The sequence below is a fragment of the Bos taurus genome, chromosome 25 (assembly GCF_002263795.3).
Source record: "Bos taurus isolate L1 Dominette 01449 registration number 42190680 breed Hereford chromosome 25, ARS-UCD2.0, whole genome shotgun sequence".
NCBI lineage: Eukaryota > Metazoa > Chordata > Mammalia > Artiodactyla > Bovidae > Bos > Bos taurus.
Genome location: NC_037352.1, coordinates 268117 through 397096, shown reverse-complemented (window position 1 = coordinate 397096; position 128980 = coordinate 268117). Strand labels below are relative to the sequence as shown.

At 58.0% G+C, this 128980-nt stretch overlaps 9 protein-coding genes and 1 long non-coding RNA gene across 39 annotated transcripts; 4 read left to right on the top strand and 6 right to left on the bottom strand.

The window, feature by feature from the left end:
* Nucleotides 1–1041: 1041 nt before the first annotated feature.
* DECR2 (2,4-dienoyl-CoA reductase 2) lies at nt 1042–8930 on the bottom strand. The gene is made up of 9 exons (NM_001078122.2): nt 8759–8930; nt 7559–7627; nt 7176–7227; nt 6473–6608; nt 3941–4065; nt 3779–3872; nt 3523–3627; nt 2862–3076; nt 1042–1989 (listed from the first exon to the last, which is right to left on the bottom strand). The coding sequence occupies exons 1-8, from the start codon at nt 8836–8838 to the stop codon at nt 2862–2864; spliced, it is 876 nt and encodes a 291-aa protein (NP_001071590.2). The 5' UTR covers nt 8839–8930; the 3' UTR covers nt 1042–1989.
* Nucleotides 8931–10223: 1293 nt separating this feature from the next.
* Nucleotides 10224–13400, bottom strand: NME4 (NME/NM23 nucleoside diphosphate kinase 4). 2 transcript variants are annotated; one of them, NM_001077906.2, is made up of 5 exons: nt 13292–13400; nt 11657–11790; nt 11304–11405; nt 11095–11207; nt 10224–10643 (listed from the first exon to the last, which is right to left on the bottom strand). In NM_001077906.2, the coding sequence occupies exons 1-5, from the start codon at nt 13380–13382 to the stop codon at nt 10520–10522; spliced, it is 564 nt and encodes a 187-aa protein (NP_001071374.2). In that variant the 5' UTR covers nt 13383–13400; the 3' UTR covers nt 10224–10519. The 2 variants fall into 2 exon arrangements, with proteins under 2 accessions (NP_001071374.2, XP_015315715.1); XM_015460229.3 differs by lacking the exon at nt 13292–13400 and adding an exon at nt 12887–13249.
* Nucleotides 13401–22317: 8917 nt separating this feature from the next.
* On the top strand, nt 22318–31321 carry PGAP6 (post-GPI attachment to proteins 6). Of its 4 annotated transcripts, none has more exons than XM_005224408.5 (13): nt 22318–22575; nt 25909–26086; nt 26169–26361; nt 26751–26845; nt 27012–27280; nt 27358–27677; nt 28069–28159; nt 28240–28363; nt 28758–28894; nt 29292–29470; nt 29539–29685; nt 30438–30554; nt 30907–31321. In XM_005224408.5, the coding sequence occupies exons 1-13, from the start codon at nt 22461–22463 to the stop codon at nt 31201–31203; spliced, it is 2262 nt and encodes a 753-aa protein (XP_005224465.1). In that variant the 5' UTR covers nt 22318–22460; the 3' UTR covers nt 31204–31321.
* A 1340-nt stretch (nt 31322–32661) lies between these two features.
* MRPL28 (mitochondrial ribosomal protein L28) lies at nt 32662–35227 on the top strand. Of its 2 annotated transcripts, NM_001045996.2 has the most exon segments (6): nt 32672–32690; nt 32868–33165; nt 33714–33866; nt 34166–34300; nt 34390–34476; nt 34827–35227. In NM_001045996.2, coding segments are annotated over 5 exon segments (771 nt in total). In that variant the 5' UTR covers nt 32672–32690; nt 32868–32877; the 3' UTR covers nt 34935–35227.
* Nucleotides 35228–40932: 5705 nt separating this feature from the next.
* AXIN1 (axin 1) lies at nt 40933–83998 on the top strand. 7 transcript variants are annotated; one of them, XM_059881167.1, is made up of 12 exons: nt 45626–46009; nt 48445–48451; nt 49810–50765; nt 69594–69734; nt 71951–72047; nt 72716–72853; nt 76187–76713; nt 77146–77316; nt 79329–79574; nt 80914–81021; nt 82492–82659; nt 83288–83995. In XM_059881167.1, exons 3-12 carry the CDS (start codon nt 49888–49890, stop codon nt 83412–83414), a joined length of 2601 nt encoding a protein of 866 aa, XP_059737150.1. In that variant the 5' UTR covers nt 45626–46009; nt 48445–48451; nt 49810–49887; the 3' UTR covers nt 83415–83995. The 7 variants fall into 7 exon arrangements, with proteins under 7 accessions (XP_024840449.1, XP_059737150.1, XP_024840447.1 ...); XM_024984679.2 differs by lacking the exon at nt 48445–48451 and having other exon boundaries at nt 45936–46024; nt 49805–50765; XM_024984677.2 differs by lacking the exon at nt 48445–48451 and having other exon boundaries at nt 45936–46024; nt 49805–50765; nt 76184–76713.
* Nucleotides 54352–67355, bottom strand: LOC112444351 (uncharacterized). The gene is made up of 3 exons (XR_009492801.1): nt 66655–67355; nt 62652–66436; nt 54352–62568 (listed from the first exon to the last, which is right to left on the bottom strand). It is a non-coding gene; the product is annotated as an uncharacterized lncRNA (long non-coding RNA).
* An 821-nt stretch (nt 83999–84819) lies between the features above and the next one.
* Nucleotides 84820–87367, bottom strand: PDIA2 (protein disulfide isomerase family A member 2; the record flags this gene model as incomplete). Its single annotated transcript, NM_001098861.2, is given in 9 exon segments — nt 84820–85004; nt 85081–85201; nt 85282–85479; nt 85548–85673; nt 85751–85867; nt 85941–86078; nt 86152–86285; nt 86365–86571; nt 87136–87367. Coding segments are annotated over 9 exon segments (1452 nt in total), but the record flags the coding sequence as incomplete, so codon positions are not given.
* Nucleotides 87368–87521: 154 nt separating this feature from the next.
* ARHGDIG (Rho GDP dissociation inhibitor gamma) lies at nt 87522–89955 on the bottom strand. 2 transcript variants are annotated; one of them, NM_001076286.1, is given in 6 exon segments: nt 87523–87901; nt 87985–88048; nt 88128–88204; nt 88437–88520; nt 88591–88770; nt 89833–89955. In NM_001076286.1, coding segments are annotated over 6 exon segments (678 nt in total). In that variant the 5' UTR covers nt 89906–89955; the 3' UTR covers nt 87523–87701.
* Nucleotides 89956–90157: 202 nt separating this feature from the next.
* RGS11 (regulator of G protein signaling 11) lies at nt 90158–99771 on the top strand. 12 transcript variants are annotated; one of them, XM_010800788.4, is made up of 17 exons: nt 90182–92335; nt 92708–92804; nt 92885–92935; nt 93040–93167; nt 93748–93799; nt 93913–93971; nt 94131–94207; nt 94325–94406; nt 95428–95496; nt 96293–96322; nt 96397–96458; nt 96566–96679; nt 96754–96869; nt 96961–97048; nt 97126–97264; nt 98960–99042; nt 99116–99771. In XM_010800788.4, the coding sequence occupies exons 1-17, from the start codon at nt 92273–92275 to the stop codon at nt 99222–99224; spliced, it is 1419 nt and encodes a 472-aa protein (XP_010799090.1). In that variant the 5' UTR covers nt 90182–92272; the 3' UTR covers nt 99225–99771. The 12 variants fall into 12 exon arrangements, with proteins under 12 accessions (XP_010799088.1, XP_010799080.1, XP_010799084.1 ...); XM_005200989.5 differs by having other exon boundaries at nt 92222–92335; nt 93040–93146; nt 96299–96322; NM_001075814.2 differs by having other exon boundaries at nt 92273–92335; nt 93040–93146.
* A 933-nt stretch (nt 99772–100704) lies between these two features.
* On the bottom strand, nt 100705–120750 carry FAM234A (family with sequence similarity 234 member A). Of its 7 annotated transcripts, none has more exons than XM_005200985.5 (13): nt 120680–120750; nt 109284–109335; nt 108705–109002; nt 104889–105008; nt 104503–104694; nt 103693–103823; nt 103367–103499; nt 103094–103223; nt 102652–102792; nt 102363–102438; nt 102103–102258; nt 101728–101830; nt 100705–101639 (listed from the first exon to the last, which is right to left on the bottom strand). In XM_005200985.5, exons 3-13 carry the CDS (start codon nt 108967–108969, stop codon nt 101428–101430), a joined length of 1659 nt encoding a protein of 552 aa, XP_005201042.1. In that variant the 5' UTR covers nt 108970–109002; nt 109284–109335; nt 120680–120750; the 3' UTR covers nt 100705–101427. The 7 variants fall into 7 exon arrangements, with proteins under 7 accessions (XP_005201042.1, XP_005201040.1, XP_059737197.1 ...); XM_005200983.5 differs by having other exon boundaries at nt 109288–109335; XM_059881214.1 differs by having other exon boundaries at nt 111969–120749.
* Between the last annotated feature and the right edge of the window lie 8230 nt (nt 120751–128980).

The following is a 128980-nucleotide window of genomic DNA, read 5'->3' as shown; positions in this document are numbered from 1 at the left end:
GCGAGGCCAATTTCTTGCAGGTGAGCTGACCACCACATGCAGATGATGAAGACTGGGGGACAGACCTCACGGTGTGCGCAACTGCGTTGAATAACTCTGGGTCCGCTGGACGGGGCCGATGGACGCCCAGGTGGCTCGTCACCTGGTATTTCTGGAAGGGAGTCGCATTGATTCAGTACCTGGAGGATCTGCCCTCAGCAGTGGCAGCACAGGAAGGGCAAGTCCCTCACCCTCTTCCCTGGACCATCGAGCCCCTGATGCTTTGGTCCTTCGGGCTCAGACTGAATCACACCATCTGCTTTCCCGGGGCTCCAGCTCGCAGTCGGCAGATCATGGGACTTCTCAGCCCCCACAGTCACATGAGCCAGTCCCTATAAATCTCCTCCTGTGGATCTATATATATCCCGCTGGCTGCCTTTCTCTGGAGAACCCTGACTAGAAGTAATGAGAGGCTCACTCTCACTCTCAGAACCAGCCTGCCACTCTCTTTTATCCTCCAGGAGCTGAGCCGCCGCGCCCCAGGCCCTCGGATGTGGCTGGCGGGACAGCCTCCCCGGGCCTTCTCCATCTCCTCGGGGACAGCAGACCCCAGCTCTCAGGCACGAGGGGTCTGTGGCTCCTCTCCCCGGCACCTGCCTTCCCGCCATGGCAAGTGCCCACTTGCCTTGCTGGTGGACCTCCTGGCCTTGGTTTAAGCGGCAAGCAAGACCCCTCTGCCCACTGGGTTCCCTGCCCCTGCACCGCGAGGGTGGGAAGGAACTCAGGTGGGTGCGGGTGCCTGTGGCAGAGGGCTCAAGCCCAGAGCGAGTGGCAGCCCCAGGCCCAGCCTTGGAGGACACCCTTCCCACCCTTGCTCCTAGGCTCCCTTCATCTGTGGGTGGTGGGCAGGGGCGCGCATTTCAGGCATTAGGCAAAGTGTTTTCTAAACTCTTCACAGGAGAAAGACAAAAAGGAGACACGCTGCTACCTCTCAATGCCCAGATCACCAGTCCAGGTGTTCTCCTTCTCCTTCCAAAAATACTGTGACGTCCACTGAATATATAATTTTATAATAAGATGTTTATTTTTTAAGGAAATGCATTTTCTGGCAAAACTCTAGAAACTGTGCTTATGCAAATGGATGATATGGGAGGGGGTGTCGAGGAGGGCAGTGAGCCACCTATCCGGCCAGAGGGCAGACCAACAGCTAAGTACGCTGAAGCTTTTAACAGCACACAAAACAAGCCCAGGATCCAAGTGGCCCCCTTAAGGGCTTGGCCTGAATGTGTGTCACTGGGGAACAACTGAGGGTCCAGAGATCCCCCTCCCCCTGGGCCTGAGGGAGGGTGACAATGGGGCCAGGCCTCCTGGAGGGTCCAGAGAGTGAGCCCCCAATGACCAAGGACTAAGTCCTCTCCAGGGCAGGTGGGAGCACCCCGACCTGTGCCAGCAGAGGTCCTGTCTGCAGCCCACACACCCGGGGGAGAGCACGCAGGACACAGGCCTGGGGGCAGCTCTCAGACACACTCCTCCAGCATTCCCGGTCTGGATTTCGGTCAAGCAAAGGTCTCAGAGTGGGAGAGCAGGAGAAGACAGCCTGAAACACCTTCTTTTCTCCATCCAGGCCACGGGAGCCACCTGGAGGCACCCCCTAGACACAGGCAGGAGAGAAAGCCCAGCCTGGGTGGGGGCTGGGCAGGCAGGGAAGCGCTGACCCTGGGTTGGGCCGGGGCACACTCCGGGGGCCTGGCCAGGTGCTGGAGCACAGGCCGCCCGAGTGCGTATGGGCAGGTCCCTGCCTGGTCACTGCCCCCCACTCCCTGCGCACAGACAGGGCCGGGGAGAGGGCGCGTGGGCGCAGCACCGCTCCTAGAGGAAGGGCCGGTCTCTCTTCAGGTGCTTGGCTGGGACTGCTGGGTCTGCCGCTCAGGCTGGGCAGGTGGGCGGGTGGCAGGTCTGCGGTCTGAGAATGGGCTGTGGACCAGTCCCCTGCAGCGCGCTGTCCACTGCCTGTCAGAAGTGGCAGCAGACACCAGGTCACTGGGGTACCAAGGGACGCCAGGCCGGCCCCCTACAAGCCCTGGGGGAGTGAGTGGCAGGCTGGGCGACAGCAGGCCACCAGACCTGTGTGTCTCCTGAAGCGGACACGGTGGCCCCCCACCTCCTCCCTGTCCTCCCCCAGCGTTCTCCACCCCAGCAACTGGGGGGCCTGCCCAGCATGCACGCCCTCCTGCCACTTGGGGCCTTGCTGCCGCCTCCCCCACTCCCACCCCCGACCCCCGCTCTGTGTGTCTAGAGGACTGAACACATCTTATTGGTCAGATGCTAAGTCACATCCTACTCTGCGACCCCATGGACTGCAGCACTCCAGGCTCCTCTGTCCTTCGCTGTCTCCTGGAGTTTGCTCAGACTCCTGTCTGTTGACTGTGTCTGCCAGCCACCACACCAGAGAGCCTACTAGCATCACTTCTCCCACAGGCAGGCTCACCCCTGAGACCAGGGGTCCGTCTGGAAGCTGGCGCCAACCATAGCTTTGTGGGGAGACCAAACACTGTGAGCCCTGGGTGTTTCACCACAACCACCTCCGACGGGACAGGAGCCAGTCCAAGTCCTGTCTCTACCCTGTGACGGGGACCCAGGAGGCAGGGGCTGGGCCCTCCCAGCACCCCCACCATGCTCTGTGTGCCCAACAAGACCACCCAGGCCTCGCCCCACAAATGGAGCCAGGGAGCCCGGGGTGCCTGAGAGCACATCTAGAGATACGCATAAGAGACTGAGGGGCAAGGCATCAGGCCCAGCGCAGTGACTCCTGGCCACAGGGTGGGTGTCTGGGAAGGGGGCCGAGGACACGGGTGACCGCAACGGTGGGAGCAGGGCGTCACCTAAAGCTTAGAGGAGGGTGAGAAATCTGCCAGCGACTGGACGTCATTAGGGAATGTTAGCCAGGCGCCCCCGTCAACCACCAGCAGGGCCCCCGTCACGAAGGACGCCAGCGGGCTGGCCAGGAAGAGGGCGCTGTGGGCGATTTCTGTCTTGTTCCCCAGCCTCTGCAGGGGGCTGGCCAGGACCTTCGCCCTCAGGCCGGCCTGCGGGGCACCTGGGAGGGAGAAAGAGGTTCAGGCAAGTCCCAGGACCTGGGGGCCACCACCTTCCTCTGCCAGCCTCCCCTGAGCCGCATCCGGTAATGGTGGGGACTCCGGCAGCGTTGTCCTGGGCCGGGCCCAGTAACCCCACTATGGAGCCAGCACAAGGCCTGTCCCTGCTTGCGGCCAAGGCTCTGGAGGCTTCAACGGGGCTCCTTGTGTGCGGCTCACGAGGCCAGCAGCCCCTGGGCTCTAGCTCTAGGGCCAGCTGCCTAAGTCCGGCCCCTAGCCCCGTGCAGGGCTGCACGAACTGTTCCCAGGCTGGGGATGGACTCTGCCCACCCGGGGAGCCACGAGCGCTTGTCTCTGATCCTGGGCCTGTCCCAGCCAGGCAGGAGGAGCGCCCCTAGAGGTACTGTAGGGCCTGTGCCTGGGGCAGCACCCGCTGGGGGAGCCTTACCCAGACGCCGCAACCCCTCTGTCCCACTGATGGGGCCGGGGGCAAGGCTGTTGACGCGGATGTTCTGGGGGCCCCACTCCACAGCCAGGTGCCGCGTCATCGCATCTGCAGGGGAGGCAGGCTGTGTGAGGGAGAGGCAGGGCTGCCCGGCCTTCGGGGTGTCCCGGACGCGGTGGGGGCGCAGCTTCACTGGGACACTGCTGGCCTCCAGGGACAGGGAGGAACCCAGGCGGGCAGACCGGGGGGGTGCCCATACCCACGGCCGCCTTGGCAGAGCCTGCGTGCACTTGGAGCACCTGCCCCCGGGTGCCCAGGGTTGCAGTGATGTTCACGATCACCCCTCCATGGTCCTGCAACACATGAGGGGGGCAGTGAGCATGCGGCCAGGACCGGGAGGCCCCGGCCTCGGGACACTCACCCGGAAGAACTTCTCGTAGAGCACGCGAGACACGTTGAAGGTGCCCAAGGTGTCGATGTCCATCACAGTCTTGAAGGCGTTGGAGGACAAGGCGCTGGCCGGGCACAGGAAGTTCCCGGCTGCACCTGCGGGCGGAAGGAAACGGCGGTCAAAGCAACTGCATCCTCAGGGTGGTCCAGGCCAGCCAGGGAGAGAACCTCAACTTTTGGACAAACTCTTGAATGAGGGGCAGAGCAGGTGTCATGGGTTGGATCGCATGCTTCAAAAAGATACACTCTTCAGTGTATCCCAACACCTGATGCCTGTCATGGCTTGAGTGTCCAGTCATGTCCAACTCTTTGTAATCCCACCAGGCTTCTCTGTCCATGCGATTCCCCAGGCAAGAACACTGGAGCAGGTTGCCATTTCCTTCTCCAGGAGATCTTCCCAACCCAGAGATTGAACCCACATCTCCTGTGCCTCCTGCGTTGGTAAGCAGGTTCTTTAGCCACTGCACCAACTGGGAAGCCCAGTGCAGGTAAACTTAACTTTATGTGGAAACATGGTCTTTGCAGATGTCATCAAGATGAGATGATACTGAACAGGGTGGCTTAAACCCAAGGACTGCTGTCCTTAAAAGGGACACAGCCATGCACAGAGGGACAGAGCAGAGGCTGGAGGAATGCAGCCAGGAGCCAAGGGATGCCAGGCAGCAGCCCCAGGAGCCACAAGCCGGGCCCCGGACAGACTCTCTGGAGCCTCCTGTGGGAGCGCAGCCCGCTACACCTTGCTCTCACATCTCTGGCCTCGAGACTGTGAGAGAATGCGTTCTTGCTGTTTGAAGCTGCCCAGCTGATGACTTTGTCAGTGGCAGGAAAATACTACACTAATTTTTTTTTAATTAATTTTTACTAGAGTATTTTGTCACACTGGAAGTTTTTAAAGGAAATTTCAGCAAAAATGAGCCTGAATGTAAAGTAGAGACTATAGTTAACAATTGTAACAAATGCAAGGTATTCATAGTAGACACTATGTCTGTGTGTGTGGCAGGAGTGTGGTATGAGTAGTTATTTATACTATCTGCTCAATTCGTCTGTGAATCTAAAACTGTACTAAAACAGGAGCTTTCCTGGTGGTCCAGTGATTAAGGATCCACCTTGCAACTCTTGAGAAACCTATATGCAGGTCAGGAAGCAACAGTTAGAACTGGACATGGAACAACAGACTGGTTCCAAATAGGAAAAGGAGTACGTCAAGGCTGTATATTGTCACCCTGCTTATTTAACTTCTATGCAGAGTACATCATGAGAAACGCTGGGCTGGAAGAAGCACAAGCTGGAATCAAGATTGCCGGGAGAAATATCAACAACCTCAGATATGCAGATGACACCACCCTTACGGCAGAAAGTGAAGAGGAACTCAAAAGCCTCTTGATGAAAGTGAAAGAGGAGAGTGAAAAAGTTGGCTTAAAGCTCAACATTCAGAAAACGAAGATCATGGCATCCAGTCCCATCACTTCATGGGAAATAGATGGGGAAACAGTGGGAACAGTGTCAGACTTTATTTTTTGGGGCTCCAAAATCACTGCAGATGGTGACTGCAGCCATGAAATTAAAAGACGCTTACTCCTTGGAAGAAAAGTTATGACGAACCTAGATACCATATTGAAAAGCAGAGACATTACTTTGCCAACAAAGATCCATCTAGTCAAGGCTATGGTTTTTCCAGTAGTCATGTATGGATGTAAGAGTTGGACTGTGAAGAAAGCTGAGCGCTGAAGAATTGATGCTTTTGAACTGTGGTGCTGGAGAAGACTCTTGAGAGTCCCTTGGACTGCAAGGAGATTCAACCAGTCCATTCTAAAGGAGATCAGCCCTGGGTGTTCTTTGGAAGGAATGATGCTAAAGCTGAAACTCCAGTACTTTGGCTACCTCCTGCGAAAAGCTGACTCATTGGAAAAGACTCTGATGCTGGGAGGGATTAGGGGCAGGAGGAGAAGGGGACGACAGAGGATGAGATGGCTGGATGGCATCACTGACTCAATGGACGTGAGTCTGAGTGAACTCCGGGAGTTGGTGATGGACAGGGAGGCCTGGCGTGCTGTGGCTCATGGGGTCGCAAAGTCAGACACGACTGAGCGACTGAACTGAACTGAACTGAACTTGCAACACAGGGGGCGCAGGTTCAACCTCTAGTCCCACATGCCTCGGGGCAACTAAGCCTTCAAGCTGCGACTACTGAGCTTGCGCGCCACCATCCAGACCTGACACAGTCAAATAAATAAATAAGTATTGAAAAATAAAACTATACTAAAACAATAATGTGTCTTCCCTTTTCCTTAACGGAGAGCTTCAGGACATGAGAGTGACCCTTCTCTGTGATTCAGCCTAGTTCTTGGGGCATCCTCCTGAGCCACGGCTGCATGGACCTGGGAGGAGCACAGCTGGACTCAGACAGTGGCCTGGAGCCAGGACAGTTCCAGGGCTTCCAAACAGGAAGGTCTGGTATTGCAGACCCATCAGAAGCCCCCAGTCATGCTCAACAGGGACTCACAGTTGATGAGAATGTCGATCTTCCCGAACTCCTTCAGGGCCTGCTCTACAGCTGCCGCGATGGCCAGGGGAGCTCGGACGTCCAGAGACAGAGGGAGGCACCTCTGGCCGGTGGCAGCGGCCAGCTTTCTGGCAGCCTAGAAGCCAGACAGGAAGAGAGGTGGGCAGCAGCCTGCTGGCCTCGCCTGGAGGCACAGCCCTTCAGGATCCAATGAGGATGATGAGCCAGGTTCTGCCAGGGACCCAGATTCTGTAGCTGAAACCCACCCTGGGGAGGCACAGCTGCCAAGCGGCCCTCTCCAGGGCCACAACCCCTGGTACAGGCTAAGACATCCTGTACCCTCTCCCCTCTCATCACCCTCCAGGCCACTGGTCACAGGTCAACAGCAGCTCCAGCTGATGTCCAGTCCCTGTGCTGAGACCAGCTGTGGCAGGGGAGATATGTTCTCCCCTCAAGAAACTGCTGAGCCCAGAGATCTCTGCTGGGGCCACAGTACTACCCAACAGAAGGGTCGTTTCACAGGACCCGATAATTAGATTCTGTAAAAATACGAGAGTATCCCTGGGGACCACTTCCGTTGAAGCTCCATATTTGGGAGACAGGTTGGTTTTGGTGTGATCACCCTAGGCCAGGACCTTCCAGGCCTAGGCTCCTGGCCCCCAAAGTCACCCATGGACAGCTAGGCACAGGACAGCCCCCTCACCATCGATACTCTGGGAAGACTTCTGCTGGCGATGACTGTGTGACAGCCGTGCCTACAAAGCCAGAGAGCAGGAGTGAGGGCAGCAAGGTGCAAGGGACACACCCAGGAGGGCTCCTGCCCAGCAATCTAAGGGGCCCCCTCCCCCAAGGGTGTCTCAGGCTTGAACATTAGCCCGGGGCTGAAGGCACAGCTGGCAGAGGACCCAGGGGCCTACGTGGGGCTGAGTGACTGTGGCAGGACCCCTTTCAAATGTTCTCTGATGGACTTGGAACTAGAGGGGTTCCCATCACTGACTGGCATTTTGCCCAGGATCCCAGACCCCCTCCCAAGGAGGAGGGGGCAGCAAGATGGGGCATGGAGCACACACAGCAATGCTTATTTACCGCATGAAAATCTCAGCAATCCGGAACCCAATTCCAGAGCCACCACCCGTGATGAAAGCCACCTTGTCCCTGAGAGAAAAAACAGAGACTCTTTACAGAGGCCCCGGTTCAGACTTCCTTGATGGTCCACTGGCTGGGACTCCATGCTCCCAATGCAGGGGGCACAGGTGCCACCCCTGGTCAGGAAACGAGACCCCATACGCCACAACTAAGATCCAGTGCAGCTAAATAAATAAATTCTAAATAATTTGTTTAAATAAAAAATAAAAGCGTAAGGGACTGCTGTTGAATGGGGATGGGGGAGGTGCTCTTCCACTGACCCTCTGCACTGGGCACTTGGGTCAAATTCGAGAAACGCTGCTTTTGAAGGCCTGCATTCCTCACCTTTCTTCAACCTAGAAGTCTCTATGCAGAAAGCTATCAATTAATGAGAAATGTTTTCAAAACATAAGCCTTCCTCCAGCCGCCCTCTAAATGGATAGGATAGCAGATTCCTGGAGAAAGAGAAACAGGCAGGCTTTTCTTGACATAAGAGAAGCCATCTGGGGCCTACGCCATTCTGTGATCTAAGCCTGGACACAGTGCTGTGCTCGACAGGTCTCACAAGAATACAGAAACTAACAACTGTCATTAGGCAAGACAAGTAACAATAGCCAAGATATGAATCATATACTGGTTGTAAAGTCTCCCAATTCTGTTTTGATGGTAAAGATCAGCCTGAAGTGCTCAGTCACCTGACCAACTGGAACCTCTGAGATGATGATAGTGACTTTTCTGACACTCGTGACTTTAACGAACTAACGCTTGGGCTTCATCAACCACCCAAACCCCTACTTACGATGCTTGCACTCTTAACTTAAAACCTCCCCAAATTTGCTGTTCGGAGAGACAGCTTTGGGGAAAATCTTCAGTGTTCTTACTTGCTGCTAATAATAATTAATCCTTCCTCCTCCTGACCTTTGCTCTGTGTTTTTTGACACTCGTCCCCACCTCCCCATAGATAAACAGGACATGCTCACGCAGGACAAAGATCGGAACACCAGTACTTGCATCGCTGGAATACCCGGACATCTGGACAGCCTGGCCACGAGGCTTGGGGTCCTCACACATCCCAGGAAAACCTCAGTCCCCCGCCGCGCGCACCGCAGGCGCCCCCGCCCCTTGCCCGGCTCCCTGGGGCGCCCCAGACCCGACGCTTACTGGAGCAAGTCCGGATGGAAGAGGTGGCGGTACTCCGGGAGACAATCGTCCTCGCTGACGTCGGCCGGTGGCTGGGCCATGGCGCTCGGAGCGGGCCTGGGTGGCAAAAGCAGCAGAGACCTGCCGGGATCCCAGGACTCTAACCTCGGCCTCAAAGCACAGGAGGCTCTCTGGAACGCGGACTTTCCGCACCTCGTCCACTCTCTTCCCAGGACGCCCCGCCCCTCGACCCCTCGCTCCTCCTTCCCAGGACGCCCCGCCCCTTATATCCTCTCTTCTCTCTGGACGCCCCGCCCCGCGCCCCTCGCTCCTCCCAGGACGCCCCGCCCCACGCCCCTCCCAGGATGCCCCGCCCACCCCGGTCCTCGCACCTCCCAGAGCGCCCCGCCCCAACGACAGTCACTACTCCCACGAAGTCCCGTCCACTCAGTCCTCAATCTTCCCAGGAAGCTCCGCCTCCGCGACCCACGCCATTCCCAGGATGCCCCGCCCCTCCCAGAACGTCCCGCCCTCAGAGCCCCGCGGGCTGCTGGGACTGGAAGTCAGTCTGCGCGCCGCCGCGTGCGCAGGCGCAGTGCGGCGGGCCGGTTCCCGTGGCGGAGGCGGGGTGAACGCGAATCAAAACTCAACTTTCTAGACTACTTTTCACGTGATTGGGCGTCAGTGCTTCATTGGGGGCCAGCCGGACACAGGGAACATTTGGTTCACGGGCCGAGGCGGGGCTCCTCGGCTTCCCTCACCGCTTTGGGCCTAGCTGTGCATTTAAAACACTTCTTCGGACTCGCCTAGCATTTAAATATCTTCCCCTCCCGGGTGCTTCTCTACCCTGTTGCAAAGAGGGAAGGAGACTAGAGCCTAGGAAAGTCACGGGAAACTAGGAAGGCCTTTTCCTCGGACGGCCAGCCCCAGGGTCAGCTTCAAACATGACCCTTTCATGGCCAGTTAAAGGTCAGACCCTTCAACCGCGCCCTCACGTGGAGGCACAGGGAGAAACCTGAGCGGGGAACCCAAGGCCAGCATCGCAAAGACGTCATAAAGCAGGGTGAGGACCAGTCGGCCTCAGCAGGTGTAATGATATGCAGTATCCAGTACCTGTGACAAGTGGCCAGGGACACACCTGAGGACCAGGTGTGAGGAGTGATATGCAGTGTCAATGTGGCCACCAGCCTTTCTGCCTTCGGGGCGGCTTCAGCTCCCTGCCTACCCCTTCCTGCTACTGTTCACAACTGCCTAGGGCTCCTCCTTGAGGGACAGCACAAGCTCTGTGGCTCAGCTTGGAGCTCCCAGATTTCAGGCTGGAGGTTTCAGGATCTCTGCCTGTCTCATATATTCAACAAAGTTCTTGATCTCCTGGTATGTGAGATGGTAAGCTTCATTTCTACTTTCAAGCTGCTTACAACTTTGCATAAGGCCTCATTCCCACCTCAGAGATGGCAGGGGCCATAATGAGCACTCCACTCCCACACACAGCACAGTGAATTTTAATGTCCCCACTTTGGGGAAAGGACGGTCACACTACCAGCTTTTGGACCCCGAAGCTTGTCTGGCACTTTGGTTCAGAAAGGACTTGGTCCAGTTGCTGGCTTACTAAAAGGCACATAAAGTTTGTGGCTCAACCATTCTGGGGCTGGAGTGGGGCAGAAGGTGGACAGGGAGGTGGTCTGGGACAGATGGGCAGAGCGTGGGTGTGAGCTCAAGTTCTTGTCAACAGAGGTAGCTGGTCCTGAGTGGATGCCAGGGTGACCGCGGGTGCCTGTGTGCTCAGGCTGCGTAGATGCTGCTGAGGTGGCCTTCATCTGCCCAGTCCACCAGCTCACTGCTCTGGAACCACAGCTGGATCTCTCTCTGGGCCCCCTCCACGGAGTCACTGGCATGGATGACATTCCTGTGCCAGGTGGCAGAGGTAGGGTACAGGCTTCAGCATGCACCTCGGGGGTCCTAGGCACAGTCTGCCAATCCCGACTGTCTAGGGGAGTGGGTGGGTGATGGTGCAGAGGGGCAAGGAAGAACAGAAGAGCTGGAAAACTGGGTTCCAGCCTGACCTCAGCATCTGTCCCGGGCCAACCCCTGGGGCGTCTGGAGGTAAAGTCAGGTGACAGACTGATGGCAGAGCATAGACACAACACAGGGAATTCTTTATCACCTCCTGTGTACGTGAAAAGGTTTTTGAAAAATACTGCACTAGCCAATGTCAGGTTTGGCATGCTACCATCAAGTTTTCTGGCTTCGCTTTCCCCTGAGCAAGACACCCAGGCCTGGTGGATCTGCCTTGGGCACAGGCCGCCACCCTGAGCCCCTAGGGCACTGGGCCTCAGCTACAAGTGGCTGAGTGTTACCTGCTGACGTGGGTGCTGAAGTCTCCCCGGATGGTGCCAGGGGCAGCCTTGGCAGAGTTAGTGTGGCCTATCATGGCCCTCGAGGTGCAGACCACATTGGGGCCTTCCCAGACCTGCAGCAGAGAGATAGAGGAGGTGGGGAGAGGCGGGGGTCACCCAGGGCTCAACCCAGGGCCCTCCACCCTCCCACTGCCACAGCCCCGCTATACCATGGCCACTACCGGGCCGGAGCTCATGTAGCTGATGAGGGCTGGGTAGAAGGGCTTCCTCTGCAGATCGTGGTAGTGCTCAGCAAGGATCCTCTCTGGGGCCTGGTACATTGAGGGAATGGGTGAGAGGGAGCCCCACCGGGCACCCGGGCAGTGGCTGTGGCGTCCTGACCGCAGGGCGCTCGGCAGACGACACCAATAAGAGCTGGCACTCCAACTACAGGAGCACAGGGCAGGCGCTTCCCGCCCCTCCCCTCCTACTGCCAGCACAAGAAGGCTGTCCAGATGCAGGGCTGAAAACAGCCCCCACCCCAGTCCCCTCAGCGACACCCACAGGCCGAAAGCCCTGGTACCTGCAGCATCTTCATCCCCACCAGCTTGAAGCCCCTCCTCTCAAAGCGCCGGATCACATCCCCAACTAGCCGCCGCTGTACCCCGTCTGGCTTCACCGCAACCAGCGTCCGCTCCCGGGTCCAGGAGGGTCCTCCTGTAGAAGAGGGGGTCTCGGGGCTGCCATGGCCTCACCTTTCATGTCTCCTGGACCTGGGTTCCCCTGCCAGGACCCAAGTGTCCCCTAGACTGCAGAGTTTGCCTCAACCAGAGCAGTCCTGGAGGGGAAAAGTATGGTGCCCACAGCCAGGACTGTCCAGCAAGGTGGGCCCCTGGGGACTTCAGCCTGTTGCAGGGGGCATGGCCCCACCCAGGCAGGCAGTGGGAGAAGCTGCCCATTATGGAGCTGGTGCCCCTGAGATGCCACACTGGAAAGAAAGTACAAGTCCTGATGTTCACTCCTGTACTTCGGGGAGCTAGCATAGACACTGTCTGCACCCCCAAACTGCCACATCAGGGGTCTGAGGTGAAATAATGGCAGGGACCAAGGAGAGTGAAAAGCACTTTCCCACCAGGTGGGTCACAGGGAGAGAGAGAGAGAGGGACCTGGGGATTGAGAAAGGGGGAGGGATCCCTGTCTGCAGCCAGGGAGACAGGAGGGCTCCTCCCCTGACACCTTCCTTGGCCAGGCTGCTGTTGGGGTTTCAAGGCAGGAAGGACACTTGAAACCTAGTGTCCTAATGTCAACACTGCCCCAGCCCTCCTCCTCCGGGGGTGATGCTGCCAGAGAGACCCCCAGTGTCATCACCCTCCTACCGCCTAACACTTCCAGAGTTAGGCTGACCCTTGGCATTGGGTCTAGGGTCAAGTGTACTCTGGAAAAGGGCCCAGACCCTGGATTGGCAGCTAAGCCCTGCAGAGAGGGAGGAGAGAACTGGAGAAGAGATGAGCCGCCAGGTCCAGAAGAGCCAGTGTCCCTGGGGGTATCTGCATCTGCCTTCCCAGCCCCAGGAGGGCTTGGGGAGCAGGCATCGGGTGCCCACTACGTACTTTCAATGCCTTGCACTGCAGGAAGGACCCCACCCTTATTCGTTCCCCCAAAGCCCAGTCCCTAGGGGCCCTGCTGTCCAGCCTGGCCTACTGCCAGCTGGCTCCTGCCTCGGAAGATGGCAGTTTACCCTTGCCAGCATTGGAACGCCAGGACTCTGGAAGCGCCCGAGGGCCAGCTGCTAGGGCGGAGAGCCCCCGGATACCTGCAAGACTCCAGGCAGAGATATGCTGGGAGGAAAGATGTCTCAGGACAGGAGTGTTAATTTGCTGAGAATGACCCCACGTAGGAGCCCTGGGCCCGCTGGGATCCCCGCCAGCACAAAGTGTAGCCACCAGGCTTCTGGTTTCCTCCAGCTCCGAAGCCCTCGGACCCCCTGCCCCGAGCACGGTGAGGTGAGTGGGGCCGTGGGAGCCTGGCTGGGAGTGAGCGGCGAAGGCGGCGGTGAGCGCTGGGGGCCCGCGGGGCAGGAACCCCAGGGGCGTGCCTCTCCAGTCCGCCTACTCCCGGGCCTTCGGCCCCGTCGCCGGGGCCGCACGTGCGTCAGCAAAGGCCGGCGGCCCCTCGACCCGCCCCACCCCGCGCGTGGCCGCCAGGCGAGCGGACTCACCCGAGCAGGAGCGCGCGAGCAGGCTGGGGCCCAGGGCCCGCGCGCCGCACAGCAGCCCCCGCAGCGCCGCGAGCCCGGAGAGGCCGCGCATGACTCCCAGCCGCCGCTGCCGGCCGAGCGCGCAGGGGAGAGGGTCCTGGGAGGAGGGGGAGGGGCGGGGGGAGGGGCGGAGGGAGGGGGAGGCGGGAGAGAAAGAAACTGGGGGAAAGGGTGGAAGGAGGGAGGCGGGAGGAGGCCGCAGGGGTGGAGGGAGAGAGGGAGGCGGGTTGGGGGAAGGAGAGGGAGGGGAAGGAGTCGAGGGAGGGCAAGGAGTCGGGGGAGGGCAAGCGGCCCCAGGCTTCTGCGCCTACGGCTCCTCCCTCTCCCCCCTGCACCCCGCACTCCCCAGCCACCCCCCCCGCACCTCACCACAGACGCTGTTTCACTCGAGTGGACTTGGGAAGTGTCTAATGTCAATTTCTGTTAAAATCAGAAGAAAAAAAGAATAATGGTGATGAACCCAGCACGGATGTGTTGTCTTTAAATCAACAATCAACGCAGTCCTTAAGTATCATGTTGAGTTCATGCAGGTCCTCCTGCGCCTGTCTTGGCCTGCACCCCTGTCCTGGAAGCAGGGCCGGCTTCTGGGCTGGGGGGGTGCGGGGGCGCGGATGCTCCCACCTGGGTCTGGGTCTCCCTCTGAAATGACACCCTGAGCTGGGAGGATGGACCTGCATGGTCAGGCAAGGTTCGGCAGGGCATCCAGGCATTTGGATGGGGAAAAATCCCACCTTTATTGTCAACTGGCCTCGAACCGGAGGAATTTAGCTTCACTGAAACACCTTGCGATGCCTGTGACTTGATCATAAACAGAAATCACAGATATTCTCATTTATAGTACAGTTCACGTTAAAAGGGTGGCAGCTTACTATTTGAATTTTGAGATCCACCGGATCTAACGTAATGAGTTTTTTAAAAAACATACGTACTTAAAGTTTGTTTTTTAAGCTGTGATATTTATTTTTTTGATCACACCTTGCTGTGTGTGGGATCTTAGTTTCTACCCCAGGGATTAAACTTAGGCCCCTGGCATTGGAAGTACAGAGTCTCAACCACTGGACTGCCAGGGAAGTCCCCATATATATTTCTGTGTGTTGTGTGGATGGAGTTTTTTTTCTTAGTTTCATTTTCAATTGTTGATTGCAAGAGTATAAAAATACAATTGAGTTTTGTACATAGATCTTGTACCCAGAAACTTTGCTGAACTCATTTATTAGTTCTAATAGTTGCTTACTGGATTCTTCAGGATTTTGTACACGCAAGGCTCCCCAACTTAGATGCCTTTTGTTTCATTTTATTAATGAATTGCTCTGGGTGGAAACTCCAGAGGGGAGAAACATGGTGACCACAGCCAGGATCTCCAGTAAAATATTGAATACGAGAGACCCGCTTTTTCCACTGTCTTCAGATGGGACACGATTGTTTTGAAATCTTTTTGCTTTCTTAGTATGGACACTTACAGCTATAAATTTCCTTCTAAACACTGTATTAACTGTATTCCATTTATTTTGATATGTCTTCATTTTCTTTCATCTCAAAGTATTTTCTTTAATATTTACTTTTATTATTTTTTATTTGGCTGTGCTGGGTTTTAGTTGTGGCATGCGGGATCTTTAGTTGTGGCGTGTGGTATCTAGTTTCCTGACCAGGGATTGAACCCGGGGCCCCTACATTGGGAGTGCAGAGTCTTAGTCTTTGGACCACCAAGGAAGTCCCTCTTTCTTTTTTTTTGAATTGATTGATTTCTTACTGCGTTGGATCTTAGTTGCAGCACTTGTGATCTTTGTTGTGGGCTTCTCTCTAGCTGTGGCATGGGCTCCAGAGCATTTGCGGCACACGGGCTTAGTTCCCCTCTGGCTGTGGGATCTTAGTTCCCTGAACAGGAATTCAACCCACATACCCTGCATTGCAAGGTGGATTTTTCATTTTTTTCCTGTGCTTGGTCTTCATTGCTGCCCACAGGCTTTCTCTTGTTTTTCAGTCACGAAGTTGTGTTAACTCTTTGCAACCCCATGGACTGCTGCACGCCAGGCTCCTCTCTCCACTATCTCCTGGAGTTTGCTCAGATTCATGTCCATTAAGTCAGTGATGCTATCTAACCATATCATCCTCTGCAGCCCGCTTCTCCTTTTGCCGTCAATCTTTCCCAGAATCAGGGTCTTTTCCAATGAGTCAGCTCTTCACATCAGGTGGCCTGATACTTCCTTAGCACTCAGCCTTCTTTATGGTCCAACTCTCACACCCATACATGACTACTGGAAAAACCGTAGCTTTGACTATACGGACTTTATAATGTCTAGTTTTGTCATAGTTTTCCTTCCAAGAAGTAAGCATCTTTTAATTTTATGGCTGCAGTCACCGTCTGCAGTGATTTTGGAGCCCAAGAGAATAAAATTTGTCACTGCTTTCACTTTCCCCCTTCTGTGCCATGAAGTTATGGTCCCAGATTCCATTATTTTAGTTTCTTTAATGTTGTGTTTTAAGCCAACTTTTTCACTCTCCTCTTTCACCCTCATCAAGAGGCTCTTTAGTTCCTCCTTGCTTTCTTCCATTAGAGTGGTATCAGCAGCGTATCTGAGGTTGTTGTTTCTCCCAGTTTTCTCTAGCTGCAGCAGATGGGGCCCCTCTTTGTTGCGGTAATAGGCTCTAGGTCTCGGGCTCGGTAGTTGTGGCCCATGGGTTTAGTTGCTCTGCGGCATGTGGGAGCATCCTGGACCGGCGGTTGAACCTGTGTCTCGCTTGCCTTGAAGTCCCTTACAGTACTGTCTGATTTCTCTTTTGATTTCGTATACTCTAAAAACTACAAATCAGGACTTCCCTGGTGGTCCAGTGGTTAAGAATCCACCTGCCCTGTCAATGCAGGGGACACAGATTCAACCTCTGGTGCAGGAAGGTCCCACATGCTGCGGGGCAGCTAAGCCCACGCGCCACATCTGAGTGTGCGCCCTAGAGCCCGCGCTCTGCAATAAGGGAAGCCACTGCACTGCAATGAAGCGTAGACTCCAGGTTGCCAGGGCTTAGGGGCTGGAAAGGATGAACAGTCAGAGCACAGAGGATTTTCAAGGCAATGAGACTACCCTGTATGACGCTCTAATGATAGATACATGTCATTACTGTATGTGTGTTAGTCACTCAGTCACGTCTAACTCTTTGTGACTCCATGGACTGTAGCCCACCAGGCTGCTCTGTTCCAGGGATTCTCCAGGCAAGAATACTGGAGTGGGTTGCCATAACCTTCTCCAGGGAGTCTTCCCAGCCAGGGATAGACACCCCGCCACCCTGTTTCTCGTGCCCCCTGTATTGCAGGCAATTTCTTTACCACTGAACCATCTGGGAAGCCCTGACCTGGGGGTATAGCTCAGCATTATTGTATATTAGCTGCTCTGCTGCTGCTGCTGCTAAGTTGCTTCAGTCGTGTCCAACTCTGTGTGACTCCATAGATGGCAGCCTACCAGGCTCCTCTGTCCCTGGGATTCTCCAGGCAAGAATACTGGAGTGGGTTGCCATTTCCTTCTCCATTGGTTGGTCTAGGGATTGTAATTAGATTCTTAACATTTCACAGACTCTAGAATTTATACTGTGCCGTTGCTTGTAAGATGCAGGAATTTTGCAACCATGTAGGTCTGTTTTCTCCCTCTCCATTCTATCTGCTCCATTGTTTCTAAGAAGTCATTCATTGTTTGAACTGTTATTCCCTTGAATGTCATTTTTCTCTGGGTGCTTTCAATATTTTCTCTTTTTGTTTGGTTTTCAGTAGTTGACTGTGATGTGTCTGCCTGTGATTTTCTTTTACACATTCTTCTTAAGACACACTGAGCTACTTGAATCTGTAAATTAACGTCTTTCACCAGATTTCATGTTTTCTTCTGCCTCATTCTCTTCTGTCCTCTTGGAATTCCCCCTTTAAGCATGTTAGACTTCTCATTCCCCCTTGGATCACTGCCAGGGGAGCCAGGGTAGATGGCTTATTCTAGGAGCGGGGGTCCCAGGAGGCTTACCCCTATTCTGCCCCCCCAGGGAAGCTGGTGGGGGGTGCCAAGGGACAGCCCGCAACCAGAGCTGACGCTAGAGCCTCCTGTCCTTGCAATCATCTTCTGCCCTTGTCACCCTCTGTCACTCCGCACTGGAAGGGGAGCCGGACTCACCACGGCCACCGTGCCCCATTGCCGCTGGGCCGTGGCCCCGACTCAGTGCATGCCAAGAGCTCTGAGAGCAGCTCCTGTGCCCTGCACCTCCTGGTTCCTCGGTGCCCAGCACCCAGGACAGGGAGCAATCATTAACCAGATAAAATAGGGATACAGGAGAACTACATGCTGCACTCTAGAAAAAATAACTTGCATTTAAGCATAATTTTAAGTGTATGAGCCTCCTAAAAGTTTTGATGGGAAAATGATTCTTTATGAAATGATAATAATAGATGGTAGTTGGAGTTAAGAAAAACTTTGTCTCAGTAAAATAAAGATGCAGAAACTCTATTTGTTCCCCAAAGTTCTGGGGAAGCTATTCCTCTGGGCCCCACGTGTCTGGGTGCCCTGGTCTAATTCATGCTGACACGTAGGGGCACTGGGAGGAAGAGAAGGAGAAACCGCCCGCATCCCAGCCCCACTCACACGGGGACACTCTGGTCCCTCCCCGAGGAAGCCTGCAGTGGGCTGACAGGACACCCCGTCTGTAGAGCAGGTGACTCCTTCCAACCTGGGCCTGGCACACAGGAGGAACCTGGGCTGAACTGGGGAGGGTGGGAGAGCAGGGGGCGGGGGTACTGAGGGGCCCAGCCTTTCCCAGTATGCCCAGGGCTGAGTGTCCACCTCAACTGGAAGAGCAGCCATGGGAGCGAGGCCAGCTGGCACTGGCACTGGGCCCAGGATGGCGGCAGTGCTGGCCTGGGCTAAGTGGGGAGGAAGGACGGAGGGGAGACCTGGGAGAGGAGGCAGGCGGGGGACTCAGGAGAGGCGGGCAGTGCTTGCTTTCTCTCCTTTGCGGGAAATATGTCTTTCCCTGGGTGGGCAGGCAGGCAGCCGTCCACTCAGTCCACACTCATGGAGCCGGTGAGGGCCTCTGAGGGTGTTCCAGCCTGGAAATGGGCTGCATCCAGGAACTCTGTCCATAAAGCCAATGCAGGGGACGCAGGTTCCATCCCTGGTCCGGGAAGATCCCACAGGCTGTGGAGCCACTAAGCCCAGACTCTGCAACCGCAGAAAGCCCGTGCGGGAAAACCCATCTGTGGGAAAACTGTGCGAAAATTCCTGAGATATCCAGGTCCTCGTCTATGCACCGTCCCCTCACAGAGCCCCAAGGGTCCACAATCACAGACACCTCTGTGGCTGTGACCATGCGTGTAGCCTAATGTTTGAAGCCTGGCCTAAGATGGAGTCCGGCTCTGTTTCCTCCTTCAAAAAGGGCCCAGAAGGAAAGAAGACACTGGAAACACCCCGCACCCTGGCAATCGACAGGAGACGACAAGAAAGATGTAGCTGGTCCACTAGCAGGCAAACGGACCACAAGGGAAGACAAGACACCCTGTCCCCTCTCGGGCGAGGGAGCGGGCACTTGCCCTCTGTGGCTGCAGTGTGAGCTGCTCCTGAAGGCATCGGTGGCAACACTGAAATGTACTGGAAATGGGGACCCGTGCTTACAGGGGTGCTGGTGAAGGAGGAAACAGACAGAACAGGTTCCATCTTGAAAGCAGGACTCCATCGTGGGCCGGACTGTGGACTTTGAGCTCTATGCCCAGTATCTATGGAAACGACGTACCAATTGGAAAACCAGACCCCCGGGATGAAAGAGCCCCAGGACTCGTACCTAGACTCTCCATTGCCTAAAAGAATACCCTAATTATCTGTGTAACCAAATAGAATCATTAATTCTATTATGCTTATTGGGATATGACCACAGGCCTATTGATTATTGTCCACTGTTAACTACCTAGGCTTAAGGCATATGAATCACAGGTTAACTTTGATTGTATCTTTCTTTTCCTTTGTTCAGACCAGTTTCAGGGAATTTGGGGAGGTGGGTTTGGGCACGTACACTTAGGGTATATAAGATTTTCACAAAAAACTGGTCGGGGTCCTTGGCTAAGAGGAGACTCTGCCTTGCGCCCGCTGGTGTAATAAACTGCACTCCACTATCTGCATTATCCTTCTGAGTGAGTTTGTTTCCCGGAAAGTGTGGCTACAACATTTTCTTAAGTGTGTGAATTCCCTTTCTATCTCAGGTGGGTTTTTATTACTTGCACAGCACATGATTCCTTCCACTTGGCTTGATGACGTGGATCCTTTCTCCTTTTACCCATTTTACAATTACATAACGTTTTTTAAATGAATCTGTTTTTTAATTTTTTGGCCATGCCGGTGTTGTTGCTGCACAGGGCCTTTCTCCAGTTGCGGCAAGCAGGGCGGCTCCTCTCTGTCGACGAGCACAGCCTTGGGCTTCTCACTGCGGCTTCTCCTGTTGCTCTATGTCACATGGGCTTCAGTAGCTGCTCCACAGCACGTGTGATCTCCCTGGACGGGGGATGGAACCTGTGAACCCTGCACCGGCAGGCAGTCTTACCCACTGAACTACCAGAGAAGTCCCACATAACATTTTTTAAAGTGTAGTCAAATAAGTAACCTTTTCTTCATGTTCCCCAGTTCTTTGTCTTGCTTAAGAAAGGCTTTCCCATACCTGTATTCTAAGGGACGTGTTCTAGGTTCCTTTTAATATTTTTATTGTTTTATTCTTAACAGTTGATTACCTCGAATTTTCCACATACTGTGAGGTAGGATACAGAAACCTCCTACCACAAGGGCCTGTTTCCATCTTCAAGTGAGGCCCCCAGGTGGGCCCTTTCTATTATACTCTTGTTACTTAGCAGAGATCTCTGATTCTGGTCCATTTGCAAGTTCCCCAGCCCCCCAGCCCCCCAGCTCCCCGCCTCAGACAAGCACAGACACCTCTCCTCCTGCCTGCTAGGGAGCTCGGTGCTGGAGTCTCACTGATGTGACCCTCAGAGCGGGTAGGGTTGAGGGCACCGCAGAGCCCAGCCTGGGGCAGGGATGGGTCTCAGATGGTACAGACCTCGGGGCTCAGTGCTAACCACAGTTGCTGTCCCTGCATGATCTGGGTCAGTACAGTGCACTAAAATCGAAGCTCAGCAAAACCCGTAATTGGTCTCGTCTCTTTGAGAACCTGGGAGCCCCCAGCAGCCCTGGGTGAAGAGGCCCTGCCCAGATTCCAGAGGAATAAATAAGAGTTCACACCTGGGGCTTTCTCCTCCCCCTTCACCTTACCTCATCCCTCCCTTCCCCCCAGCCTCCAGTGGCACTGGGTTCCAGGGGTCAGCTTCTCCTCTCTCCGTACCCGTAAATCCACAAACACACAGACACACATACACTGAAATTCAAAAAATTCAAACAGATAGAACCCCTCCTCCCAGTCCTCAGCCACTTGCTTCCCTTCCTGCACCAACTGCTGGATGCTTCTAGGCATTCTCCACCTTTGAGACATGCCAACTAAACAATTTTTTTTCCTACAAAAAGTGGAGCTTTCTGAACACATTATTCTGCCCTTTCCTTTTTCTGCTAACGGTCCTCCTGCTAGACCATTCCAACCAGTACACAGAGCTTCTGGATTTTCAGCCCACTGGATCAGTGTTTATACCATCACAGCATTTGAATCTCCATCTGGGTACCCGTGATTCAAATGCCCCTTTCCCTCATGACAGGTATCTGGGTGCAGGCTGCACTCATGCAAGCTCATGCTTCTGCGACCATCTCTGCAGGGAAAATGCACAGCGGTGGCAGGGTGAGGCTCCCAGAGGCTCAGCAAACCTAAGAAAGTCTGGGCGCTGCAATCAGCTTTTTGCAGATCTGTTAGGTCAAAGAAAAAAGGCCTCTGGGTGCTTTTCATTTTGCCTTTCTCTAAGGAGGGAAATTTGCATATCCTTTGCAGTAATCTTCTCCAGTGGTTTCCTTATTGGTATTTCCTTATTGGTATCTGTGGTTTCCCGGTTGGTGTGTCTTATTTATCTGTAGGAGCTCTTTATTGTTAGTAATCTCAGTGAGATTTCTTTGTGATGCAAGTCCAAGTGTCCTCCAGTTTGAGGCTTCCTTTTTGTGAGTTTGTTGCAGTTTTGCACTTAGCTGAATTTCTCAGTCTTGCCTCTAGTCTCCTGGGTGATATTTAGAAAAGTCTTCGCTTCCCCTAGACGCTAAAAAAGCTTCCCTAAGTTCTCTGGAGTCCCTTCACCGTTTCCTCTTCACGCTGAAACCCTTAATCTCTTGGAGCAGACCCCGGGGTCAAGGGCGGGGAGTGACTCGCACCACCGACGCGAATCGCCACCTTCACAGTGTACAAAATATGTGCAGGAGCCTCTTAATCTTTCCATGAAAGTGTTTTCACCCGCACTCGTAGAGCCTTTGTGGTGTGGCGCGCCTGGAGGCCCGCCGGGGAGTCCAGATCCGGGAGGCGGGAGCGGCCGCCCGCGGGCCGGACCTCCCGCCGCGCCCAGCCAGTCACGCAGCGACCCGGGTGCCCCCAGACACATGTGGGGCGCTCTGCGGCCGCCCCGAATCTCCTGCGCATTCCAAGCCACGCCGCACCATTTCTGCTTCAGAACCAAGACCCCCGCGGTTCTCTGGGTCCGGTGCCACCTTCTGCCCCGACTCCGCCCCCCGTGTCCCGCGACCCTGCACCGCATCCCGCCCCGCCTCCGCTACTCTGTGCGCAGTGGCGGACCCGCGTTCCCCCTCAGTCCTGACCCACCTCTGACCTATTTTCCCAGCGCGCCCTCTTGGTCCGCGGGACGGCCCCAGCCCCGCGTCGCACCCCGCCTCGTGTCACCCTCCCTCGCCCCACGTCACCGCCCCGCGTCGCCCCTCTGTCCCGCATCCTCCTTCCGATCGCCTTCCACGCGCGCCCCCCGGGCAGCTCTTCACCCAGCGCCCCTGTCCGCCCGGGCTCCGGCGGGGCGGGGCCTCACAGGCGGAAGTGCCCGGGGCGCCGGCGGCCGGGACCGGCCCGGAGGATGGGAGCCTTGGGCAGAGGCGGCGGCGGGGGCCGCAGTGGCGGCGGTGGCTACCCGGGCGGCGGCGGGGGCGGGCGGCCTGGTGCGCGGGCCGGGTAGCGCCTGCCCGAGCGCGGAGCCATGCGCGGGGCTGGGACTGGGACCGGGGGCGCGGCGGTGGCGGTGGCGATGTCGCTGCTGCTGCTGCTGCTCTCTCGGTCCCCGCCTGCCGCCGCTGGCGACGGCAGAAAGAGCGGTAAGCGAGCGCGGACCCGCGGGCCCCATCCCCGGGGCGCGGGCGGGGGCGCGGGGGGAAGAGGCCGGGGGGGCGGGTCCGGGATTGTGACTCACCTGGGGACACCTGTGCGCTCACCTGGCGGGGACGTAGGCCTCAGGTCCCCACACCGTGTTGGGGGCGCAGGGCGCCCCCTTGCAGGGCGCCGAGTGTGAGAGCGATCTGATAGAAAGGACGCCCTCTCCCCTTCCTCTGTGCCCAGGGCCAGGTTCGGCCAGACTGTCCCCTTGGAGCAAGCTCTCCTTTCCTTCCTCCTCCCCCTCCTCCTCCCAACGCGTTCTGGCCGGGTAGGACCTTCGGGCACCAGGGTGAGGTTGAACGGCCTGGGGGGGACTCTCCTGGGACTCCAAGGGCTGCGGTGGGAGTGCGAGTCCCTAGGAGGAAACCTTGGGCAGTGGGGTTCCGGGATGCCATCTGGTCTGGGAGAGGGGCAGAGTTGGAGAAAGTTGCTTAGATCCTGGAGTCGCAGCCAGGTGTGTTTCATGGCTTCGCCTCTCTCACAGTGACCACTACCCGGGTGCAGTCAAAGGCTCAAGGGGGTGGCTAGATCAGAAGGTGCTACTGGGTGGCGACTGGGGGTGCTGAGTAAACTACCTGACTTCTGTGGCCTTGGGCTCTCTGATGGCCTGCTGGCGGGCCTGGGAGGGCCCAGATGCCCCAGGAGGCATTAGGCAGCTTATCCAGCACAGCATGGGGTGGCTCCCAGCCCATCCCCCCACCCTTCTCTGAGATCTTGCTCCTCCAAGCTCCTGTTTCTCTGAGGGCTGTGCCTCTGGTTTCTGAGCCTGGCTTAGCTTGAACTGAAAGGCAGTTTCCCCAAGGCTGGCCCCTGATGAAAGCTCTCCGCTGGGGACTGCCACCCCTACTTTCTCCTTTTCTTCCTTCTCCCTGGTCATTGGTAGGGAGATGGAAAACCTGGGGCAGCCGCTCCCCTCCTGAACGGATCCTGCATTCTGTGTGATCCTGGCTTCTGGGGTCTCTGGGTGGGCAGGGTCTCCGCACTGGGTGCCTATGCTGGTTTGGAGGATGTACTAGAGGATCCCCTTACTAGGGTCCCCAGACAGGCTCAGGGACTTTCTTTCTCCTACCCCCAACCCTGTGTCCTTGGAGGGGGGTTGTGGGCGGAGCAAGTATGCATGTGGCTGGTGCTTCCTGATACTGGAAATGTAACTTCCACTTCAGGCTCGGATGTGTGAATGGCCTGGTACATTCACCAAGATAATGGAGTGGGTGTCTTGGGCAGGGAGGTCGGGGTGCAGGGCTGGGGATGGGATGGAGGGGCTGGGTGGCCCCGGGAGTGGGAGGTCTTATCTCTTGTGCACCTTGAGGAGACTTTACAACCACCAGCTGAATTGCAGGTGTCCAGGGCTGGCCGGGGAGCCAGAGGACCCAGCCCCTCTCAGGCAAGGGGCTGGACGCCACAGCTGGACCTCTCCTGCCTGGCCACGTAGAGCAGCTGGGTGCTCGGCAGCTGACTGTTTCTCTAAGGCCCTGTGATCCCATGGTGGTGGTAGTGGGGGGATGGTGCAGCAGGAAGAAGTTTATATTAGTTCAGTGGCCCCTAGTCTCTTAGCACTCAGGCCACAGCCGGCAGTTGGAACCTGGTGACCAGCAGATACCTGGAAAGCCTGGTGCTTGTGCTGTGTGGTGCCTACCCCTGCCCAGCCCCCATACTGGGCTCCTGGGAGCTCAGATGGCTTTGCAAGTGGGCTGCTATCTCTTTTCAAGGTGCTTACATGGGAGTCAGGAGGCTGGCAAGAGAGCCAGCTGCTCACCCGGTTTACTCACCTGCTCACCTGGCCCACCTGGAGGGGCCCCGGGCTTACTGCTGGGATGCTGTGGGCTGCCACCCTCCTAGTGGGGCAGGGGGAGGAGAGGGTGGCCCCACCCTGCTGTGTTCACAGTGTGTTTCTTCCCGAAGCACTTTAACATCCATTAACCATGGAGGGAGGGGCAGCTGAAGGGAGGTGCTGTCCTACTCCCCAACTCAGAGGAAGCTGGGCCCAGAGAGGGGAAGGGACGGTCAAGGTCACTCCGCGAACAAGTCCTGAGCTGGCGGTGGGGCAGTGCTTCCTGCTGAGCAGCCCGGGCACCTCCTTAGTCACCCCTGTACACAGCACTGGGGCGGGCCTGTTTTTGGAAGGTGGGGCCCCCCTCGTGGGGCAGGTGGTTATGCCGTGGGCCCCAGACACGAGGTTGTACTGGTTAATGGACTCTCCTAGGAGGGTCCTAATCCAGGGTGGGGTCTCCAGAGACCTTTAGAGCTGGTTTGGAAAGGCTGGTGTGACAGGAGGGGGCCTTGGGTGACAACTTGCAGAGTGTGTTGGGGAGAGGGGCCATGGAAGTGAGGGGCTGGGAGACACTGCCAGGACTGGGGGGCTCCAGGGTGGGGCATAGGCCGCTAGCTTGTGTGCTGCCAACCCCTGCTTTGTCCCTGTGCCCCTCTGCAGGGGCTTGTGCCCACTGAAGCAGCCGCTCCAGCCTAGGTGCCCCCCGCCACCCTCCACCGCAACACACACACAGGGTCTCTGCTCGCCTCCTCTCTGGGTGAGGAGGGACAGCGGCTCTTCCTGTACCCCAAATCATGGCCTGAGCAGGCAGCCAGCCTCCGGACCTGGTCGCCCTGCCCTGTCCACTGCAACCAGGACCAGGGATCCTAGCACTGGGGAGACTCAGTGGAGGTGGGGGTGTGTCCTGGCCTCCAGTGCCCAGGGCAGATGGGAGGAGGGATGGGGCTCCCACCTTGACCTCTTCCTGTGCCTTTCACCCTCCATCCCTCAGCCCCAGGTGTGCCAGGGTTGCGGTGGGGGGGCCCCAGGGGCTGTGAGCAGTGTGGAGAGGAGCAGCCCTCTGAGGGGGTCTCTTCCTGCTTCTGAGGTCTGAGGCACTTGACCTCATGTTGACCCAACATGTGATTGGTGTTGGGGCCTGTGGGACTTGTTGATCCAGGGTGCCTGGTGGGTGGGATGCAGAGATCTGGGGAACTGAGCCTGTGAGCTGGAGGTTGCTGGCAGGGCTGGAGGGGTTAGGAAGATGGATGTACAGACGTGGGTGAGAATGTGATTCCTGAATGAAAGCTTCTGAGCCCCGGCCCTCACCAGGGGCTCGGGGGCAACAGTGACTTTTCCCAGGTTGGGGTTGGTGTGCCAGGCATCCCAGGGGCTCCATGGCTCCCCTGGCTGCTTCTCTGAGGCCAGGCCAGGCAGAAGGGCCTCCGCCCTCTGCCTTTCTCCATCTTGTCCCCAGGGGAGGGCTCCCAGGCTCCCTGGCTGCCTGACAGTGCCTTCTCTGCAGACTCCAGGCTGGTGTCAGAGCAGTTCTCCCAGGCCCCGCAGAAGCTGGCCTTTTACAACTGGTACGGCAGCGCCCGGCTCTTCCACTTCCGTGTGCCCCCGGACACGGTGCTGCTGCACTGGCTGCTGCAGGTCACCCGGGGCAGCGGCCCCACCTGCAACAACGTGGAGACCACCGTGTAGGTGCCAGCCCGCTCATTGCCTGCCTGCTGGAGCCGCCCAGGGCCACACCTGAGACCTCCCCGCTCTCCCTGCCTGCAGGTACTTCCGCTACGGCGCCCCTCCTGTCATCAACCCACTGGGCACCAGCTTCGCCAACAATACCTCGGTGCAGCCCTCCTTCCTCCTCAGGATGCTGCAGGACAACGCCTCTGTCAATGTCTCCTACCCAGCACCTGGGGACTGGTTTGTGGCCGCCCACCTGCCCCCCTCCTCCCATAAGATTGAGGTGAAGGTAAGAGCACTCCCTCTGGGGATCGGGGGGCAGCACCGCTCAGTGCACGAATGACTGGTCCCTGTTCACCTCCTTAGGGCCGACATTGCTCAGGGCTCTGCTGCCCAGCCCTGCCCCCGAACCCCAGGCTCTCTGGGCCAGCCGCGCCCCATCTGCTCCAACCCCACCTCCAGGGCCAACCACGCCCCCTCTGAACCAGCCCCGCCCCATCTGCTCCAACCCCTCCCCCTCGGTCCATCCCCGCCCCTCTGGGCCAGCCTCGCCCATTTGCTCCAATCCCGCCCCCTGAGTCCATCCCCGATCCCTCCGGGCCAGCCCTCCCCCACCTTCTTTGCCTGTCCCTGCTCTTTCCTCAGGACTTTATTCCCACCTGTGCCTACATCTTCCAGCCGGACATGCTGGTCGTGCGAGTGGTTGAGATGTCCATCCTGGAGCCTGACGTGCCCCTCCCACTAGTCCTCCTCTCCCAGCCCAGCTACCTCAAGTAAGTGCAGGCTTGCTGGAGTGGGCAGCCCTGCTGGCCTCAGGGCAGGTGAAAAGGTGGGGGGTCCAGGTCTTGGCCCCCACCCTGGAGGGTGAATTTAAGCATGGGGTCCGGGGGCAGGCCGAAGCTGCAGAGCCCAAGCGAGGCCGTGTCCCCTTGGCTGCAGAGTCTTCGTCCCCAAGCACACCCAGGAGCTGCGGCTGGAGCTGCAGGGCTGTGTGTCCAATGGGAGCCTGGGCTGCCCTGTGCACCTTACCGTGGGGTCGGCCACCCTGCCAGGAAACTTCCAGAAGGTGCTCACTTGTAGCGATCCCACCACGGCCTGCCGCCTGCTGCTGCCCTCACCACCCTGGGAACGGTGGCTGCAAGTGACGGCCAAGAGCCTGGCGGGGCCCCGCGTGTTGGTGACGTTTAGTGCCGTGGCTGCCCTCACAGGTGGGCTGTGCGGGGAGGTGGCTCTGCCCCGCTCCATCCCCAGGCCTGCCTGCACTGAGCCCCTTGTGTCCTGACAGCCTGCAGACCGTGGACTGCGAACCTCCAGCGCCTTCTGCAGAGCAGCCCGAACCAAAGCAGCAACGCCTCCACGGGCCCGCCGCCCCTGAGCCCCAACACCCAGGACCTGGACCAGAGTGGCGAGGCAGGCAGTGGCGCTTTCTGCTTCAGGAGCTTCCCCATCCTGCGGGAAGACATGGATGTGGTGTCTGTGCGCTTCCGGCCCCTGGACAGGGCCTCGGTGCTCGTGCAGTCGGACATGCCCTCAGTGATGAAACTGCACCTTAACACGGGCATGGACAGTGGGGGCTCCCTGAGCATCTCTGTGAGCGTCAACCAGGTACCCTGATCCTCAAGGTTGGGTTGGGATTGGGACCCGGGGCCTGGGGCTCAGACCTTCCTGGGGTGCAAGGACTGCTCAGGCCTTCCTGTGCCCACTTTGACATGGAGATTGGGTCGGGGTGGCCTTTGTGGCAACAGAGTGAGCCTGGCAGGGCATCGGGCTGGCATAGGTGCCAACTGAGAAACAGGAGGCCTGTCCCGGGGGCATCGTGTCCCTGTTGGCAGGCTGGGGCTGCATGGGGGCAAGAGGCTGAGGCTGGGGCCCTTGGCCTGGAGGGGACAGTCCTGGTGGGCCCTAAGCCAGCGGGAGCCACAGAGAATAGCATTTAGCACCAGAGGTGAGCGTGAGGTGGAGGCTGGGGACTGACCCTGCTCGGCCTCCCTTCCAGACCGTGATTGCCAGCAACACCTCGGTGGTGGCCTGTGTGACCGCCGGCTCGCCCTTCCTCAGCTTCAACACTTCGCTCAACTGCACCACAGGTACTGGGAGGCGCGTCTGGCCCAGGGACTGGCAGGCATCTGGCTGCCTCTGACCGGGCCTTCCCACTTCCTCTCTGCAGCCTTCTTCCAGGGTTACCCCTTGTCCCTGAGTGCCTCGTCTCCCACAGCCAACCTCAGCATCCCCTACCCAGAGACAGACAACTGGTACCTCTCCCTGCAGGTCCTCTGCCCCGAGAGGCCTGAGTAAGTAAACTTGGGGGCAGGTGGCCAAGTGGTTGTGGTCAGGCCTGTGGATGGGACTGCCTGCATTCCAGCTTGGGGGTGACCTGTCTTCCTCCAGCCGTGCCGGGTCAGTTGCCTCCTGCGGGGTCCCTCTCTCCCCCCAGCCACTGCTCCCGTGGCAGCTCCGAGAGCGAGGACACGAGCGGGGATGCTGGTCCCAGCCCAGGCAGGTGGGGGCTCAGGCAGGCAGGGAGAGGGCATCCTGGCCTTGCAGAGCCCCTTGTGGTTGCAGTCCTCTGGGGCCCAGGGGACTTGAACACTCTGAGTTCAGGTGTCCAAGACCCTCTGGGAGCTCCAGAGCAGGGCTGGCCAGCAGATCTCTGCAGCCAGCCTTCCTGGGGCCCCTTCCTCGCAGGGAGTGCATGCAGCCCTCAGTCCTTGTGGAGACCACCTTGTACTTGGTGCCTTGCCTGAACGACTGCGGACCCTACGGCCAGTGCCTTCTGCTGCGTAGACACGGCTACCTGTATGCGGGCTGCAGCTGCAGGGCAGGTAGGGATGGTCCTGATGCGCCTTCCGCCTGTGCCTGTGGACCTCAGCCCTGGGCCTCTCTCTGGCAGCCACCCCAGCTCGGCCAAGGTTGGGGGGCGCCCCGAAGAGTGAGGGCCACCGCCTCCTTCCCCAGCCTGCCATGCCCCGCAACCCCTGTGTGGGCTCACAGAGGCACCCCCGGAGATGGGACTGCTTTATGGTCTTGGTTTCCCGTGCTCACACCTGCCCACACTGGCCTCCGTTTGCCCACACTTGTCCTGGCCCGCTGTGGGGTGAGGAAGGGTTTCCTCCTCAAGGCTCTGGGCATGGAGTAGGCCCTGAGGTTCCTGAGCAGCCACTACCTTGCCTGGCCGCACTGGCCCGGCCTTGGCACCCACAGTGCTGCGTTGGCCCACAGGCTGGCGTGGATGGAGCTGCACAGACAACAGCACAGCCCAGACTCTGGCCCAGCAGAAGGTAGCCACCCTCCTGCTCACCCTGAGCAACCTCATGTTCCTGGCCCCCATTGCCATCTCTGTGCACCGCTGCCTCCTGGTGGAGGCCTCGGTCTATGCCTACACCATGTTCTTCTCCACGGTAAGTCCGGCTCCCCGGGGTCGGGGGGAGGTGGGAGGCTGGGTTGTCGCTCATCACTCGGCCCACAGTTCTACCACGCCTGCGATCAGCCGGGTGACGCTGTGCTCTGCATTCTCAACTACGACACGCTGCAGTACTGCGACTTCCTGGGCTCTGGAGTGTCCATCTGGGTCACTGTCCTCTGCATGGCCCGGCTGAAGGCGTCCCTGAAATACGTGAGTGACCTCCTGATTCCTGGGTCTGGGTCCTGGGAGAGCGGAGGCCCTTGTGCACAGCGTGTCAAGGGAGACACCAGAAAGGGGTTTCTCGCTGCCCTTGGAAACCTCTTGATCTGACCAGTACTGGGAGAGGTGCCTCTAGCTGTGAAGGGACTGCTGGCTGCTCGGAGGGTGCCAGGAAAGGATGTGGTGGGCAAGGTTAGGCCAGGCCTCATCCAGAGAGGAGGCCCGGAGCCCCAGACTTGGACCAGACCTCCCCAGGAAGCGGCCAGCTCTGCTCCTAGAGCCCCAGTACTGAGAGCACTTCAGGGCTTGGCTGCTGGAGATGCGTGCCCTAGACAAGCCCATGCTTCAGAAACTCCCCTGTGCGGAGCTTTCTGGTGGCCCAGTGTTTCACACTCTGTGCTTTCACTACCCTGGGCCCAAGTTGGGGAACTAAGATCCCACAAGTTGTGCGGCATAGCCCAACAACAACAAAAACTGCATTAGAAATACACCTGTGGATGGACCCGCGGGACCAGTGGATCCCAGCAGTGCGGGAGCTGGGAGAGGATTACCTCCTCCCCGCCAGCGGAGCAGGACACAGGCTGCCGGTTTCTGCAGGGGGCTGGCAGGGGTGCTGGGGGCGACGGGGGGACATGGGGATGACCAGCGGGCCCACACCGCCTGCTCCTGCTGGACCTTGTGCCATCAAAGACACCCTGGCCTGGGGCTCCCATGACCCGTCGTCGTCCCTGTGTTTGGCCCAGGTCCTCTTTATCCTGGGCGCTCTGGTCTTCGCCATGTCCTTGCAGCTGGACCGCAGGGCCGCCTGGAACACGACGGGGCCTTGCCTCTTTGCCATCGTGGTCATGGTTACCATGTGGGTAAGGACCTGGGGCAGGCAGGCTTCTTGCCCAGACCCCCTCCACTGGAAGTTGGGGTACAAGAGTGTGGGCTCCCTATGCCTGCTCACCCTGCGAGGACAGAGTGTGGCCCCTCGTTCCGTCCATGTTCTCATTCCTGGGTCTGTGAGTGTGGCCCCTCATTCCGTTCATGTTCTCGTTCCTGGGTATCTGTGTTCTCCACACCCACCGAGGGCTGCCAGCAGCAACCCACAGGGGCCCAGTGTGGCTTGGCACCCCTTGAACCCCTCCAAGCAGCCCACACTCGCAGCCCTGGGCAGCGCCCCGAGATATGACCGCAGCTCCGTGCAGATACCCGTGTGGTTTCCTGCAGGTATACCGCTGCGGGCGCCGGCGCCACTGCTACCCCCCCTCCTGGCAGCGCTGGGTCTTCTACCTCCTGCCCGGCCTCTCCATGGCTGCTCTGGCCCTCACCATCTATGTTTCCATGATGACCAGCGAAAACTATTACTACACCCACAGCATCTGGCACATGCTGCTGGCAGGGAGCGCAGCCTTCTTGCTGCCGCCAAGGGAACAGCACGCCGAGCCCTGGGCCTGCGCCCAGAAGCTCACCTGCCACTATGAAATCTGCAAGAACCACCGGGACGAGCTATACACAGTGACATGACAGCCGGCGGGGGTGGGTCACCTGCAGCTCTGGTGATTCCTCCAGCCAGGGACAGGACCGAGGGAGAGGGACCCTATGGAGATCCATTTCCAACTGAATAAAACTGCCCTGCACACTCTTTGGCTTCCCCCTCCCGATGGAGGACCACACCCCCAGATACCTGTGCCTGCGGGCTGCCAGCTGACTCGGTCCCTCTGCAGGTCCCAGCTGGAGTCTGTAGGGGCCCCTGGGGCCAGGGCCAGGCTGCCTGGAGAGCACAGGTACCATGTGGGAGCAGGCTGTGGGTTATCCTGGCCTGGGGATGGTTGAAGGGAGATGTGGAGTGGGAGTCCCCCACTGCCCAGTTCCCCTGTGAGGCTTTCGTGTGAGACACCCAGGTGGGCAGAGGAGCCCTGAACCTGCCTCCCGTGGGCCACTGGCTTCTTGACCCTTTGTGCCCTGAATGCCAGCCTGCCTTGGGCATGGATCTACCCCGTGCTGACACACTTGCCTTGAGAAGGAGTGACCACACTTAACCATGGAGCTGATGGCACTGGGGGTCCGTAATGGCCAGCTGCCATGGGTGGGCATGGGGGAGGCTGGCTTCTGGCTGTCCACTCCTCCCCCTTCACTTCCTGTGGCTCTCAGTTTTGAGATGAGCTTCCTGGGTAGGAACCTGCCAAGCAGCTCTCAGGACGCTGAGCCCACAAGGCACACCTTGTCCTAGCTTGTGTCCCACTGGGCCCTGGGTTCTGGGCCCTTGTCTAGGGAGCATCTCCTTGTATTCCCGGGAGAGCAGGGATGGCTGCCACCTTCCACCCAACTGCACAGAAGGGAGGGGACTCCTGGAAACCTGGCCCAGCCTTTCTCCGGTTGTGGGGACGCCCAGTAAGGGCTGCTGTCGGCCCAGCCTCCCTAAGGGGCTGCTGTCTGTTTGAGGGGCCCAAATGGGGCCGTGGGAAGGTGAGCAGCTGAGCCCAAGGTGAGGGGCACGCGGCCCTCCCACCTCCTGGCGTCTTCCTTTCTGAGTCCTGTCCAGGCTGTGGCCTCCCCGGAGGCTTCCCGCTCCTCCAGAAACCCAGGACTTGGCCACCGGAGCTGGCTTGTGAAGGGGAAATATTTATATGCAATATTTTGAGGGGAAGATTTTTCAAGACATTTAAAACGTATTTTTCTGTAGCTCTGATTTCACTGTGATTGGCGAATTTAATATTCTACAATGATGTTTCAAGGCAAGAGTTTTTACATTGTTTTCTGCGCCCTTTCCGGGAGGCGGGAAGGTGAGACCGAGATTGACAAGTCCCACCTCCTTGGAAACGGGCCGTACTTGCCGACGGTGCCTAGAGCCGCCACCTTCTCCGCAGGGAGTTTTCTACCGTCCCTAAAGGCGGGAGAGGGGGCGGGACGAGGAGGGGTAGACCGACAGACTTTGCAGCCAGTCAGCGGCGGGTGGAGGGCCCGATGCCTCGGCGCGACTTCCGGTTCCGGCGAGGCCTGGGTTCTGTAAGGTAGGTGCTGCGGCAAGTCTGGGTTCGGGGTCTTGCAGGGTAGAGCCTGGATCACGCGTCTGCGGTCAGGGCCGAGCGAGGGGTTGGGCCGGTGGAGGGGATATCGCGGGAGCAGGGGTATGGTCGAGGCCCGCATCCTGCCGGGCGCGCGTGACGGCGGCCCCGGCCTCCCGCCAGGCTCGCCGCGATGCCCCTGCACAAGGTCCCGGTCGGCCTGTGGAAGCGGCTGCGGCTGCGCGAGGGCATCTACTCCCGCCTGCCCGCGCACTACCTGCGCTCTCTGGAGGAGGCGCGGACGCCCACACCCGTGCACTTCAGGCCGCACGGGGCCAAATTCAAGATCAACCCCAAGAACGGGCAGCGGGAGCGCGTGGAGGACGTACCTATTCCCGTTCACTACCCCCCGGAGTCCCAGCTGGGGCTCTGGGGCGGCGAGGGCTGGCTGAAGGGTCACAGATACGTCAACAACGACAAGGTGGGTGAGCAGGCTGGAGCCGTGCTTCCGCGGTCTCGCTGCCCTGCTCCTCGTGGGCTTTTGGGGAACGTGGACAGTGTAAGGGCGCCCACCGCTCGGGGAGAGAGCCTGACAGTGTGGTAGAGACAGCTCCCTCTGAGTTGTGCTCAGGAGTTGAGTCTCAGTTCTGGCAGTCAAGTCGAGTGTACTGATGGGAGGAGCCCTGAGTGTTGAGAAGGGCTGGGGGTGAGGTTTCAGGTCACCTGTCAGCTTGCCGCCAAAGATTCACCTCAAATCAGGTCTCCTGAGTCTGCTGCTAAGCGGTGCTGCCTCTGGGGGGAGCTTGAGGTTGGGGGCTTTGTGTCTTTAAGGCCTCCCAGGCTGGCGTCTCTTTGCCCTTGGCCCCTTGGTCTCTGGTTTGGAATGACCTGTGAACCACGGGATACAGCTGTGTGTGCTGTGTCTGGAATGAAGACCAGCACCCCGGGCAGAGTCTGGGTGGGAGTGGTCCCTGCACTCCAGGGTGTGGTGAGAAGCAGCAGGGCTCACCAAGCCTCCCACATCTGCAGTTCTCTAAGAGGGTGAAGAAAGTGTGGAAGCCGCAGCTGTTCCAGCGTGAGCTCTACAGTGAGATCCTGGACACCAGGTTCACTGTGACGGTGACCATGCGCACCCTGGACCTCATTGACGAGGCCTACGGGTTTGACTTCTACATCCTCAAGGCAAGCAGATCAGCACCAGGCTGGGGTCCCTGGTGAGATGTAAAGGGGACCATGTCCCTTAATGGACACCCCGGTGGGAGTCAATTACTGTGGACGTGGGAAGCACAGCTACCTCCTTCTCTGCTCTTAGACCTTCCGCTCTCCCGGCCTGGGTGTAAAGGCTGCCCACATGGCCTAAAGTACTGCACCAGGCTGGCCTGGGGGCTGCCAGCTGCTGGGGAGGAAGCTGGAGGGGCCAGCTGTTGGGGTGGGCGGGGCCCTGCCCTCAGCACCTGGCCCCATGCGGTGCCTCCTGCCAGACCCCGAAGGAGGACCTGTGCTCCAAGTTTGGAATGGACCTGAAGCGAGGGATGCTGTTGCGGCTCGCCCGACAGGACCCCCAGCTGCACCCGGATGACCCTGAACGGAGAGCGGCCATCTATGACAAGTACAAGGTCAGGGCTCCAGCCTTTACTTACTGCTCCTCGTGGGTCCCCCAGCTGGCTGCCTGAACCTCACTGAGAGCCTGTCTCTGCCTGCCCAGGCGTTTGTCATCCCAGAGGCAGAGGCTGAGTGGGTTGGTCTGACGCTGGACGAGGCTGTGGAAAAGCAGAGGCTCCTGGAAGAGAAGGTGAGCGTGTGGAAAGACCAGTGAGAGCTGGATGCTTGGTGCCACTGGTTGCTTTGACTGCCTGGCATTCCCCAGGGTCTGCCCAGTACCACTCGGAGGCCTTTCTGTCTGTCCCTTAGAGGAGTCTGTGGCACATGGTAGCTGCTGCCCTCTCCCTCTGCCTTTATTCTCCAGGGAAGCCAGGGGCAGGTGCCTGATCCTGTGCCCCTCTCCCCGAGACAGGGCACTGTCCTCTGGGTTAGGGGCGAGTGTGTGGTGAGTGGGCCTGGTTGACCCTGTGGCCAGGCCCAGTCCTCTCATGCTCGATGCCTCCCCAGAGCGCCTTATGGTGACCTGTCTTGCCCCTCCAGGACCCCGTGCCTCTGTTCAAGGTCTACGTGGAGGAGCTGGTTGAGCAGCTTCAGCAGCAGGCGCTGTCCGAGCCGGCTGTGGTACAGAAAAGAGCCAACAGGACGTAGCTGCCCGGGGACCTGGGCCTGACAGCCAGGCTCAGCACCGTGGACAGAGCCTGGGGCCTTGGTGACAGCCGCCCATGGGCAGTGGGTGAACCCATGGCTGTGTGCTGGCCATGCAGCTCCTGGCTAGGGTGGGCTTTGTGGGAGCCCCAGGAGGCGTCTCGTCCCAGGATCCCCAGAGGCCTGGGGCCATCTTACTGCCTGTGTGGTTCCCTGCTCTCTCCTCCTGCAGCAGGGGCCCTGTTGAGGAGGGTCACCACCCTCCGGGGCCAGCGTGAGTAAAGTCTGAGCCAGGTCGTGTGTGTGTTGCTTTGCTTAGAGGATCAAGCTGACTCCCTGCCGAGGTGGTCTTGGCACGCAGCTCAGGTGGGTAGTGGTCCCAGGCGTGCAAGGCTTCAGTCCTGTCTCTCGTGGAGAACCTAGTGTCGGGGGAACAGAGTGGTGCTGCCCCTCCCCCCGTTGCACAGCCCTGCCCAGGTGGACTGTCCTCCAGAGCAGAGGCCAGGTGCCATGGCCAGGCTCTGGATGTGGCTGCACAGGGTCTGTGCCAGCTCGGCCTTTGGCATGGTGAGCACCCCCACCAGCCCTGGGAGGTGCGGGGGCAAAGGGTGTCCTGCGGGGCAAGCCTAGAGGCTGCAGCTTCTGGCAGCCCCTCCTTGTCGTGCTCAAAAGGCCGCCTATGACGTTGGCGCCTCTCCTCCGCTGGCCCACAGCCTGAACTTGGCGGGGGCGCTGTGCTCCAAGTGGGAGGCTGGACCAGGTACCTGAGGCTTCTCCTGATCTGAGATTTGGGGGCCATGACCCTCTTTGCTGACCTTTACCCGGGAGTCCTAAGCACTGAGGCCCATCCAGGTTTCTCTGGGAGGACAAGTGGGTGCCCTGCCCGAGTCCTGTGGCTGACTGGACCACCAGGAGTACCAGGCTCCCCGGGGGGTTGCCGTGGATGTGACACCACCTGGGCTATGTTTATAGGACAGGAGACCAAAGAGAGCCTGCAGCTGGCTGGTGGGCACAGCTGCAGGAGGGCCCTGGAGACCCTTGGCTCCCGGCGAGGTCATCCAGGATTGGGGGGTGCCTTGAGGTCAGGGCCCTAGCCGGAGTGCCGTGGAGGTCTCACCAGTCCCTGTCTCCTCCATGGACCTTGAGACCCCATGTGTCCTACCCCTGTTTTGTGATTGGTTTTAATTTTTTAAGAGTTTTACCAAATGCTGATGGTGCCCAACTCTCCCCTGGCCCGGTTCTGTGGGCTGGCAACGTCCAGCCCAGTTATCCAAACCACAGCCCCTAGCTTGGTGGACTGCGGGTGATCTGGGCGGGCCACGTTCCCTCCCATGTCCAGGGTCTTCCCCCCCCCCGCCACAGTCTCTGCCTGGGTCGCCTGTGATGTCTACGCAGAACATTCCCCGTTCACTGACCTCAACTCTGGTACTTCTGTCTTGGCCTGCTCCTTCCTGCTCCAACTAAGGCCATAGCCGAGGGGGCACCTGGGTCATTCCTGGGCCCCCGAGGGACCCTGCACTGGTATAGGGTACGTGACCTGAGTAGGTGGGGGCTGGGCCAGGTACCAGCAGTGGCTGTGGGTTGGGGGGTACTGGTGGGTCCTGGGAGGCCTCTGCTGGCTACTGGGAGGAGCTTGGCATGTCCTGAGAGGGTCACTAGCCTGCCCGCCACCTGGGGCTGAGCTGGCGGTGGGGTCTGAGTGCAGCCCTTTTCTTCTGGTGCAACAGCAGTTTCGTCAAATTCTCCCTGATACCCTTGACTCCGGAGAAGTTTTGCAGCTCTCCCTGCAGGCCAGACTCATTGCCCGGCCCCTAGGAAGCCACCCCTGGGCCTGTGGGTTTGGTCTGGGGGGCGAAGTGGTAAGGGGACAGGGACTGCCCTCTACGTGTCCCACTGCCAGTCCTGGTCAGGCTGAGGGCCCCTGAACTGCCATTGCCCCGCTCAACCACACCCCTGACGTGTTGCTGTTTGAGCCTCTGGTTCTGCCCTGGCCGAGGTCCTGCAGCCCCTCAGGACTTGCAGTGGTGCCGAGGAAGGTCAAGCCTGCAGAAACCGGAGCTGTCCTGCACTAGCTCCTAGCTGCAAGCTGGCCATGCCCCCGTCTCTGCACCAGCTGGGTCGACCCTCCGCTTGTGTTTCCCTGACAGCAGAGCTCAACCAGTATGGTTCCCTGCTGGACTGGGCAGGAGGATGAAGTATCACAGTGGCTCTGGACTAGGGAGGGGCCTTTGGGACCAGCCGTGGGGCCCTGACAGTGTGGCATGCTGAGCTCACTGCCTCCTTCTGACGTCCCTGAGTCCCTAGAGAAGGGGATACCCTAGGTCAAGAGGGGCAGGGCCCCTCAGGAGGGTCTCACCTGAGTTTTCCCATCTGCACAGGGCAGCCTGGGCCCTGTCTGGGTGCGGGGGAGTCAGAGGAGCCGTGGGGGCATCCACACGCACTGGGACCCACCCAGCCTGTACACTCATCGCTGCCCCTTGAGCCAGCTCCCACCCCTGCTGGCTGCCCCCAAGGCAGAGCCCTGCAGGGGTCAGAAGAACCTGTGCAGTCTGGCGCTCCCTGGCAACAGGCTGGAGCCCCTTTAGCAGCCCCAGGTGGCCCAGCGCTGAGCCCCCGCCTGCACTTTGCCCCTGGACAGGCTCTGCCTGCGCTAGGTGTCCACAGACAGGAGGCCCCACGGCTGGGGGTGGAAGCTCGGAGACTGGGCAGCGTGGGGTGGAGCCAGGCCAGTGTGAAGAGGTGTGGGATGAATCTAGGGTACTGGACAAGCAGCTTCTGGGCCCAGTCTAGCGTGCCCTCTTTCTGTTCCGTCAAGTGTGTGAGCCCTGGGCTCCTGTCCCACACTCCCCTTGACTCCAGAACCCTCTGGCTTTGGCAGTGGACTCCTCAGGGTCTGCCTCAACTCTGGCCTCTTCCTGGGGCATGAGGCTCACACCTGCTCCTCCTCGCCTGGCCTCTAGTCTCCATCTTCTGCTCAGCAGGTGGGGCTGGGCTGCCCAGGGCTCTCCGGTGGCCTTCACGGGGACCTCGACAACGTGGTGCTGACCCCAGCAGCCCATGGAAAGACCATGGGCTGTCAGGAACATGGGGTCTGGGTGGCTCTAGGATGCTGTCTGCCCTGTAACACCCAGAAGGGCCGGTCCTTGGAGTGATGGTGTGTTGTGTCCTTGCTGGAAAGCTATGGCATTGAGACCTCAGGGAAGGCCTTGCTGAGGCCAGCAGACTGGGGACAGGCCCTGGGAAGAGCAGCTGCAAAGCCTTGGGGTTGGAAAGAGTCCCCTGGTCCTGTCGGACAGGCACACAAAGTCTTTGGGGCAGGAGGGCTGTGCTGGGGTCACATGAGTGTGTTCAAAGGGCGGAGGAGGGGTTGGCTGCAGAGATGAGGCTGGCAGGCCCTTTGTAGTCTAGGTGGAGAGAGCTTGGACCTCCCTCAAGGGTGGGGAGTTCCTGCGGCTCCCGCTTCCGCTGCCCTCACCCATTATTTTCTCACCAGCGTGGGCCTGACCTTCAGCTCCTGGTGCAAGCCTGACCTGAAGTCATCCTCTTAGTAGGGGCTGCATGGACACTGTTCCTGCCACTGCCAGGGTATCAGGAAGGGCATGGAGTGGTTTGAGACACGTCTCAAGAGAGGGACAGGGAGCCCCTCATGCTGGACGTGCACAACACACGTACACGCTCAATGGCTGCTGCAGGAGCAGCCATCACCCAGCCACGTCTGACCTGACCCTCCGAGGGGACCCTGGCATGGGCCCACCAGCGGTGCCGCCTGCTCCCTCCGCAGTCAGGAGTGGCTCGGGGGTGGCGGTGTCTAAAGGGGCTGGTTGCCATGGCTACCATAGGGTTCCGAGGCCGTCATCTGGTCCCTGCCTCAGCCAATCGGCGGTGGGAGCCTGAGCTGCAGCCTAGAGTCACGCTTCTTCCTCGCAGCCACACAGTGGCCAAGAGCAGGGACCCGCTTCCTGGAGTGGCTCAGAGTGCTCTCACGGACGGCCAGGCCCAGCATGGCGGAGCGCGGGCCGGTGGGGCGGGAGCAGGCGCACGGAGCCAGGCAGGTGAGGTAAGCCGGGCGGGCGCATGGACAGACAGACGGGTGGACAGGCAGACAGGTGGACGCGCTCCCTGCTGCCCATTGTTCTTGTGGCGGAGCCCAGAGCCTTCCGCCCACCCCGCCCTCTGCACCTTCACCCTGGGACCCTCTCCCCAGATACCCCAAGGAAGGGTCATGGGAAGAGAGACAAAGGGAACGGCACGAGGCAGGACGAATCGCAGAGCACCGAGGTCCAGGAAACCGCTCTCGTGGGTCTTTCTCGGCAGATTTCACATAGAGGCGGCATCAAAGACCCCCAACTGGCCAGGGCCCTGGGCGTAACGGCCGCCCAGCCCCTCTCCCGGCCACTGCTCCCAGGGCTAGGCAACAGGCATGTCAAGGCAATGCAGTTGCAGGAGCATTTTTTTTTTTTTTTTAAGAAGAAAAAAAAAAAGGCGGAAAAAAGGGAAAAAATGTCCACCTATAACGGGAGCGGTCAGCCCAAGATGGATCAGAAGCACCAAATCCCATTACTCGGGACTTCAGAGGACAGGCCCCGAAAAGGCAGCTGTGATTAAGAGCTTGTAAATGGAGTGTCTTTTGGAGATCAAAGAGGGACACGCTCATGTGTGTGCATGTGTGCGCGTGTGCACGCATGTGTGCAGGAACGCGCGTTGAGGGGCGCCAGCAGCGGGACCGTGCGCCATGGCGTGGTGCAGCCCGGCGTGTCACCTGCCGGCCACGGCCGCCCTCCATGTTGCAGTGTCCTTGCCGCTGTGTGCTACGTGCTACCCTGGGGGCTGAGCCCACGCAGGCGAGGCCCAGTACCCACCACCCGCAGCCAGCCCTGGGCAGCAGGCCCTCTGGAAGTCGGTCCTCCCTGGGCCTTGGCCCCCAGCACGGGCCTCCACATTCTCCGGGTCTGCTCTCGTCCCCGTGTTTGGCCCAGATGGACCTGGCAGGAGCCGAGGGCTCAGGCCCGCTGCGGCCGAGCCCGCCGTGAGGACGGGCGGAGGCGCCTGAAAGCGCCCGGTCGTCCTGCTGCCCGCAGAGGCCGCGAGCTCCCAGATGGCCTGGCGAGCGTGTCTTGGAGGTTCAAAGCCTCCGTCTGTGCGATTGTTAGGTTATTAGGTAAACTCTGAGAAGCAAATCTTTTAATCCACTGTGGCTAATCCAGTGCACTTTTGTTTGCCATGACAGATTCTGCAGCAACAAAGGGGCCAGAGGGACCCGGCATACATAATCACATACTTATAACTGGGCCGCAGTGGCCGCAGGGTTCCTAGGCAGCCGAGAGAGACATCGAGGGACAGCAAGTGAGGGCGTGGGTGTGGGCGAGGGCAGCTGGTCCACCTGGGCACACTTCCCCATCTCCTGGCACCAGTCCCCAGCTATGAGCTTGGGGAGTGGCCCTGGTCCCCGGACCGTGCAGGCTCGAGGGGGTGGAATGAAGTATGTCAGACCGAAGGAGAAGGGATAACCAACAGATGGGTGTGAGTTCTCACTGCCCCAGGAGGGGACTTCAGGGATGGGGCAGCTGGGACAGGGAACAGGGAGGACAGAGGTGCCAGTCCACCCGGTGTGAAGTCAGTGCAGCAGGAGGGCGGGCGTCCCTCGGGGACCTGGCCCCTCTGCCTGGATCTGCCGCTCCTGGGGAAAGCACTGGGAGTGGGCGGGGCTGGGAGGCCAGTCCTCTGTTGGTGACGTGTCTGAGATACTCGCCCTGGACCATGGCCAGCTTAGGGTCCAGCTCATGGCCTACGCCTGTTCATGGAGGGCTGCACACAGACCTCTGAGGCCAGCAGCAGGTCGGCACCCTCACTTGCTGAGGAGGGCACTCTGGCTCAGGGAGGTGCCCAGAGACTCTGGCTGGCCTGAGGCAGGCAGGTGCTCAAGTATCCAGGGAGGCGGGAGCTGGACAGGGGGTCCCAAAGCACCAAGCTGGGGAGGTATGGGGCTGGGGTGGGGGGTGCTGCTCGCCCCTCCTCCTTCCCAGGCCCCAGTGGCTGTCGGGAGCCACCTTGGACATCAAACCCTCAACACCTGGCCTCTGTCCCTGAGCCTAACAGGCAGCCTTGTGGTCAGAATCCACCAGAGAGGCAGTACAGGAGGGTGGCCCTGCTATGCCCCTTGACCTGGAGTGATGCAACCCCCTCAGGACACAGGGTAAGACCCGAGCTGGGCACGTGTGGAGGGTACCCTGGGATCCAGTGTGCTGGCTTGGGACTTGACCCTTGACTCCTAGGGGCCAGCAGGGGTGTGGGGGCTCTCAGGTTTGCTGGGTGAGTCATCTGTTCAGGGATCCTGGGACGAGCGTGGCGCTGGCTTGTTGGGCCTGCGACTTGGGGCTCCGAGCAAGCGGAACAAGCAGGTGACCCCTGCGGCTGGTTGTCTTTGAGAATGCCTGCAATGGCAGGGTGCTCGGAATGCTTCCTTCACTCTGGGTGGGACCTCCTGGCCTGAGAGAGGCCGGGGTAGGATGAAGCATCTCCTAGGAGTGGGGGCCACTGGGACTGGATGACAGAAAGCAGCAGGGTCAGAAAGTATCGGCTGTGCCACTGAACTGGCCTTGGAGCCAGCTTGTCTGAAGAAAACCCTGCTCCTGTCCCTTGCCCTCCCTGCTTGGCACTTAGGCTGGGGTGGCTACTGGTTGACCTGTCTGTGGCAGCTTTGGCTGCAGGCTGGAGAGAGAAGTCCAGGCAGCAAGAGGGATGCAGAATGCCAGCCTGAAGAACACGCCTGCCCACAGGTATGAAGGGCGAGAGGAGCTGGACACAGGTGGAAAGAGGTGGAGGACCTGTCAGAGGCCGAGCCTGGGCTCAGAAAGGCCCAGACGGGCGGCCATGGAGCCGGCTGGCCCAGGAGGCGCACCTCCTTGCCGGTCCTAGGACTGACTCGGGGCGACCATAGCAGTCACACCCAGTCTGACACTGCCTCAGGGATCAGCTCTGTCCCGTAGCCCCAGGTCCTCCCCTGCAGCTGTCTCACTCTGTTGGATTAATTTGTACCAACCGTTGATGGGAAGATAGCCTGCTGCAGAGCTTGCTGGCCTTCCTGAGATCACAACAGTTAGTGTCCTTGTGGACCTTCTTCCTGACGCATGAAGAAACCGCAGCCCGGCCCTGTCCCCTCCAGTGTGGGTGTTCTGGGGTGTTTCCTGCCTTTACAGGCATGTCCTCTGCATCCACCCAGGCGGGTACCGTGTGTGTGGGCTCTGAGCCTTTCTACTTGGTGTGTATCTCATGCCCTCGGTGTGACGACTCCGCATCCTTTGCCAAACTTGTGATGGGGGCGCACCTCCTCCCCCCACCCCCTCCCTGAGCTCAGAGCTGATGGAAAAAGCACACTTGGGCAAGATATGGAGTCCCCGGGGCCAGGTTCACTGCCGGAAAGGCAGGTGGCCCCTGTGGCTGGGGCCGCCTCTTGGAAGGGAAGTCCACGTGCCCTCGTCAGAATGAATGAGCCAAGGCCTCCTTCCACTTCGGGTCCTCACCTGCCTGCCCACTGTCCACCCCCACCATGCACACCTGTGACCAGGCAGAGGAGCAAGAAAACGCAGAACCCAGAAAAGGCTCTGCCTGTGAAGCGGGACCGCCTCCACAAGGCTGACTCAGAGCAGCCTCTTCCTCGTCCTCCTCTCCTAGGAGAGGGTGCGGACCTTATGAGCAGTAGCCCATCCCGGGGGCTCATCCCCCACGTGTGGCATCAGGCTTGATGGCCCTCAACGTGCCTCCTCAGTCAATCATGGATGATTCCTGCGAATCATTTCTTACGATAAATGGTCTTCCTCAGCCAAGTGGACAAACAAACACCCATAAGGCTTCAGAGCTCACTGTGTTTCAAATATTCCTTTTATGTCTTAAGTTGAAGAAAATAATTTCTTTTCTGGTTTTAAGTTTTTCATTTAGTTCCTGGAAAGCCTGAACACACGTCATCCACAGTTTATCACATCAAAGCCTGTGGTGGCAGATTCCTGCCCCTGGGGAGGGTGCATCGGAAAGGCCCTCTGTAGGAGAAAGTGCTCCAGCCTGCACTTCCTTGTTCCCAGGCTCCCACGGCTCTGTCTGATCACAGCTCTGGGTGGCTGACGCAGTCCCTCTGACCGGCCACCCCTGTTCCAGCACAGGCCCCCGGGGCTGCCCTCCCTGCCTCCCTCTCTCCAGAGTCTCCCTGAGCTCCCTCCTGTGGGCTCCCCCATCCCCGCCCTGAGTGCCCACAGCCACAGCCCATGGAAGCAGGCTGCAGCCTTTCCTCGAGGCTTTCTGACTCCCTTCCTGTCCCCACAGGGTGAGGGCCCCGAGGAGCCGGAGGTGCGAGGGCCCTGCTCTGGTCCCAGGGCCTGGGGACATCTGCCGCCATGGGCCAGGAGGAGGATGGATGTGGACACGACCCTGGGAGCCTGGCCTGGCCACAGCAGCAGCTCTGCAGAACCAAGGCAAGCACTGGGGGCCCGTGTCTGGAGGTGGGAAGACAGCCTGAGGACCGATGTCCTGGAGGCCCTGCTGTCTGTCCAGCTTACCCAGGACTCCTGCAGCCCACACAGACCCTGTTGTGCCATGAAGCCCACCCACTCTGCCTCTAAGGCTCTGCAGCTGAACAGAGCCAGGGAGAGGCTGCAAAGGCATCTCCTGTACCAGCCCTGGGAAGCCTGGGACCATCCCAGGGGATGTGAGAGAGTGACACCTGTCACAAGGACCCTAGTTGGTCCAGCTGGGTTCATCAGTGCTGTTCCTCTGCGGTGCTGACCCACCGTAGCCACTGCCCCTGCCCAGCCAGTCCTGGGTGTGGTGACAGCCCTCAGAGGCGGCCTGGGCTATCGGCAGGCTGGGGCACTCCCCTGTGGCCTCCTCCCTCACGGATGAAAGCCTGGGTGTCGGAGGAGGCTGTACTGAGCCCTAGGAAGCTGGTTGCTAGAGCTGGGGTGCCTCCGTGCTGTGCACCTCAGGCAGGTGCCAGCCGTGGGCAGCTGCATAGGAGGCTGGCTGGTGGGGGAGTGCCCAGAGCCTGGACTTCCTCCCTTCGTAGCGGGCAGTGGGGGTGAGCAGTGTCCCTGGGAAGAGGTAGTGGCATCAGAGATGACCTCAGGGACTGGGGGCAAGTGACCAGAGGCAGCCAGGGAAGAGCCCTGAGGACTGTGAGGGCTCCAGGGAGCAGGCTGGCTGCTGGGGACAGCCTAGGACAGAGGGACGGGGGGTGCTGGGGACAGCTTGGGACAGGTGAGGGATACGGGGCCCCAGGTCTGGAGGACGTGAGCAGGTCCCTGTGCGGCCTGAGCTTCAACCTCCTTGTGTGTACAAGGGGGTACTAGCCAGGCCCTGGGGCCCCTGGGAGCATTTCTCAAGGTGCCCGGTCTGACGTGGCACAGCTGGAGGATGAGGTCCTGGATGATCGTGGGGGTGGACTGCAGGGACACTTCTGTGGGGGGCAGTCAGCACTTCCTGGTGCCTACATCTTTCCTCTGGGAGGGGCTGGTGACAGGTGGGCAACCCAGGAGCTAGCCAGTGGGGCTTGCAGATCAGGCCAGGGTGGCCATGGCAACAGTGAGGGGGAGGGGGTTGTCATGCAGGTGTTGGGACATCCGGAAGCCCTTGCTCTCAGGCTGGCCTGGGCCAGTGGTACCCGTGGGGCAGTGGTGGGAAGTGAAGCCCCTGCCAGGACCCTGGATGGTGCCTGAGTGGAACCCCGAACCTGGACCAGCTGGGTGGGGCCCCGGCCATTCCGCCCACAGCTCTTTCTGGAGGTTGGAGCTCCCGCCCTAGTGACAACCAGCACTCACTGGATGCCTTCTTGTGTGACCTGACGGGGACTCAGGGAGGGCAGAGCCCAAGCCCACCTTCTCAGGGTCCTGGCTGACCAGGAGGCAGTAGGCATGGAGAAGGGGGACAAAGAGGCCGTATATCACTCGGGGCTTAGCTCCTGGTCAGCCTGGCTTGGCCCTGCAACTGTCCAACTCCTGGACACCTGCTTCTTCCGTGCCAGGGGCAGTCAGTGGCCGTTCTCCTCCGAGAGTCTTCCGGGTCAGAGAGCTCGGAGGGCGTGGCAGCCCGGCTGGGCGGGCCGGGACTGGGGTGCTGACCTCTGGAGCCCTGGGTCAGTGGACACCATGTGGGAAGCAGAAAAGGGCTCCGACCTGGCGTGCGTCTGCGGGCCCGCCTGAGGGCCATCTCTCCCTTGGGCGCTCGGGCCACCCTCCCTAATGACACAGCCCCAGGGGACCAGAGCAGTTCGACGGCGTCTTGGCCCCGCCCACACTAAGGCCCCGCCCCTAGCGACATATCTGCTGAGGTCCGCTCGGCCAGGCTTTGCGTCACGCCTCCCGTCCGCCTGGACACTTGGCTCCGCCTCCACGCTCAGGGCCCACGCCCACGCCCAGGCCCCGCCTCCACGGCAGAGGCTCCGCCCCCAGGCTCCAGGCCCTTCCCAGCGCTCGGATTCGGTCTCGCGCTCTGGCTCGGTCTCGCGCTCTGCGCCCGGTTCCCCCCGCCTTGGCCCCGCCCACGACTCGGCCCCGCCCACAAGGCCCCGCCTCCACGCCGGAGGCTCCGCGCCGCGCGTTCCTCGCCCTGTCCCCGCGTTGGGCTCCGTCAGGTGCTCCCGGCCCCGCCCCCGCGCTCTCGGCACGCCCCGCGCCCCGGGCCCCGCCCGACGCTCCGGGCCCCGCCCCCGCACTTCCGGGCGGCGCCGGCGGGGGCGCTCCGGCCTGGGCTTAGGCGCTCTGGGCTCCGGCTCCCCGCTCGGGGAAGCGATCGTGGCCGCCGCTACCTCCTCCGCCGCCGCCGCCGCTGCCGCCGCCGCCGCCGGACCGGCCGGAGTCGGGCCGGAGCCGCGTCCCCGCGGAGCAGGCCGGCGGGAGTCCGCGGCCGGCCTTGGCGGCGGCCCCGCGGCCTGCCCCGCGCCCGCCTGCGGGCCGCCGCGCCGCCGCTGCGATGGGGGCCGCCCGGGGCCGCGCCCCCGCCGCGTCCCGCCCGCGGCGCCGCCGCTGAGCGCATGGGCCGCGCCGCGCCGCTCCGGGAGCCGGGCCCGGGGCCCCGCCGCCGCCGCCGCCGCCGCCGCCGCCGCCGCGCGGGTGAGTCGCGCGGCCGGGCGCGCATTCCTGAGGGGCGCGGGCCTGTGCGGCGCCCATTGTAGGCCGCGCGGGCCGGGCCGGGAGCGGGACCCGGAAGAGGGGCTCGGGGGGCGTGCGGGTCCGGGTCCGCGAGGGCTCGGAGCGCGAGAGGGGGCGTGCGGCCCACCGCTGCGAGGGCGGGTGTGTCTAGGAGGGGGTGCTCGCTGCTGATGCCGAAGACGAGGGGTCGGCCCCTGTTGACTCTTGGGCCGGTGGACGGCTCACAGCGGGCAGCCACTTGCTCTGGGTGAGCTGAAAGGAGTGAGGAATACTCGGGATTCTCAGAAGGAAGATCCTTCCGGGAGGAGGCTGAGGTGTGCAGCTGATGTGTTTGATTGGATGGTGCTGAGTGCGGTGCTGTGATCCGTGGGCCTGGAGCAGAGTGGGTGGTGGGTGCAGAAGCATCCTGGGGATAAGCCGGATGGCGGAGGGTCCCTTCTCCTCCCCGTACAACCCCCGCCCCCCCAACCAAAAAGTAGGAGTGAGTGAACCTGAAACCGGAGGAAGCACTCCCCGTGAGGCAGAGCCTGAGGCCGGGTGGTCTGGCTTGCTTGAGGGGCTCTACTCCCTCGGGGAGATGCTTCACCCCCCAGCTTTCTCTGCCTCTCTCCCGGGTGTATGTCTTAGAGTCCACCTCTGCTCTCCATTTTCATGGGAACTGAGTCCCTTCTGAAACCAGAGCTGTACAGTCAGGGCAGTGACGCTCACAGTTTAGCATCGAGCACAGCAGAGAAAAATGCATTAGTCCTCTGGGCATTTTTCTCAGCTGGTCTCTAAGATAATTAATAAAGAGTGATTGTGCATCTTGGCCCCTTGTTTGTGCTCATACTTCTGTTCTCTGCTGCTTCAGGGAGACCCTCAGACATCCTTGGACCAGGCCTTGTTTTGGAGAACACACACATCTAAACCTGACCTCCCAAGATAGCACTATCTGGGTTTCAGTTTTAAGAACTTGTATTCAGGAACAAGGATGGGAAAGCATACAGCATGTATGTTTCTGTCTGATTCCTAGCCAGTGTTGATGTTTCTTGGATTTCTGGTTTCAGGAAAGCTAAGTGGACTTTTTGGGTTTCTTTGGTCATTGAGGATTTGGGTGGTGGGGGAATAAATTACATGGAAAGCTGTAGTCCCAATCCTTAGGACAATCCTTAGTTAACGGACAGTTGGGAGTATGTCAGAGTCACACTCTGTTGTTTCCATACTTCACATAAATCAAAACTTCAAAAGTTGCATTTGAGTAAAACAAATAAATATACACACGCCTACAGCTCTGAGCTGGCTGCCGTGGTACCCAGGGGGTGCTCCTTGGCAGTGACTGAAGGAGATTGTAAATGAGGCATCAGAGTTGTAGATTCCTTTTGTGGGGTCCCCTTTGTTGAAGGTGGTTACAGGCTGTTGGCCAGATCCAGTGCCTGTGGGTCCGTGACTCTAATCTGAAGCAAGGCAGCATCTTCCTATGTGGTGTGTACGTGTGCACGCTGAACGCCTGCCATGCTTCTTCTTGGGAACCCGGAGATCTCAGTAATGGGAGCACGTTTCATAACAGCAGCAATGTGGAGAGATGTTCTTGTGCTTCTGGGACACCGAAGGACTCCTGTCAGTTGACAGGCAAAAGCAGATGTGAATTTTAAGAAACGTTTCTTCCGGGCTATGAGAAGATAGCTTAAATGATTAGGGGGACTTGCTCTCACCCAAATGAAAAGACAGCTCGATGTTGAATTTGCTGCTGTTTCAGCACCCGTGAAGGCTGATGTTCCACATCTGTGCCGAGTGTTGTTTTCCTTAATGTTCATGAATTACATGTTTGTTGATGCCCCTTAGTTGAGAGACCTTGTGTCAGATCCTGTAGGCCCTGCAGAGAACGTTTAAACCAGGCTGCTCCAAGTCGTTTACCTGGAAGACATCAGCACTTTAAGAGAAAGTGACATGACTCGTAATCAGCTTCCCCTTAGAACACGGTGACTTAGTTTTTTCTCAAGGCAAGTGAACCACAGAGCATCTCCAGCAGTAAGGCTCAGGGGACCAGGTGTGGGTCCTTCCTGAGATGGTGACCCCGACAAGAGGGCGCTAGCATCCGGGAGCTGGTGTGGAGACCTCAGAGGTGCTCAGTCCCCATCGATGGGGTTCAGAGGAGGTGACCTTGCAGTTGAAGTGGTCTGTGAGCAGCAGCTGTCACAGCCCGTGGGCCTTGACCTGAGAAAGCAGGCTGTTCCTGCCGAGGCCGAGATTGCAGCCGACCCGGTAGGCTAGTCACTAGCTGCAGGACAGTAGTTGTGACCCATCCTCCACCTCTGGGTGCCATGAGGCGTTGGCAGCTGCTGGTAGGCGAGTGTGTGCAGACCAGGTGTGGGGCAGGTTGCATGTAGGCCAGGGCCCAAGAGTGGAGAGGTGACTGGGAGGTCTGTGCCTTGTGTTGGTGCCAGGTTTTTGGATTTTGCTCTGCTCCTCTGACTTGCTCAGCGCTCTCAGCGATTGGGCCTATCATGCTTCTCTCCAGTCTCCTAGGCAGACCACCTACATCCAGCAGGCCAGGTTGGGAGGTGTGGCCTGAGCCCGTGGGCTCAGTGTCAGGGAGGACAGGACGCGAGGCTGTGGCAGAGCCCTGACAGGGCAGCCCTCCCTTGTGCGAGACGGGCTTCTAGCAGCAGAGACAGAACCATGGCTCCCTAACTCCGAGAGGGTGAGTCACGTGGCCTTTACTTTCCCCAGCTGCATCCTGTGAGCCGCGGGCTTCCATAGCTAGTAGGGTTTGGGCCTCGTCTGCTCGGTACCCTCTCTGCTCCTCAGAGTACTCAGTTGCCATTTGCTGTCAGAAGGACACTTTCCTTTTAAGCAAGGTTTTCAAGTCTAGAGCACGTCTGATGGAAGCTTTTTTTAAGACTGTTCATGGGAATTCTCTGGTGGTCCAGTGGTTAGGACTCCAAATTTTTACTGCTGAGGGCCTGGGTTCATTCCCTGCTTGGGAAACTAAGATCCCACAAGCTGCCTTGTGTGGCCAAAAACAATAAAAGCCTTCACATCATCAGCGGTGTGAGAAGGCCCCTGTGCACGGAAGCAGCGTCCTGTGCTCCTCACTGGAAGGTTCCCTGCTCTTTGGGGTGTGTGGAGACTTAGAAGAACCAGTTGCTGTGTGTTTGCCCGGGTCGTGGGGACACTCAGTGTGAAGCGGTGGAAAGCAAGAAGCAGAGCAGCCGTGGGCTCGAAGAGCGTGGAGGGCCGACATGGCTGCCAGCCTTCGGTGTGGAGTGCCATGTCTGCGCATCACAGCGGCCCTGTGACGCTGAGATACACACACTCACCTTCCTCGTGAGGGGCTGGCTCTCACCTGGCTTTGCACAGCTGGGAGGACCAGAAGCTCCTGTGTCTGCTCCAGCCCTCCTGCCTTTCCGGAGCTTGAGAGGGCCTGGCCACGCAGTCCTGTAGCAGCTCAGGATGGAGGGTCCCCAGGCTTGTAGTCTCTCTTTGTTCTCACAGAAGGACCCTCAAGGGTAGTGACGCTCTCTGTGTTCTGGACATCGATTTCTTTGTGCCAGAGGCATTCCTGTAGTTGGCAAAGTTTACAGAAATTGTTCTAACATAGTACAAAACCTTGTGACAAAGCATTGAACATTTAAACTGAGTTTCTGGCTTTGAGTTCGAGTGGGAGGGCATCATTGAGAGTCTTGTGGTGAGAAAACCTCTGTGGTCATGTTTCCATGGACCCACCTTTCCTAATCCTTGTCCTCTTAATGGTTTCAACAGGACAGATTGATTCACTTTGGAGCCGTAAGTACTGATGTATTAGGGTGCAGCGCTCATTGTTCATTGACGCACAGAGTCCCAAAATGAATATCCAGGAGCAGGGTTTCCCCTTGGACCTCGGAGCAAGTTTCACCGAAGATGCCCCCCGACCCCCAGTGCCTGGTGAGGAGGGTGAACTGGTGTCCACAGACCCCAGGCCCGTCAGCCACAGCTTCTGCTCTGGGAAAGGCGCTGGGATTAAAGGGGAGACTTCCACAGCCACTCCGAGGCGCTCGGACCTGGACCTGGGGTACGAGCCTGAGGGCAGCGCGTCGCCCACCCCTCCGTACTTGAAGTGGGCCGAGTCGCTGCACTCCCTGCTGGACGATCAAGACGGCATAAACCTGTTTAGGACTTTCCTGAAACAGGAGGACTGTGCCGACCTCCTGGACTTCTGGTTTGCCTGCAGCGGCTTCAGAAAACTGGAGCCCTGTGACTCGAATGAAGAGAAGAGGCTGAAGCTGGCCAGAGCCATCTACCGCAAATACATCCTTGATAACAACGGCATTGTGTCCCGGCAGACCAAGCCCGCCACCAAGAGCTTCATAAAGGACTGCATCTCGAAGCAGCAGATCGACCCCGCCATGTTCGACCAGGCACAGACGGAGGTCCAGTCCACCATGGAGGAGAACACCTACCCCTCCTTCCTCAAGTCCGACATTTACCTGGAGTACACGAGGACAGGCTCGGAGAGCCCGAAGCTCTGCAGTGACCAGAGCTCTGGGTCAGGGACAGGGAAGGGTGTCCCCGGGTACCTGCCCACGCTGAACGAAGACGAGGAATGGAAGTGTGACCGGGAGGTGGATGAAGACAGTGGCCGGGACCCTGCTCCGCCCGGCAGGCTCACGCAGAAGCTGCTCCTGGAGACGGCCGCCCCGAGGGCCTCCTCGAGTAGACGGTACAGCGAAGGAAGAGAGCTCAGGTGAGTCGACCCGCGGCCTGCAGTCCTGTGCCCACCTCCACGACCTGGAGCAGCAGCCAGGGACAGGCCTTGTCCTTCAGCCAGAGTGGGTGGACTCCCGGAGCCGGGGTGAGTTGTGGGGCTGGTCTTTGCTCACGATACCTTCTCGTGTGTTAGGTGTCTTTACGTTTCTTTTAAAATTGTGTGTGTGTGTGTGTTTTATTCCCGTGCCTGGGCTTCCCATGGCTGTGGCGAGCGGGGCTGCCCTCCAGCCGTGGGGCCCGGGCTTCTCCCGTGGTGGCGTCTCTGGTTGCGGCTCGTGGGCTTCGTAGTTGTGGTGCACGGGCTTGGTTGCCCCGCAGCACGTGGGATCTTCAGGGACCAGGGATCAAATCCGCTGCATTGGTAGGCGGATTCTTAACCACTGGACCAGCAGGGAAGTCCCAGATGTTTGTTTGTTTGTTTGTTTGTTTGGCTTCATCAGGTCTTAGTTGCTGGGATCTTTGTTTGGGCCCACGGGCTCAGTAGTTGTGGCCTGGGGGCTTAGTTGCCCCAGGCATGTGGGATTTTCATTCCCCAACCAGGAATTGAACCGGAGTCCCCTGCATTGAAAGGCGGATTCTTAACCACTGGACCACTAGGGAAGTTCCCCCTAGATGTTTTTAATATTTGTATTTTGAGGGCACTTTTATAGAGAAAGATTGAAGGCGGGAGAAGGGGATCACAGAGGATGAGATGGTTGGATGGCATCACCGACTCTATGGACATGAGTTTGAGGGAAGTCTGGGCGTTGGTGATGAACGGGGAGGCCTGGCATGCTGCAGTCCATGGGGTCCCAAAGAGTCGGACACGACTGAGCGACTGAACTGACTGACTGACCTATCAAGAACAGCCTAGCCTATGTGGCTTTGTAAGTCATTAGGAATGTTGGAATTCTTAGGAGTCATATGATATTTAAAGCTTACCCTTTAGTAGTAAAATTTGTGTTCTTTTGCACAGAAGGTGGGTTTATGTGGCAGACTTGATCCTCTTGGCTTGATAGGACATTTGAGTGCGTCAGTATGGAGGGAATTCCGGGCCGCTTGGGAGGTGGTGGCGAGGAGGCTGCTGTGCCGCAGGCTGTCCGAGCACCTTGGGAGCCCCTGTGGCTGCAGCGGGGGCTCAGGATTGGTTGTGCACCGCCTGGGCCCGCCAAGGAAAGGGTTGTGCTGCTGTGTGTTCAGTTCCCAGCTCTCTCCAGTTGCGATCAGTCCTTGCATGGGGCACGGTGCAGCCTTGGAGGCGTGAAGTGGTGCTCTCCGGAAGTCGTTGCCAGTTTGGAAGTGTGCCAGTTTGCCGGAAGTGTGTTTGGTGTGGAGCTGGGGCCTATAGCCAGTGTCGGTGGGCGCTCGCGTCCTCACTCATTTCCCTGTCGGCAGGTGGTCCCGGACACTCCTGCCTGCAGAACTGAAAGCCGGGGATTCTGTGGCTCTGCGGATTCAATCGCGGATCTGCAGATGCATCCCTGGGTGCTGGGCTCTCCCGTGGAGGCGGTAAAAGCCCAGATCACCTCTCCAGGCTTTCTGTGGCAGAGAGATTGGCCACTTCTAACAAACACAGTGTTAAACTTTTTCAGGGTTTAAATATTCTTTAAGTGATGTGATGAAAAAAGATACAGTGTTTGAGGTAATCTTTGTGCACCTTTATACACCTTTTGTTCACTGTCCTTATGGATTAAGTAATCTTTTTAGGACAGAATATACTATAAAATTACCCTGGTAAGGAAGGCAGTAAGTGACAACAGCTTTTAGAACCTAACGCGGAGGTTTTCGTATTCGATTAGAACAGTTTTAAAATGGGATTATATTTGAGACCTGGGCTGCAGAGGAAAACAAATTGAGCTCAATTCTGATTTCTGATTTTAGAAATTCCCACGTGCTGCCCCTCACACTTCCCAGTTCTCGGTCGGGGGCCCGTTGTAGCAGCAGCCTTGTTTTTTCTCTCTTCAGTTTGCTCTGTTCGTAGTATGAACCCTTTACTGTCCGATTGCGGGAACATGTTCAGCTGTGAGGACTCAGGCACGTGGAGGTGCTGGCGCCCCCGAGCCCTGCCTGCACTGGGACGCGCCCTCCCGGGGCTGCCTGTGTGGGTGTGTGGATGGGCGCCCTCCTGTGTCAGGGCCGGTGTTCGTCAGCACTGACAGGCTGTGGAGTCCAGCACAGTCCGCTCGCTTTACAGGGGTTGCGGTTAGGGCCCATGAGGTTGAGAGTCACAGAAAACCCAGCCCGCCCGGCTTCCACAGTGAAGGCGTTGGGCTGACCCAGATAGACAGAAAGTCCGGCGCAGGCCCAGCTTCCGGTGCGGTGTGATTCTGACTTCAGCCATGTTTTTTTTAAAGACTTGATTTTGTTTTTGTTGTCTTTTAGGGCAGTTTTATGTTCCCAGCACAGTTGCAAGGAAGGTACAGAGGTTTCCTACGTGCTCTTGCCCCACATGTGCACAGCCTCCCCCTACCACCCCATCAGCGCCCCTACCAGAGTGGTCATTTGTTAACAGCGGATGAACCCGATCCTAATCTCTACTGTCTGCATGGTCTTGTCTTTTCTATACGCCATGTAATTGGAAGTAGACCGTATGTAACCTGTTCACATTGGCTTCTCTCACTTGGTCATATGCTTTTAAGGTTCCTCAGTGTCCTTTCGTGGCTTGATAGCTCATAGCTTCAGCCCTGAATAGTATTCCACGCTCTGGATGGACCACAGTGTACGTATCCATTCGCCAGCTAGAGGACTTCCTGATGGGTCCAGCTTTGGGCAGTTGCAGTAAACACCTGTGTGGGGGTTTTTGCGAGGACGTGAGTTTCCATCTCCTGTGGGTAGAACATCTAGGATCGTGAGTGCTGGCTCATGTGGGAGGTCGGTTTTACAGGAACTGATCTTCTCTGGGTGCTGCTCTGTCTCTGCCTTACCACGGCCAGCTTTGCTCCCGTGTTCTGTAAACAACTGCTCCCCACGGCTAGGGCTGCCGTGTGGCCGGCCCACTCCAGTCTGATCACGGTGCCTGGGCTCCTACCAAGTAGGGCCGCCCCGCCCTGTCCAGCGGGGAGGGAGAAAGAGAGTGGGTGCTGGTGCCCGCCCCCGCTGCCCAGCCGGAGGAGCAGCACGTGCCATCTCAGCGCGGCCGCTGCTGGAGAGTGTGTCAGGAGGGCCTGTCTGGGACAGAACGATAGCAAGGGGCTCCAGAGCTGAGCTCCCCGGCCCCACGGGCCCTGCACGTGAGGCCGCTCCAGCTATGCTTGCTGGGGCTGCCCTGGCTCCCTGTACCAGGTGGGGCTGCCTGTGTGCCCGCTCCTTGCCCGCTCCTCATTGGCTTCACGTGCTCACATGGCTGTTTTTCATGTTGCTGACTTGAGAGCCCTTTCCATAGGTCTTTGTCAGAACTGAGAAAACAGGGGTGTTCCTGCTGTTTTCTGCACTTAACCTAGTCCCCTGGGGTCATTTGGAGCCCTGGGCTGAGGGGTCATTAAATTCCTTGCTGGTTTGCTGTTCTCTGTACGGAAAATTTTCCTGGTCTTTGTGGCCCGTTGTCAGTGGAACTCTGCACTGACTTTGGTTGGTTCCTACCCGCATTTAAATTTGGTGTGAATTGGCAGAGGGCCGTCTGATGGCACAGGTGTTTTGGCTATTTATTTGCTGAGTGGTTTGGCCTGGGGGCCCAGGGCCTGTAAGACATCCACAGGCTTGGAAGCCTGGCCTGGCCTGCCAGGGGCTGGGCTCGGCCTGCTTGGTCAGGCTTGAAGTCAGGCCATCTTTTTCAGTCCTTCAACTACCTGCACTTATCTGTTGCCACTGGTTTTCTTTTCTCTGTCTCTTTTTAAAAACATATTTCCTTTTTGGGGCACAGTATGCAGTGTGTGAAACTTCCCTGACCAGAGATCGAACCCGTGCCCTGCTGTGGTTAAGCGTGGAGTCTTAACCACAGCGCCACCAAGGAAGCCCCTCTCCTTTTTTAATCGACATATAGTTGACTTACAACGTTGTCTTAATTTCTGCTGTATAGCAAAGTGACTCAGTTATACGTATACTGTATATGCATTCTTTTATATAGTCTTTCCCTTACAGTTTATCTCAGGATATCAAATACAGTTCCTTCTGCTCCACAGCAGAACCTTGTTTATGTTGCTGCTGGTTTTAATGTCTAAGTGGCGAATGCTTTCCATTTCTCTTTACTGCCTTCCTCACTGGTTGAGAAGTTGCCCGAGGACAGGGTCTCACCTGCTCTCTCCTTACATCTTCTGGGTGGGGCAGACAGTGAGGCCCCTGGTCAGCGCTGGTCCCGGTGGCCGTGGGCTGAGAGTTCAGTGCGGATGATGCTTGTAGCAGGAGTAACTCGTGGGTCTGGTGAAGGACGGATGACCAGCCCTTACTGCCCACACTGAGGAACTGCCTGACCTGTTTGTTGCCTTGTCAACTGTGTTCTGGTAATGGCTTAAAGAAGGAGAAATGTAAAAAGAGGAAGCACCCAAATGTGTGTCATTTTGTGTGGAAGGCAGAAAAGTGAGGTTGCTCTGGGGTTTCTCTTGCAGCTCCAGCGCCGTGGCGCGGGGGTGGGGCGGTGACTCTGGGGCCGGCTGCTTCTATCCTCGGGGTGGTGGGGGCCCAGGCGACTGGGGTCTCAGGACACTGGTCCTGCTGCTGTGGTTGTTGTTCAGTCGCTCAGTCATGTCTGACTCTTTGCAACCCCATGGGCTGCAGCACGCCAGGCTTCCCTGTCCTTCACCATCTCCCAGAGTTCGCTCAAACTCATGTCCATTGAGTCAGTGATGCCATCAAAACCATCTCGTCCTCTATTGTCCCCTTCTTCTCTTGGCTTCAATCTTTCCCAACATCAGAATCTTTTCCAGTGAGTCAGCTCTTTGCATCAGGTGGCCAAAGTACTGAAGCTTCGGCTTCAGCATCAGTCCTTCCAGTGAATATTCAAGGTTGATTTCCTTTAGGACTGACTGGTTCAATCTCCTGGCTATCCAAGGGATTCTGGTGACAGCCTGTTTAATTTGACCTTCAGGGCTTCCCAGGTGGCACTGGTAGTAAAGTGACCCGCCTGCCAGTGTAGGAGATATAAGAGATACAGGTTTGATCCCGATCCGTGGGTCTGGACGATCCCTTGGAGGAGAGCCCTGCAATCCTCTGCAGTGTTCTTGCCTGAAGAATCCCATGCCTGGTGGGCTCCAGTCCCCAGGGTCGCAAAGAGTCAGATATGGCTGAAGTGACTTACCGTCACTTACCGTGACCACCGTTGCACTAGTGAAGTGCAAGTACTCTTCACTGTTGGATTCCTAGATCTTTTGGATGGAGGGTGACTCGTTTGTGCAGTGTGGCTCTCCCTGCAACCTTCCCCCTCGTTTTTCCTGCTGCTGAGGCTTTACTCACTCTCAGTTGGGACATGCAGGTTAGGAAGAGAACATGGCCCTGCTGCCTTTTCTTTCACCTTCCAGGTGTGTGGCTTGTCCACCTGGATGAGTTCCTTTAACTGAACAGATGATCCCAAGGTTGGTGACTGGAAATGTTTTTAGACATACTTTAGTGTGCAGCTGTGGGGTTCTCAAGACAGGAATTTACTGGGCATTCCCTTGGGGTCCTGTGGTTAGGACGCCACACTCCTGTTGCAGTCCCGAGTTCACTCCCTGGTTGGGGTACTAAGATCCCACAAGCTGGGCAGTGCAACCAAACAAAAAAGACAGGAGTTTATAGATCTTTCCAGTCACCTTGTGGGCTAGATGGGGAGAAGGTTAATTAAGCTCAGTGGTTTAATTTAAGGACCCCTCGCTTGATGCCTTTTCCACTGGCTGTGTCTTCTGGGGTCACCCTTCTCCTGGTTATGTGATGGTGGGAGAGTTGCCTCACCTCTCTGAGTTTTCCTATAACATGAAGAGGATGAAGCAAGGGCCTGCCAGATGAGGCTATCAGGGAGGCTCGTGAGCTGGTCCGTGGTGGTGCCTGCACGCAGCAGGTGTCCAGGGCACACAGCAAGTGCTTGAAGTTTCAGATCCTGCTGTGTCTTCGTTGTCATCTGAACTTACTGGTCTGCTCAATGTTGGTGACATTTTCATCCAGGTGACAGGCGATTTCAGATCGTGACACTTTGCAGTTTTACTAATCGTGTATCCTGAGAGGCACCCAAAGCTGCCATCCTTAGCTCCAGAAGTAGCATCACCATCTACCAGCTCCAGCCCAGCCCACCTGGCCAGCCCAGCCCACCAGCCCAGACTCCCTGGCCAAGCGTGTGCTCAGCCCTCTGCTTCTCGCTGTGGCGCCCGCCACCTCCTGCAACCACAGAACCTTCTAGCTGAGTCTCTGCCCCAGTCTCTCCCCCACCGCGCCCAGAAGGATCGTTTCTAGATGCCGGTCTGGCACGCGCTCCTTTCCTCCCTGACGCGCGGACTCCCCCCGGCTCCTGTGACTTCGCGTGTCCACGGGAGACCTGGTCACAGTGCCGATACACTGTGTGTGCCTCGTGTGCCTGTCGGTCGGGGGGGCTGGCTAGTGAGAGTTCGTGAGCTAGTTGCAGGAGAATCAAAAAATATTTTCTCTATTTCAGTCCCACAGAACTCTGTAGTCTTTGATGACAGATTTCAGCAGAGCTCAGGACTTCGGAGATGGAGAGGCCCCTTTGTCACGTGCTCCGCGGCAGTGGCTTTATGAAAGGGGAGTGCCTGCAGGGACCGTGGCCCGTGGGGCTGCCGCAGCCAGATCGAGGTGCCTGGGCAGGCGGGTGGCCGGGCGTGTGCGTCTCTGTGTGTCCACCGCCCAGGGATCAGCCGGTTCTCAGGTTTGCGTGCCAGTTAGCGTCACGGAGACTTGCATCTGATTCATACGCACTGTCTGTTAGTCTCCTCTAGCATCCTGACTTCATTTACACCAGTTTACCTGGCATCCTTAGAAATGGTGGAGTTTGGCCAAGTGGTCGTTGTTCAGTGAGGGAAAAGGCAGATGGCCTAATAATTCTGTCTTCAGTCCACCTTGAGGCTGAGTACGTGTGTGTGTGTGTGTGTGTGTGTGTGTAAGTAAGAAAACCAGCGTTGCTTTATTTTTCCCCTGTGTCACATCAGTACAAATGCACATTTTTGTGAACCACTCAGGCTGCACCCAGGGCCCGTTAATTCCAAAAAATGTTTGATTGAGAAAACAACTCAGTCAATCTCTTCAGTTCCTTCCCAGAACTCAGGCGTGCCTTCTGACTTAGTGAAAAGAAACGTAGTCTCCAGGGCCGTGCAGAGGGCTTCGTGTCTGTCTGTGAGGGGCTGCAGCCTGCCCCTTCCTCATCCCTTCTCAGAACCAGTGAAAACCTTGGGAGCAGCTGGACTCCGCTCTTTTGTTTGGACCAAACTCCACCAGTTTTTGTGGATAGAGACAACGAGCCTTGCTTGGTGTGGCCCGGTGGACACCCTCCTCAGCCCCCCAGGGCCAGGAGGCTCCTACTGCCTGGCTTATGGGGTCTTAGTTCCCCCACCAGGGGTTGAACCTGGACCCTCGGCAGTGAGAGCCGGGACACCTGACCGTCACTGGGCCACCAGGGAACACCCTGCCTTGTGTCCTTGGGGTCATTAACATGCTTTCGTCTGGAATCAGTCCTCTCTGCATCACTGGCTCATTTTCAGTCTTCTCTTAAGGAGATATTTAGAAATGATCAGAAAGCACGTTGCATGTGGCACTGCGAGTAATAGCTCGCAGTCAGAATATAGTTCACTTGGTGTCTGATCTGATCTGACACAGGGCTTGTTGTACAGGGATTTTTTTTGTATGGCTGGAGAATATAGGCTTTCTGTTTTCTTCATTTGGTTTTTCTACATTTTCCAAATTCCTATAAAGCATACATTTTTGTAACTAGAAAATATATTATTAAAATATATACAAAAATGTATCATAAGAAGGTCTGGATGATATGCAGTTTTCAAAAGCATATCTTTGTCTTTTAAAAGGATCATATGTGGAGAAGGAACTGGCAATCCACTCCAGTGTTCTTGCCTGGAGAATCCCAGGGACGGAGGAGCCTAGTGGGCTGCCGTCTGTGGGGTCGCACAGAGTTGGACACGACTGAAGCAACTTAGCAGCAGCATAACTGTCTATTGTAGTCCATTATTTTAATTATACTATCAAATAGTAGCTTATACATGAGCTTATATTCTGTTTTTCAACAGTTTAATCCATGATTGCATTTGATAAGCAAATAAAAACCATGTATTGTTTTTAATATTGTTTGGAGATTGAAATGAAGCAAACTTTGTGGCTAAAAACAATTTAAAGCAATGAGACAAAAATAAAGTTCGTAGGTTAATATAAAAAAATAAAGCAATGAGACAAAATAAAATAAATAAAAGGATCATATAAATGTTTCCTTTAAGTGTGATCTTAGGTTTTAATGTTTGCACTATTATACCAGTATTTTAATTAATTTTAATTTTCATTAAAAAAAAAGAAGGAAAAATTCAAATAACACTAAAAGGCCGAAAACTAAGTTTGGCAGTCTCATGACCCCTGGCCTTTCCAGGGTGGCCACGTCCAGCTTCTTACCCGAATGTGAGTCAGCTCAGGTCACCATGGCAAAATACGGTAGACTTGGGGACTTGGGTGACAGACTCTTCTCATAGTTCTGGAGGCTGGAGGCCCCAGGCCGAGGCGCCAGCAGCAAAGCAGCCTCTGTCCCATTCCCCTCGAGGTTTGCGCATGGGCCTTTTCTCATTAGGTCCCGGTGGAGACAGACAGCTCCCTGGTCTCTTCTGCCAAGGGCAGTGATCCTATGGGATCAGAGCCCCATTTATATTTCTATTTATTTATTTTATACTTTTTGAAACCTTGTACTTATTTGGGCTTCCCTGGTGGCTCAAATGATAAAGAATCTGCCTGTAGTGCGGGAGACCTGGGTTCAATCCCTGGGTCAGCAAGATCCCCGGGAGAAGGAAATGGCAACCCACTCCAGTACTCTCGCCTGGAGAATCCCATGGACAGAGAAGCCTGGTGGGCTTCTGTCCCTGGGGCTGCAAAGAGTCGGACACGACTGAAGAGACTAACTCGCACTTGTTCAGAGACCTGTGCTGCGTCTCTTGCTCCACGGGCTTGCTCTGGCTGCAGCAGGCAGGACTGCCCTGCCCGCAGCCCAGGTTCTCCCTGCAGCGGCCACTGTGGCTGTGGTGCGGGCCTGGCTGCCCTTGGCCTCTGGGGTCGTCCCAGACCGGGATTAAATCTGCGTCCTCTGCCTTGGCAGGCGGATTCTTAACCCCTGGGCTGCCAGGGAAGTCGAGACCTTTTCTCTTTTGTAAACTGTTTCAGTAGTTTTTGTCTTTTTTCCCCCATTGTGCTTCATATGTATGTTTTCCAGACCTGTCTACCATCGGCTCGTTTCTCTTCAGTCTACTATTAGGCCTGTCTGTGGAGTTCTTGGAGAAGGCAATGGCACCCCACTCCAGTACTCTTGCCTGGAAAATCCCACGGACGGAGGAGCCTCTTGGGCTGCAGTCCATGGGGTCGCTAAGAGTCAGACACGACTGAGCAACTTCACTTTCACTTTTCACTTTCATGCATTGGAGAAGGAAATGGCAACCCACTCAAGTGTTCTTGCCTAGAGAATCCCAGGGACGGGGGAGCCTGGTGTGCTGCCGTCCATGGGGTCGCACAGAGTCGGACACAACTGAAGCGACTTAGCAGCAGCAGCAGTGGAGTTCTTAACTTCAATTGTTATATTTTTCAAGTTTAGTGTTCATTTGATTCTTCTTTTTGTTTTTTTAATATTCAGTTCTCTGCTCAGACTCTCTCAGAAGCTTGTCTTTTAATGAACATGTTCATCACATGCATTTTAATGTCCTGTAATTTTAAAATTGGGGTATTTTGTGGTTCTTTTTCTATTGTCTGTTTTTCTCATGTTCTTGAGTTGGCTGGTCCTGCCTCCTAGTATGCTGGGTAGTTTTTACTAAACACTGGACATAGATTCTGTATGTGACACAGATTAAGAAATCACTTGAGGACCCCAATCACATTTTTCTCCAGTGAGGGCTTACCTGGCCTTTAGTGTGGGGACTTGTCACTTTACACCAGCCGGAACCAGTCATCCCTTTAGGATAGCCACTGGGATCCCAGCTGAAGGCCTGGGGTCTGCACCAGCGTCCACACCTTTGGTGCATTTGAAACGCCCATGTAGGAATTCTGAAGTTATCACATTCTCAGCCTGGAGGTCACTGCTTGAGGACCTCAAGGAGAAAAGTGGGACCCTGTGTCTGACTTCTCCATCTGTTCTTCTCTTTTCCCTCATGTTTTAGCCCCTTAAGACCTCATTTCCCTGGTAGCTCTTGTGCCTTGTTGTTGACTCACTAAGTCCAACTCTTTTGTAACCCCATGGACTGTAGCCCGCCAGGCTCCTCTGTCCATGGGATTTCCCAGGCAAGAATACTGGGATCATTCCATTCTCCAGGGGATCTTCCTGACCCAGAGAGTGAACCCACGTCTCCTCATTGCAGGTGGGTTCTTCATCACTGAGCTGCCAGGGAAGCCCCTCTGTGCCTTAAAACACATGAAAACCTTTCTGTCTGTTTTTCTCATTGGTCTTGCAAGTGGTAGTTTGCTCCCGGGTCAGGGGACTAAAATCCACATGCCATGCAGTGCAGCCAAAAAAAAAGAAAAATCTGTGAAGAGATGAGTCCTGTTGGGCATCCCTGTTTCTCTGGATGTGCCTTTAGCTGCCTACGGGCAGAGTGAGTGCTCCGTGGATCATACAGCTCAAATGTCCTTCTGTGTCCACACACTCACCCCATTTGCCCTCTCAATATTGTTCAAAGGTAAATAATCTGAATAATTGTGTGCCCTTCCAAAGCATCTTTATGAATATAGAAATTAATACAAACATATTGTTATATTTTCAATATTAAATACATTGTAAAGTAGGAATTTTCTTTAGAGAAATGTATGTGACCTAAAAAATGAGGTCCATCACACAGAATATGGTTTATGTTGAGTATGAACTCCAGACCCATTGTGTATATGTTCGTTTTTCAGGTATAAAGATGACTTTACTAATCACTGTCAGCATTTCTGGTGTTGTCGTTGAGTTTGGGTTTTGTTGCTTCCTCCCTCTAGGTATTGTTGCGTGTCTCCCGTGTGACAGAGGCAGCTGGGTGGATTATGGCCGGGTTCACTGTGACCTAAATGAGAAGCACACTCGGGGCCCTGGTGGACCTCGTGTTACTCGGTGCGCACGGCAGACGGGTTCAGCCACATGTTGGCTCACCTCCCTTAGTGTGAGCTGCTGGCCTCCGCGTCCGCCCTGCACGGGCCCGTGTCTGAGCTATGCCACCGACACTCTTCCTGGGGGCAGAGAACAGGTCCCCAGGTGCCCCTTTGCTGGGGCCTCCCGCACCACGGGGGTTCCCACTCTCTGCTGGTCTTGGCTTCCCAGCGACGTGGCCATGCCCCACCTTCCAGGCAGCCCCCAGGGCCACAGGCACGGAGACGGCAGAGTTGAAGGGGCCGGATGAGGCCTGGCGCGGTGCTCCGAGGGGCGGTCTGAGCCGGGGTAGGCCAGTGACGGGACACTGTTGGACATCCCAGCGTCGACGAAATGGCAGGCTTGCACGTTGGTGCTGTGAAATTCTGCTTTGGAATGTAAAGTTTTGTGGTGCCGTGTGCAGTTTGTTGGAATTAATGTAAAGGTGACACATTTTCGTGGTGAACAAAGAGTCTGGCAAGTGAGAGCAGTCCAGAGTCCATCCTGTGTGCAATGGAAGCAGGGGCTGTGTCTTGCCTGGTAGGGCTTTCTTGTAAGGTGGTCAGGGCAGGTTCATTTGGATACGGTAAAAGTCCTTTAAAAAGAAAATCCGTTTGAAACGTTGTGAAAGAAAACTTCATCAGTGGAAAAATCAAATAACTTATAAAAGCAAAGTACCTGAAGAGTCTGAGTTCTCCCTCAGGTTTTCACTTTCTCGGCAAACTTCATGTGCTGAGTCAGGGGAGGCAGACAAGGGTGTCCTTCGGGCCTAGGGGCTGCCAAACGCGTGGTTAGCTTAAAGAAGGTTGAGTGTTACCTGGGGCTTCCCTGGTGGCTCAGCAGTAAAGAATCTGCCTGCAGCGCCGGAGATGTGTGTTGGATCCCTGGGTCGAGAAGATCCCCTGGAGAAGGAAATGGCAACCCACTCCAGTATTCTTGCCTAGGAAATCCCATGGATCCTGATGGGCTCTAGTCCATGGGGTTGCAAAGGTCAGACATGACTTAGTGACTAAACAATAGCAAATAACGAGAGTTACCTGGTGATGTTAGGAAGTGAAGAGGGTTACCCAAGGCTTGGAATTTCTGGTTTCTGAATTACTTCAAGGGAACAAATGGTACTGTTTTATGAACAGAGTTTTGAGTTTGACTAGATTCATAAGTGCATGATCTTAATTTTTGAAAAGCCATGTTTTCAGAGTTGCTGATTTGGTCTTGTAGCTTCAATCCCGATAACTAGTCTCCTCATCAGAGTTCTGTGCGATCTCAGAACTGCAGCCCTCAGCCTCCCGTCTGCTTTAGGTTGTGAACTGGGGATCGATTCAGGCCTGTGGTAAAGAGGTTGTGGGCTGGCCACGTGATCTGTGATTTTGAGCTCATCAAGAGCCCATGTCTGGAGTCCCTAGCTGGATTTGCGCAACCTCAGGGGTTGACAGATAGCATCTCTGTCTGTTATCCTGAACAGCCTGCAGTTTGTTGGGAGGTGTCGCTCGTGCATGTTGATGGTGGTGATTCGCATTTGTGAAGAGGGACCAGCCCTGGAGCTTCTGTTTGAGCCGTCAGAAGCTGCAGTGAGGGGCTGAAGTCTCCAGGGGAGGTTAGTGCCAGATGCATGCTGACCCCGTCATCGGAGTGAGAGTGATTCATTAAAAATCACAGTGGCAAACACATACCTGACCGTGTGGAAAGCAGACAGCTAGTGGGGAGCTGCTGTCTAATTACAGGGAGCTCAGCCTGGTGCTCTCTGATGACCTGGAGGGGTGGGGTGGGGAGTGTGACTGATTGGCGTTGTTGTATGGCAGAAACCAACACAACATTGTAAAGCAATTCTTCTTCAACTAAAAATTTTTTTAAATGAATACCAAAAAAAAAAAAAAATCACGGTGGCAGATTCTGTGAAACATTTTTTGTTACACTTTTTAAATACTGCCACATGGAGTTCCTCTTCATCAGATCCATGTAATCTAAAGATCTGATGTGAAGCATTTGTGTGAGTCCAGGCCCTGAAGGATTTCTGCTGTCTGAGAAGCCTGCTGTGCAGAGAAAAGCTTATGTAAACGTGCAGTGTTTGCGCGGAGCAGAGATGAGCAGGGCTTCTGCTCCGGTTCATCCCTCATTTGAGCTCTTGCTGGCGAGTTCCAGTTGCGGTGCTTTACAGTTTTCAGCGTGCTCTTCACGTATATTGTTCCATAGATTTCAACTGCTCTGCAGCAATGAACATCCAGGGACACGTTGCAAAAGTTATATAAGAAATATATTTGGTGCAGGAAAATTGAAAAATACAGATAAGTGAGAAGTGATCTAACTGGGTCCCTCTCAAATCTTCTTGGCATCTGTGTGGCCTCCTCCCTGCACAGATGGGCCCTGACCCATGTCACTCACAGCATGAATCTTTAGCAGGTGTTGTAAAGAGTTGCTGGTTTATCGTAAAGAGTTACTGGTGTTCACAGCTGCACACAAGAATTGTGGCAAAGAGGGAGTCCCCCTCGCTGACCCGTGAATCTCTCAAGCCAGGAGTGCATGGTCTCCCTTGAGCATGGATTCTGACCTTAGCGCCTTGAATCTGCTGTGTTCAGCATCTTACAGGAAGTCAGGGGGGATCTCCGTCCTGCAGCCCTTAGCCCCCAGCCTCATCCCACTCCACGTGCGGGATGCTGTGCCGGACGTGCTGGCCCATCTAAGTCTAGCGGTTTCTGCATCATCTGGTGCTCGGCATCCCCTTGTGTGCTCCTGAAGGGTGCTCGGACCCCTTTCAAAGAGGTGGCCATCGTCAATCCACTTTGCAGGAGTAACCTGCCCACAGTCAAGTGCTGGTAAGCAGTGGTGAGGGCATATGGGCCCTGGGGGCCACTCTGGGGCCAGGGTCCTCCACTGCCTGCCTTGTGGGGGGCCGGGGTGTGGCGTCCGTGACCACCACGCCCAGTCCGTGCCTGCCTTTTCCACAGAGCGTAGATCCTTCTGTTGTTACTGTTCAGTCTTGACTCTGATGCCCTTTGGCGTGTTGTGCAATTCAGCATTCATTCATGGTAGTGGGTGCGGTGTGCCAGTTGGGTAATAAAAATAAGTAAAGGGTCATAAAATAAATAAAAGGCGTGTGGGACCGGGAGGCCACCTCACAGCACAGATCACAGGCTCTAGACGCCTGCCTGGTGAAGACCCGTCAGGGTGGGGCGGGGCTGCTCAGGGCTAAGAGGATGGCACAGCAGGTAGATGTCCTGCTACAAGGGTGCATCCTCCCAGCACACACAGATCAGACGACGGGTGTGAATAGAATGTGCATCATCCTAAAGTATCTCTGCCACTCATCACCTCTTTTTTGAAAAATAATTTTTTAGTTTTGGCTGAACTGGGTCTTGGTTGTTGCACACAGGCTTTTTCTAGCTGCAGCGAGTGGCGGCTACGCTAGTTGTCAGGCTTGGCCTTCTCTTCGCGGTGGCGTCTTGTTGCAGAGCGCAGGCTGCAGGACATGAGGGCTTCAGTAGGTGCGGTGCACAGTCTTAGTTGCCCCGCGGCGTGTTCAGTCCCAGACCAGGGATTGAACCTGCGTGCCCTGCGTTGGTAGGCGGACTCTTTATCACTGGACCACCAGGGGAGTCCCACGAGATCATCTCTTAATTACAAAGGAAAACAGTGAAGTTAGAGGAGAAACTTTGCAGGCACTGGGTTTGCCGCTGGCATTTGGACCAGCCTGCAGGACGTTCTTGGAAGCGTGGCGGCATCGCCTTTGTGCCGCTCCTGGAAGCGCCTGCCGGGATCTCACAGGAGGCCGTCTGGGCCCTTGAGAGTGTCCCAGCGGGACAGGCTGTGGGCGTCTGAAGACTGGACAGTCATTATGCGGCTGTGGCCTGGGTCTTGGGACATCGGAATGGCTCTCAAGGCCACTCCTGCCCAGGGGAGGGCTCCGCGCTCTGCCTCCTGCTGCTCTCTGTCTGTCTGTCGCCCCTGCGTCCCAGGTCACTGGGCTTTGGCCTGGGGCACCAGGTTTAGAGGCTGGGTGGGGAAGGTGTGGGCCGGGCCAGCCTCGCCTTCCCAGGAGGGGCTTGCAGAGGTCATGACCAGGAGGGTCACTGCACAGGGCCTGGGGGCACAGAGCTCTCCCGAGACCCTGCTCTTGAGTCCTTTGGCTTTTACCAAGGAGGGAAATTGCTGGATCCTACGGCAACTGTTTTAAGTTTTAGAAACTACCAGACTGTGTCCCACCGAGTCTCTGCTGTTTACACCCCCGTCAAAAGCTTACGAAGTTCCACAGAAACTGAAAGGATTACCAAGCAGTGAAAGTGAATTTCAGCCCACTGAAATTACCCTTCAGGAATAAAGGGGAAATCAAGACAGTTTCAGACCAGCAAACACTGAGGAAGTGTCAGCTGCAGCACTTGTACTCACGGATGTACTGAAGGGTGTTCTTCAGGCCGAGAAAATGCTCTCAGGGCAGGAGGGACAGGGGAGGGCGTGGTGACTCCAGGCCGCTGTTGAAGGATAAAGCAAGACTGGTGATGTCTCCTGGGGTTAAGATACCACATGGATCCAAAACCCAAATGCCAACAGCACATGAGTGTGTGGGAGGTGGGTGGAGTTAATTCTGTTTTTTTTTTTTCTTTTTTGCTGCTCCATGTGGCACGTGGGCTGTTAGTTCCTCAACCTAGGGTCGGACGTGCACCCCTGTAGTGGAAGTGCAGAGTCTTACCTGCTGGACTGCCAGGGAACTCCCGAGTGGAGTTACCTCTGACTATGTGTTGCCTGGGAACAGGTAGAATGCAGTTAATTGGACCTTGATGCATCAAGGGTACCTGTTGTAATCCCTGAAGGAACCATTGAAAGAACAGTGAAAGAGCTACTTTATTAGAGGGAGGAGACAGAAAATAGAAAGTATTCCAAAAGAAGGCAAGGAGGAACAAAGTATAGAACAGCCGTGACCGACAGCAAGCAGTGAGCCGGTGGATCCACTCTGTAGCCACACTGAACGCAGCAGGACCGGAGAGGCGATTAAAAGGAAGAACTGTCAGACCAGATCGTGGGAAGGCAGCTGCTCAGGAAGGAGACAGAAGCAAAAGGACGCGGGAACTGTTGGAGGGAAAGTGTGGAGGGCGGAGTCCTGCACTCAGCGGCCCCAGAGGCCGGGGGGTCCTGCGGGTTCTGTCGTGAGGTCTGGAAGCCACAGAGAGGCCGGAGGTGTCGCTAGATCCCGCGTCTGAGTTCCGGTTCCGGCTGTCCTGTGGGGAGCAGCCGGTGGCCCCCGGGTGACGTTTTGCAGAGCTTCCTGTGTCACGGCAGCCTGTGGCGCCTGTCCCGAGGGCTGGCCTCGCTGCCGGCCCCTCCTTCTCTTTCTCCCCACTCACTTTTCTTCCCCGTGTGTCTGGACGTGGAGCTGTGTGTGTGCTAGGGTTTGCTCAGCACTGGACGCTGGGGAAAGAACCCATGTTTTCCTTGCTTGTCACCTCAAAGCTGGGTTTCCTGGGCCCCGTCGGAGGAGGGCACAGGCAGCCCGTGCAGGTGTTGGGGTTGCAGGCTCAATCCTGCCCTCTCGGGAAAGGTGAGGGCCTGGGGCTTGCAGGTGCTGGCCCTGAGGTAGGGGGACATGGAGGGGCGACTCAGCTGTCTGTGGTCTGAATTCCAGCGCAGTGGCTGTGTTGGTGATCGCATTGATGGTTTGTGTTTAAACAGCCAGAGGAATAGCAGTGTCATTTAGGGAGAGCGTGGTGCTGCAGATGTGGGCTCTGCGTCAGCGCTCATGTGGGCCCAGGGCGGCCCCTGTCCCTTCCCTGGAGCCTCTGGGCCCTGTGCCCGCCCTCATTTGGCAGGAACCTGGCTGCTTTGGGGGCTCAGGAGGACCGTGATGTGGGGTAATGAGCCCGGGTCCTGAGCTGGAGGGCAATCGTGAGCACTGTCACCGTCTTGGAGGTGCCTTGGCCACTCTGCTTGTGTGCGTGGCCCCGGGGAGGTGGGCTGCTCGCTGGGGTCTCTCCAGCGATACTGCCTGGCCCGGCCCAGCTCACGCGTCCTGCGTGACTGGCGTTTTGAGGTAGCAAGGTGTGGGCTGGCCTTTCCCCAAGCATCCACAGCTCACACCACGGCGTCCCCCTGGGCCCCATGGATGCAGAAGCACTCTGCTCCCTTCTCTGCAGCGAGCACACGGGTCCCCAGAGCCAGTGTGGCTGCCGTTCACGAGAGCCCTGACCAGGATGAGGCTGCAGTCAGAGCCCTCAGAGGCCTCCTCGTCATGTCCCCGCTTCACACGACCCTTGGGGACTGACCACCGCTGCTTCCAGGGGGCTCAGGGAAGAGCAGGTGGTGCGGGGAGCCACAGCTGCAAGGGACTGGCGGGGCCTTCGCAGGATGAGCATAACAGAGACTCCAGAAAGGGGGGCGTGTGTGGGGTCAGGTGTGCGGGGATTCAGGACACGGTGGTGGTGTGGTGCTCAGTGCTCGTGGCTGGATCTCCATTTTGATGCAGAGGAGTAAGTGGATTTTACATGCACATATTTTAGGTAGAGATCTTAAAAAATATTGAAGTATTTGGAGAAAAACTGAGGGATATATTTACGATTGTCAAATGAGGAAAGTTGGCCTATGTAAGATACAAAAAAAAAATCTGTAAGGAGAAAGATTGGTAAGTCTGATTTCACAGAAGTAAACTTGTCTAATACCAAAATCGACATAAACAAAGTTAAGAAGTGACATTTAGGGAGGAAGTATTTTCACGTATTTGTAACCAGAGGTTAATAGTGAGAATATTTAAGTGAAAGTCGCTCAGTTGTGTCTGACTCTTTGCGACCCCGTGGACTGTCCATGGAATTCTCCAGGCCAGAATACTGGAGTGGGCAGCCTTTCTCTTCTCCTGGGGATCTTCCCAACCCAGGGATCGAATGCAGGTCTCCCACATTGCAGGCAGATGTTTTACCAGCTGAGCCACAAGGGAAGTTCAAGAATATTTAAAGACATCTGTAAATCACTAAGAAACTCATAAACCGCCTAACAGAAAATACAAAGTATGAACAGGTCATTTAAAGAGGAAAGAATTAACTTAAGTGACATCTCAATGCTCCCCCTGCTGACCATCTACCAGGGAAATGCAAACTGTTAGTGTCAATTTCTGGCTAGTTCGGCGACCCATGGTGGCGCGTCCTGCCCAGGGGGTGCGGGATGGGCACTGATGTCCCAGAGGGCAGCATGGCAGCCGCTCTCACATCCACGGCCCTTGCGCTCGCCCCTGCTCGTCCACGCTGTGCCAGTGCTCAGGCTTGTGCCCCGGAGGCCTGGCCGGGGCCCTCGAGGACGGCTGTGGCACGGGGCGGGCGCGGGGGTGCACTCTATGGGTCAGTGAGTTTGCGGCAGAGCGCTGTAGGGGCGGGGGCGCGGAGCTGGCGCCATTTCTAGTTACCGGCAGAGAGCACGTGTGTGCAGCTGTGCTCACGGGCACGGCTGCCCAGCTGCACAGGGGCGGCGTGGGGTGCCCGTCTCCCCGGAAGCGCGGGGTTGGGGGCAGGGCGGACCGCGGCCTCTTCTGCCCTGTCTCTTCTGAATGCTTTGGGTCTGTTCCACGTGCTGGTGTTGCAGGTGATCCTGAAGAGGATCAGTGCGCGGGGGCGTGGCCTGGCGGCTGCTAACGTACATCCTTATTGGCAGGTGTGGATCGTGGCGGGAGCCCGTCAACCCCTACTACGTCAACTCTGGCTACGCCCTCGCCCCCGCCACCAGCGCCAATGACAGCGAGCAGCAGAGCCTGTCCAGCGACGCTGACAGCCTGTCCCTCACCGACAGCAGCGTGTAAGTGCCCGCCGCCCCCTCCCCAGCACCACGGGGGCTGTTCCTGGAGACCCTCCTGCAGACCAGAGCCTCAGTTGCTTCCCTCCAGGCGAGACTGGCCAGAGCTGCCTGGCGGCACCCAGCCCTGGTCTCAGTGGTGCTGGTGTGTGCGGTGCGTCCAGGGCAGCCACCCCAAGTCGTCCGCTCTGTGCTCGCCCCACTGTGATCTGGAAGCCGTCTCACCCGATTGGCAGGGCCTGCTGTCCCCTCGGTGTGGCTCTGTGCCGGCCAGCCGGCCAGGGCCACAGGAGCCTCTGCACCCTCGAGGGTGCCGTGAACCCCTGTCCAGGGATGCCTCCCCTGGGGAAAGTGCTCACTTCTGACACCTTTCTCTCTAGTTTGCCAATGACTTCGGGGACCTTGGCGCAGGTCAGGATGTAATGGTGTCACACCTGCCCATGTCATGCCAGGGCATGGCCTGTCTGCCTGCTGGGGTCACACGGGGACCAGCTCCACCGCCCACGCGCGTCAGGCTTGCCTGCGTTCAGTCACACACCGTTTGCTGTCTCTCTGCCCCGACAGGGAGGTTCTGGCTTGGAGCCGGCAGGTGTGTGGGCATCTACCCCCGCGACGGCACGTGGGCTGCGGCCCTGACCCTGTCAGCGGGTTGTGGGGACTGTGTCCCTGCCCTGCGTGGTGTCTGGAGGTCAGACAGGCTTCAGTAAGGAGGAAAAGGCCGGCTCGCCTGTCCTTGCAGGTGACTGGGTGATTCTGTGCTGTGGCCCTGCCTTGTGGTCTGTCCTGTCTCCTGGCGCCTCGTACCGCCTGCCCAGGTCTGGCTCTGGTCTGACAGCCCCGCGTCTGGCACATCGGGAGCCCTTTCTCCTCCTGTTGGGGGCCGCAAGATGGGGACGTCATCCTGGGGCAGTTGGCATTCATCATTATGTTCTTCTTTGTTTTGACTCTTTCACAGAAAATGTTGATGTTTTTAACAACTTACTTGATATTACTGGGGTTTCAGCACTACCTGCCATGAATATAAAATGTCGTGTTAAAGGGTTCCAATGAGCTGTGCCCCTCAGAGCCCCCGGGAGCGGCTGACAGCACGCATTCTGTTCTCTTCCCCAAAACTCAGTTACTACAATGTCAATTAATCTCTTAATTCTTTCTAAGGGAAGGACATATGTTTGCTAAAGGGAAGATCTAAAACAACAAAAAGAATTTCCCCGATACTCTGTTCATCTTGGTTTACACTGAGACTCAAAAATATAGGAATAGTTAAGAACTTGGAATGTAAGATTGTGGCAGATATTTAAATATACTGAATATATGAGGCAAAAAAAAGGATCATGTGTTTCATCTGAATTATTTCTGTTGGCAACTCAGCATCACCTCCACTTGGCAAAGGGCTTCACGGTCCAGTGCCGTTGGGCACAGGCTCCATGGACAGCGCCTGGCCTCCCAGGCGTAGGCTTTAGGTGCACGGCCAGAGCACGTGAGCCTCACACACGGGGCTCAGGACACCTGAGCCCTGTGAGGGCGTCCAGATGCACTGCGGCTCTTGTTCCCTGAGGCCCAGCCCCCTGGACCTCTGCACCCGCTGCTGCACTGTGGCCCCAGCTGGGGTCCTGAAGGCCTGGGGCACCCAGCACCCCTGCCGCTATGCCCTGCTCCGAACCAGGGCCGCCCTTCCCTCGCACTGGGCTGAGTGTGCCTGGGCCAGGCTGGGGCACACCGAGCACCGTGTGCCTGGGGCGCCTCTGCTGGCCGAGCAGCAGTCAGCGCGGGCCGTGCGTGGGAAGCAGGTGAGGGGCCAGGGACCGCCAGCACTGTGGGTCCCCCCTGCAGGAGACCCGGGAGGCTGGGGGCTGTCAGGGGGCCACCCCTCAGGTCCTTGGGAGACGGGTACCAGAGAGCAGGAGGCGAGCAAGTCAGATGCTTCTCAGATAAGTGCTTAGTCATTTTAAAGGCAGTATGTGATTTGACTTACGGTTACATCAGTCTTCAGAAGGGTTGTAACTAAAATCACGTCAAGAGAACAAATTTGAGCATCTGACAGATTATGCTGCTTTACTGTCTTATCCTGGAAGAAAGCAGGATTCAGGAACCCGTCCTGTTCTTTTTAAGAATGCAAAGTCGTCTTCAGCCAGTGCAGCTCAGGAGACAGGCCGTGCGGACCTGCTCCCAGAGGCCGTGGCCGAGCCCTGCGTATGTTCACAGGAGTGTCTCTCTGACAGGGATGGAGTCCCGCCCTACAGGACCCGCAGGCAGCACCGCCGGGAGATGCAGGAGAGCGTCCAGGCCAACGGGCGGGTGCCTCTACCTCACATTCCTGTAAGTGTCCGCCTGCGTGCGCCCTGCTCCCACCCGAGGGGCGGTGGCCCTTGGTCCTTTGGAGGGTCCGGGTAACTGCGTACAGGGTTTCTCGCTCTGCTTACAAGTGTTTTGGATTTGAAGCGATTTCAGTTTATAGCTCATACCCGCCCCCAAAGCTGTGCGGCGTGCTGCTGTGAGGCGTGCGTGGAATTGCATTCTCTGAACATGGCTCCCCCTTCCCTCCCCGGCTCCTCCCTGCACCCAGCTTCTGTGTCAGTCATCCGGGGTGCAGGGCCCGGGCCCCCCTCCCGTGTCGGGTGCTGCTGCCCCTTGGGTGCAGGGTGGGCGCTGCAGAGCGCCTGCCCTTCTGGCGCCCGGGCTCAGCCCCGACCTCAGGGGTCTGCACAGCTGGATGCTTCTGCACAGCTGGCTGGTCAGTCACATGAAGCCCTTCTCCAGGGCTGGCTGGCAGCCTTGGGTGGGTGCCTTGGGCTGTGGGCGCCAGGGTAGCCGTCCCCGAGGAGGCGTAGCCCCCGGCCTCCTCAGGGTCTTCACCCATGGTCGTGGGAGGCAGGAGGCAGCCGTGTCTGCTTATCCCCGCCGGTCAGCCCGGGGCAGGGAGGAGAGTGCAGACCGTGCCCTGCTCACCACGGTGTATCAGGGCTTACTGTGGCATTTCCTCACAGCGCACATACCGAATGCCAAAGGAAGTCCGCGTGGAGCCCCAGAAGTTCGCGGCAGAGCTCATCCACCGCCTGGAGGCCGTGCAGCGGACGCGGGAGGCCGAGGAGGAGCTGGAGGAGCGGCTGAAGCGTGTCCGCATGGTGAGTGGCTGCTGTGGCGCGGGCCACAGCGGGCCCCTGAGGCGTTGGCCTTCTCCGTGCAGTGGAGGGCATCTCCCCACCAGCCGGACAGGTCAGGGCTGGAGGCCTGCGTCCTGCTCCGCGCCCTCCCTGCTGCGTGGAGCCCAGATGGCCTCCCTCGGGCAGGGCAGCCTGAGGCTCTGACCAGTGACACAGCTCTGTCTGTCTCGTTTCCTGGCCGGTAGCCTTTCTGATAGAATTCCAGGAGCTGAGAGTCTCAGCACACCCGATCTATTTGCTGTAACTCTTTGCCTGTAGGGGCCTGCATGCCTGTCTTTTTTGCCTGCGGTGGCGCTCTCCCATCCTGGCTGCTGCACACGTGTGTCGTTCTACACACGAGGGGCCCCTGGGCAGAGGTGCTGTGACAGGCGTGCCCCCGCCCCGTCCCCCTCATGTGCCCCGCCCCCCGGACCTGTGGGCCTCGAGGCTTCTGGCACACAGGCCTCTCAGGGTGGGAGTTCATTCTCTTCTCAGTATTTTGTTCAATATCTGAAACTCAAAATGTGACTTTCTTGTAGGAATTATTTCTCTACCAATCATCTGATCTTCCTGTTTAAACTGCAGAACCTGAGCCCTCCCCGGACCCTGTCAGAACCCGAGGGGGTTCTGTTTCGGGTTCCACGTTCCCCAGGGGTGCCCCGTGCACCACCACTGAGGGCAGTGCCGTCAGGGTGGGTGAGGGGCCTGGCAGGTGGGCAGTCGCCTGGCCCTGACACAGGCTGGGCTCCCCTGCCTTCCCTACACGGAGTCAGCAGGCACATCTCATCGCGGGGCGGACCGTGGACCCCTGGAGGTACCGGAAACAGCCCCGAGCATGAGGTAGTCACAGGCCGTGCTGTGCCATGAGGGGCCTCGCGGGACCGTGCCCTGCTCTCCCTCCCGCCATGTGGCGATGGCATGGCCTCCTGGCAGGGCAGGTGCAGCCCGAGGCATGCCCAAGGCCCTCGCCCCATCACTGCTCAGGAGGGCATGACCAGCGGGCAGGGTTAGGGATGCGCTAGTCGTCAGAGCTGAGGGTTTCTGCCTCCTGGGAGCTGCCTAGAACAAATGCAGACCAGACTCATGCATGTGCCAGTGCACTGGCGGAACTCAGCCCGGGTCACGCGTGTGAGGAGGCCGTGTGCCCTGGCAGCATCTCCACCACTGCCTCTCTGTGAGGCTGTCCTGAGCGCGTTGCCATCGACAGTGCTTAAAACAGGCTCAGGAGGCAAGCCGTAATGTTTCGTGAAAGAAGTTTCGGAAACCTGCAGACTGGCAGGTTTCACTGCAGACCTGGGCTTTTGTGATGCGCTGCTGTGCTTCCGGCCTTGGCTCAGGCTGTGTGCATGTGGTCCTGGCCGGTGGCGTAGGGTGGGAGGGGCGCACTCAGGCGGCCCAGCCTTCTGACGGCGTCTGAGGCTCTCCCACTGCGTCCCTGGCAGGCGCTGGACGGCTGTGCCTGCAGCCCACGAGCTCTCAGGGGGCTGGACCCGGCAGTGTTCTCTGACGTGACCAAACGTGTCCCAGCAAACGTCCGGTGTCAGTTGCTCAGGGCCTCAGGCTCAGGAGGGCTGCCACGCCTAGTCCTCGGGTCCCGGCTCCCAGCCTCGGGGGTGTAGCCGGCCGGCTCCCAGGGGCGTCCCTCCGCCCCAGGGGGTGGCTCACTGCCCAGCAGTGGCCGTGTGGTCTTGAGTCTGTTGCCGGGAGTGATTTTGTAAGCTATGTGAACCATGATATAAACAAGAATCCTTTTTTACGAGTAATAGCTCAGACATTTTTGGGGCCATGCCTTGTGGCTTGTGGGATCTTAGTTCCTGACCAGGGATCTAACCTGGAATCCTGCAGTGAAAGCACCAAGTCCTAACCGCTGGACTGCGGGGAATTCCCACTGCAGATTTTTAAGTAATCAATTATTTTCGGTTGAGCAGGGTGTTCTGGCAATGCGTGGGCTTTCTCTAGTTGTGGTAAGCAGGAGCTACTCTTTGTTGCAGTGCATGGGCTTCCCACTGCAGCGGTTTCTCTTGTTGGGGAGCACCCGTCCTAGGGCATGTGGACTTTACTAATTGTGGCTCATGGAGCCAGTACTTGGAGCACACAGGCTTAGTTGCTCCATGGCATGTGGGATCTTCCTGGACCAGAGATCGAACCTGTGTGCCCCGCATTGGCAGGTGAATTCTTACCCACTGGAATACCTGGGAAGTCCTACAAATTTTTTAATAATTAAAGTTTACTGTAAAGCTTGGAAAATCAGAACAGAAGAAAATGAAAACTAGTGCTGAAGGGTTACGTAAATGTGTAGTATTTTATAGTCTGCTGCCCTGGGAGGGCGTGAATGGCATCAATACGGGTGCCCCTTGGTGCGGGTCTCCCGAGTCCCCACCCCCTGATAACCACGGAGCACCAGGGTCGGGGTGGGGACAGGGCGAGTGCAGGGACCCAGGGTCCAGGTAGCGATAGAGGGTGCAGAGCCCAGAGTCCGGGGCTCTCTAGGATGGCTCCCAGCTCACCCGCAGGGCTGCGTGTCCCCCCGTCTGCCCCTGTCTCCCAGCCTGTCCTCTCGGGTGCCGTTTCTGAGTTGTGGTGCCCACAGCTGGCGGCATGTCTGGCTGACCGCAGGCACTTCCACAGCGGTGCGGCGTCCTGTGGGGACTCCTGGGGGCTTGTTCATGTAGCGCAGGGTGGCTCAATCATCCAGTCTCTCAGCATCCGCTCAGGGCAACTCAATAAGACTAGACAGTGAACGTCAGTCGTGTGTTTCAGGATTGAAGTGATTGAATGTGTATGTTTACAGGTCTGCTTATAGCAACTCTCAGAGTCAAAGGAAGTTCTGCTAGTTTGATGTGATAATTTATTAACACTTGTAGCAAGATAAGGAAAAACCAGGAGCTCTTCTGTATAGGGGCAGTGTTTCCTGGGAAAATATGATGGAAAATACGGCAGTAAAATTGAGGAGTAGGAAAACAGTTGAAAAAGATAAACATTTTTATTGAGAAGCTTAACGTGGAAGCAGTGCCAGGCGTCCTGGTGGTCTGTGCGGCCCTGGTGCTGTGCCCTCCTCCGCGTGGCGTGTGGCCCTGTCCCCGCACCAGGGAGGGGAGCCCAGGCCAGCCCCCATGCGCTTCGTCCTCCTCCCAGAGCTCGGCCACACTGGCGTGGGGCTCGGGGCCACTCTGGATCGGGCGGCCCCTCCTGCACTTTGCTGGCCTGGCCTTGTCCCCAGCTCAGGGCTCGGGCCTTTGTGCTTTGTGTCCCCAAGCACGGGGTCTCCACGATGCAGCCAGTGCCGAGAGGTGCCATGCTGTCTTGTTCCAGCAGGAGGAGGAAGGCGAGGACAGCGACATGCCCTCTGGCCCCCAGGGCGCCAGCCATAAGCTGCCCTCGGCCCCGGCCTGGCACCACTTCCCCTCCCGCTACGCGGACGTGGGCTGCACAGGGCTGCGGGACGCGCACGAGGAGAACCCCGAGAGCATCCTGGACGAGCACGTGCAGCGAGTCATGAGGACGCCTGGCTGCCAGTCGCCGGGGCCCGGTCACCGCTCCCCAGACAGCGCGCACGTGCCCAAGATTGGGGTGCTGGGGGGTGCCATGCCCGGGCATGGAAAACATGCGCCCAAGTTGGGGGCAAAGCTGGACCCGACTGGGCTGCACCTCCACAGACACGGCCACCACCACGGCCACCACGGCGCGGCCCGGCCCAAGGAGCCAGCTGAGGCTGAGGCCGCCCGCCGGGTCCCGGGCAGCTTCGCCTGGGGCCCGGAGCTGCACGGTCACGCAGCCAAGCCCCGCAGCCATGTGGAGAGCACGGGCGCCCCCCCTGCCGGTGGCGACGGCCTGGCCTACGGGTGAGTGTGAGCGGCGATCCCCCGCCCTGGCCCACGTCAGTGCAGGTGGTGTGCCCCGGAGAAGGGTCCTTCGTGCCACCCTCGGGCCAGAGTTCCCCTGAGGAGTCCCTAAGCCAGGGCCAGAGCAGGTTGGCAGGAGTGCGCGCCTGGGTGCACAGCCGCGGGGCTCCAGCCCTGAAGTACCGTTGGGTTGGATGAGCCCGTTTCGGGGGTGGTGTCTGGGTGAGGACAGGTGGCTGGGCCCGAGCTGCCTGGACACCTTCCGTCCACAGAGTCGGCCCAAAACAGCCCAACCACGCCTGCAGGAGTGTGGCCAAGGCCCCACGTGCAGGCAGGGCCCTTGCGGGCTGTCGTCCCCAGCCCTGCGGGTCCCGGCCAGCCATCCAGCCTGGGCTGGCTGAAGTAGCAAGTGACCAGGCCTTGCTCTTGCAGTGGGAAGGTGGGCACGACCTCCAAGAGAAACTCCAAGAAGGCGGAGTTGGGGAAGAGCAGCAGCACAGAGGCGCCAGGCCCGTCTGAGGATGCGGAGAAGAACCAGAAGATCATGCAGTGGATCATCGAGGGCGAGAAGGAGATCAGCCGGCACCGGAAGGCGGGTCACGGGTGAGGGCCCCCGGCTGAGTCACCACCCCCCCCGGCTCTGAGTCCCCTTCCCCTGGCTCTTAGTCCTCCCACCTCAGTTTGAGTCCTACCCCCCGGCTCCAAGTCCCCAACCCCCAGCTCTGAGTCACCCCCCAACTGCCGGCTCTGAGTCCCCCCACCCCAGTTCTGAGTCCCCCCAACCCCCAACCCTTGGCTCTGAGTCCCCCCAACCCCCAACCCTTGGCTCTGAGTCCCCCCACCCCTGGCTCTGAATCCCCCTACCCCCGGCTCTGAGTCCCCCCCACCCCTGGCTCTGAGTCCCACACCCCCGGCTCTGAGTCCCCCCACCCCCGGCTCTCAGTCCTCCTCTGCCCCAGCTCTCAGTCCCCCACCCCCCAACTCTGAGTCCCCCCACCCCCGGTTCTGAGTCCCCCCACCCCTGGCTTTCAGTCCTCCCCTGCCCCGGCTCTGAGTCCCCCACCCCCGAGCTCTGAGCGCCCCCTGCCCCAGCTCTGAGTCCTCCCCTCCCCCCAGCTCCAGCTGCGTCTGCCCCTGGCTCTGTTTCCCTCCCCACCGGCTCTGAGTCCCCCCACCCCCGGCTCTGAGTCCCTGCCATCTCTGGAGCCTGCTGTCAGCGCCAGGCAGCAGTCTCTGCAGGCCATGTGCCCATTCGACCAGGGCCAGCCCATGGCAGCGTGAGGTCAACCCTGCCCTGTGTGGGCCCTGTGACAGGGTGGGCATTGGTGACAACGTCAGTGTCCCGGGCAGGAGTGCCCAGTGGTGGGGTCAGCTGCTGCAGCCCCACTGGGCAGGATCCTACAGCCCTGTGGCTGTCCCTCCAGGAGGAGCCTCTGGATCTGGCCTCCTTGACCCCAACTGCCAGAGAACACGCCTCTGCTCCGGCTCCTCCGGCTCCATGTCGGTTTCAGTGTCACCCTTCCTGTTCGTGGTGGGGGCGGGGTGGGCAGGGGCCTGGGCTTTGGGGCCGGCCAGCCGTGGACTTGCCTGGTCCTGAGTTCTTGGTCCAGACCCTTTGTACTCACAAAACCTGTCCCGGTGGCTCACTCCTTGGCCGTTGCCCCACCCCAGCTGGAGGGTTTCCGTGGGAAGACGAGTCCAGAAGCAGTGTCCTGGGTGCACTGTGGGCTCCATCGTGCAGGCCTTTCTGGGGTCTGTGGGCCTGGAGGCAGGGCACAGAGCAGGAATTGAGGAGTTGGGGGCCTCGTGGGTCCTTCTAGGAGGAGTCCACCTCCCCATGGGGCAGGTCACATCATACAGGCGCTGAATCAGCCCTCTCCCCCAGGGTGCCATTCCTGGGATTCCCTCATTTTGCTCCTGGGGACATGCCCCCCTTCTGAGGCCTCTAGTCCAGCTGAGAGAGGCAATGTTTTCACTTGAATTCCATGCAGTGGTTGAGTGATGGCAGGTCACACAGATGTAGAAGGTTCTTGGTATCTGATGGCAGGGAAGGTGGCATCACGTGGAAGAAAGTCAGGAAAAAGCACGTGGTCAGAATCATGCCAACCATGGCAGGTGTTTTCAGTGGGGAAGGAAATACGCTGAATGTACCGAGTGACTATCGCTAAGTCATATTTATTTTTTTCTTAGAATTTCCTGAACATTTCAAGTTTTTAACAAAGAGCACTTATTTATTTATATTTTTAAAGGAATGATAAAGGTTAAGCTTTTGTTTGGCTGCCCTGGGTCTTGGTTGGGGCATGTGAGAGCAAGTTCTCTGAGTAGGGATCAGACCCAGGCCCCCTGCATTGGGGGCTGGGAGTCTCAGCCATCCGACCTCCAGGGAAGTCCCAAGAACACTTATTCTAATATCAAAATACTTTTCAAAAACAAAAAAACCTTTATGTAAAAGAAGTCTTCGTGGGGAAACATTAAGAAAGTGTCCACACAGGGTATGATTTGTATTTCAGAACACGATGAGCACAGTGCAGAGCAGGTCTCCAGAAAGGCGTGCATCAGGGGTGGGGGGTGTGCAGAGCCTGGGCGCGGCTCACCTGCTTCTGTTGCCCCCGAAGGTCGTCCGGGGCTAAGAAGCAGCAGGCCCACGAGAGCTCCAGGCCCCTGTCCATTGAGCGCCCTGGGGCCGTGCACCCCTGGGTCAGTGCCCAGCTCCGGAGTTCGGTGCAGCCTTCGCATCTCTTCATTCAAGACCCCACGATGCCACCCAACCCTGCCCCCAACCCCCTGACGCAGCTGGAGGAGGCACGCCGGCGCCTGGAGGAGGAGGAGAAGAGGGCCAGCAAGGCGCCCTCGAAGCAGAGGTGCGTGGTCCTCACAGCATCCATCCGGGGCGGGAGCCCTTCTGCACCTCGGCTGGCCTGCGGCTGCGCTGTGGGTGCCAGCTGAGGCCCACTGCATCCGCAAAGGGGCCTGAATTGTTCCCAGCCATGCAGGGGACCCCTGGTGTCTCACTCTCGGTGCTGAGAGCCCAGCCCCACGGCCCTCCTCACGGCGCCCTGCGTGGCTGTCAGGGCCGGTGCAGCCCTTCGTGGGGCAGGTCATTCCTCCACGCTGGACCCTGGCAGTGGGGCCTTTGCAGTCACTTTCCCGGGTGGTCTGGGCTCTGAGGGCCTGGAGATGGGAGTGTGGTCGCTGGATGGTGACACTGTCCTGGGTGTTACTGGTCCCCATGTCCAATCTTCAGTCAGCTGGGCTCCTGGGGCCGGGGCCTCGCTGCAGAATCCGTGCTGCCCTGGGGAAGCCGGCGCCCAGGTGCAGACCCGCCCCAGCCCACCGCCCCGCGGGAGGCCCATGCGTGTCCCCGGTCACTGAAGGTGACCCCGTTTACAGCAGCCGTGTCACGCGCTGAGGTCTTGCTGGTCCACGTGGCCCGGGGTGAGGGCGGTGCCTGAGGCCCGGCGGGCCAGCCCGTGAGCTGGAGGGTGGAAGGCAGCAATGGGGCTGCCCAGGAGGGTACTGGGGCGAGCGGGCCCGTCCTGCTGCGCCTGCCCAGCAGGGCTCCCTGCTTGTGGTCTTGCGTCCTTGGTCTGCTCTTTGCACCAGCGCCCACGGGCCCTGCCCAGTGGCAGGTCCTGTCTGGCTGTGACACAGCTGAGCCACGGGCGGCTCGGGCGCTCCACACTGGTCGGTCCAGGACATGTGTGCCTTTTGTAGACAGCAAAGACCCCAGAGCAGAGGTCCGCTGCGTCCTCCTCTTGGGGTGACCCCACCCAGGGCGGTCAAAATAGAAGTCACGTCAGGGCCACAGAGCGTCGCACCCGAGGTGGATGGCCCTGGGACAGGAGCGGTGGGTGGTGTGCTCTCTTCAGCTGGCAGTGACTGAGCTGCAGGGCCAGGTTGGGGCCTGCTCCCCTCTGGAGGCGAAGGCTCCTCTGAGTGCATGGAGTGGCAGGCACCTGCGGGTTTCAGGAGACTGAGGTCCGCCTGGTGAAGACCTGGTGGGCAGAAGCGCCGGCGTTCCGCCTGCTCTGACGGAGCCCTGACCTCCAGCTCCACAACCACGAGGGCCTGCTGTCCTGCCGTCCTGCCGTCCTGCCGGCCCCGCGCAGCAGGCGCCTCCTCTTTGCTGTGGAGCGTGGCTGAGCTGAGCGCTGCTGGAGGCCCGGCCCGGGCGGCGGCTCACTGCGCGTTGTTCCCTAGGTATGTGCAGGAGGTCATCCAGCGGGGGCGCTGCTGCGTCAGGCCAGCGTGCACGCCCGTGCTGAGCGCCGTGCCGGCGGTGTCCGACCTGGAGCTCTCCGAGACAGAGTACGTGCGCCCCCCTGGGTCCTCCCAGTGCCGGCCGGCCCGCGACGGGAGCTCAGGCGCTGCGCCTGAAGAGCTGGGGCTGCTCGTGTGTCTGTGAGAGGAGCCCTGGCCGTCCACGTGGGGGCAGCGAGCGACAGGCCCGAGAGGGGTCTGCGCTTTCCGCACGAGGCCTCACGCCCCGCACAAAGCCTCGGCCCTCGCTGCAGTGACCTGCCTGGTGTGATGGGCTCAGGGCTGCGGCCCTGACTCCCTTGTACACTGCTGACCAAAGCACAGGCCCCGGGCGCTGTGTGCACAGCGAGCCGGCTCTAATCTTGCGTGCACCGTGGGAACGCGTGGTCCACGCCCATGCACACGGGCCGGGCTGGGCGTCCAGGGCCTGAGGGCCGTATGTGGACAGCGCGGGCCACCCTGTCCTTGAGCAGAAAGAGGGGCCCCCACTCAGCCTATGCCGGCCGACCCCCCAGTCCTTTGTCGTGCGTGGCCGAGGGCCCAGCTCTCAGCCTCCCCGTTGCTACTCTTTCTGGGGGGTGCTCTTCTGTAGAGAATGGAGCCCCTGGGAATCCCAGGCGGCTCCTGGGATGGGCCAGGCCTGAGGTCAGAGGACCGAAGGAAGGGAAGCAGACATCAGGAGCCTGGCTCAAGCTGGGGGCGGCCACTCAGCTGAGGTGACTGCCTGCTGTGTGACCAGGAGCACCAGTGTGGTGGCTCCCCACGGAGAGGAGAGCCCACTATGACTCAGGGCCTTCCTGACACAAAACTGGCCGCTCATCTGGCCAGGGCCAAGGGCTGCTCCTGGGCCCACTGGGCAGCTGGGGCAGTCACTGGACAGGACTCGGGAGGGCACAGGCGCCACCCGTCGAGAGGAAGCCTCTCGCTGCCCGTGCAGGAGGCGCTGTGGGCCTCGGTCCCTTCTGGAGAAGGGGCCGGCTGCCGCCTCTGGTCTTGTGAGCAGCTCTCTGCTGTGAGGCGGGTCCATTTCCGGTCCAGCGGTTCTGCTGTCTAGTCCCTGGCCTTGGGATGTTTCTGAAGGTGGCTTTACAGGGACATGGGCCGAGCCACCCAGCCTGCTATTTCAGAGCCAGGGGCTGGCTGTCTTGAGCCGCCTGGCAGAGGCGCCCACCGTGGGGTCCTCCTGAGAAGCCTGCTAGCCCGTTTCATGTGGTCTGGGTGGTAGGTCCGCCCCCCAGGCCAGCCAGGCCACAGTGAGACCAGGGCTTCGAAGCAGGTGGCAGCAGTGGCGGATAGCTGCTGTCGGTGTCTGCGTCTTGGTCCGGGCTGGCACAGCATGGAAGTGTGCAGGGCGAGCCCCCAGGGGTGGGCGTGGCTGGGCGGGGTAGGCAGTGGGGCCTGTGGACACCCGGCGTTTCCGAGTGAGGTGCAGCCCACCCTGCAGGCTCTGCCCCGGCATCTTCTGGGGCGTCTGGTAGGGCCCCAGCCCCAGCGGTCACAATGCTTCTTGGCCCTCAGGACGAAATCACAGAGGAAGGCGGGAGGTGGGAGTACCCAGCCATGCGACAGCATCGTCGTGGCCTACTACTTCTGCGGAGAGCCCATCCCCTACCGGACCCTGGTGCGGGGCCGCGCGGTCACCCTGGGCCAGTTCAAGGAGCTGCTGACCAAGAAGGGCAACTACAGGTGAGAGGCTGGGGGCTCGCAGCACAGAGCCGTGTGCTCCCTTCTCTTTGAGTCCCAACCCTGTCTGCCTGGCCGTGGGCTGCTGGCGCGTACCCTGCGACAGGTGAGGCGTGTGTGGCCTCGGCTTAGGGCCCAGGTCCTGCAGGCCGACCAGGGCACCCAAGCTGGTGTGGCCCTAGCCGGCCTTGTGTTGGCTTCCTGACCAGGCGTTTTTTACGGGACCGCGGAAGCCAGGGCCCTACTGCAGGTCTGCCCTGGAGGCCCCTAGGGGCACTGCAGAACACGCTGGGGCCGGTGGGGTCTGTTTTGGGGCCAGCCCACAGAGGGTCTGCCTGAGTGCTTCCCTCTGTCCACCAAGTGGCCGAGAAACCCCACTGGGGGCTGTTGCCGCTGGAGAGGCCTGGACTGCAGGGCCGAGTGCATGCAGTAGCCAGTGGAGGGAACGGGGACCCTGAGCCCACCCACCCCTCCCTGCAGAGGCCGGGGCAGGGACCCGCATGTGGTCACTGCACGTATCTGGCACCGGCGCTCAGGCACCAGGGCCAGCTCACGGGCCTGCAGGAGGTGCTGGGGGGCGGCCGCCCAGCTGCCTGGCCCCGCCACCCTCAGTGCCTCCTCCCGACCACAGGTTCTACTTCAAGAAAGTGAGCGACGAGTTCGAGTGCGGCGTGGTGTTCGAAGAGGTGCGTGAGGACACGGCTGTGCTGCCCGTCTTCGAGGAGAAGATCATCGGCAAGGTGGAGAAGGTGGACTGACTGGCGGCCTGGCCGCTGCACCCTCCGGGCTCCACGAGGGCCCGTGCCAGGCCGCCCGCTCTCGAGAGTGCAGTGGGTGCAGCTGCTGGCAGGGTGGTGTGCTTGTCCAGGCAGCCCGCCTGGTCCCTCTGTGTCCAGGAGGGCGGGAGTCTGCTGCGGCGCCTCCTCCCAGAGATGTGCACTAGCCCGCACCCGTGGGGAGCCCGCCATGGGGCCACCTGGAGACCCTGCCCAGCGACCCCGTGCTGCTAAGCGGACGCCCCTGGCGCTTGCCTGCCGTGGCCTGCCCCAGAGCCAGGGTGCAGGGGCTTCGGGGCCTCTGTCCATCGTCCATGTCACCGAGTGCCTTCAACCAGCTTGTCTCTGGCCTGCCACTGTGTGGGCCCGGCGCCGAGCACCGAGGCCCGAGCTGGCTCAGCGGGTCCCGGGCTGCCCTCCCCAGGGCCCCTGTAAATATGTACATTTCTCAGGCCCGCACCAGCGGGGGGCTGCCCTGAGCCCGTTTTTCATGCGCTGACTTGTACAATTATCTTTTCAAAGGTACTTGGATAATAATGAAATAAAACCATTTTTGAACCTTCCCTGGCTGTGGACTGCAGCTGTCCAACATGGTTGCCGGGCTCCCGGCGTACGTGCCCTGCCTCCCAGGCAGCATTCAAGGTCGGCCCAGCCTCGTGGGGCATGGGGTGGCGGGGCACAGAGCCACGCTGGCAGCTTGGGGGAGAGGGCAGGGCCAACACAGCAGCAGTGCTGTGGGCCTCCTTTCTGCCCCGGTGAGGCTGCAGACCCAGGCTGGACCTAGGTGCCCATCAGGAGGGCCGGGCCCCACCCAGGATGTAGAGGCCCCAGGGGCTGAAATCCAGCCAAACCAAGACCAGAGCTGCCCTTCTTAGGAACCACACACAGTCCAGGGCCAGAGCTCTTTATTCACACGGCTGCTCTCACGGGCCTGGACACGGCTCCTGGGTGGGTGCTGACGGCGGGCAGCTACAGCTCGTCCCTGGGCTCCGTGGTGTTTCCTGGCTTCTCGTCCTTGGGTTCCGTGGTGTTTCCTGGCTTTTCCTGGCAAGGGTCACAGAGACCCAGCTGGGTGCCACACCCTCCGCCCAGCCCTGCCCATGCCCACCCACAGCTACTCTCGAGAGGACTGGCCCGAGGCCTGGAGCCTGGGGACAGACACCCACCGGGAAGGCGGCTCCAGGCACCTCTGCAGGCTCCTCTGCAGGCAGCTCGCCCCCACTGTCCAGAAATTTGGAGAAGGTCTCCAGGTCCCTGGCGCCTTTGTAGTCAATCACCTGAGGAGGGACATGGTCTGGGGACCCCGCCTCCTGGACCCAAGGCTGACTCTCCAAGGCCATGCCCACCTCCAGCCGAGGGTGGAAGCACCCAGACCTAGCCCAGGCCGCACCTTCCGACCAGGCCCTGCTGGGAAGTACTTGAGGGTGGGGAAGCCGTGCACAGGGAAGGCCTCCAGCTCATTGGCTGTGGCGTCCAGCTCGGCGATGATGACGTCCTCGTGGTCCCTGTACTTCTCGGCCAGCTCCTCCCAGGCTGGGGCCATCTCCTTGCAGTGGGCACACCACGGGGCGTCTAGGATGGGACACGTCAGCACAGCCAGCAGGTCCCCCGCCACCCTCTGCCCGCCACCCGCCACAGCCACACTCACAGAACTTGATAAACACGTTCTTGGTCTCATCAAAAGCCACCTGCTCAAAATTCTTGCCCACGAGGGTCTTGACTGGCCGTTGGTCCCAGTCTGGGGGGACCTCCTGGCTCAAGTGATAGGGCTAGGGGAACAGGGCCAGGGGTTTCACCAGGGGTCTCCCGCTAGCTGCTGCTCCCACCCCATGGGCAACCCACCGCTGACCTTGACCCCTCCACCCAGGACCGTGCGGCAGAAGTCTGTGATGGTGGCAGCGGTGACCGGCGCCCCATGCTCCGGCGCATACTTCTTGGTGGTCTCGATGTTGATGAAGCGTAGGGTGGGGGCCTCCTGGGCCTTGAGGCCAAAGTACTGGAGCACGTGGTCATTGTCGGCACCCACGTCCACCACCACGAACAGCACCTGCCAGCAGGGAGTCCGCGTGGGCTCCTCGCAGCCCCACCACCCCAGCCCCTAGGCCCAGCCAGTACCTGCCCCCGGAAGGGGGGAGCCGCCTCCCGGAAGCCTGCCAGCAGCTCCCGGTGGGCATCCAGCGTCTGGTTGATGAACAGCAGCAGGTGGTTAAGGATCTTGGCCTCAAAGATCTTAGAGGACGTCTGCAGGGGCAGGTGGAGCTCGTGGAGGCCCCCACGGCCGCCACCCACCGCCCGCACCTGCCCGGCAGCCCACTCACCTCGCTGCTGTACTCTGTGACCAGGTGCATGCTGTGGGTGAGCAGGAAGCGAGACAGGTCCCCCTGGTCCAGGCCCAGCTCCTTGTCCACCGGGAAGTCCGCCCGCCCTTCGTCATACTGGACGACGCCGAGCGGGTCAGCGGGAGCCAACGCACCCACCCCGGCTCCTCCCTGAGCCCGCCTGACCCACCTTCTTAAAGAGGACCACCGTGTCCTTGGTGAGGCCGAACTTCTGAAAGAGCTGCGGCCGGTCGGTGAGGCCAAAGGTCATGTCCAGGGCATCCTGGGCCAGGCCCAGGAAGGTAGCCACGTCCCTGTCCTGCAGGTCCTGAGGGGCCCGGGCCTGTGAGGCCGCCGGGCCCACACCCTGCTCCCAGGCCCGGCCCCGGCCCGCAGCGCACCTGGAAGAAGCCGACGACTACCACGTCCCGGGTGTCCGTGAGTGCGCGAATGTCCTCCTCGTCCTCCAGCTGCCTGGCGCTGGGCCCCACCCGCCGCCGCAGCCACTCGGCGATGCCCTCGGCCTCCCGGGGGCCTGCGGAGACTCCCCTCAGCTGAGGCCCAGCCTCTGCCACCTGCCCACCCCCTTGCCCGCCCCCTCGCCCGCCCCGCACCAGTGTACTCCTCTGGGTGTGTGCGGTTCCCCTCTCGGAAGAACTTGAGCGTGGGGTATTCTGTCACTGCAAACTCCTCGGCCAGCTCTGGCTCCGCGGGCCCATCCACCTTGGCCAGCGTGACTCTGGCCGACTCTGCTGCCAGCAGGGCGGCTGCCTTGCTGTACTCAGGGGCCAGGGCCCTGCAGTGCCCACACCACGGGGCATCTGGAGGACAGACCCATGAGTGCCCCAGGCCTTCACCACCCCCACCACAGCCCCTGCTCCAGCCTGGCCAGAGCCGGCCAACCTCGGGGCCAGCTCCACGCTTGAGATCCGGTAGGGAGCAACACGTCCAGTCTACACCCTCCTCGTCAGGGGCCCACCTGAGCCTCGGCCAGAGTCCGAGCACCGGAGGCCAGACTCCTTGAGGGCCCCCGAGTGGGACTGCAGTGGCCAGCACTGTCCCTAGAGTGGGTTTGGGATGGATCTTCCATGGCCACCCATGAGGCCAGCTCCCGCCATCTGCCTGTGGAGGCCTGCCGGCTGGGAGTGGCTCCTGCCTGTGAATGGGCTGTACAACCCCAGCCTGAGTGCTGGCTGGCCCTTCACGGAATAGCCTGGGGGACACTGACTGGATCCCCCCTGCACCTGTGCCTCCCCACCGTGAGGCTGGACCCCAGGCCCAGCTCTGCCCCAGGGCTCTGATGGAGCCCCAGGAGCACAGCGAGGGGGGAGCAGAGCACCCAGGCGGCCCCTGAGGGTCCCCGGCCATGCTGGCCTGGCACTCACAGAATTCCACCAGCAGGGCTGGGTGCTCCTGCAAGGCCTGGCCCAGGGTCTGCCGGCTCAGCACCAAGACCCCATCCTCCTCCGGGGGCTCCTCCTCGGGGGGCTTCTCCTCAGGGGGCTTCTCCTCTGGGGGCTCCTCCAAGGGACCCCTAGGCCCCAGCCCCTGTCCGCACAGGCCTGAGGCCCCGAGTAGCAGCACCAGCACCGGCAGGAACTGGCCATCCATGGCGGTGCGGGGGCCCCTGGGGCGGGGGCAGATAAGGGGGCGGGGGGCCAAGCAGCGGCCGCCACGTGGCACCCAGGCCTGGTCGCAGGAGAGATAAGGCCAGGAGCCCCCCCCCCCCCCGCCGCCCGGGGAGGGGAGGCAGACAGGCAACACCAAGGGCACCGAGGCAGAGCGACGTTTAATAGGGCTGTTCAGGGCACAGTGCCAGGCCTGGGGGCATCCTGGGACAGGACAGGGGGTGGGGGGATGGCCACTGAGGGGCCAGGGAACGCTCAGGGGTCCCTTGCAGCAGCTGACAGAAGCGGGGGGGCCAATGGGAAGCGGCCCCGGGGCGGGGCGCTCAGCGCTCCCAGTCCTGGCAGACGTAGAGGCCCCACTCCCAGGACAGGTGGGCGGTTCTGTCGTCATCGGTGAAGAAGGACGTGACCACGTAGGCACCCCGCACCAGCGCGCCTCGGGGCGCCTCCTCTACCGGAGTCACGAACTCATACTCCTGGGCGCTCGGGCCGTAACTGCCCACCATGTAGACGGCTTTGTCCACTGCGGGGGAATGAGGGCACTGGGGGCTGCCCTCTGCCCCTCTCCAAGCCCGCCCCCCGCTGCTCCCTGCACCCCACCCTCACCTCGCAGGCCGTGGCGGTAGGTGTGATGCAGACACTTCAGTCCACTGACGATCTCCTTGTTGACCTGAGAGACAGACAGTGTTAACGGGAACTTCTGGGGCTGGGCCTGGGGCTGGCTGGTGTCCCCATGACAGCACCCTCACCTTGAAGGTAATCTTCACTTTGTAATCAACACCCTCCTTCAGGACAAACACCTGGTTTTTCAGCGCAGCCAACTCCCCTGTTAGGGAAAGTGCAGTTAAGTGTGAACTCCTGTGAGGATGAGACTCTGAGCCCGGAGCCCCCACGGGGGGCCTGTGTCTGTGGGCTCTGCAGTCTGAGGACTTGGAATTGGGTCCTAAGAGGTCCATGGCGATGAACTCAGGTCTCTACCCCAAAGATCAGTTGCAGAGGAGGTTACCTGTGAGGTCCCTGCCTGGGGCTCAGGGTTGTGCCAGGCATCTGGGAGTTACCTGTGAGGTCCATGACGATGGGCCCCGGGGCCTGCTCAGATATCAGTGTCAGCCTAGTCACCTGAACGTTGGGCAGGCTTGGATCTGAAGAGAAACCAGGAGTCTACAGGTGCCCCTATCCCGCCCTCCCCCCAGGCCCAGGGCGTGGGCGTACCCACGGCAGGCAGCACAGGCCCCAGCAGGGCCCGCTTGTACTTGACCAGGCTCTCGTCGTCCGGATCCAGCTGCTGGATCTCCAGGAGGCTCTTCTTCCCCGGGGCCCGGTACTCGGGCACAGCCTCGTCCAGCGCCTCTTCCGGTGGCAGCTGCCCCCCCTCTTTGTCAGTCAGGAGGACTGGGGTTTGGGGAGGCCGTGTGAGCAGCTGCTGCCAGCTGACCCTGGCCTTTGCTGGAGCCTGCCATATGGCCAACTGGGCCTCCCACCGCCCAAAGGAGGGGACTGAAGAGGCAGCCGGTGAGGGCTCTGGGAGCCGGGTGGGCAGGAAGATGCAGACTAGCATCCACGCCCAGCCTCTTCAGGAGGGGCCTGGCTAGTACAGGAGGCTCCCAGAGACAGGCAATGGACCCCTGGAGGCACCAGCCACTTTCCCCTGGCCCGACCCTTCATGTAGAGCCCCTCCCTGACTCTGAGGCCAAAGGTGAGGAGAGGGAAGGGCCCAGATGGGGAGCAGCCCTGGGGGCCGGGGTCCACACTGCAGAGTGTTGACCACTGAGATCTCTGGAGCAGAGGCTGCTCCCCGACGCCCTGCAGGGCCCCTGGGCCCCGTTCCCACAGCGCTCTGGGACAGCTCTGGGTCCCCACCACACTGCCCGGAGCTAGCTTCCCTGAATGCCTCCACGCGGTGCGGGGGGTTCCCCCACACAATGCCCCACACAATGTTTGGTTCTCACCAAACCCCTCTGCTTATGTTCTGAGGCCACCGCCCCAGGTGACTCCAGACCCTGTCAGCTGAGCCCGGTCCCCAGGCCTTAATGGGGGTCACTCCCAGTCCTTTGCACAGTCCCGGGAGCCGGCTCCCATGGTGCCCTGGGGCCGGGTCTCTGAGTCCCTGCCCACTGCGCCCGGGTCTCTGCGGGCTTCTCACCCTCCCCAAGGGGCGCGAGCCCCACCCAAGGGAGAGCGGACCTCAGGGGCAGGTTCCCGCGGGGAGAGGGGCCCCCGGCGGTCCTAGCTTCACAAGCAGACCCGCCCCCTCTTGGCCCCTTGCCCCATGACTGTCTAGCCTGGGAGAAGCCCCCCACCCTCTCCAGAGCGCGGCGGGGGGACCGCACCGCAAGGTCCCCACCAGCGCCCCCAAAGTTTCCGCAGGGGAGAAGCGGGTCCGCCCTGGGCTGAGCGCCCCCGCCCAGAGCCCCCCGCCCACGTGGCCGCCCTGGCCCCAGCCGGGCCGCTCACCTCGGGCGCACAGCGCCAGCCGGAGCAGTTCCAGCAGCTGCGCCCCCAGCTCGCACGCGTCCAGGCCCAGCATGGTGGCCCGCGGCCCGGCTCCGCCGCCGAGCCGCCGAGGAGCCGCCGCCCGCCCCGCCGCCGCCCGGCTCGGCGCTCAGCCCCGGCGCGACTGCGGTGAGCTCATCCCGGCCGGGAGCGCCCCCCGCGCCCAGCGCCGCGCCCGCGCCGCGCGCCCCCAGCCGCTCCGCGGACCCCGCGCAGCCCCGCAGAGACGCGCGTGTCGCCCGCTCGGCGCCGGCACCCGGTCGTCCCCGCCGCGGGCGCACCCGGACCCCGCACGGCAGCCGCGGACACAGACGCACACGGCCGCGGTCACGGTCCCAGCCTTCCGCCCCGCCTGCACCCCGCTCTGGCCATCAGGGCGGCCCCACCCCCGCGGCGCCGCCGGGAGTCTGGGGAGTCTCCGGGGAAGCCCTCTGGGCGGGGCAGTTGGGGCCCGGGGCGCCGAGGGGAGCAGGTGCGTCCCCCACCCAAGTCCCCAGGCTCTTGTTACCTGACGGCAGCGCAGGCCGCACCTGGGGGCCCCCCCTCCTCCTACACCCTCTGGAGCTTCAGTCTGGGCAGAGAGGACCCCTGGAGTGTGCCCAGCCTCGGGGGGTGGGGGAGCTGCGCACCCCAGAGGTTCACCGGCGTCAGCGCAGACGGGCCAGCGTCCACACACAGGGCCGGGGTCCCCCACACAGTGAGACACCCCGCCACGATGCGAGTGTTTATTGACCGAGCTGTGCCAGGGCGGCTTGGGTGGAGGGGCCTTTGTATGCTCTGTGCTCACGAAGCCCCTGTCCTTGGTAGGGGGAGAAAAGGGACTGATTCAAAACAGGTGGAGGTGGAGAGCTGAGAGGGGACACAGAAGGGCTCTCTGGTCTCGATGCCTAAACAGACCTTGCGGCAGGCAGATTGGGGTCAGCAGGGCGGGGGCTGGGTGAGCTGGGCTGCAGGCTGGGGCCCTGTAGGTCAGCTTGGGGGGTGCAGAACACCAGCTGGAGTCCCCCTGCTTCCTTACACCCCTGAGTCCACCCCCCCACCCCGTTTCTGAGGACACCCAAATCTCAGATCTGCCCTTGCCCAAAGGAGCGTCTATCTTTGGAGGAGGCCAGCCGGCCGTGGTGCTGGGGGCACGCAGGCTGGGCGGGGACTGTCCCCCCTGGAGCCCACCTGCCTACAATCTCTCCGAGGCAGGATCTCCCCAGCCATTCGAGGGTCACATCCCACCCACCTCCCCCACTGCAGGGGCCCAGGAGGCCACTTGTCCTCAGACCGGGGACAGCTGTGGCCTCTGGTGGCTTTCAACCCCTCTGGAAGAGGACAGCTAGGTAGGCCTACGGTCAGCCTGACCCGACCAATGTGGGTGGGGCTGGGTGGGTGGGTTTCACTGGGATCTAGGGGAGAGTGATGCCTGGAGGGGTAGGAGCCTCCTCTAGGCCCCTCCCCAGCTCATCCTGGACCTGGTTTCGCCAGCAGTGGAAATGGATTCAGATCGCCATGACTGAGGCTTCTGGCCAAAGGCCAATGCCAACATCCTGCTCCACCCCCCAGCACCTAAAAAACAGAAATAGACCTGTCTGCACACTTTAGAAAAGCCCCAACAAAGGGGTGTGGGAAGCCAAGATGCTGGAGGAGGGAGAGAAATGGCCAGGCTGGGCCCTCAGCCCAGAGAATGCCCACGAATCTCAGGAGCAGGTGCTGAGATCTCTCTGCAGTAAAGCCCCATCCCAGTCTCCCACAGCCGCAGGGTAACCTGGGTGGGGTCTCTGCTCTCCAAAGGCCCCCTCAGGCCCCTGTGCAGCTGAGGGGAAGGGTGCTGCCTGCAGTCTTCCCCAAGCCTCAAGGACCCCCACCTGCACCCCTACGCAGCAGTGTCCCCCCAACCCGGGAGCACCGCGGGGGTCAGGCACAGGTTCACAACTGCAGGGACACTTGTGAGGCTGTTAGACCCCTCACCCAGCCCCCACAGCCCCCGCACGGCTGACCTCCGGGCACCCAGCAGGTATGGAGGAGGGGTCACAGCACCCCCACCTAAGGCGCCTTCCCCCGCGTCTCCTCTCCCGAGTCGCTCCCCTCCCAGAGTCCTCTCCTGTATCTGCGCCCCAGCCTTTCCCGAGTCCTCGTCCATCTCTGAACCTCCTCCCAGCTGATCCCGGTTCTCTCATCCCCCACGTAGTCCGGGTGGGGCCAAGACCCCCTCGAAGCGCCAGGCAAGTCCCCACGGACATCGGTTTCTCGTGTCGTGAGGGGAGCCTGTCCTGAGGCGGATGCTCTGACGCCCGCGCGCCCCCCAGCCCCAGACCTCGAGGCCGCTGCGGGCGAACACGCGGGCGGGGCGGGGCGGCGGCCGGAGCGGGGCGGGGCGCGCGGACACCCTCGCCGCGCCCGGCCTGCCTTTGCTATGGCCGCTAGCCCCGCGCCCCTCGGCGGGCACCCCCGCGTGCAGAGGCCGCATCTGAGCAAGGTGGGTGCCGGGGTCCCGCCCGCCCCCCGATTTCCTGGCACGCGAGGCCGGGAGGGGCCGGAGAGCAGTGAGTGCGGGTGCGCGCGAGTGTGGCCGCTACGCGAGCGCGCTAGTGTGGCCGCGGGTCAGGGGCGATGGCCCTGTGCGAGCGGGGTGGGGCGACGGAGACCCTGGGGCTGGGGTCGCCCCTCGCCCGCGCCCCCCTACCCCCACGGCCCCGTGCCTCCGCGCTCCGCCTTGGCCTGAAATCGCACCATCAGTGCGCGTTAATCTCCCGGCACACTGATCCGGCGCGTCCCGGCCGGTTCCTGGGATCCGGATCTGGGGGTGGGGCAGGCCGGCCGCCGTAGCCCCTCAACCTCTTCCGCGCAGATGGAGCGGATGGTCGTGACCATGCAGGACCCCGACCAGGGCGTGAGGATGCGGAGCCAGCGCCTGCTCGTCACCGTCATCCCGCACGCGGTGAACGGTGAGGCCGCTGAGGGCGGGGGTGGAGTGGGGGTGGGGTGCCCGCCGAGGCCTCGGCTCACCCCGGCGTCTGCCGCGCAGGCAGCGACATCGTGGAGTGGCTGATGCAGAAGTACTCCATCGCGGAGGATGGTAAGGGGTCGTCGGTGCTCTTCCTGCGCCCCACGCGGCCCTGGGGCCGGGGCCAAGCCCGCTGGCTCCTCCCGCCCCTGAGAATTCACCGCCTGGCTTCCCAGAGGCCCTGCACCTGGGCAGCCTCCTCGTGCAGCACGGCTACCTCTACCCGCTGCGCGACCCCCGCCGCCTCGAGCTCCGGCCCGATGAGACGCCCTATAGATTCCAGGTCAGCCTGGACTGGGAGCAGGTGGGGCGCCCCCCCGTGGCTGCACCCCCAACCCTGTCGGGGACTCCAGGGAGGGGTGGGGCTGTGGTTGGAGCAGCACTGCCCGTCTGGTGGTCCGCTGGCCACTCCCCAAAAGGCCTGGACTGGAAGTGTCCCCATGACAGAAAGACCAGGTCAAGAGGAGGAACCTTTAGCAGGGCCCCCTAAGGGGGGCCCCCTCAGGTCCCTGCTGAGGACCCCGCCAGCTTACCCGGGTCCTGAGGCCTCCCCCACTGTCAGGGCCCTGAAGAAGGCAGCACTGCATCTCAGTGTGTGTTCTCAGTCATGATGGGGCCCCCCTCCTGGCCACACCAGGGACCCCGGCAGGACCTGCCCTCAGTCCCAGACCCCAGCACAGCAACTGCATCAGGGTCCTGGGCAGGAAGCCTGGAGTCAGGGAATGGCAGGTGGTCAGCTGAGCCTGGGGGTGGTCGACAGATGCCCCCCAGCTGGCCCAGTCTCTTCCCAAGGGAGCTGAGACGGTGGGGACAAACTCTCGGGGTGGGGAAGGCACAGAACGTCCCAGAAAGTCCCAGAAACCTTTGTTCCTGCCCCTTGCCAGACGCCCTATTTCTGGACCAGCACCCTGTGGCCAGCCGCCGAGCTGGACTATGGTGAGTAAGGGGGGTGGGCCAGCCCGGGTGAAGCCTCGGGCTGGTGGCCTTGGGTGTGAGGCTGCAGGGGAGGGGAGCCGACGTTCCTCTGCAGCCCGTGCCTGCCCTTCCAGCCATCTACCTGGCCAAGAAGAACATCCGAAAGCAGGGCGCCCTGGTGGACCACGAGAAGGTGGGCATCCTTCCCTTCACAGGCTGAAGCCAGCCTGGGGATGCCAGTCCCCACTTGAGGCCCTGGAGCACACGGGGTGACTCAAAGGGAGGTGGGCGTCTGAGCCCCAGAGCTGGGCGCAGGAGGGAGGGTCCCACTGGAGACCTCAACCCTGCCCAGGAGCACTACCAGCAGCTGCACAGGAAGATCAACCACGCCTGGGACCTGGTGATGATGCAGGCCCGGGAGCAGCTGCGGTGAGGCCCTCCCGCTCGCCCCCGCCCGCTCCCACGCGGGACTGTCCAGGCCTGGGCCTGAGGGTGGGGCTGCTGGCGTGGACACGGTGTCCCTCCTTCTTCGCCCACCCCCACCAGGGCAGCTAAGCAGCGCAGGAAGGGGGACAGGCTGGTCATCGCGTGCCAGGAGCAGACGTACTGGCTGGTGAACAGGCCCCCGGTGAGCCCCTGGGGGAGCTTCTTGCACAGCCGTGGGGTCCTGCCCAGGGTCAGTGTGCTGCCTCATGTGCTCGCTGAGCAGGACCTGCTTTCTGACCCCTGGGAAGGACATGCTTTTAGGGGTTCTGTCGGGTGATAGGAAGTTCTCTTTCTGTGGTTCGTCACAACCCAGAGGTCACAAGGCCAGGCCTGAGCCGCCCCTGCCCGCAGACCAGGGCACACCTGCTTCTCTCTGGGTCTAAGGAATCTGACCGAGGACAACACTGCCCTGGGGGGGTGTGACGGGTGGGGTCACCTGAAGGCTCTGAGGGGCAAGTGGGGGCCAGGCTTCGCTGCAGCGTGAAGGTCTGAGGTTGCAGGCCAGAGGCTCCTGGGGCGCTGGCCTGGGGCCTGGAAGGTGGGTTGAGGCCCCGCTGGAGAGTCTGGTGGCCATCAGCTGTGCGGGCAGTGCCAGCCGACCACAGTAGGTGCGCTGGGGGACGTCCCCGCGGGAGCAGGCACCGGGGGCGTGATGACTCCATCAGGTGTGGCTGGCGTCTCTGGGAAGATGACCCCTAACCCTCCACCTGGGGGTCCCGAACTCAGGACGGGGAGGTGGCACGGGCGGGTGTGGCCGAGGCCGAGCAGCGGACTGAGGGCCACGAGGGCTCCTGGGCCACTAGCTGGGAGGGCAGCCGCCACCTCCCACGGGGTGGGCACCCATGGTGGTGGGGCGGCAGGACCCCACGGGCTCAGCAGGGCCTCCCGGGGTTCCGGTCTGAGCAACCCAGAGCCTGGGGTGAGCTTGGCCCAGGCGAGGAAGGACGAGAGGCCTGGGGCAGATCATGGGCTTCACTTGAGGAGCTGGGTCAGGGCAGGAGAGGAGACGGGGTGGGCTTGGCTGGCAGAGAGGAGACGGGGCCCAGGCTCCTCTGAGCACGTTTCCTCGGTGTGGGTGACACGGTCGGACCTTTGGCTTCGGGGGTCAGGAGGGTCTCTGCAGTCCACCCAAGCTGTGTCCCCACTTCCTCTTGTCTCTGCAGCCAGGGGCCCCCAGCGTGCTGGAGCAGGGGCCAGGACGGGGCCCCTGCACGGCCGGGCGAGTGCCGATGGTGAGGGCCCTGCGGGCTCGCCCCCGCCCCCCACCCCACCCCATGTGCCCCCACCTCCCCCACCCCCTCACCACCGGGGACCTGCTGTGGACTGCCCACCCACCTGTCCGTCAGCCGGTCCCGGCACTCGGTCACTTCGGCTGCTCTGCTCTGCTCCTTGCCTCAATGCCCCCACCTCAGCCCCCTGCTAACTTGTTCTCTCTTGCCTCCCACCTGCTGCCCTGGGTGGAAGTGAGTACAGCGGGCCCTATGGTCGGGGGGCTTCCCCCAGCCAGGGCAGCATCAGAGTCTGCAGGGCCTTGGAGGGGGTGGGCAGGGCTAGAGGCCCAAGGGACCCTGGCAGAAAGAACCACGCTCTCCAGAGCATGACTGGACCAGGACACACGTCTGAACTTGGTCGCTGTTGAGTCCTCAGTCAGATCCCATGACACCCGAAACAGGGCAGATTCTTCTGGTCTTCCCGATTTAAGAATCATGCTTTGTGGTCACGGTTTTATCACTTCCATCAGTCAGCTGAGAGAGAAGGTCAGCATCACAGGTGTCCTGGGGTGCCATGCCTCTCCCCTCCCCGTGGTACGTTTAAGCAGGAAGTAGTGATGGTTGAGGAACCTCAGGCAGCTCTGAGCATCCAAGGGCTTGGTCAACACCCTGGAACCTCCAGACTTGGGGCCCCAGGGAGCTTCCTGAAAAGTCAGACCCTGCAATAGAGGCAGGGGCTCTGAGGGGCAGGCCAGGGGTGGGACATCAGGCCCCAGAGGGGCCTGCCTTCTAACTGCAGCCCACCGGCCCCTTGCAGACCAAGACCCTGGATTTCTACAGGCGGGAGGTAGGTGGGGGGAGGAGAGGGCGGGGGGCCGGCGGCTCCCAGGCCTGGCCTCCCTCACAGGCCTCCTGTCCTAGGTCGAGTGCTTACGCAGGGCGCTGGGCCGAGCCCGGGTGAAGTCCTCCACCTGCCTCGAGGCGTGAGTGGGATGGGGGTGGCGGCTGGCACCCTGAGCCCAGACCCTTCCCCCTGCGCCCTGGTCCCCACAGCCCCCCTGCAGCAGCCCTGGCACCACCCCACCCCCAGGTACCTGAAGTTTAGCAGCCAGCATGGGCCACATGACCCCATCATGTCGGGGTGCCTGCCCAGCAACCCCTGGGTCACAGACGACGATGCCTACTGGGCCATGAACGCACCCAGGTGAGCAGGTGGGCCAGGGGTGCAGGAGTGCCCACCCCATTCCTCACACTCTTGACCCGCCCGCCCTTTACCAGCGCGGCCGTGCCCACCAGGCTCCGTGTGGAGCAGTGGGCCTTCAGCTTCCGGGAGCTCCTGGAAGACCCCGTGGGACGGGCCCACTTCATGGACTTTCTCGGGAAAGAGTTCAGTGGTGAGAAGCGCCCACCCTGCTGCCTGCTTGAGCCCCGACCCCAGATGCCCAGCAGCCCATGGTGGGCCTGACTTGGTGCCTGGACCCCCAGCCGAGAACCTCAGCTTCTGGGAGGCCTGTGAGGAGCTGCGCCACGGAGGCCAGGCCCAGGTCCCCGCCCTGGTGGACGCAGTGTACCAGTGAGTGCTGCGGGCTGGGGTGGCAGCCGTGGGCAGCCCCGCGGGCCTGATCTGCCAGGCTTCCCGCCCCCGCACAGGCAGTTCCTGGCCCCCGGCGCCGCCCGCTGGGTCAACATCGACAGCCGGACGATGGAGCAGACTCTGGCGGGCCTGACCCAGCCCCACCGCCACGTGCTGGACGACGCCCAGAGGCACATCTACCTGCTGATGAAAAAGGTGGGTGTCCCCACCCCCCTGGGAGCTGGGGTCAGACTGCAGCCCAGGCCTGTCCAGACTCACCGCCCCTCCTGCCCACTGCCCTCCTTGACTTGAAAGCCATTTCCAGACTCCAAGTCTGTAGGTGTTGCAGGAAGTTCCCTTAAAGGACATGCCCACCTCTAATTCCTTTCAATGTGGCCACAGAGGCCAGCCTCACATCCCAAACACCAACAGTGTTCTTTATTTACTTTTTTTGTATTTTTAAAATATTTTTTACTTTTATTTATTTATTTGACTGCACCGGGTCTTAGCTACAGCAAGCAGCATCTCCAGGTGTGGCACAATGGGATCTTAAATTTATTTCTATGTTTCACTCCGCTGGGTCTTTATTGCTGCTGCACAGGTGGTGGCTGCGTGCTCTCCACTCAGGAGGGACGCAGGGCCAGCCGTCTCTTCTCGTGGCGAAGCCCCACCTTGACAGCCCCACCCAGGCCCTCAGTCTCACACACCACTGCCTCCTCTCTCCACGTTGCTGGCCCAGCGGTGCCGATCATAGAGGAGAGACAGGACGGAGAGATGGACTTGGTTCCTCCTCTACCACTTTTCAGAATAGGCGGTTGGAGCCCTGGTATCTGCTGAGGGCAGTTGGTGATGTCGGGATGTTTTTAATGCCACTGTTCACATTTTCACTGTATGGGATGGCTTTTGGGCCCCTCATCTCATGGGAGGTGCAGAAACCCCCTCTTGGCTAGCTGCTCTTGAGTCCTCTGATGTGTCTGAAACCTGTGGTGCTTCCTTCCTTTCTATGGGGCCATCCTGCCCCAGAGCCAGCAGCTCCCCGAGGCCTTGGCCTTCCCCCTGTAGTGGCGTTCGGAAGCCTTGACCTGCAAACCAGACTGGTCGGTAGCGTCAGGGGTAGTCATGGTTACCAGGCCTTCCGGTGGACAGAATCAGGGCGTGTTTGAAATAAAACACCAGGAGTTCGTACTGAAGCTTCTACTTTGGAATCACGATTATAGCGTTCCCTTAACCTCTTTCTTCTCACTCCCCTTCTGAAAATCTGGGTTCTCAGTGGTACCGTTAAAATCACTCAACTTTTCCTCTAGAGTTACTCAGTAGCTGAGCCAAGGATCACAGCGCTACCACTCAAAGTCACTGAAAGTCGTTTACTGTTTTTTTTTCTTGGTCCTTTGGCTGTAGCCCCTCGGATGCTTGGTTACGTGAGGTCAGGGTGATGTCACCCACTTGATGCCCAGCTTCACCTGTCCCCGCTTCACTTTCAATATTTGTTTAGGTCACTTATTTTATGATCACGTGAAACATCCGCACTGCTTCAGAATCTAACCTATAAAGCAAAGTACCTTCCACTGAATCTTGTTTATATCCCTGTTCCTCCACCTGAAGTTAACAATGTAAATGTGTATTTGTTTTTCTTTTTGAAACATAAGCAGCTGGGTTCATAGCTTCCTGTCCCTTTTTACTGAATCCTGTGTCATCCTGGCCCACGCCCTCACCCTCTCTCTGTGGGCCCCAGAGAACCAGGGACACGGGTCCCTGTCGCCGGAGGTTCCTGCCTGATGGGGGCCAGTCTCCCTGAGTCTGAGCGGGTCTTGGCGGGGGAGGCCCCTGTCCGAGGCCCGGCCCCAGGTGAGCCCGGCCGTGATGGCTGAGCAGGAGCAGGAAGGGCTCAGGGCGGGATGCTGTCTCTCACAGGACTCCTACCCGCGCTTCTTGAAGTCAGACTTGTACAGAGACCTGCTGGCAGAGGCTGTGGTGCCCCTGGAGACCAAGCGACGGTGAGCCAGGCTGTGCCCGGGGCAGCGGGCGGGGGGCCGGTGGCCAAGCGCTCAGGCCCCTTCTCGCCCGCAGGGTGTTCCCGTTCACGCGGAAGCCCCGGCACTCCAGCCCCAGCCCTGCTCTCCTTCCCGCCTCGGCCTCTGGGGAGCCCGTGGGTGGAGATGGTGATGGGGAGACCTAGGGGGCCTGGGGGAGGGGGCACCATCTGGCCCTTGTCAGCTGCTCCACCCAGGGCCCTGGCAGCTGCTGAGACCCGCTGTGCAGGCGTCCCCGCAGGCCCTGAGCATCCAGGGCCAGCAGCGTCCTGTTCCCTTGTCACACCCTCCCTGGGGGCGCTGATTCCCAGGGCAGGGGTGCCCTGCGCGGAGACGAGATGGCAGGTCCGGGTGTCCTGTGCTGGCGCCCACCCGGCCAGAGACTCCGGGCGCAGTCAGGTGGTCGCCAGCAGGGGCGCCAGCCTGCAGGGGGCCCTGCCCTCCCGCTGGGCCTGCCTGCCTCCATGGCTTCTCCTGACCTGCACGGAGACAGAGACTGCTCCAGCACCACTGGTCCTCGGAAAGCCGGGCCCGGTTCATGGCCAGGGCAGCAGAGCTCCCCACCCGGAAGGCCCCCCAGACTCGGGGTGAAGGTCCAGCTGCTCCTTGGAGGGGCAGCGCCACCGCCCTCAGGGCGGCCCACACCCTCCTGCCTCCAGCACAGAAATAAAGGCCTCCGGGCCCTCCCTCTGAGCCCGCGGTGCTGTGGTCCCATTGGTGGTGCGTGTGCGCGTGGCGTGGAGGCGGCGATCGCTGGTGAAGTGAGCAGTGGGCAGTTTGGGTGTCAGAGGCTGTGGGTTCAGGGTCCTGTACGCAGAGTCCACAGGCCTTGGGCAGAGCTCAGGCTGCAGACTTGGGGTTTGGGCCTTGGGGGGAGATCCAGCGAGAATATTGTGCTCTGGTGCCACATGGATGCCAAGTTCTCCAGGGGGCCGGGTCGTGCTGAACCCAGGTCTCCAGGGCCAGCTGTGCCTGAAGGCACCCCTGTGGGGAGCACAGTGCCAGCCACAGCCCCCGGGAGCACAGTGGCCATGGGCACAGCAGCTTCACTCACAGGCCCAGGTGCACGGGGGAGGCTGTCTCTGGGCCCTGACTCCTGGCTGCCGGCACACAGTCCTGAGGCCTGCAGGCTGCTCGCTGCTTGGGACAGGCTCCTCTCTCTGCGGTGTGAGCTCTGCTCTGGGCCTCGGGGGCTCTGTGGCTTCTCACAGGAACAAGGGATGCACCCCTTCAACTCCAGCCGCGTTGCCATGCCCGAGGCTTTTGCAAGAAGCAGAGCTGGTTTTGGAAGCAGGCTCGTCATATAAACACTTTTAGTAAATTCTTGTAGGATTCCCCACATGGCCCCATTGCTTTGTGCCCAGACCCGCGAGTCACTGAAGCTCCTGCCTGGGTTGCTCCTGCTGGGTGGCTGGGGGACCCCTTGCAGGTCCCAGAGAGGGAAGTACACCCACAGGCCAGGCCCCTGCCCTGTTCTGGGTGAGCAGGGCGGGGTCGCAGACCCGAGGCACACTTGGAGGCTGTGCTGGATGCCCCCCACAACTGGTCAGCCAGTTTGGGTGCTGGACGCCCTCCCTCTAGACAGACTTCCCACTGATTCAGCAGAGACACAGGCACATACAGGGCTTCCCCGATGGTGCAAAACCAGTGTTTACTCTGATTTCTTCCCGAGGTGCCCAGGGCCATCAGGCTGCGTGCTCTTGTCCGGTCACGGCGGAGCCCCACAGCACCAGGAAGTCTGGGGCGAACAAGGCACAGAGGTGACACCATCTGGGGTGGGGAGATGTCCCAGCACCAGGAAGGAGGGGCCGCTGGCCACAGTCAGGGCTGCCGGGACCCCTGAGGGACAAGGAGCCCTGGTGTGCATCCAGGGGTGCACGTGGAGCCAGGTATGTGGAGCCAGGGCCTCAGGGCACTCACAGCTCCACACGGCACATCCTCCTGCCAGGCCCACTCCTCGTGGCCCTGTCACGGGCTGTCCGGGTAACTCACCACAACCATGTGGGGGTCTGGAGTGGCCTACCACCCCCTGAGGAGCTGTGACCCCGGGAGACAGTGCAGAGAAGACGAGGCTCAGACCGAAGTGGGTTGGGGACTTAGGCGGCTGTGTCTCTGGCCAGGCGTGGAGGGGCAAGGGTGAGCTGCTGTCGGCCCGGGGCCCTGCCCAGGGAAACCCCGAGGGGCTTGGAGGCGGGGCTGAGTGAGGACCTGAGTGTCCCTGGGGTGGCAGGACCCGTGCAGAGTGTGTGGCCAGGTCAGGAGTCAGCACGTAGACTGAGTCAGTGATGGACCGACGTCCCGGGACGTGTGACCGCAGCGGCCTCCTCCCTGTGGGCTCTGCCGGCCTGTCTAGGCCTCGCTCCGGTACCGCAGGCGGGAGAGCCGGTCCCGGACGGCCTGGTCGCTCTCGGCGCCACCCTCGGCCAGGTGGACCACCCTGCCGGCCAGGACGAGGTCCTGCACCTTGTGTTTGGTCACGGAGACCAGGCCGGGCGGGCTGGGGCTGGCTGGGCCCGTCAGGAGTATGCAGGCAGCGTGGCGGCCCGGCTCCAGCAGAACCACTGCGGGGACACGGCAATCAGGGCGGGGGGCTGGCCGGCGCGGGCCTCCTGCAGCTGGCGGGCCTGGGCCCACAGGGGGCGCACTCACCCTGGAAGGCGACGATGGGGACGGAGACGTTGTCAAGCTCCAGCAGGACGCCAGGCAGCGTGGGGTGGAGCATGTACAGGCGGCGCCCAGCTGCTCCAGGCTCCTGTGTGAGTGCGGGGTGGAGGGTGAGGCCAACGCTCACGACCAAGGCCCTGCCCGGAGCTGTGTCCTCTGGGGTCCCGGGAAACGCCAGTGCCAGCACTGCACCCACTTCCTGCCCCCCTTCCCTGCCTGACCCTTCTCGGGGTCTTCCAGGTGCTACCCCCCGTCCTCCCAGTCCCCCTCATCTCTGCCCGCCCCAGGGGATTCTGTCTCCTTGCATGCCCCCAGCCACTGGGTCTGCCCCACGTTGTCAGCCACAACCCAAGACTCTACCGTCTGGTTGGAGTCAGTTGGCTCGTGGATGCCCCAGAAGAAAAAGGCGGAGCGGTGGTCTGCGGTGGGCAGGCTGGCGGACGGCGGGTCCCCAGGGAGGCCCGGGAGGGCCTGGCTCCACAGGACGGCCCCGGAGCCGAGGTCCAGGAGCAGCACCTGTCAGGGGCGTAGGACAGGTTGCAGCCCTGGGGGCGGCTCGCGGGGCCCTGGTCTTGCTCCCAGCTGCGAGTAGAGCTGAGGCTGAAGGAGGTGCCGCTGACCTGTCTGTCGGGGCCGGTCCCATTCTCGACAAGCACGGCTGGGGTGTCGGGTTTGTAGTAGCCAAGAACAGGTTTTCTGGAAGGAGAGCAACGAGGGGGCTCATGTAGGGCCTCTGTGAGGAGGTGCCCGAGATGGGGGCATGCCAGCGAGGAGGGGCTGCTGTCATCAGGGGGGTCTCACCGCCCCCCCCCAGCAGGGTGGCACCAGGTGACAGGCAGTGGCGTTGTCCCCAGGTCTCCACAGGGGGACAGGCTGGGGGGCCCAGCTCCCTGCAGAAGGACCCCATACCTCAGGACCTGGGTTGTCCCGAAGGTCCACCTGGGCGTCAGGTCCTGCCCGTCCAGCAGCATGTAGGCCTCGGTGCTCACGAGCAGCAGGTCATCGCCCGCCTTCCCTGGCACGTTCATCAAGTAGCGGATGGCCCCAGAGCTGCAGGGGTGGGAGGGGTGGGGTGGGGGCCCCACAGGGGTGGGCGGGATGCTCCTCGTCCTCTTTCCCCACTCCCCGGGGCGCCTGTGGGGCTCCCAGGGCGCAGCCTCACGTTTCTTGCTTTTCCAGTTTCAGGATAACAAGACCCTCGCTGGATGCAGGGACCAGCGAGCCTGGGGGGACCCATCTTCTCCCAGTTTTTATTCCATTTCTATGCACCAAGTGTCTGAGTTTGAGCCCAGGGTGACCCTAGATCCCTGGCACACAGCCTGTGCCCCCCACGGCTCCTCGCTCCCCACACCTGTGCACAACCAGCCTGTGTGACGCGGCGCTGAGCATGTCCTCCCAGAGAGGGTCGCTCTTGAGCGGGCTGTCCCTCCTGCTGACCTTCTCGTACAGGCCCTTCACGGAGCGGCTACAAAGGGCAGTGCCTGGGAACATAGACAAGCCTTGTCCCCTCTCAGCGGGTGAGGCCCTCGCACCCCTGGAGGCACAGCCAGCCCCACCCCCGTCTCCGCCCGGGTGCCAGCAGGCCCATGTAGGAGGCCATCCTGGGGCCGTGGGCGCCACGTACCGCAGGGGATGAGGACGTAGTGGGCCCCCGCCCTGGTGACGTGGAGGATGGAGCCGCTGGTCCCGTCCACACCCAGGCTGTCTGGGGGGCTGACCTGCTGCCCGGTGCCACCTGAGTAGATGGAGCCGTTGACCTGCAGCCCAAGCGGAGGAGACGGGGCTCAGGCCGCTGGCGGGGCGTCCAGGGCTGAGGCTGGAGGCTGTGGGGATGCCTGCGCATTCTCAGAGCTGCGCCTGCGGCTCTGGCGGGGAGTGTGCTCTCTGCCCGTCTCAGGGCCCCGAACGAGGCCCCGATGGGGAGGCCGCACAGCTGGGATGGGGCGGTACCTGGTTCTCCTCCTGGATAAGGACCAGCAGGTCCGGGGCCCCGTCGGCGTCGAGGTCAGGCACGCGGAGCAGAGGGCTCAGGACGGACGCATTTCCCCCGAAGCTGCTAGGCTGGCTCCACAGGGTCTTCCCTGAAACGGAACATAGGACACAAGCGCTGTGTGCGTGACCGCTGGGTGGCCCGCAGGCACAGTCAACGGTGTCCTCCTTTGCCCGCCTCGTGTTTTCACGTTGGCCGATGTGGACCTCCCCTTCCCAGGTAGGCAGGGCATGGCTCACTGCTGCTCTCTGGGGTCACACACATGCACGCACCGGGCAAGAATGAAGGTGCAGGCTGGTGGGGACCCGGGGGCCGCAGGTGCTGACCTGACGGCGTCTGACCCAGGTACAACCTGCCCACATCCGGCCTGTCCTTAAAACCACAGCTTATAAAGCAAGTGCCACCTTGAACCACCCTAGTGACAAGGTGCAGGATTCCTCAGGGCCTTGGAAGGGGACCTGGGCCTATTGTCTTTAAGGCGTGTATGCGCCTCTCGGCTTGAGCTGGACCTGCGCACACCCTGTTCCCCCTGGACCTGGCCTGGCACCTGCACCTGCCCCGCGAGTGGGCAGCAACTGGCTGCCCCAGCCCCAGGTGCCCGCAGCCGCACTGGAGGGGAGGACAATGGAGTGTGACTCCTCACAACCCCCAAGCCCGGGCCTTCCCTCCTGTCCAGATTCACTGCCCCTGGGGAGGGCGAGCTGACCCCTGAGGAGTGTGTAGCCCTGAGACCCTCGAGCCCAGGGGGCCCGCTGCAGGGAGCAGCCCACCTGTGAGCGTGTCCACAGCGACGAGAGAGCCGGGCCTGCCGAGGACGACGCAGGCAGAGGGCGCCGCGCTGCCCCTGGGCTGCAGGATGCCGCACTCCACGAAGGCCCTGTCCTGGGCCACAGGCCTCTCCCAGAGGACGCTGCCGCTGGCCCCGGACACAGCAGCCACGAAGGTGCAGGGGCAGGAAAAACCTGGAGGGAGGGCAGCCGCTGGCTGCAGCGTGACCCCGGGCCTTGGCCCCGAGCCCCAGGGGTCAGACAGGGAGGGGGCGATGTGGGCGTGTCCAGGACTTCCGCCAGCTGCCTCCCCCAAACCCCGAGCAGGCCAGGGGACCCGTCCTCCTCCTGCAGGGAGTGCTCAGCTTTGGGATAAAAACAAAACGTACCTTCATCAGCACAGGAGAAGCTGGAATTGCCGCGGCTGCTGTTGGTATTTTTATAAAGAAAGAGAATATCCTGGATCTTGTCCTTGTTCACGTCTTCTGCGGCCAGAAAGTCATAGGCGACTGGAAAGGAAACACCAGCCACGTTCCCAGGCCAGGCCTGGCGTGCCCCGCTCTGTGCCATGGGGCCAGAGCTGGGTGCGGCTGCGCACGGAGGGAAGCAGGGCAGTGCCGCCTCCGTGGGCTGGCGACCCCATGCCCTCCAGAGGGGGCACCAGGTGCTAAGGACACCTGGGCAGCACCCTGTATCAGGGCCGAGGCCCGCCCTAATTAGCCTGGGATCTGGAGTCCATGCTCACAGGGGCTACCCTTCCTCCATTCAAGGATTCAGACGACAAACTACATGCTTTAAAATCAGACATCTAAGGGAATGAAATGTGGCCCTTACCTCACCCCGGATACAAAAATTTTCTCAAAATGGATCAAAGACCTAAACTGAAGAGCCAGAACTATAAAACTCTTAGAAAAAGAAACATTGGGGCAAACCAACAAAAGAAACAGGCGACAAGAGGGAAAAACAGGCAAACGACCTGATCGGGGGCACTGTCAGGAGAGGGGGAAGAAGAGCCACAGAGAGGGATGACGCGTCTGCAGACTGCGCACCTGACGAGGAGGATCCAGAGTGTACAGCAACAAAAACAACCCAACTCAAAAATAGGCAAAAGACTGGAAAAGATGTTTCTCCTAACAAGATGTACAAATAGCCCGTAAGCTCACAGAAAGACGCTCAACGTCACTAGTATTAAGGGAAGCACACCAAAACCGTGCGGAGACACCATCTCCTACTTGTTAGGACGGCGATTATTAAAATAAAAGAAAACCGGAGTTTCCGGTCCGGAGCCCTTGTCCTTCGCTCCTGAGGATGTAAAATGTGGCAGCTGCTGTGGAAAACAGCCCAGCAGTTTCTCAGAAAGTTAACACAGAATTAGCCTGGGCTCCGGCACTCCCATTCTTTGGGTGAACAGCCAGCATAACCGAAAGCAGGGACTCAAGTAGTCACTTGTACAGGAACGTTCACAGCTGCGTTATTTACAAAAGCCAAAACATGGAAATAAGCCAGGTGTCCATGGTTCGAAGAATAAACAAAATGTGATCCATCCATAAAACAGATTGTTATTCACTCATAAAAAAAGAGCAAAATTCTGCATCAGGCTGCAGCATGGATGAGCCTCGAGTGTAGTCAGCCAGTCACAAAAGACACCTCAGTCACAAAAGACACCTCCAGTCCCGTGAGGGGCTAAGCACAGGCCTCCCCCCCAGAGACGAAGCAGCACAGACAGCGGGAGCGCTTGGGCAGGAAGGCGGGTGGACAGGCGCCCTGCACCGGCCATAGAACTTCTGAGGTGACAAAAGTTTTGAAAAAGCGATGATGGTCACGCGGTCTTCTGAACGAACGCCACTCAGCTGTTTACTCTAAAATGGCAATTTTTTTTGGTGATATGTGTTTTACCACAAAAATAAAAATTGAATACCGGACAAAAGACTTTCATAGTTAAGTGGTGAAGAGCTTGGCAAATAAACCCTCTCCTCCAAAAATAACGGTAAAATGAGATAGAATTGTGAAAAGCTCCCATTTCAGGACTCTGGGAGCAGACTGAAGGCGCACATTATTGGAGCTGCTGCTGCTGCTGCTGCTAAGTCGCTTCAGTTGTGTCCGACTCTGTGCGACCCCATGGACTGCAACCCACCAGGCTTCTCTGTCCCTGGGATTCTCCAGGCAAGAACACTGGAGTGGGTTGCCATTCCTTCTCCAATGCATGAAAGTGGAAAGTGAAGTCGCTCAGTCGTGTCTGACTCTTAGCGACGCCATGGACTGCTGCCCACCAGGCTCCTCCATCCATGGGATTTTCCAGGCAACAGTACTGGAGTGGGGTGCCATTGCCTTCTCCCCCATTATTGGAAAAGCACTGATTTAAGACACATAACCAGAGTTTTCTGGGCTGCCCACCCTGCGTCAGCCGGGGACCACACGCGGTAAGATCAGAAAGCAGCAGCTTCCCGCCAGAGGGACTGAAAACGCGAGTGCCCTCTGGGTGGGCGGGGTGGGGGCGTGGGCAACTTCAGAGTGGATCACAGACCTCAATGGCAGAGCGAGAACTATAACGGGAAAACCCGGAGAAAATCTTCATGGCCGTAACTTAGGCAAAGAGTTCTTAGACACCAAAAGCATAAATCCACACTAAAAAAATGGATACATTTGGTTTCATCGAAATTTAAAACTTTTGTGCTTCAGTAGACACCCTAAAGAGAATGAAAAGACAAGCCCCAGATGAGTCACACATATTCACACATCATATATGTGATGGAAGACTTGTACTTGGAAGATATTAATATAAAAACCTTAAAAATTTTTGACGTATATTTGATTAACAATGTTGTGTTAATAATAAGACAATCATACTTTTAAGTGACCGGAAGATGTGAATAGACGCTCACCACAGAAGGAGTAAGACCAGCCGATAATTCACGTGAACGTTGCTAGCCACCAGGGAAACGCGAACCACAGTGAGACACCACTTCACACCCACTAGGAAGGCCACACGGCAAAGACCATGACGAGCGTTGCCCAGTGGGGACATGAAACGGAGGCCTGGAAGGAACCGGAGTCAAACCGGACTTAGTGTGAGGTTCAACAACCCTGTTGCTGCCGGTCTTCCCAAGAAAAACAGGACATGTCCACACAAGGATTTGTACACAAATGTTCACAGCAGTGTTACTCATGAAAGTCAGGAACTGAAATGATGCAAATGGTCACTAGCTGGTCAGTGGATGAACACCCTATCCACACAAAGGAACACGGATGAACTCATGTGAGAGAAGGGAAGACGTGTCTTACAGGATTTCATTCACGTGAAATGTCCAGGACTGGCAAGTGCACGTGGACAGGAACTGCTGGTGGGGACAGGCCACGGCGAGGAGCCGGGTAGGAATGAGGGGACGGTCTCAGTGCTGGATGCAGAGACAGCTGCCCAGGTGCTCAGGCCTTCAGCTGACTAAAAGTCACCAAGTCATGCACTCAGCACAGGTGGATATAATGATACATGAATTATCTCTCAGTAAACCCGATAAAAATCAACACAGAAGCACATGTTACCACTCGCTCTCAAAACTAAGCACCAAATTCTGAACAGAACCGACTGTAAGTGGGGCTCATGGAAGAAATTTCCCTCATTCCACCAGAAAGTGAAAGTTGCTCAGTCGTGTCCGACTTTGTGACCTCAAGGCCTATACAGTCTGTGGAATTCTCCAGGCCAGAATACTGGAGTGGGTAGCCTTTCCCTTCTCCAGGGGATCTTCCCAACCCAGCGTTTGAACCCAGGTCTCCCACACTGCGGGCAGATTCTTTACCAACTGAGCTATGAGGGAAGCCCTATTCCACCAGAGAGGGCTTCCAGTCTGTTCAAAGCAGCACTGCTAGGCTGTGAGCACGCAGGCCCCCGACGCGGGATGGCACCCAGTGGGCAGGGGCGTGCCCAGGAAGCAGATTCAGCTGCAGGCCCAAATCATGGGCACCAGACGGCAGGGAGGGCTGGAACCCGGCAGGAGGCCCACAGCAGACCAGCGGCCTGGTTCTCACCTTTGGGACGGCCTTCTCTGCATCTATTCTGCCAGGGCTCTCTTGCTAATATCTTTTTTTAAGTCAGGAAAGTAACCACACGGGCCCCTTTCTTTTCCCGACCCCACTCCCTATCCCGAGGGCACTCCCGTTTCTGAGACTCCAGGGAACCCGGGGTCCCTTGGCGACCCCGCCGCCCACACCTGCCGCATTGTAATCGATCCTCCACACCCCCTGCAACGCCGGCCGGTCCGGACACGGGATGATGAAGGAGACCACGAACACCACGAGGAGGCAGGCAAACAGGGAGAGGAAGAAGGCCGCGGTCCGGCAGTGCGAGAGGCGAGTCTGCGGGGCCGGCGTCCCGCGGGGCTCCTTTCCTGCCAGGGCCCCCGCGTTCTCCGGTACCTTCCTGTTCTCGCTTTTGAGCGGGTGGATCTCGGCCTCCAAGTCCTTGCCGTCCGTCATCGTGTGCACATCCCTGAGTTCACCTCCCGGCCACTGCAGTGGCGACAGAAGGAGAGGCGGTCAGGAGCTGGCGTGGCTGTGGCCCATCAGCCAGGAGACAGCATCACGGCTCCTCTGGAGAAGGGCTCTGAACCGGGAGGTTGTGGTCTCAGAGGCAGCAGACACCACGGCTCCCGCCTGCTGACCCGGGTAGGCCAGCTAGGCAAGACTACAGCAGAGCACGCGTTAAACATTAACCATGAACTGAGGCACCTCTGACTGGCCTCCCGCCTGCCCCAAGAGAGGGCCAGACCCCAGGGAGGGGCTGCGCTTACTCACGGTGTGACCTGGGCGTTGGGTGAGACCTGCTGGGGCCTGCGTCCGTCCCTGTGAAAGGGAACAGTGTTCAGGAGGCTGAGGCTTAGCGTGCTAAAGGCACGGAGAGCACAGGTTCAGCTTCTGATACACAGCGCGGCAAGCTGATTGCTGCGGGAAATGAGGGTGTGGGCCACCTCCCTTCTTCCTGCCCCATCTCCGAGTGCACCAGGCGTGGGCAGGGAGGCAACCCGGGAAGGCTGGCTCGGAAAACACAGGGGAAAACCCTTCTGAAGAGGTGACCCACTGACAGCTGCACACCACCACCACCAAGCCCCAAGCTCCTTGTTGTGTGAGAAGGAAACACACTGCTGTTATTTTAGCTTTTGCCCATGCCTGTTGGCACGTGGGATCTCAGTTCCCCTGCCAGGGATCGAACCCAAGCCCCCTGCGGTAGAGATAAACCGCGGGACCACCAGGGAAGTCCCACACTTCTGTCTCGTGGAAGGCCAGGTATTTGTTATTTTGATTCTTTTTAAACAGCCAAACCAGTGTCCTAACAGACACAGATCACATTGAGAGGACGCGGGGGATCACAGGGTCTTAGTGGGTGAAATCCTCATCTACCCGAGAGGGAGGCCCTGCTGGAGGTTAAAACCAGGACGGTGTGACGGGCTCCCACGGGGTGGGTGAGGGAAGCAGGAAGAAGCCACAGAGAGCGCCGATTCCCTGTATAAACTTTTTACTTTCCCCCTTTAATGGCTTTTCTCTATTTATATAATAAAAACCTGTGTATACACCCACTAGAGCGGCTTTAGTAATAAAGTGAAAAAATGTAAGCGTGGAGGAGGAGGTGGGGACCCTGGGTAAACAGTCGTGTGCGGCTGAGGGGGCGGGCATCGCGGCAGCTGCCGTGGAGGCAGCCTGGCGGCTCCTTGGATGGTCAGCCACGGGGCCACGGTCTGACCCAGCAGCGCCACTCCCGGGCGCCCCCCCAGGAGACCCAGAGCCCCTACACACTGAGGCTCAGAGCTTCATGGTTCGAATAACCCCAGTGTCTCTCTACAGGCGGTGGGTAAGCAGCACGGGTCTGCCCACGTGATGGAGTATTACACAGCTGTGAACACTCCCTTGGTGAGACTATGCAGACACAGGTCACACACTGAACGGCTTCATTTCAGTGTGTCCAGAACAGGCAGCTCCCTTGAAGCAGAGAGTAGGTGAGTGAGTGCCAGGGGCAGGGGAGGCGACTGCTATCGGGCATTGCTTTGTCCTGTGATGTAACGACGGCTGCAGACCTCACGCATGTACTAAATGTCACTGATAGTAAGCTCCATGTTACGTGTACATTACCACAACTGAAAAAACCAGATGTCTGTGCCTTCTCCTCAATGTTGAGACAGGAGTTTTCACATCGTGAAAAAGTGAGCCTGTCAAGGAAATGAGCCGGACACAGGAAATGGAGCAAGGCTTGTGACCAGGGCCTCCTCTCAGCCCAGAATCTGACTGCAGGGGAGGAGGGGGGCGCTAGGAGAGAGGGTCTGGGAAGCTGGCTCACAGACAGGTCGTTCAACATCGGTGTTTTGAACGGGCGCCCTCATGGTGGGAGGTTTACCTCTTTTGCCAAGTGGTGGGCATTTTCAGCCCCGCTTTGGTATCCGGAGAAGCAGCAGAGCTTTGGGAGTCAGGGTGCGGGTGCTGTGCCCGGCCCCCCCGGCCATGGGGACTTGGGATGCGGCCCCCTCTCAAGCTCTGTGTCCCCGACCCCGCGGGCAGTTCTCGTCAAGTGTATTAAACCCAGAAAAAGTGAGTTGACTGAGGAAAGTATTAGATGACACTGAGCACACTGCTGTCCTGCGGGCGGTGGCACAGAAATGGTGTGGGGCCTGCAGACGGCGGGGACGCACAGGCCTGGTTGCTGGGAACCTGTGGTATTGCGAGCTGAAATCTGCCTCCCGAGACCAGCTCCCGGCCCAGATTCTGTGCTGTGGAGTCACATCTAATCCCTCTCTTACACGTAAGCCTTCCCAGCATCTAAAGACCATTAATGAAAAACCATGTTCAGGAGGCTACCGCCTGCCCCTAGAGCTGCGGCCCATGACAGGTGCGGGCTCTCTGGTGTCCTGTCCAAGGTACCCATCCGACCTCGCTACACCACCCAAGGTTCCTGTTTGCCAAAATACAGCAGCTAATATTGGTAGAAAGAGAATTTGTTGGAAAGAGGTTGTTGTTTGCATGGTTCAGTGGCTAAGTCACACAGACAGTGCCAGAATGGAGGGGAGCCGGAGAGCCAAACTCAGAAATCGGTGGGCACCAGGGACCTGAGGTGGCCGGGGCCCTTCGGGCCCACAGTTGGGGGCAGTCGGCACTGGCACCATGCTCTGCCTCGGGCTCTCTCAGTGGGATGCTCCTGGGACAAGCTGGTCACCCCTCCGGTTGTGCATCCACTGTGGACCGCCCACCCCCTGGGCTGGCCCCGTTCCCAGCCCTGCACCCTCCCAACAGGGCCCTGGAGGAGTCCGGAGACAGCACTGCAGGCGCACAGACAGACTAGCCCCGCGGAAGCACAGGCTCTCCATCCTGCTGTGCACCACGCAGGCCCCAAGCAAGGCCAAAGGCCACCGCCCTCACCTCAGGCAGAGCCTGCACGCATGGCTCAGGGGCCACTAGTAAGCCACTCCGGAAAGTGAAACACTGAGCTCTACCTTGCAGTGTCTTCGAGAGCCGTTTCAGCTCCTGTGAGGTAACAGTGTGCCGGGGCAGGCCCAGGGTGTCTCTGGCTGGAGGCCGGAGCAGGGCTGGCCGTCCGCCCTGCTGCCTATCTCCCTTAGGAGCCAGAACACCAGGCACCTCCCTGAGTCAAGAGCTGACTCTAGTTACTCTGAATAACTTTTTTCCTTTTAATCATTAACAGAGTTGCAAGTTAAAGATACTTTGTAACAAACAGGTGAAGGATACTGTGTTCCTTCCTGGGGAAGGTTTGTGTTCTTAGGAGAGAAACCTTACCAAGTACAAGACTTGATTCACCTGGAAACAAACCACGCACAGAGGGAAGACTGGGGAAAGACTCTAAACCACTCCCTGGACTCCTCCTCCTTCCTGGGTCCCTAGAGCTGGCCAGGCGGGGCTCTCCTGTCAGGTGGGGGGTCCACACGCCCACCGCGCTGCCTGCCGACCGCCCCCCCCCCCCCCCCCCCCGGACAAGGGAGCGCACGTGGGGGCTGGCGGCCGGGGGAGGCGGGTCTGCACTACAGCGCCTCAGACACCACGCTGGACGTCACCAGCGCCGGGGCCAGCCCTGCGAGCTTTCTGTAACATCTTGTGAGCCTATAATTAGTTCCAAGTACACAGTTTAAAAAATAATAAAGAAGCGGGGGTCAGAGCTTTGCCAGTGCTGGCGCCGCCCTGGAGCTGCCTGATCTCCAGGCTTCTGCTCCAGAGTCAGAGAACTGTTTGTGCTTTGTTCTGCTTGTTCTTGGCAGAACATCAACCACAGTGGAGTTTCTGCAAAGACCTCTGAGAACAGCCAACATCCCCCCGCCTGTTTCAAACCAATCACCGCCTTTCTGCAGGCCCCCCATGGCAATCACTTCCCTCCCCACCATGGGGAGAACGTCCCTCTGGTTCTCTGCTGCTCACGTACAGCGAGTCCCCGAAGAAGACAGCACAGGTGCCTGAGGTCACGAAGGGCCTGCCTGGGCAGGAGGGGAGCCCGTGAGGGCGTGGCGGGGCTCCAGGGTCCCCAAAGCCAAGGGTACACCTGGACCTGGCCTGGGTGCCCACAGCACCGCTCACAATTGAAGGCGCTGAGAGTGGCTCAGGGTGTCAGCCCGACCCCTGAGCCTGGCAGATGCAGAGTACAGTGCCCAAAGTCTCCCCGGAGCCGGATCAGTCAGTCGGTGAACGTCAGGCTTTTTTCCAGTCTCTTTCAGGTCGCAGCTGCTCTGGTTCAATTCCACACAAAGGGGGAATAAGAGAAACTTAACAGGTCTTTTGCCTCTAATACCGCAATGAAGCCTCTGCAACCCTAACCCCGGAACGAAGCCCAAACCCAGGTGTGTTGATTAACTAGCCCTCACCTGCCAACACAGGAAAGACCCACAGCCCCCCACCGATGGGCTCTCAGTAACAGGCCCGCTGGAAAGACAGACCAGCCTGGGCATGGAGTGCATATTTTTTACGTCAGCAAAACAACGTGGGAGCCTTGTGTACGCATCCTCATCAGTATCACGGCAATAGATACTGAAGGAAAGCACAGCCCACGCTGGGCACACGGACACCTAAGGAATGAAGCCACTTTCACCTCAAATGAGGCTTCCCTGATAGCTCAGCTGGTAAAGAATCCGCCTGCAATGCAGGAGATCCCGGTTCAATTCCTGGGTCGGGAAGATCCACTGGAGAAGAGATAGCCTACCCCCACTCCAGTATTCTTGGGCTTCCCTGGTGGCTCAGCTGGTAAAGAATCCACCTGCAATGTGGGAGACCTGGGTTTGATCCCGGGGTTGGGAAGATTCTGGAGAAGGTAAAGGCTACCCACTCCAGTATTCTTGGCCTGGAGAATCCCATGGACCGTATAGTCCATGGGGGCGCAAAGAGTCACACACGGCTGAGTGACTTTCAGTTTCACCTCAAGTAACAGCTGTTAGGATACAACAGAGAAAGCAAAGATAATAAAGGGCAAGGCCCTGAGGCTCAGCGATTTGAATCCTGACCTCATTTGCAGCCCTGTCCTTTTCTGTCATTTCTAAGCTGCTCTGGGACTTAACGACAGAAATCAAGCTGATTCACAGGATTTTCGGTCACTGGGTTTTTTTTCTCCTGATGCTTCTGAGCTTCCCAAATAACTACAGAAGTAAACCAACAGAAAAAAGAAATGAAGGGAAAAGTGAGAGGTTAAGAAAGAAAATGCATGGAGATGATATCTGTTAAGGTAAAAGGTATGAGTCTAAGAATCACCTGCTTGAGATAAACACGAAATCACTGTGTGAGGCTTTTCAAAGCCGCCTGCCCTGCCACCGCCCCCAGCACTAAGAAGCCTCACCCAGCTCCCCTGGGTGTGTCTGCTCAAGGCCAAATCTTCGCACCCGCCCAGCAGGGAAGGACAGAACACCCAGCAAGAGTTAACATTTGGAGGGGCAAGAAGATGCAGTATTTGGAGAAAAGAAATAACTCCTTTTCCTCCAAGAGTTCTTTCTCTGAGAAGAGTTTACTGAGTCAGAGACAACAGAAAAGTCAAATATAAAAAAGCTTCAGCCTAACTTTGATGCATAGTGAAAGCACAGAGTCTAACAAGGCTAACAAAGAGTCTAACAAGGGAGAATTGCCCCGACAAAGACCTGACAATTCTACAGGGATTATGAAAGCAGGGGCTTAACTTTTTAAACTAAAATTTGGTAACTTTTTTTTGGAGAGATCATTTTAGAGGAGTTTAATAAGAAACGTGTCCCCCACCCCCACCCCCTGCCCAATTTTAAAATGTTCAAATTTACAGCATTCCTTTTTTTTTTTTGGTTGTGCAGAGAGGCTTGTGGGATCTTAGTTCCCCAACCAGGGATCGAACCCATGTGCCCTGCATTGCAAGACAGATTCTTAGCCACTGGGGCCAGCAGGGGAGTCCCCACAGCATTCTTTTAAGGGAATTTTCAGACTACGATTCAAAGAGGTCAGACGTTGAAAATTAAGCACTTCAAACAGAAAGGCTGTTTGCATATTTTAAAAATTAGCTTAAAGTAAGTAAATTTTTGTTTAAACTGCCTGCCTTAAAATCTTAACTCTGGTTTTAGCTGAGAATTTTCAGAACATGGAAGCACAGTCTGCTTTGTGAGGGAAGAAGGAAGGAGGCACCGCTGGTATTTGCCCAGAAGTCCTGGTGGAGACACAGACCGCCTTCCTCCACTCATGCAGGAATAGCTGCTTCTGTTACTTGACCTTACGAGGGTGACAGCCTCACAAAGCAGATATTATTTTAATCAAAGGTAACTGCGAATTAGAAAACATGAAAAACATGCAGGGAAAACTCAGGAAAAACTCTGACTATAGATTAACCTCACTCTTTTAGCTTCACCAGTTAGTGAGAGAAACCAAAAGGATTTTGTCACTGGATTAAACCAGGAAAAGGTTTAATCGAGGACTGATCAGGTCCAGCGAGACTCTTACGGTGGGGGTGAGGGGGAAGCAGACTTCTCTCCGCGGGCATCTCTCCCCCTAATTCACACTCACCGGGCTTATACTTCAAAGGTGCAGGAATCATAAAGGACAGAACATACAGCATCTAATCGTGTATCCACTGCCTTTGCTCACTTGGCCGTGCTGTGACCTGACCAGTAAGGGGGCTGGTTTTCAAGTCTTCTGTGGGGCTGGGTCCCCTGCCAGGAGGCCCTCTCAATCCTCCGAGCCTCGGCTGGACCGAGTCAAACCTCAGGAAGCTCTGCGCGAGCCCCATGGACTGGGCGGGCCACCTTCCACAAGAGAACTCGGCCTTTTTCTTTCAAAGCGCCCATCATACTCCTCCCGCAGCCACTGACCGGGAGCTATTTTAGGGCAGGCAGACTCCCCGGTGCCAAACATACGGCAGACACTGGGTAAGTGTCAGTTACGTGGGGAGAAAGCTTCACTCAAGAGCTTGTCTTGGTGCTCAGACCTCCTGACCTGTAATCATGAATCCACCTTACGTACAAGTGCCCCAAGGCTTGTCCCCAAAGCCAGCTGTGACACACACAAGCGGCCTAGGAATGTCTTTACATCAGGGCTGCTCCAACAGCATTCAACCAGAGGTATGCATGTGAGAGACGCCCACAGAACCCAACTGGGCAAACTGGGTTTTCGGCTGAGCAAAGCAGAAGTCAGACAATGCCCACTTCAGTGTTCAGTTGTTTACAGCCGAACAACTATTTCCTCTTGTCACTAAGCAAATAATCTCAAGACAAAGACGACGCCCTTCATCATCTTTCAAATGAGGTCAAATTTTAAGATCATTCACGGTTCCCGGATAAAGACAAGTGTTTCACGGGCAGATCAGTGCTTAGGGACCAGACCTCAGCACAATCCTTTTCCTTCACAAGACTCAAGACCACACCTGTCAGAGCGGGTGAGGGTGGCTGGAACACTGCCTAAGAGTGAGCTAAGAAGGACTAGCCACCTGCATTTCAGATGAGCGACTATTACACAGAACAAGGTTTTGCAGATTTATCCATAAAATCACATGGAAGAAGCCTTTTACCTGAGTTCTAAGGCAGATTTAATTTCCTCTGCTGCTAAGTCGCTTCAGTCGTGTCCGATTCAGTGTGACCCCATAGACGGCAGCCCACCAGGCCCTGCCATCCCTGGGATTCTCCAGGCAAGAACACTGGAGTGGGTTGCCATTTCCTTCTCCAATGCATGAAAGTGAAAAGTGAAAGTGAAGTTGCTCAGTCGTGTCCGATTCTTCGAGACCCCATGGACCGCAGCCTTCCAGGCTCCTCCATCCATGGGATTTTCCAGGCAAGAGTACTGGAGTGGGTTGCCATTGCCTTCTCTGAATTTCCTCTGATTCCCCCACAAACCAGTGTTTCTTCTTGTCCTCACATTAGGGAAGGCAGAGCTTTTAAGACGATAAAGAATAACTCTTATGTGATCACCTTTCATCAATCCTATAAGTTGGTCCTCACTTGAATTTACTTATTTTTTAAGAGCTTTTGGCACACAAACGTTTAGATATTCGTGAACGCAGAGAGCCCTAGCCCCATCCTTCCTCTCACCCAGTTCAGTGATTTCTAACAGAGCCAACCGTTTCCGTCTACAGACCAGCACTCTTCTCCACCATGCCCCACCTCCAGTTTTTAAAAAAGTTGCTCCGATTGTGGAGACATGCCATTTGCTCTCTCAACATCTGCTTCCTGGTTATTCATTTAGGAATCAGTGTTCTTCTTCTTCTTTTCGGATACCATATCCAAATTCCATGAAGGATTTAACACAGTGAGAGAGGGAACAAAATTCACCAAGTTTGCGGGTTTTATAAAGACTGATTTTGAACGAGGTATCCGGTACATTTCGAAACAACCAACAAACCCTGTAGTTTCTGACTTAGCTCTTCAATTAGCTTCTCCTACCAACAGCAACTACTTTAGGTCATACTTTCATAATTTCTCCTTGGATTTCTGTAGCCATCTCAAATCTTTTTTTTTTTTTTTTCAAATCTTGATTAAAAAAAAACAAAAACAAAAAAAACCCCCTGCCTTCATGCTGCAAGAGACATCTTTCTAAAACATCTGATTATGTCATTCCCCTGCTTGAAACTCTTGACCAACCCTTCACAATTTGCCTGCAGGTCTTTTCACCACCTGGCTTTTGCCAACCTGTAGTGTCATCTCTCCCCAAACCCTACACCAAGCAACTGTTCCCTCAGTCGTAAGGCCTTAAACGCCCACTCAAACCAGACCACCCCGTCCGCACCCGCCACTGCTCGTTACTCACTGAGCCACCGGTGAGACCTGCCCCGGATGGCAGAAACTTCAGAGGGTATCCCTTCTTTGTGGCCTTTGTTTTCCCAGGATAAAGCATAGTGCATGGCATAAAATAAACACACACGTTCACCTGTCAATAAATGTCCAATTCTTCCTATGCTCTGCTTGTCAGCTTTTCTTGCAAGAGTAATTCATAAATGCATTTTTTGTTGCTGTTGTGTTTCTTTTTGTGGGCTTTTTCATAAATGCATTTATTAACAGTTTATTTTGAAATATACACTGTGCAGGAGCACGTGACTTTTAAAACCTCCTTTAAAATATATAGCGTGTATCAGATGTCGGGGTCAGTTTGACTACCTGACATCTACTCCTTCTTTCTATAAGAGCACCTGGATTTTCTCTGGGTAAATGCACTTTTCCACAAGCTGACTGTGGTTCTGATAACTCTGAGGAGAGCTCCTTGTCTAGGGTTAGCTGCTGCTGCTGCTAAGTCACTTCAGTCGTGTCTGACTCTCTGTTACCCCATAGACGGCAGCCCACCAGGCTCCCCTGTCCCTGGGATTCTCCAGGCAAGAACACTGGAGTGGGTTGCCATTTCCTTCTCCAATGCATGAAAGTGAAAAGTGAAAGGGAAGTCGCTTAGTCATGTCCGACTCTTTGCGACCCCATGGACTGCAGCTTTCTAGGCTCCTCTGTCCGTGGGATTTTCCAGGCAAGAGTACTGGAGTGGGGTGCCATCGCTATCAGTTAGCTAACAGGGGTTAGTTAGCTAACAGGGGTTAGGATCCAACCGGAATTACAGAGGCACTCTTCCCATAGAAGTGGTTTTAAAATAAGTTCACAAGCTCTTTGATGTGCCTTCCTTCAAGGTGAAGTCTTTGAGGACCTTTCTGGCAGTCCAGTGGTTAAGAATTTGCCTTTCAATGCAGGAGACGTGGGTTCCACCCCTGGCAGAGGAACTAAGATCCCACATGCTGGAGAGCAACCAAGCCCGAATGCCACAATAAAGACCCAGCACAGCCAATAAGTAAGTAAATAAATAAATGCCTACTATGCCCCTTAAAACTTCCCTAAAACACTTTCCTTCCCATTATGACTACCCAGAACCAGCCAAAATTCTGCTTAGACCGGGGCTTCCTAGATATGTTAGAGACCCACCGGATACATTCTAGGTATATCCAATATACCCTGGTCATATTGTTTTTTTAAAAAATAAAAAGGTGAAGTCTTTTGTGCTTAGTGATGCTAGCGGATAGAATGTGGCGGGAGAACCAGCAAAACTGCAAAACAAGTTCATAAAGGTGTGGTGGCTTCACCATCCTCTCCTCTCTGACGTCCTGCTCTGAGGTGAGGAGGCCATGGGCCCTGTGCAAAAGCCCCCCAAGCTGGGATATTAGGACTCCAACCAACAGCCCAGAAGGCACTGAGGGCTTGAGTGAGCACGCTATCCTGGAGTCAGAACCTCCAGTCCCAATCAAGATGTCAGAGGACTGTGGCCCCAGCCAGTACCTTGGTTGCAACCCCATGAGAGTCCTTGAACCATAATCACTTAAGTCACTCATGAATTCTTGACCCACAGAAACTGATAATAAATGTTTGATGTTTTAATCCATTAAACTTTGTGCTGATTTGTTACAGAGCAGCAGATAACTAATACAAGCAGGTAGGACAGAGTCAGGAACCTGAGAAGAAAGCCAACACATAAACAGATTAAAGAGTTACGTGAGGTGATACTAGTGAGACCCCATGTGCCATCATCAGATGCTGATGGTCTCATTTAAGCTGCTGGCCCCATCTGCTTCTGGTCCCCTGGACATTCCTAAATGAAAGGCAGTGGAGTCCCTCCAGAGGTTGAACTAGTTTTAATAGATGCTTGACACTCGAAGCTGAAAGCACTAGAACCAGTGCAACATGGGCTCACAGAACTGGTAAAATGCCCAAGCAAATCTTCACTTGGTTGTTAACAGGGCCATTTTCATTTCACCCTTTCCTGCTCCTAAGTTAGCTAACTTATTGTACTTACTATCTGTATCTTACCATAGAATTGAAGCTCCTTGAGAACAGGAATTCCTTGGTAAGTGCTAAATCCTCAGCACAGACAACCATGCCTCCCCCCCGCCCCCGACTCTCCCCGGCACTTTTTGAGTTCCCTTGAGCTGCTGTAACTTCAGGCTCACAGTCAAAGTGCAAGAGAGGAGGGGAGAGGTCTGCGTGAGGCTCAAGATATCAGCAGCCTGAGTGAGTGAGTCGCTCAGTCGTGTCCTACTCTTTGCTCATGGACTGTAGCCTGGCAGGCTCCTCTGTCCATGGAATTCTCCAGGCAATCTGCAGCCGAGGAGGAGGCAAGCCCATAGCACAAGCTCCTCGGCTGAAATTACAGGGTTGCAAGGATTTGCCTGTCAGTTCCCAGGCGGTCAGTTCACGGGGGAGCTGAAGTCTCACAGACGACAGCGTTCTTCCTCCTTTTCAACTTTGCCTTGCTTTTGCTTAGAAGACCGGCTGCAGACAGCGATCACCCCATAGATAAGTAACCGTCAGCTGAGCTTTGGTTACCGGGCCGGTCGTCTGACAGGCGCTGTCCTAGTAACAGGACGTGGATCTCTGACTGTGGGTAGCGGCAGCTGACGGATATCGTGTCTTAGCATATTTTAAAATTACTCCCAGGCAACCCATGAAGCAATGGCTGGCTCGCCTCCCGAGCAGCTAACGAGGGGTGGAAGTTAATCCTGTCCTGGGGGTGAACTGAAGCCTGGGCTGCGGGAGTCGGATCTGCTCAGAGCGCCTCCACCCACCGGGCGGCGCGGACAAGCGCGGACCCCAATGCCGGGCGCTGGGCGCGAGCACGATCGGGCCCTGGGGGCTGGGGTCTCCTGGGACCCCGCGGCGGCGCGGACACAATCTGCGGGCAGGGAGGAGGCGGACCGCGCTAGCCCCGCGGCGCGCACGCGCGAGGAGGACGAGGACGCGCTACTCACCTGCCGCCGCGCCCTCGCGAGGCTGCCGGAGCTGCTGCCGCGCCGCCGCAGGCCGCTCGGGCCCGCCTCTGGCGTCACTTCCGGTCGGGTGGGGCGGGCCAGGCGGAAGCGCCCCAGGTCCGGCCCCGCCTTGCGGCCGCATGGTTGCCGAGCAACGACGACGGCGGTGCGGGTCCGCCCGGCGAGTTGCACCTGGGGCTTTGGATGCTCTGCTGCGGTTCCGCGGTTGTCTGCGCGTTGAGCCTCTTTCGTAGCTTTTCCGTGTGTTCGCCGACGCTTCCTCTTCCGGAAGTGCCTATTCTGGTCGTTGGTCCAGTTTTCTTCTCAGTGGGGTGTGTTTCCGTACTGTTTCCTAGCGCTCAGGAATATTAAATTCTTGTCGGTTGCTTGTGTCGTTACGTATCTCGTTTTGCGCCTTGTCTTTTCACTTTATGGATCTCTATTTCAATATAAAAAGTGCCAGTCTTTTATGATAAGTGCCTTCTTTGTCTTGTTTAAATAATCCTTCCTACCCCAAGTTACTCCCTCACATTTTAAAGTTTTGATTTTAACATTTAAGTCCTTAATTCAGTTTGGAATAGCTTTAGTATGGGCTAAATAGGTAACTTCATTTTTTGCCTATTTGGATAACCAACACTCCTAGTACCATTTATTGAATTAGTCCCTCTTTCCCCCAGCAGTGTGCAATGGCACTTGCCATTTTTTAAAAAATCTATATATGCATGGGTTTCTGTTGGGTTTTTAATATTAAGTGTTATTAACTTTGTCCTAATGCTCACACAATGCATTAAATTAGGTTTTTTATTAATTACCCCACTGCTAAGTCGCTTCAGTCGTGTCCGACTCTGTGCGACCCCATAGACGGCAGCCCACCAGACTCCCCCGTCCCTGGGATTCTCCAGGCAAGAACACTGGAGTGAGTTGCCATTTCCTTCTCCAATGCATGAAAGTGAAAAGTGAAAGTGAAATAGCTCAGTCGTGTCCAACTCCTAGCGACCCCATGGACTGCAGCCTACCAGGCTCCTCCACCCATGGGATTTTCCAGGCAAGAGTACTGGAGTGGGTTGCCATTGCCTTCTCCAATTACCCCACAATAACAGTAACTATGAAACACCCTCCACAGGCCTCCCCCATGCCCACCCAGCCCACTGAGAACAGATGGAAATTTGTCTTTTTTGAGTGGCCACATGCTATGCAGTTGAGAGGTTCAGAAAAATCACTTCTATCTGTTCAGAGAGGGGATCTGGATCCCCTCCAGATTTGAGTCCTTTAGTATGTAGATGAATCTCTCTGGACCCAGGCAGCCCCAGGCTCCTACGTCTAGACTTTTAAGACTCCTGGACCTCACTATCCTTGAAATGTAAACACTTGGATCAAGATAACCAGCCTTTCTCCTCAGTACCTGGGCACACTAGCCAGGCTGTAACTACTTGACCTTCTCAGAGAGATAAGGCAAGTTATTATATTTTTGAATCACAGCAATTAACTAGACAAATAACTACAGACCTAATTCTCCACCAGGCTTCTCTGGTGGCTCAGATGGTAAAGAATCTCACTGCAATGCAGGAAACCCAGGTTCCATCCCTGGGTGTGGAGGATCCTCTGGAGAAGGGAATGGCAACCCACTCCATTATTCTTGCCTGGAGAATCCCATGGACAGAGGAGCCTGGCGGGCTACAGTTTATAGGGTTGCAAAGAGCTGGACACTACTGAAGTGACTTAGCCCTGACGCAATTCTTTTAAGTATGTGAAGAGTCTCAGGGGACTAGGGCTTTTTTTGGAGCACTGGGAAATGGAGAGAAGTCTTATTTGCTCATAGCTTCTTTCTGGGATCAGTATGTATTCCGGTGTGCTGGGGCCACATGACAGCAGTTACAATAAAGAGAATAAAGAGTTAAGGATCAAAGTGAGAGAGTCAGTTCCTAGGCAGGTTGATAGGGAGTCTAGGGGTCCCCAAGGAGAGAGGGGTCTGGAATTCTCAAGGAGGAAGAAAGGACGAACTTTTTTTCTTTCTCCACATTCCTTAGGATTATATAACAATAATGTATCCTGCCTAAGGACAGTCTTTGGATTCAACCTTCTGTTATCTTAAAATGTAAATTATGGGAGTAGGTCTGATGAGGTCTTTACAACCTCCAGACATTCTTTGGATTATATAACCTCATTGTTAACACTAGCAAGCGGGTACTCTTTCTGCCCTCTTCTGATGCCTATGTCAGAAGCTTTCTCTATCTCCTTTATACTTTAATAAACCTTTATTACACAAAAGCTCTGAGCGATCAAGCCTCGTCTCTGGCCCTGGATTGAATTCTTCTCCTCCGGGGGCCAAGAATCCCGGTGTATTCGCGTGATTCAACAACAACCTTTCATCTTGGGGGCTCGTCCAGGATCCTTCAGGACAAGGTAAGGATGCTTGGAGCTTTAGTTCTTTGTTCTCTTAGCGAACACGTTTTCTGCTGTGCTTTACTAACTCTACCGTGTGCTTGTGTGAATGAATGGCATGCCCTGCGTGAAGCAAGTAAGGAGCCCTGCTCTGCAGTTCCACGGTGATTTCATAGGGCTTATGGCAGAAACCTGTCGGGGTGTTATACCGACCTGCCAATGCCAAGAGGCACCCAGTGTCTCCTTTGGGAACCGACCAGAAATGGGCAAAGCGTGTGGACCGAACTCTCCTTTCTCGGTCAAACTTTTCGGTCTCTTTGACCATTTCATAACTCCTTGGGAATTAGAAGTACTAACCTAATCTATTGGATCATAGACTTTCAAGGGACTTGTGATCTATACTGTTACTGTGTACTGTGGCTTAGGTCCCAAACTTGGATTGGTAGCCAATAAAGCGCCTAGCCTCGCTAGGAATCGAAAGTTCGGAAGCTAGATGGAGCTCTAGCTCCCAGAACATCTCTGAGGTTAAAGGTTACTCAGATTGGTACTGCGATGGGTTTTTTTTCTTTGGTAACGCCGGCTCTTAGTGGATCAGAGGAGGCTATTATACTGGTGTGGTGATGCTTGGAAAGAACATCTCAGTTTTATGTTCGCGTCGGTCTTATTGTAGTCAGGAAATACTCAGCGTTGTGCACAGGCACTCAGGTGACGAATGTTTCCCCTAGTAGTCTTAGCTTGGGAGGCATTCCGGAAGGTTACTCTGATTTACCCTGGGTGACATCAGAGGCAAGCAAGGTTAAAGGTGAAGAGCTGGACGTCAAGTAGGGATGCTATCAAGTCTACCCCTGGTACATCCCCACCCCATCTCGGTGGTAGAACCGGGAGGGACGAGTACTGCGCCTGCGTCAGTAAGGGACAGACTAAGTCCGACCAGGAAGAAAAAGCTTTTGGTGTAACGTCTGTCTACACCCCCATCTAGAGCAGGGAGGGACGCCTCCAGTAGAAAAATGGCCTTGGTCGCTTTTTTTCTCTCTTACAGATGGGAGCTAACAATTCCAGCCTCACTCCTTTGAACTGTATCCTGAAAAACTGGGATAGATTTGATCCCCAGGGCTTAAAGAAGACACACCTGGTCTTCCTATGTGATACTGCATGGCCGCGGTATCCATTGGAGGACGGCGAATGGTGGCCAGTTGGAGGGTCTCTTAAGTATAATACTGTTCTACAATTAGACCGGTTCTGTAAGGAACAAGGGAAATGGGTAGAAGTAGCATATGTGTTGCCCTTTTTCTGTCTGCGAAATATGCCAGACTTATGTCCTAAGGATATAGATTTGGGCGTGAAACCTTCAGCTCCCTCCTGTCCTCTTACTTTGCCCCCATACCTGGGACTCCAAACTGGGATTCAAACTGCCCACGTGGAGATCCAAACAACTCCTGTCTCAGTACGACCTCAGACTACTCTGGTTTCAGTAGAAACTCAGACCATCGAAGTAAGAGATGAGATGGAGGACAGGAGACAAAGAAAAGAGGAAAAACAGGTTTCTCCAATCTATCTCTGGGATCATATGAGCAGAGCAGCCAGAGAGACTGAGGAACAGCCACACAAGCTGTTGCGTCTTTATGAAACACCCACCAGGAGATATAATCAGTCTGTGAGAGTTAATAAGCCTTTCTCTTATCAAGAAATACAAAGAATCAAGGAGGATCTGGGAGACTATTTAGAGGACCCAGAAAAATATATTAGAGCCTTTAAAGGTGTTACTCTGCTTTATGACCTCACTTGGAAGGATGTGATGTATATCTTGGGACAAACGCTGACTCCCGAGTCAAAGACTCGAGTTTTGGGAAAAGCGGTTGCTTATGGAGATGAATGGCTTGGTAATGCATCAGTAGGGAAGAGGGAGAACGAAATAGCAGCCCTCCCCACTGGGAATCAGGCGGTCCCAACTATAGAACCAGACTGGGACCACAACACAGCTAAAGGAAGATGGGATCAGAGTCATTTTGTTAGATGTATTCTTGAAGGACTTAGGCAGGCACGTTCTAAGCCTTTAAACTATGGCAAATTGGCAGACATAGAACAGGAGGAGAAGGAAGCTCCTGGTAAATTCCTAGATAGACTGAGAGAAGGCCTTCGCAGATTCACTGAGATTGATCCCGAAAGTGAAGAGGGAAAAGTGATCTTAAAGGATAGATTTCTCACTCAGTCGGCTCCAGATATCGGCAGTAAGCTATTAAAACAGGCGTATGGACCAAATCAGTCTTTAGATACTCTGTTACAACTGGCTCAGATACTCTATTATGGTAGGGAATATGAGGAAAAGAAAGAAAGGCAAAAAAAGACAAAGGAAAAGGCGGAAGCCTTCGCCACGGCTATGAAAAATGTTCTTAAACAGCCTGAGAAAAATGCCCAGAGGGACCCAGGTGAAAAGGGATGGGCTTGCTATTACTGTGGAAAGGAGGGGCACCTCAAGCGGGATTGCCCTCAGGCATCTAAGCCGCCCCCCCCCCCCACCCCCCCCCCCCACCCCCCCGCTCCATGTCCGGTCTGCAAAGGACCACACTGGAAGAGACTGCTCCCAGAGGCGTAGGTCTCCGGGGTTGGACTCTCAAGACAATCAGGACTGAAGGTGCCCGGGGGTCCCCACACAAGCTCCTGTCCTAATTACACCTGAGGAACCCCGGGTATTAATAATTGTGGGGGGCCAATCCGTCGATTTCCTTTTAGATACTGGGGCAACTTATCCTGTGCTTACTGAAGCCCCTGGCCCACTTTCTTCCTGATCCGCTTCCGTAATGGGACTGTCTGGATGAGCCAAAAGGTATTATTTCAGTTATTCTTTATCTTGCAACTGGGATTCTGTGCTGTTTTCACACGAGTTTCTGATCGTGCCAGAATCTCCCTCACCCCTTTTGGGAAGGGATATACTGAGCAAGGTCCATGCCTCTGTTTTCGTGAATATGGAGCCCTTCCTTTCTCTCCCTTTAGTTGAACAAAATGTAAATCCTAGAGTATGGGCTGATGGAAAATCTGTGGGTCGAGCACAAAATGCTATTCCTGTAGTTGTTAAGCTCAAAGACCCACACGTATTTCCACATAAGAAGCAGTATCCACTGAAACCTGAAGTTAAGGAAGGGTTAAAACCCATCATCAAAAATTTAAAGGAGCAGGGACTATTAATTCCCTGTAACAGTCCTTGCAATACTCCTATTTGGGGTATAAAGAAATCAAATGGTAAATGGAGACTAGTTCAAGATTTACGAATAATAAATGAGGCTGTAGTTCCTTTACACCCCGTGGTGCCTAATCCTTATACTCTATTGTCTGAAATTCCTGAATGGGCCAAATATTTCTCAGTAATTGATTTAAAGGATGCCTTCTATTCAGTGCTTTTGGCGGAAGAAAGTCAATTTCTATTTGCCTTTGAAGACCCTACGCAGCCAGCTTCTCAGTTAACCTGGACAGTTTTGCCCCAGGGATTTCGTGACATTCCTCACTTATTCGGACAAAGTTTGTCACGGGATCTACAAAACTTTAATAGCTCTGAAGCAGTGGTGTTACAATATGTAGATGATATTTTGCTCTGTGCTGAGACAGAGAAAGCTTGTTCGCGAGCCTCAGAAGATTTCTTAAACTTTCTGGCAGGCTGTGGTTACAAGGCATCAAGAGAAAAGGCTCAGCTTTGTCAACAATCGGTTAGATATCTGGGCCTAATCATATCAGAAGGGTCTAGGGCCATAGGCCCTGAGAGAATTAAACCTATACCAAATCACCCCCTGCCTATGACTTTGACAATTGAGAGGATTTTTGGGAATCACAGGTTACTGTCACATTTGGATTCCGGGTTAAGGGGAACTTGCCCGGCCCTTACATAAACTTATAGGTGAAACTCAGCAGGCCCAAACCGACAAACTGGTTTGGTCTCCAGAAACTCAAAAGGCTTTTAAGGTTCTTCAGACTGCTCTCCTGCAAGCTCCAGCTCTGAGCTTGCCCACAGGGTCAGAATTTAATTTGTTTGTCACTGAAAGAAAAGGTGTGGCATTGGGAGTTTTGACACAACCCCGAGGGCCTCACCAGCAACCTATTGCTTATCTAAGCAGAGAATTAGATGTAGTTTCACGTGGGTGGCCCCACTGCCTAAGAGTAATTGGGGCAGTGGCTTTATTAGCACCTGAAGCTTTAAAAATAATTAATGGACGAAACCTTACTGTACTGACTTCTCATGATGTGAGTGGAATCTTAAATTCTAAGGTTAATATTTGGATGACAGACAGTAGGCTTCTTAAGTATCAGTCATTGTTGTTAGAAGGACCAGTAACTAAGCTTAAAGTTTGTGGAAATTTAAATCCTGCCGCTTTCCTTCCTGAGAAGGAAAATGAAACACCTGATCACGATTGTTTTCAATTCCTAACTTTGAACTATGCAGCTCGGGAGGATCTAAAGGATACCCCATTAGACAATCCTGACATGGAAATATTTACAGATGGCAGTTCTTTTGTTCGGGATGGAAGGCGTAAAGCAGGTTACACCGTGGTGACTGCTGAACAGGTTTTGGAAGCAAAATCTCTCCCCCAGGGAACCAGTGCTCAGTTAGCAGAGCTTTTGGCTCTGACCCGAGCTCTAGAGTTAAGCAAAGGGCAGCGGATGGGCCTGATAATCTATGTGAGTCTACTTCTGCTGACTCCAAAAATCCTGAGTCTGCCCTTGGATCCTCAAGACAATGTCTTCCTGTCCTGGGCTCACTCCTATGCTACATTCCACAATCGGTCTAACTGCTGGGTCTGCGGAGCGCTCCCCTCTTCGTCAGTGGAAGGCTTCCCGTGGTGGACATCCCCACTTCAAGGAAAAGAGTTTCTCCAAGTCTGTGAATACCTTCGACTACAATCACATGGGATGCCTCTTCTTCATCTGATGACATCTACCAACCCTAAAATGGACTGGTGCAACACTTTGTACTTTAACTATGGACATAATGTGACTTTTAATTTCGATTTTAACTTGTTTTAATGACTATGTTGCCTGCATCTGTAATTGTATAACTGGATTTGTTTCTAGCCGCATGAAAGCTTTTAAGTTACAAATGGTTGCTCAAACTCCTGCTACTGCTGTAGCTTCCTCCAACAACTATTTGGGGCCCCTGGATCAGATATCCTCAATATGAGGATTAGGAGAATATGTTGCCTTACCAATTTAGGGACAACGCCCCTTGTCAGCTCGGAAGCAGTTATGTAACGAGAACGACGCCCCTTTTCCGTAGGCAACATAATTCTCCTAAAAGAAAAGGGGGGAATGAGAGAGTCAGTTCCTAGGCAGATTGATAGGGAGTCTAGGAGTCCCCAAGGAGAGAGGGGTCTGGAATTCTCAAGGAGGAAGAAAGGACGAACTTTTTTTCTTTCTCCACATTCCTTAGGATTATATAACAATAATGTATCCTGCCTAAGGACAGTCTTTGGATTCAACCTTCTGTTATCTTAAAATGTAAATTATGGGAGTAGGTCTGATGAGGTCTTTACAACCTCCAGACATTCTTTGGATTATATAACCTCATTGTTAACACTAGCAAGCGGGTACTCTTTCTGCCCCCTTCTGATGCCTATGTCAGAAGCTTTCTCTATCTCCTTTATACTTTAATAAACCTTTATTACACAAAAGCTCTGAGCGATCAAGCCTCGTCTCTGGCCCTGGATTGAATTCTTCTCCTCCGGGGGCCAAGAATCCCGGTGTATTCGCGTGATTCAACAACAACCTTTCAAAAGGAGAAGAAAGAAAATGGTCTTTGTTCAGATGCTATGATTATATTCTGAGAAAATTCAAAATTTTTTTTAGATATTCTTTAACAGGTTTGGGCTTCTCTGGTGGCTCAGAGAGTAAAGAATCTGCCTGCAATGCAGGAGGCACAGGTTCAGTCCCTAGGTT

Excerpts from the sequence above, each read along its gene's own strand:
- ARHGDIG (XM_024985019.2), bottom strand. The coding sequence starts at position 88,936 with ATGCTAGTCTGCATCTTCCTGCCCACCCGGCTCCCAGAGCCCTCACCG. Across the intron at positions 88,049-88,127 it reads AAGTGAAGATTACCTTCAAG|GTCAACAAGGAGATCGTCAG; the intron begins GTGAGGGTGCTG and ends TCTGTCTCTCAG. Across the intron at positions 87,902-87,984 it reads CTACCGCCACGGCCTGCGAG|TGGACAAAGCCGTCTACATG; the intron begins GTGAGGGTGGGG and ends ATTCCCCCGCAG.
- FAM234A (XM_005200985.5), bottom strand. The coding sequence starts at position 108,969 with ATGACGGACGGCAAGGACTTGGAGGCCGAGATCCACCCGCTCAAAAGC. Across the intron at positions 102,439-102,651 it reads GGGACAACCCAGGTCCTGAG|AAAACCTGTTCTTGGCTACT; the intron begins GTATGGGGTCCT and ends CTCTCCTTCCAG. Across the intron at positions 102,259-102,362 it reads GGACCGGCCCCGACAGACAG|GTGCTGCTCCTGGACCTCGG; the intron begins GTCAGCGGCACC and ends CGCCCCTGACAG.
- DECR2 (NM_001078122.2), bottom strand. The coding sequence starts at position 8,838 with ATGGCCCAGCCACCGGCCGACGTCAGCGAGGACGATTGTCTCCCGGAG. Across the intron at positions 6,609-7,175 it reads GTCTTCCCAGAGTATCGATG|GCTGCCAGAAAGCTGGCCGC; the intron begins GTGAGGGGGCTG and ends TCTGGCTTCTAG. Across the intron at positions 3,077-3,522 it reads AGAGGGGTTGCGGCGTCTGG|GTGCCCCGCAGGCCGGCCTG; the intron begins GTAAGGCTCCCC and ends TCTCCCTCCCAG.
- PGAP6 (XM_005224407.2), top strand. The coding sequence starts at position 22,461 with ATGCGCGGGGCTGGGACTGGGACCGGGGGCGCGGCGGTGGCGGTGGCG. Across the intron at positions 27,678-28,068 it reads TCTCTGTGAGCGTCAACCAG|ACCGTGATTGCCAGCAACAC; the intron begins GTACCCTGATCC and ends CCTCCCTTCCAG. Across the intron at positions 28,160-28,239 it reads TTCGCTCAACTGCACCACAG|CCTTCTTCCAGGGTTACCCC; the intron begins GTACTGGGAGGC and ends TCCTCTCTGCAG.
- RGS11 (XM_059881311.1), top strand. The coding sequence starts at position 92,273 with ATGGCCGCTAGCCCCGCGCCCCTCGGCGGGCACCCCCGCGTGCAGAGG. Across the intron at positions 93,972-94,324 it reads CCCTGGTGGACCACGAGAAG|GGCAGCTAAGCAGCGCAGGA; the intron begins GTGGGCATCCTT and ends CACCCCCACCAG. Across the intron at positions 96,459-96,565 it reads TCCTCCACCTGCCTCGAGGC|GTACCTGAAGTTTAGCAGCC; the intron begins GTGAGTGGGATG and ends CCCCACCCCCAG.
- NME4 (NM_001077906.2), bottom strand. The coding sequence starts at position 13,382 with ATGCGCGGCCTCTCCGGGCTCGCGGCGCTGCGGGGGCTGCTGTGCGGC. Across the intron at positions 11,406-11,656 it reads TGGGGATGAAGATGCTGCAG|GCCCCAGAGAGGATCCTTGC; the intron begins GTACCAGGGCTT and ends TCAATGTACCAG. Across the intron at positions 10,644-11,094 it reads TTCAGCACCCACGTCAGCAG|GAATGTCATCCATGCCAGTG; the intron begins GTAACACTCAGC and ends CACCTGGCACAG.
- MRPL28 (XM_005224410.5), top strand. The coding sequence starts at position 32,878 with ATGCCCCTGCACAAGGTCCCGGTCGGCCTGTGGAAGCGGCTGCGGCTG. Across the intron at positions 33,166-34,165 it reads GATACGTCAACAACGACAAG|ACCCCGAAGGAGGACCTGTG; the intron begins GTGGGTGAGCAG and ends GCCTCCTGCCAG. Across the intron at positions 34,477-34,826 it reads AGAGGCTCCTGGAAGAGAAG|GACCCCGTGCCTCTGTTCAA; the intron begins GTGAGCGTGTGG and ends TTGCCCCTCCAG.
- AXIN1 (XM_024984677.2), top strand. The coding sequence starts at position 49,888 with ATGAATATCCAGGAGCAGGGTTTCCCCTTGGACCTCGGAGCAAGTTTC. Across the intron at positions 50,766-69,593 it reads AGCGAAGGAAGAGAGCTCAG|GTGTGGATCGTGGCGGGAGC; the intron begins GTGAGTCGACCC and ends CCTTATTGGCAG. Across the intron at positions 72,048-72,715 it reads TGCCTCTACCTCACATTCCT|CGCACATACCGAATGCCAAA; the intron begins GTAAGTGTCCGC and ends ATTTCCTCACAG.